The 116,392-nt window shown below is 53.8% G+C and overlaps 4 protein-coding genes across 8 annotated transcripts; all 4 read right to left on the reverse strand.

Annotated features, from left to right (window-relative positions):
- Positions 1-236: 236 nt before the first annotated feature.
- On the reverse strand, positions 237-62,074 carry NUDCD3 (NudC domain containing 3). Of its 3 annotated transcripts, XR_006195904.1 has the most exons (7): positions 61,794-62,074; positions 56,503-56,801; positions 24,304-24,436; positions 11,419-11,562; positions 3,691-3,879; positions 1,350-1,578; positions 237-356 (listed from the first exon to the last, which is right to left on the reverse strand). XR_006195904.1 is itself a non-coding variant. In XM_042913205.1 (6 exons), the coding sequence occupies exons 1-6, from the start codon at positions 61,983-61,985 to the stop codon at positions 330-332; spliced, it is 984 nt and encodes a 327-aa protein (XP_042769139.1). In that variant the 5' UTR covers positions 61,986-62,074; the 3' UTR covers positions 237-329. The 3 variants fall into 3 exon arrangements, 2 of the variants coding, with proteins under 2 accessions (XP_042769139.1, XP_042769127.1); XM_042913205.1 differs by lacking the exon at positions 1,350-1,578; XM_042913193.1 differs by having other exon boundaries at positions 237-1,578.
- A 3,526-nt stretch (positions 62,075-65,600) lies between these two features.
- NPC1L1 (NPC1 like intracellular cholesterol transporter 1) lies at positions 65,601-81,623 on the reverse strand. 2 transcript variants are annotated; one of them, XM_042913178.1, is made up of 19 exons: positions 81,254-81,623; positions 78,902-80,430; positions 76,924-77,024; positions 76,273-76,445; positions 75,948-76,076; positions 75,482-75,664; positions 74,917-75,031; positions 74,683-74,810; positions 74,244-74,381; positions 74,033-74,122; positions 70,072-70,262; positions 69,833-69,957; positions 69,212-69,338; positions 69,071-69,126; positions 68,177-68,327; positions 67,832-68,063; positions 67,632-67,745; positions 67,389-67,551; positions 65,601-67,142 (listed from the first exon to the last, which is right to left on the reverse strand). In XM_042913178.1, the coding sequence occupies exons 1-19, from the start codon at positions 81,305-81,307 to the stop codon at positions 66,946-66,948; spliced, it is 3,996 nt and encodes a 1,331-aa protein (XP_042769112.1). In that variant the 5' UTR covers positions 81,308-81,623; the 3' UTR covers positions 65,601-66,945. The 2 variants fall into 2 exon arrangements, with proteins under 2 accessions (XP_042769112.1, XP_042769103.1); XM_042913169.1 differs by having other exon boundaries at positions 78,902-81,623.
- Positions 81,624-96,541: 14,918 nt separating this feature from the next.
- DDX56 (DEAD-box helicase 56) lies at positions 96,542-104,225 on the reverse strand. Its single transcript, XM_042913217.1, has 14 exons — positions 103,983-104,225; positions 103,733-103,894; positions 103,121-103,281; positions 102,797-102,967; positions 102,589-102,679; positions 101,826-102,070; positions 101,400-101,519; positions 100,780-100,893; positions 100,609-100,703; positions 99,479-99,552; positions 99,257-99,346; positions 99,015-99,120; positions 97,106-97,182; positions 96,542-96,796 (listed from the first exon to the last, which is right to left on the reverse strand). Exons 1-14 carry the CDS (start codon positions 104,040-104,042, stop codon positions 96,719-96,721), a joined length of 1,644 nt encoding a protein of 547 aa, XP_042769151.1. The 5' UTR covers positions 104,043-104,225; the 3' UTR covers positions 96,542-96,718.
- A 1,734-nt stretch (positions 104,226-105,959) lies between these two features.
- Positions 105,960-109,035, reverse strand: TMED4 (transmembrane p24 trafficking protein 4). 2 transcript variants are annotated; one of them, XM_042913242.1, is made up of 6 exons: positions 108,853-109,035; positions 108,633-108,733; positions 108,344-108,469; positions 107,938-108,084; positions 107,375-107,563; positions 105,960-106,903 (listed from the first exon to the last, which is right to left on the reverse strand). In XM_042913242.1, exons 1-5 carry the CDS (start codon positions 108,977-108,979, stop codon positions 107,414-107,416), a joined length of 651 nt encoding a protein of 216 aa, XP_042769176.1. In that variant the 5' UTR covers positions 108,980-109,035; the 3' UTR covers positions 105,960-106,903; positions 107,375-107,413. The 2 variants fall into 2 exon arrangements, with proteins under 2 accessions (XP_042769176.1, XP_042769167.1); XM_042913233.1 differs by lacking the exon at positions 105,960-106,903 and having other exon boundaries at positions 106,905-107,563.
- Positions 109,036-116,392: the final 7,357 nt, after the last annotated feature.

Raw genomic sequence — 116,392 nt, forward strand, 5'->3', positions numbered from 1 at the left:
CCAGAACCTGCCGCAGACAGATGGGGGCCCTGTAGCTACAATCCTTTTCTCTTGATCCAAAATTCATCAGATTTCCGAAAACCACAGGTCAGAGACCGGCCTGGCTCACGAGACACTGAGGCGTTCTCCGCTTTGGTGTTTGCAGTGGACGTGAGCCAAGGACCTTGTGGCTGGAGTCCCAGAAACCTCCACACACACACAGACAACGTCTCAAATGACACACAGGGACCCTGAAGTGCTTAAATACAGATTTATTGCAAACAGACACTGGAGAAGGGGGACTTCGCAGGCAGGCACCCCGCGGTTCCTCGGACCTCCGCTGACGGAGCTCAGTGGCCGGTCTGCGGCTGCCGTGTCTAAAGAGAGAAAACACGCAGGCTGCACGGGCTCCAGGGCCCAGGCCAGCAGCAAGGGGCAGAGGACGCCCAACGGAAGGGCAAGGGTGGCCCAGCAGCAGCCACGTGGACAGGTGCCTTGGCCCCACCGGCCGCTCCCAGACGCAGATAGGATATGGTCACGGCAGGCAGGGTGGGCAGAAACGCAACACTGAAAACAAAGTCGGGCAAAGGAAGACACGTGACCACAGAGTCCACGGCCCCCCCCTCATCTCCCAAGTAGCACACCCTCACCAACAGTTTCCACACGCGCACGTCAGCACACAGGCGTGCAAATCCGGGGGGCCTGAAGAGGGGTCTCAGCAGCTTGGCGATGCCCTCGATGGCACCAGAGCCACCTGAGGCCTGGTCGATCAGGAGACTCAGGGGTTCCCCACCCACTTCTGGCCACCCTGAGCCAGAAACCTGTCCCCACACGACTGTGACATGCCAGCTCCCAGCTACTCAGGTGAAAGGAGGGGTCTCCTGAAGGACCACCCCCAGAAGGAGTCCTTCTCCCCAGCCCCGAGGGCAGAGCCCACGAGGGTGGCCCACAGCGACGGCCACAGGGCTGGCAGAGCAGAGGTGGCAGTGGCCCTGGGCTCAGTGGAAGAGGAGGGGCTGCCGCATCGTGGTCTCTGTGATCTCCCGAGGGTGCCCAGTCGGCTCTCTTACAAGGACCGGGTCCACAGGAGGACATCAGAGGACAGTTCCTGCTGTGCCTGTGGCCCACGTCCCCAAGCGGCGACCAAGACCCCACTCTGCTCCTCGACGGGTCTGAGCAGGCAGCGGACACACACAAAGGCCAAGCGAGACCACACGTGTGTGCCCAGAGTCAGGTCAAGGCTCGGACCCCGTGCCCCCTGCACCTGGGGGTGCTGGTCCAGCACCTCCCCCCCGCCCCCCCACGGGGAAAGCAAGCAGAGCGCGCACAGCAGCGAGAGGAGAGCAGGGGGGGGCCAGAGGCCCGCTCACCCCACGCTGCTCCGGAACAGTCTGGAGATGCGGGGCTGGGAGCCACGGGTTCACCCTTGAGAGAAAGGCTGGCAGGGGCCAACCAGACGGCGAGCCCCTGCAGGAGGGTGCCAGGGCGCTAAAACTGCACGGCCCCCGGGGAGATGTTGAACATGGCTGGGTCGAACCGCTGGCCTCGGAAGGGAGAGCCTTCTGCGTCCCACCCCTTCTTCAGCATCTCATGGACTTTCTACAAACAGAAAACAGACACAGAGGTTAGCCGCACAGCCCAGAGCAGTGCTCACTCGGCCTCCTCCACGGGAGGACCTGCCTGGGCGACCGCAGGCCCCCACGCTCACGCCCCCACACACAGGGCAGGGGGAGAAACCCTGGCGTCCAATGAGGCTGCGGGACTGTCCTGCCTGGGACCACTCTTCCCCGTCGCTAAACCCAGTGGAGCAGGGGCGAGCACATCAGACTCGCACCAGGGACCTGGACACCAGCCCCAGCCGACACGGAGTGGGTACGACGGGCCCCCCACCCACTGCTTTAGCTCCAACTCCCTCCTGCCACCCCCTTTCAAGCCCTCTCCTCAGTCACACTCTCTCCACGCTGGACATGACTCGCATGGGCCCTGCGTCTCCGGGGTGGGCCCTGAGCCCACTCCCCACACCAGCCCTGCCCCAAGTCCAAAGGGACTTGGAAGGAGGCCTCGCGGGGCCCCTGGTCAGGCCCTCACAGGGAGCCACCAGTGAGCCCTGCTGCATCTCTGGCCCCACACATCGCCCTTCTCCCAGGGACCAGCTTTCCTCCAGAGGCCATCAGTTGAGCTGTCCACAGCTGTGCGCGGCTTCAGCACCTCTGAGCCTCCCCTGCTCCTGGCACAGCCCGCCTGCGGCCCTCGCGCTCTCCTTGTGGCCCAAACCTACCCCCCCACACCGTGCTTCCCCCATGGCCGCATGCAGGGATGGCCCTCGTTTGCACACACTCCTCCCCAAATCCCCACCAAGCCCGGGCGCGTCCCAGACAGCAGAGCCTGTGCCACTCATTCACTAGCGTCTCACCCGGGGGAGGGGCACGCGTGGCCCCTGGCTCCCTCGTGCCTGCTGAAGGTGCCCAGAAAGCATCGCTCGTGCCCTGGGGCCAGCACGCTGCCCAGCACACAAGTCTGTCTGGACTCCCCTCCGACTCCAGGCACAGAGCTCATCCCACGAGCCAGCGCCATCTTCAAAGCTCTTCAGACACTTCCCCGTCGGCTGCCTGGCCTTGGGCCTGTCAGCAAGGGTCTCCTGCTCCCCTTGGGCCTAAGCGCCCGGCCCCCTCCCAGGCAGCGACCCTAGACCCTCCCTCGGGGTCCACGTCCACACAGCTTTCGTCCACCAGCCACAGGCGACCGTCACGTGACTAAACTAGCCCGGCTGCTAAACTCGCACAAAGACAAGTCCCCTGCCCGCAAACTCCATGGTCACAGCCAGAGACTCGGCCCAAGAGGTACCGAGAGCCTCCCCTCCTGCCCTGTGAGCCCTGGTGATCAGGGAGCCCGGCTGAGAGAAGATTTGGAGACTGGGGGCAGGAGCCCACTCGGGATAGAGCAGTCAGCGCTCCGAGTGACCCTCGCAGGAAAGCCGGCTGCACGGGGAGGAGGGGATAAAGACAGGGCAGGCAGAAGGGACACACCAGCAGTGGACCCCCGACATTGGCAGGACCACAGTGAATGCCCCAGGACGCAGAGGACACCTCCGAATCTCAACGCCACTGGGGGGCTCCTGTGTGTGACGCACGTGGAAAAAGAAAACAAACCCTAGAAGGTGGGTGGCTGTGGTGCCCAGCAACACCCCCTCACCCGTCCAGTCCCCGTCACACTGGGGTCCTGGTTCCCAACAAGGGGAGCAAACAGTAACCTGACAAAGGTGACCCTTTCTTCCGCTCTTGGGAATGAATGAATGCACCCACCCCACCCTCTTCTCTGCCCCCAGCGTGGGCCTCTGTGGACAAGGGGCCCCTCCCGCCGGCCCACCGGACATCTCAGGCCTCTGACATTTGTTCCAAAAGGACTTGGAAGGAGGCCTCACGGGGCCCCTGGCCAGACTCCCATGAGCCCTGTGAGAGGGAGAGAGCTAGGGTCACACGTGGAGTTACCGCATCTGTGTGGACCTGCCCGTCACGGCCCCACCACCTGGGCTCTGTCCAGGTGTGGAACACGCGCCCCATGCCAGACAGAGACCAGGCAACCGGGCTAGAGCGGCCTGCGAGGACCCAGCAGACAGCCGGCTATGCCACGGCAGGGACAGCCCCGCCACGCCACCAGCCCCCACCGGATCTTCCCTGCCCAGCACAGCCCCTCCCCCACACGCCCCCTTACCAGCTCATGGCTCTGCGGCTTGCCTTGCAGCTTCTGGTGGTAGTCAAAGGTGAGCCTATCCAGCACCGCGTGCTCCTCCTCGTCCACCGTGGCCATGGAACGCTCCTTATTGATCTTGTCGATGTCGATGTGCTCCTCACCCTCCAGGACTGCGCTCCACCAGTACTCACCCACCTTGTTCAGGCTCACCTGGGGCACACGGAGCAGGGGGGGGCAGGGGGGTGCAGAGCTCAGTGCATGTGTGTGTGGGGCACCGGTCAGGGGGCACATGGGGGGGCGGGGAACGGGGCTCAGTGTGTATGGGGCACCGGTCAGGGGACACGTGGGGGGCTGGGCTCAGTGTGGGGGGGCGCACCGGTCAGGGGGCACCTGGGGGGGGGGGAACGGGGCTCAGTGTGTATGGGGCACCGGTCAGGGGACACGTGGGGGGGCCAGGCTCAGTGGGGGGGGGGCACACCGGTCAGGGGGCACATGGGAAGGGACGGGGCTCAGTGTGTGTGGGGCACTGGTCAGGGGACACGTGGGGGGGCCGGGCTCAGTGTGTGGGGGGCACCGGTCAGGGGGCACATGGGGGGGACGGGGCTCAGTGTGTGTGGGGGCACCGGTCAGGGGACATGTGGGGGGACCGGGCTCAGTGTGTGTGTGTGTGGGGGGGGGGCATCGGTCAGGGGGCACATGGCGGGGGTGGGGCTCAGTGTGTGTGGGGGGCACCGGTCAGGGGACACACTGTGGGGGGGACAGGGCTCAGTGTGTGTGAGGGCACCAGTCAGGGGGCACATGGCGGGGAGCAGGGGGCTCAGTGTGGGAGACGGGGCACCAGTCAGGGGCCTGGGGGATCAGGGCTTGCCCCACCCCCCACGTCCTCTCGGAAGCCCAGGACCCCACCCAGCCCCCCTCACAGCCTCCCTGCACCACCAGGGATACACTGGACCCCAAACAGGAACCTCTATCCACATTCTTCGGCCCGGCCCTGCCGGCTCACCCGGCACACGCCAATGTCGGGACTGCATACAGGGAGGGCCCAGACTGCACGCCTCCTGGGGACTGGTGGCCAAGAACTGACAAGTGGGCGGCCCACTCTCCCTCACCCTGTCCATTTACCATCCAATGGCCTGAAACCCATCATGACCCAAAGGGCCAGGAGAGAGAGCAGATGTGACCAGCCAGCAGCTAGAGCAGGTCTGTGTCGGGGCAGCACCCTGGGAAGAGGGTTACTGGCTGGAGAGCGATCATGACACCACAAACCCAGACCTGGTCCCCACCAGTGACATTTGCGAGGTCCCTGAGAAGGATTCGGGCTGTGGGCACGGATACAGGGCGGGCCACAAGTGAGAGGATCACAGCACGGTGACAGTGTGGCATCAATGTCGGCACAACAGAAATAAGCCTCCCCCCTTCCGCACCGACTGTCCCAGGGGGCGTGGGGCTCTGAGCGCCCCCGCCTGCCAGTCCAGCAGAGGAAGGACTTCTCCCCGCCAATGCCGTGGTCTGCGTGTGGGGTGGATTTTGTTTCCAGATGCTCCGTTCAGCTGGCTTCTTACGGACTCTGCTCCTCAGTTTGGGCCTGGGGACCCGACCCGGCCAAGGCCCCAACACTGAGAATCTTCACTGAGGTGCAAATCTGTGTTCCTTCCAAAGCAATGAAAACCTCCCGAGTGGAAGCGTACTCCATCTTCATTGTTCCTGGAGAGATGACCAAGGTGCTGATCCATCTCGGGAAACAGAGGCCCTCCAGGCTCATTCTGTGTTCCCTCCGCTGTCACCCTGGCTGGGGTCTCTGCAGACACCCTGGAGGCTGCCGCTCCAGGGGCCAGCCCTGCCCTGCCCCAGGCTCCGCCGCTGGCCCTTCTCACCCAAACCACGAACCACACGCAGGGTGTCTGGGCAGGTGTGCACGCACGACCAGGCTCCGTGCAGCCTGGGGATAGGATGGGCTGATGCTGCACACAAGGAACCCAGTGGGCTGCACTGCCCGCGCATCTTGGGTCCACACGGCAAGCAATCCCGGGCCCTTTGCAAACCCAACAAAAACCAAGACAATCCCAACACCACCTTTAAAAAAATTCTTTTTGAGGTGAAGCTCACAGGAGGCGCCTGAGTGGCCGTTGGTTGAGCGTCCAACTCTTGACTTCAGCTCAGGCCATGATGCCAGGGTCACCGGGTGGAGCCCCACGCTGGGCTCTGCACTGGTAGTGTGCCGCCTGCTTGGGATTCTCTCTCTCTCCCTCTCTCTGTCCCTCCCCCACTCATTCTCTCTCTCTCTCTCTCTCTCAAAATAAATAAATTTCAAAAAACTAAAGTCGACGAGTCTGTGTCAGTGCATATACAGTGTTGTACAACCTCCACCTGTATCCGGTTCCGCAACGGGGTCACCACCTCAAAAGGAGCCCTGTGCCCGCAAGCAGCCCCTCCTCCCGGCCCTGAAACACGTCACGTGTCCTTCAGTGCCCCCGCCTCTTGCACTCAGCATGGTGTCCTCGAGGTACATCCACGTTGCAGTGGCCAAAACAAGACAGCGCCGAGGAGACGCCCTTGGAACAGAGCTCGAAGCCCTGGGTCTAAAGGAGCCTGATGGCTTAACGTGGGGTTTTGATTTTTCACTGTAACATTGTTACTTCCCTAAAAATCAGGTTTGTGGAGACGCGGTCTGGGGGTACGTCCTGAGCCCCGACAAACACACAGCCACACAGCCAGCAGCTCCGGGTCACGAGTCCTTGACGACCGAGGGTGCGAGCACCTGTTCTCGAGTTTCTCTGCCATCGTGGTTTTTTGAACATTTTACTTGCAATTAATTCCAAACACATCCATGCGCTTTTCCCCGGACCTCCCAGCAACATGCTTTATCATCACGAGTCTGCACACGAACCCTCTCTGTTTAAGGACATGCGTAACACACAGCAAACTCCAGGATTTTTTTCTGAACCACCTTGACCCTTGACCCCTGATATTTCCATAAGGGCCTCCTTCCTCTACTAGAACCGCAGCTCACCTTCCCTCCAGCACGGGATGTGCGCTGGGGTCCTGTCCCCACTCAACTGGAACATTCCACGGCCTCTCCTAAAGACCATTCTTCATTTGGGGTTTGTCTGGTGTTTCCTCCTGATTAAACTCAGAGAAGCGTCCCCAACAGGACACAGCAAAGGGGACGCTGTGCCCTTCCCAGCATGTCCCCCGTTTAGGCACAGACATCATGCAGCCACATGCTCTGTGCATTCCTCCTTGACCCCATCTTCCCCACACTGGTGGCAGGGGCCTCCTCCTCCACGACAGCTTCCTCCTGGACGCCCAGTGTTTCAAAGGCCCCCACTCACTCCCGTCCCCAACTACGCTGGTGTTCAGTCTCCTGGCTTGACAGGCCAGCGAGCTCACTGCCACCTGGTAATATGCCCCCCTTACCTGGCCTCCCTCCAGGATCCTGTACAGACTGGGTCCCAGACCCAGAACCAGCTTCCTGAAATGTCCTCACAGAAACTTCAAGCTCCACATGAACGAACCCATAACGCCCACAACCTGTGCGGGTGAGTCACCACCTCTGCCTCCCCCACCCCCCTCCATGGCAGAGCCGTGTCCAAGCAGGCGGCCAAGTGCCTGCTGAGGTGCCCTCTGGACAGTGCAGGCTGGGGAGGCATCCATGAAAGCTGTGGACAGGGGCTCCGCGGAGGCGTGTCAAGCCCAGGACAGATGACAGGAAGCTGCCCTCTGCAGGCACTTCTGTGAGGGGATGGGGATCCGCATCCAGAACCTTCCAGAACCTGCCGGAGGTGCACCATGAGGGATGGGATCCACATCTAGAACCTGCTGGAGGGGGTGCCATGATGGGCAATCTCCTGGTGTTCCATGTTGTCCACAAGTTTTTTAAGCTTACAGATCAAAGCACCACGTGGGCCAAACAGGACAGGGCCACAGTGTGTGGTGCAGGTGTGGGGGAGGTGGGAGGACCCACGTGCTGAAAGCACAGGGCGGCCAGGTGGTGCTGAGCGGGGTCTCTGCGGGATAGAGGGACGGTATCTGGGTCCCCTGGGAGCGCGGCCCACCGGTCCTGTCAGCACATCCCTACTGCCCTGGCCCCCCACCCCCACTCCCTGCTGGGGCTCAGGGACACCTGCGGTGGTGCCAAGGTGCTGACTGTCCCAAGAAACTCCCAGGACCCCGGGAGATGAGAGTGCTGAAAGCCAAGGGCCTGCATTTCATTCTGGCAACTGGTTTTCAGGCTTCCGGCATACACCAAAATGCTAACGTTATTTAACCTGCATTTGGGAGGAAGAAGGATACGCTCTCTGTGACACTGGTGGCCACCAGCGAGAAAACAGCAACGGGAAGGCCCTTCCTGAGAAACCCACATCCCCACCAGCAGAGGGAGAGAGAGAGAGAAAGGAGTGCAGGGGGACCAGCAGAGGACACACAGGGACCCAGGTCACCACAGAAACAGCACAGGGGGGAACCCCTGGCAAACGGCCAAGGACCACAGTCAGCCTGCGACTCTGCTTCTGAGAACTGAACTTAAGGACCTAAGTCAGTCATCCAAGCACGCGGAGGCACAGCATGTACACATGCTCACCCCCATGTCCCCTGAGCAGACACGGGCCCCAGAACACCCTGCACCTGCTGAGCCAACCTGAATGGCTAGAGGGTCAGCTGACGGACCACCCCCGCCTGGGGTGCATCTCAACCCTCCACCCCCAGACCCTCCCCCTGCCCCCGGGCACCAAGCCACCAGCACCACCTGGAGGGGAACCGAGGACAGTGTGCCGGGCGGTTCTGGGACAGAACGGTCGGGGGAGGCGCTGACTTCACGTCTCTTGCCTGAGAGGCATTCTCGAGTGTGGGAGGGAGGGAGGCAAGAGCTGTCATCCGGTTTTAGCTGCCGCCCCTGCCTGCTCCGAAAGCAACCACTCGGGCGAGGGGGTGGCTGGGAAGCAGGCGGCCTCGACTGTCAGGAGGTCAGGGGCGCGGACCAAGGACTCTGTTGAGGTGAAGGCAGTCCTGGGGTGCCCACCTGCTCTGTGAGGCCGTCATGGACACACTGACACCCGAGGCCTGTGCCACTGCCCCAGGGCAGTGGGGGACACTTGCCCTCTCCGGGTGAGGCCAGCCGGCCCCTCCTGAGGGGTCCAGGGATGGGCTGTGGCCCCAGTCTCCGCCTGTCTTCATGTTACTACTGGTTTGCGCATCCTCCTCTGTCTCACACTTCCCTCTCGTCTCCCGCGAGGTAGCACGTGCAGGTTCCAGGCTCTGGTGAGGACACCAGGGCATGTGGGGCCCTCTGCAGCCCTCAGGAGAGGGGCCCTTGACCATATTCCTTAGCGGCCCACATGTCGAGAGTGACCGACCACGGCTCTCGGCCTCATCTCGAGGGTGAGGAACCGAGCTCCCATGGCTGATGAGGTTCCCAACGCCAGGCAATGCTGAGCAGAGGAGGGGCCCCACCAGCCCTGCCGTCTGCCCCCGATGCCCGAGCGACACGGGCTTGTTCCCAGCAGCAAACACAAGCAGGGCCTTCACGTGTCAGAACAGCTGAGCCACCATATCATCTCAGATGCATGACCCCAAACATCACCGACAGATGAACTATCAAACCCAGACTACGGCCTGTGGTCGGGAGCGAGGAGACACGGGGGAAAGACTGCATCCCATGGGCAGGACACGTCGGCCATGCCAGGGCCAGGCTGAAGAGTGAGCTTGGGGACAGGCAGGCAGGCGGTGAGGCCCGCACACACGTGGCTCCAGCACAGACAGCCAAGCACTCTGGAGACAGTGGGGAGGGACCTGTCCGGCACCCGGGGATCCAGGGTTTCCACATGGACCCTGCTGGCAGGAGGTCCACAGGGAAAACTCCTCAAAGCCGCGTTCCTGGCAGCAACAAGTGCACCAGCTCCGGGATGGCGAGGGCGACCACAGGAAGGCCTCCAACCGGCCACAGGCACTCCTCCCGGCCCCGTCCTGGGCGTCCTGCAGCGGGAAGGCCGACAGGGAGGGAACAGGCGGGCTTCAGCTCGGGTGAGCCACTTCCAGGTGCAGGGTCCGGGTCCAGAAAGCAAGCTTCCAGAGAGTTTACTGTGTTACCAGGCCACTCCGAGAGCCCGGCCCCCTGTGTGCTTACAAGTGGCAGCCGGGACGATGAATCGCACTCCGGCCCGGCTACAACCCCGCTTAGGCACACGCGCACAAAACAGAGACAACATGGCCACGAGGACGTCAAAGTCACCTCTGCCAAGCAAAGCCATTACGAGACGCACTACCGAGTCATGAGCAGCATGTTTCCACAGCAGTGATGTCAGGTACACCGGTCACAGTGGCTGTGAGGCCAGCCTGTCCTTGTACGGACATGGTTTCGTGCATCCCAGAGGAAGTGTCAGGGCAGACAGACTGCATGGTGAGGGCTTCCCAGCCATGCTCCTCCGGGGAGCACAGCAACGGTACCACCAGGACTCACCCTGGGCACTGCTCTGGAGCCGCTGCACCCCTTGTCCACGGGTTCCGGCCTCACAACTCCACCTGTGCCACAGGAGCTGCCAGCGGCTGTCACGGGGCAGGGGGCAAAGAGACCCTGACTGTGCCTCCCACGACCGTGGGAAGTAAGGCCGTCATCGTGAAGGTATTTTGCAAATGAGAGGAGCTGGAGACACCGCCGCCCACATGGCCGGGTGCAGGGATGGGCTTGGGGGGGGGGGGGGATGGGAGGCACAGCCTGACGGCCAGAAGGGCTAAGCCCCAGGGTGACGAGAGGGAGGCGGTCTCACGGAGAGAAGCCTCGCAAGGACAAGGACGTGCAAAGCTAGGTTCAGAACAAGGGCCAAGCAGACATGCCTGTGCTCTGCGACCCGGTGTCGTCGTCATGCGGAGGGGCCTGTGCTCTGCGACCTGGTGTCCTTGTCATGTGGAGGGGCCTATGCTCTGCGACCCGTTGTCCTCGTCACGTGCAGGGGCCCCGTGTGCCAAGGAACTCCAGCAGCCCAGCACTGACAGACCCCTCTCCACCCCACGGCCCTGACAGTCCCCACAGACAGGCTGGCCCGCTGGCACCCATTCCACGGAGATGCAGATCTTCATAAAACCGAAACACACATTTTTTTGCTTTCTTCTTTCCTTCCTTTCTGGCACACGTGAAGAACGTGCCTTTAAAACCCTCAGGTTTTGTCCAAAAACCTGGTATCTTCCTGTCTGGTGAGGCACCCTGTGCCATATGAGGTCCCGCTGGGCAGCACCCACTGACCAGGCCAAGACCCTGAAGAGGGGGCAGAGCCATGGAAGGTTCCAGTAAACAGGGCACTGAAGCTCCTGCTGGGGCTCTGCAGCCCCGAGTGGCTCAATGAGACCCCCGCTGTCCAACAAGCGGTCCGACTGTGCTCTGCGTCCTCTGGTGCAGCATCCCGGAAATTCAACCTGCCTCTCAATCCTCACCTTACTTGACTCTGCCTCCGACATGACCCAGGACCTGGCAAGCGGGAGCCTCTGGGACCGGGGGTCACATCCAAGCGAGCTCTGCCGTGCAGGGATGACCCTGCCAGGAGCCCCTCCATGCTCACCGAGTGCAGCCACCACGTGTGCCCGAGGACGGACCACCGTGGGTCTCATGTTAACGTGGCTCCACTTCAGAGTGCCAAGTGGTGGGGGCCTGTAGGGCCGAGGCCAGCAAAGGCGCCCTGAGCGGCGCCCTAGACCGCAAGAACCCCCCCTGCCCCCAGCCCCCACTCCTTCCCGCAGCCCAGCATGGATGCCCACACTCACCAGAACGCACTTCCCAGGCTCCAGGCTCCAGAGGGAGCTCTCAGTATTGACTTTGTGGGTGAACTTCCCTTCCATGAGGACGTGCTCCCCAGCTTCCTCCAGCACGGCCACCCGGATGGAGCTGCTGCTCAGGGCCACCGAGACCTGGAACCGAGGAGAAGGGAGTCACCTGGCACCCTGATGGGTGCGCAGCACACTCCAAAGCAGGAGCCGGGTGCAGACCAGAACACGACACATGACTACCTGGGAGCAGCAGGCAGCTGGACGAAGACCATCGTCCCAACCAAGGGACACCTGAGGAGGCCTGCGCATCAATCTCCTTCAAGTAAATGTACTGCAAGTTCTGTTTCCACGTGCACAACGATGACATGGGGAAAACCACTGGCTTCCCACCAAAGCCCCTGCTCCATCAAGGGACCGAGCCCCACGCGGCAGGCAGGCGTGGGTGGCGCAGCTGGGGTGTGCCTCCTTGTCCCATCCCGCCGTCTGGCAGGGGGAGCAGAGCCCCCCCACATGCCCTCTTCCAGGAGCTGCTGAGGCTGCACCAAGCAGAGAGGCACCCACCTCGCTGGCCAGCACCCAGTGCTCCCAAACCCCTGGAGGTTCATCAGATCACGAACTGGACGAGGAGAGCAAACCAGTCCTGTCCCTTTTCAAACTCTGAAATCTGTGTCTATAATGCAAAGTCTTTTTGTGACCGCACCTGAAGAATGCATCAGGTGAAGGGACACTGGAGGTGGGAATCCAGGCCTTCCTAAGGGTGGGCTCCATCCGATTCTGTGTGGAGGCGACACCCGCCCCCCCTCGCCCCCCCTTCGCCGCCCCCGCCGCCATGTGACCCCACAAGTGCTCATTAAACGTAAAGTGTTGAAAACAAACTCTGAGAGTCACAGATAGATATTCAGGCTTGGCTGCTGTAACCTAACTGCCGTAACCTAACGTGAAGTACCCTCAGGTGGAAGATGGCCCATGGCAAGATGCCGTTCCATTAACTTTGGCTTTCAGAGACAAGGAGAATTCCAGGCCGCGCCTGGGGACGGGTGAGCCACTGCCCACACGTGTCCACACACAGGCTGGGTGGCATCCTGTGGGCACGGCTGCCCCTCACCTAACCTCTGGGAGGGTTTACTGTCGACTCGGCCGGCTCCGTGAAGACACGGGTACAACCGGGCGTTACCCAGCACCTGGCACACTCCTGGGGGATCCAATCACTGGCCCGTCAGATGTCCTTGACCATGAACCTGGGGTGCAGTGGAGGCACCCCAGGAGCAAGCTCGCTTTAATAAAATCCTCCCAGCCGGCGTTACATAACCATAATCTCCAAATTCGGGCAAGCTGCTCATGCTGCTGGTCTTGCACAACAGGGGATGGGCCAAAGCACCGAGGGGACCCAGAAAGGACACGCTTCCAGTTCGAGATGTCACTCTGGGAGGGGTGAGCATGTCCCAGCCTCTGCGACCCACAGAAACAAAGCACAAAGAGGAAAAGGCCAGACGGCACAAGGGAGGAGGTGGGAGACCAGCACAGACAAGCTTCCAGCAGCTCCAGGGAGACCAGCACGAGCATGGGGACTGACAGTGTGGAGCAGGGACAAAAGACTGGTCTGCACCTGGGGGCCGTGGCCACCTGGGGCTTCCGGCTGGCAGTCGGCAGGCAGGAGGGCAGACGCCAAGCAGCTCAGAGTCAGGGTCAGCCCGGGGACGGCTGTGCTGGGGAGGACCCATCAGAAAGGACAGAACACACCGTGGCCCAGACCAGCGCGGGGCGCCATCCCAAACACCCTGGTCAGCAGTGTGACGGGCAGTGTGTGGGGGCCGTGTGGGTGGCCAGCCCCTCAGCCCTCCTAGGTGGGAGAGGAGCAGACCCCAGACCGATATGGGGAAAATCATCAACACCATCCCCTACCCTAAAGAATGTGGAAAATAGGTTTTTAAATAAAAAACAACCAGGGAACTCAGAATTGCATCCTGAAGGAAAATCTGCAGCATGGAACACAAAGACTACAGAACTAATTAGGAAGAAAGGAAATTCCAAAATATTTCCAATACACACCCTCAGAGAGATGAGAGGAGTGTGGAAGCAAAAAGAAACAGGAGAACAGAACGCTCACACATACTAAACACACAGAGGCTAAAATAAAACTCCCAACAGCAAGGCTGGAAAGCATCAAGGGAGAGACAAGATGCATCAGGCGGTCAGTGTGGCATGCCATAAACCACAGCAGCCACGGGACAACGCTCCAGAGTTGAAGGAAAACGTGCCTTCTGACAAAAAACCCACTGAGGGCTACACAGAACGAATGAAAGATGACTCACGCAAACTCGTGGTTTCATAACCTCAGCTGTTTAAGGCCCCGAAAGTTCCCCAGGGAAAAAAAGTTTACTCACAAAGAACCTGAACGGAAGATCTCTAGAATCAGTTACACTGGATGCAGAAGCACAGGCAGGCCATGCCTTCCATCTTCCAAGTGGAGAATTTTCGTGAAGTTAGATTTCTATTCATACCCAAACCAGGGAATAAGCAGAGGTTTAAAATAACTACATTTTAAAACATTCAAGATCTCTGGATTTATAACGTATCTTGAGAAAGTTCCTTGAGGCTAAACCACAGCAAAATGAGAAGAAAATTAAACCAGAGGAAGATCTCCTGTACAGCTTGGTGACTGCAGCTCACATCCCTGTCGCGTGTGCGCAGGTTGCTAAGGCAGCAGAACTGAAACACTCCTCACACACACACACAAAACCGTAACTACGTACGGCGAAGGAGGCCACCAAACCTGCCATGGTGATCATCCCATGATACATATGGACTTCAAATCAGTACTCTATACACCCGAGCTAATAACAGCATTATATGTCAATTATATCTTACTAAAACTGGGGGAGGGGGAAGAGGAAGGTGCAACAGAGATCCCCAACATACTGAATTTCATCTAGAAGTGTGGTGAAAGGAAGCTCCTGGATGGGAGCTGTACAGAACTCAAACACAATCGGCCCAGGTTGGAATGAGAGGTGAAAGGACCTCAGGAAAGTGGTTTCTAGACAATACACTGTACCAGAGAGTCTGGGTGGCTCTGAGGTTATGATGAAAGCATACTATTTTTTACAAGAAAAAGAAAGCAAGAAACACACCAGGAAAACAAGAAGCTACACAAGAAATTTCCTGATCCGAAACAGAAAATAATGGAGTAAAACCCTGAAAAAGCTTTCTTCCAAAAAAGCAACAAGAACACTAGTGAAAACTGTCAATATGTACTTTTTCCGAACTTTGGAAACTAACCAAAGGTTTGCAGGAATCCAGAGAGCATTTATGCAAGCAACACAAGCTTTGTGACCTTCTAACTTACCCTAGACCCATTCTCACTCTCCAGTCCCTTGGTAACCTGCGCTCCCAGCACAGCCTGGCACACCTGAGACAGCAGAAAGGGGCTGGGGCTCCTTCAAAACTCCATTCCTAAAGAACTGTGAGTACCTGTCCTGTGTGACAGTTCCCTGGAAGATCCCACGTGTTAGGCTGGTTTTGAATGGACTCAGAAAAGCCTTTTCCCCAGAGAGTGTTTGCTGCAAACAATTAGAGGCAAGTATTTTAATTTCACTGCGGACTGCAATAGTGGATAACAGCTGAGGCAAACAAAAAAACGCTGGGGAATACAATGTTCATGGAGGTTTTGAACATTTGGGCCACGTGAATGTGCAGGCCGTGTGCAAGCTTAGGAAAAATCCTTAGGTGAGGCCCTAACCCCTCACCACCAGCTGACTTTGAGACTCTGCATGAGCAGGAAATGGAGGCTATGGCTGACTTTTCAACTGCGAGGCTAAGTGTTAAAGGCATGCCCCGATATGTACATGGAGCTCCATGGAAGAAAGATTCACTGGTTCTAGGTGTTTAAGAAAGTCTGTCCAATCGGGACACCTGGGTGGCTCAGTCGGTTGAGCGTCTGACTTTGGCGCAGGTCATGATCTCACAGTTTGCGGGTTCAAGCCCCGCATCAGACCCTGTGCTGACCACTTGCTCAGAGCTTGGAGCCTGCTTCAGATTCTGTGTCTCCTTCTCTCTCTGCCCCTCCCCCGCTCACGCTTTGTCTCACTCTGTTTCTCAAAAATAAATAAATGTAAAAAAAATAAATAAATAAGTCTGTCCAATCATTTGCTGATCACTAAGCTCACCAAATAAAGACTTCACTGGCCACACATGATAAAGAATACACACTTTAGAAAATTAGTTCAGAAAAGTCATCAGGGGCAACTTGGGTGGCTCAGTCAGTTAAGCATCTGACTCTCAATTTCAGTTCACGTCATCATCTCACGGTTGTGAGATCGAGCCCACGTCAGGCTCTGCACTGGGCATGGAGCCTGCTTAAGATTCTCTCTCCCTCTGTGCCCCTCCCCTGCTCCTGGGCTCTCTCTCTCTCTTTCTCTTAAAAAGACAGAAAGACAGAGAAGAGAGAGAGAGAGAGAGAGAGAGAGAGAGAGAGAAATAGAGAGTGAGAGACAGAGAGAAAGAGAGAAAGAAAAGAAAAAAAAAAAGAGAAAAGAAAAGAAAAGAAGTCATCAAACAAGAACTCCATCAAGTACCAACAGCAACAAACCATGGAGAAAAGGAGAGTCTGAGTTCCAGAATTACCACATTGTTAGTTAAAACGCCCAATTTTCAACAAAAAAAATTGTAAGACTCACAAAAAACAAAGACAGCCCATACACAATGTACAAAAACAAGCAAAATCTATTCCTGAGGAAGTCCAGACATGAACTTAGTAGAAAGTCTATAAATCAACTATGGTAAATACACTCAAAGAGCTAAAGAAAACCATGTATAAATAACTAAAGGAAAGTACAGGAACAGTATCTCTTAAGAAAATCAATAAAGAAATATATGTTACTTTTTTAAAAGAACCAAATACAAATTCTGGAATTCAAAAGTAACTGGGGGAAAAAGAACTGAAGCAAAAAAATCTACTAGAGGGTCTCAGAAGCCAATTACAGCAGCCAGAAGAAAGAACTGGAAAATTTGAAGATAGGTCAAATGAAACTAGTCAGTCTGAGGAACAGAAAGGAAACAATGAAAAACTGAACAGAGCTTCAGAGACCGGGGGGATGGCAAGAAGCATGCCACAACGTGCATAATGGAGCCCCAGAAGGAAAGAGAAAAAGAGTAGAAAGAATATATGAAACATGGCTGAAAACCCACATTCAAGAAGCTCAATGAACTCCAAGTAGTATAAATCCAGAGAGACCAAGACCTAGACGCATCCAGATCAAACTGTCAAGAAAGCCAGAGCCAGAGAGAGAATGAGCCAGAGAGAGAATCTTGAAAGCAGGATGTGAAGCCACTCAACACCAGGCATGCTCCTCAGCAGGTGCACCAGCTGGTCCGTCGCCAGAAACCAGGTTAGAAGGTGGTGGGAGGGAGTACTCAAAGGGTGAAGGGAAGTAGTGTCAACCAGGAATTCTATACCCAGCAACACTATCCTGCAAAAATGAAGGAGAAATTAAGACATTCTCAGAGTAAACAAACAAAAATCCTGAGGGAATTCACTTAACAGGCTCATCTTTCCTTGCACAGGCCCTGCAAGAAACACTAGCCGTCTTCAAGCTGAAATAAAAGGACACTAAACAGTAATTTGAATCCACATGAACAAATAGAGTGCTGGTAAAGGGAAATACAGAAGACAGCGTAAGTGTGCCTTTCGTTTGTTAACTCTTCTTCTCTCCTATTTGATTTAAAAGAACTGTACCACAGGGTGCTTGCTGTACTGGGGCGGGGGCGGGGGGCGGGGTGTTCAGTCAGTTAAGCATCCAACTCTTAATTTCAGCTCAGGTCATGATCTCACATTTTGTGAGATCAAGCCCTGTGTCAGGCTCTGCACTGACAGTGTGAAGGCCGCCTGGGATTCTCTCCCCGCTCCCCCCCCGCCCCTCCCCTGCTCATACACACACTTTCTCTCTCAAAATAAAAAAATAAACTTAAAAAAAAAAGGGCTGCAACACAAAGTAGCAGAGAACAGAAATTACCATATAAAACCAAATTCTGGGGGCGCCTGGGTGGCTCAGTCGGTTGAGCATCTGACTTCAGCTCAGGTCATGATCTCACGGTTCATGAGTTCAAGCCTCGCATCGGGCTCTGTGCTGACAGCTCGGAGCCTGGAGCCTGCTTCCAATTCTGTCTCCTCCTCTCTCTGCCCCTTCCCTGGTCATGCTCTGTCTCTATCTCTCAAAAATAAATAAACATTAAAAAAAATTTTTTTAACCCAATTCTGCATACACATTGAAGTTAAGTCTATATTGACTGTAATCCAGAGAAAACAATAAGACAATAATCCCCAAAATACAGTTTAATAAAAGATAAGGTAATTAAAATACTACACTAGAAAGTCTCTAACACAAAAGAAAGCAGTCATGGAGGAAAAAAGGAACAAAAAATTTCAAAACGTACTACGAAGATCCAGTAACCAAAACTGTGGTAGTGGCATAAAAACAGACATACAGATCATTGGAATAAAATTTAAAATTCAGTAATAAACCCATAAGCTTTATAGTCAGTTGATTTTAAACAAGGGTGCCAAGGCAATTCGATGGGGAAAAGAAAAGTCTTTTCAATAAACAGGACGGTGACAGGGATGTCTACATGCAAAAGAATGAAGTCAGAGCACTCCCTCCTGCCTTCTACAAACATGAACTCTAAATGAATCAAAAACCTCTATGTAGGAGCTAAAACCATAAAACTCTCAGAACGAAACAAAAACGTAAATATCCACACCATGGATCAGGCAACAGTTTCTTAGGTGTGCATGCGCAACCAAAAATAAACAGACAATACAGTCTAGACTTTATAAAGATTTTTGTGCTTCAAAAAACACCATCTCTTGGGGCGCCTGGGGGCTCAGTCGGTTAAGCGTCTGACTCTTGGTTTTGGCTCAGGTCATAATCTCACAGTTCTTGAGTTCAAGCCCCGCACTGGGCTCTGTGCTGAAAGTACAGAGCCTGCTTGGGACTTCTCTCGCCTCTCTCTCCGCCCCTCCCTGGCTTGCTCTCTCTCTCTCAAAAAATAAACATTTTTTTAAAAATTAAAAAAACAAAAAACCCATCATCTCTTGAGAAAATAAAAAGACAACTCATGGAGCAAAAGAAAATATCTACAAATTATCTGACAAGGGTATAATATTTATATTTAAAAAGAACTCTTACAATTCAACAATAAAAAGAAAGCAATTTTTAAAAAGGCAAAGACATTGAATAGAAATTTCTCTAAAGAAGACATACAAATAGCTAATAAACACATGCAAAGATGCTCAACACTATGAGTCATCCGGAAAACACAAACGGAAACCACAACGAGATACCTCTGGGCAGTCATCAGGAGGCAGACAACAGGTGACAACAGGTGTCGGGGACGTGGAACAGGAGCCCGCACACACTTCTCGTGGGTATGTAAAATGTTAAAGCTGGTGCGAGCACTTTGGAATACAGTCTGCAGCCCTTCAGAAAGGGAGCTACCTTTGCTACCGTGTGCACCAGGTACATACCCCTGAGAACTGAGAATGTGTGTCCACGGGCGGGGAGAGAGGGAAAGACAGGGCTGACACACGTGGGTACGCAGTGAGAAGGGCAGAGATGCCTCCTCCCCTCCCTTGCCTCATCCCAAGTGACCAGGCCTAAGATGCCAGGGAAGGACCAGGGAGGCGGTCCCAATGTAGAAACAGAGGTTGAGACCACCCTGGAAAAAAATCTCATGTTCAGGAATGTCCTGTCACAGGCCAGAGGCCATCACCCCAAGGTGCTGACAAGGACCCTACCAAGGAAGCCCCCATGAGATCAAGAACACCCACAAGGTTGAGAGATGTGTCCCTTACTGAACAATAAATAAAGAAAACATGCGAATGCACTGTGTGGACACATCCAGAGAACACATCCACATTTACTAAGCATGATTAACCTTCCATCCCACCCAGGACCTGCTTTCAAACCCAGAGCACTCCCTCCTCACCAGCACGCCCACCACCCTTATCCACACACAGCAATCTGTAGCAGAGCCTTTCCTTAAAATAACATTTTTAAAAATCAACACTAGTGTCCATTTCCATTCTCAGTTTTAACTAATTCTGTTCAAGTTCTCCCTGTACTTTTTGAACAGGAGCATTTCTGGAGTGTCTCCACCTAATCAAATACAATAATCAACTTCCTAAGTGACAAAATTCATACTGTGTTAGTTAGGCTCCTGGTTAGTAACCAATGAGATAAGGCCCAGATCACCACACAGCAGTGTCTTCCATAAGAGAAAAATCATTTCATTTCTGTAACAGTTGAATGAGAAACCATTAGAATTTAGACGAAGCTGCTCAAAAGGGGCGAGAAAATCCAAGTGGATTATAAGGCAGCAAAGGTTCAAAGAAGTTCCATCAAAACGCAACCTACTCCTTTCTAATTCCAGATGCCACAAGAAAAGAGACTAATTTGACTACATAAAAATAAATTAAGTTCCCCAAGGAAAAAAATACCAGAAGCCAACTCAAAATATTAGTAACAAAATGAGGCAATAGGTCTGCAACACACACCACAGACCGGGGGCTGACCTGAGATTATAAAGAGCTCCTAGAAATCATTAGGGCAAAGGGCCTAAGATCTAACCAGCACATGTAAAAACATGCTTAACCATACTCCCAAGAGGAATATGAATCCACATACACCCAGAAGCTCCCTTTCCACCCATCCAGCTTCTACCACCCCCAAACCTGATGCTGTACCCCTGTGCACGATGACAACGGGAACATGGATCGGTGCCCACCCCTTCGGGGGCCATCAGCAGTCCTGAAGAGATGCCACACCCTTTGCACCTGTGACAGCGCCTCCCGGCATGCGTCCTACGTGGCACGTGCACGTGCAGTACGGAACGCACCAGAGGGCGTTCACTGCGTCCCCGTCTCCAACAGCAAGACACTGGCAATGACCGCAGTGCCAGCTACCAGGCAGGGTCAGGAACCGCCCGCCCCTGAACATGCCCGGGACGTGGCAGCGCACACTCACACGTGACCCAGAAGCTCACGACATGGTGACTGAGGCCAGGGCGGGGACTGGAGGAGGACAGCTGGACAGGGGCAGGCCTTGTGAAAACGTCACATGTGAGCACCCTACCACGCACACCCCTGCATGAAGTGGATAAAAATGGTCCTGGGACCACAGCTCTTCCCCACTCCGAGAAGGGAGCTCCGCTGCTCGCTCGCTCAGCGCTTGCAGGACAAATCCCACGGGTGGCCCCAACGGCTCAGGGCCGAGCACCACAGCAGGAGCCTCAGTGCCAGTGCCGCGGTGGGAGGTTCCCGTGGCGAAGGCGCAGGACTCATCCTCAGCAAAGACCACGCGTGGTCCCCGGGGAGGAGGGGGGTCATGCATTCCAGCCGGGACTCTGTCTGCATGCTTTCGGCCAAGGGCAATGGCCTAACGGGGCAGGAGCGGCCCGGAGGCTGTCTCGTCTGCACAGGGGTTGGCCTCAAAACTTCCGGAGCTCCACTTCCCGGCGGCCAAGTCCTGGCGTTTGGTGAGATGCCAGGAATGACTGGTGCCAGGGGATGCCAGCAGGGGCAGAGGCACCTCCACCCCAGCGCAGACGTCCCCTGCTCCTTGGCACAGCGGGCGAAGGGCGGCTGAGTGCACTCACTCCTGCTCGAGGCGAAAGCCTCTAGAGTTTGGCTCTAGATTCACCAGCAAAAAGGCCACGTGAAAAGGCAGGACCCTGGCCGCCAAGGGCAATGCATGCGCTCTCCTCCGCCTGCTGCATCCGAGCACCAGCGCAGAGGGACAGCGGTCGCTCTGCTGCTGCTGCTGGCGCCAGTCACCAACGGGCAGGGGGCCCGGGGACCCCTGCTGCCCCCTCATGCACTCACAGTGCCACCGGCACACCCACCACCGTGACTTCACCACTGGACCGCTGCGACCACAGTCACCACCTCCATGACGATTGACAGGTGCCACAGTCAAAACCCTAAAATAAACACTGCTGACAGGTAGCTGTGACAGGCACCTCAGGGAAGGGCTGGAAAGCAGCCAGTCCAGAAAGAAACGGACTACTCCAAGAGGAAAAACCCCTGAGACCAGCAAAAGCCAAGACATCCAAAATAAACCTATTGCTAAGTTTTAAGTGAACTGTAGTTAAAACTCTTAGATCACTAAAAAACGTGAGAGGCCATGGAGTTTCACAAGAAGGTTTCAGGGGCGCCTGGGGGACTCAGTCGGACTGATCTCAGCTCAGGTCATGATCTCACGATTTGTGAGTTCAAGCGCCCTACATTGGGCTCTCCAGAGCCTGCTTAGGATTCTCTCTCCCCCTCTCTCTACCCCTCCCCTGCTTCGGTATAGGAATAACGGGGAATTTGACGATTGCCAAGAGATTATCTTAAAAGTTCCCATCACAAGAAAAAGTGTTACCATGTGAGGTGACAGGTGTTCACCAGACTTACTACACCGATCATTTCACAGCACAGACATATATCAAATAGCCATGCTGCACATCGGAAGCCAGTATGCCTATATTACCTCAATTTCTTTAAAAAAAAAAAAATTAAAAAAAAAAAAAGCCGTAACATGGACCAAAAATACTCCCGAAGAAGATAAAGAAAACTTGAATCACGTCAGAGATGAAGCCAGGCCGGCAGAAATACGGTCATCAGGTGTCATAAAAATGCCAACACAGAAATCACCTTCTTCCAGCACCGTGCTGGTCTCGCAAATGCACCAGCAGCCAACGCACCGCGGGCAGCCACCACTCCCTGGAACTGCCACACCAGTGCCAGCTGTCACTGCCTGCACCCCACAAGGTCAGCCCCAGAGCAGCAATCTTGTCCAAGCCTTGGGGACCATCCCATGCTCAGTCAAGGTCTCAGGAGGGAACGAGCACAATCCAGAACCACCCTTGGTGAAAGTGAGGACATATCGAAGTCACGACACGTGCATCTGACCCCCAGGTGCAACAGCCTGTCCCCTAGGGGGACACGATGAAGGGCACAGAACCCTCAAGACACAGGGCTTGGGGGAGAGTCAGCATGTATGTTTCCTGGGGTGGAAAGTACAGCCAGAGACCAGGTGATCTGGGTCTCCAGAGTCAAAGAGAAAATAACCAGTTTCAGGTTAGGCCTGATACAAATTCTCCCGAAGAAAGTTCCAGAAGTTTGTGGAGAAGTAGGAAGACAGGAAGTGGACCAGGAAGCTGGAGCTATCTTCAGCAAAGTTTGTAGCCAGCACTTTTCTTAACTGACTTACCTGCATACAAGGTAATCCCAACACAACATGATGCCTGCCCCACCGGGCCCCAGAGAATGCTGGGCCAAGTCCCCCCGCACTGGAGCCCCAGAGGACACTGGGAAAAGTCCTCCCCCCCGCCCCCGCCACTGGAGCCCCAGAGGACACTGGGCAAGACTCCCCCCCACACTGGAGCCTCAGAAGACACTGGTCCAAGTTCCCACCAACACTGAAGCCCCAGGGGACACTGGGCAAAGTCCCCCCTCCCCCCCACAGGAAGACTGGCCTGCACCTACCAACACGGGAGGGGACATGGTCATCAGAGCAAGATGCTGTGTGGATGACCCCTGGTCATCAGGTCTAACACAGACCTTGAAGTCCACGTGACAGGGGTCACCGTGCTCTGGTGACATCTCTGCACACAGGCGGGAAGAGGGCAGAGGGAGAAATGAGTGGACACGGTGCTCCAGCCAGCATGGCCTAAGACCCCTGACCCACAACCACATGGAGCCAAGAAGCCTCGGGGCTCCTGCCTTCCCTCCCGACACTGGTGGGAGTGCAACTTCTGGGGGCTGCCTGGCTCCTGCCAGTGTCCTACGCACGGTTGGGCCCGCTCCAGGTGCAGCCTGGGCAGTCTAGGGTCAGCACCTCAGGACAGGGGCCCCAGAGGGACTAGCTCACCGCCCAGCCTGGTTTTCTTCACACACAGCCAAGCCAGCTGAAGCTGGTGCCGCTTCACACGGCAGTCGTTTCCAGAAAATGTAGGAGTTAGTCATGTATAAGCTCTACTTTGCATGTTCCAGAACCTTCTCCTTGAAAGAAGCCAGCGGCACTGCTGTTTGAAAAGCTTCAGAGCTTTTCAGAGCTTCAGAGGCAGCGCACTTGCGCTGACCGCAGTCATTCACACAAGTTCCCAGAGCACTCAGTGATCCCAGGCACAAGTGAGGGGCACCTGTGTCACTGGGGGGGGGGGGGAGGAACTGCTCGGCCCCGCCATCTCACCTACGAAACACGGAAGGCACTGCTTACCGTGCAGGCTGAAGAGTCTCGTGAAGACAAGCAAGAATACAGTTTCTCTGGCAAACAGCACTCAGGGGACAACCTCACAAATTACATGGGGTTTTTCCTTTAAAGTGAGGCCTCCCTACGTGCACGACTACTGAGTAAACATCTCTCTCTCTCCCCATCGAAGGTTACATTTCTACTCCTGCTCTCAAGTAGAGACACCAGCTAAGGCTGTGAGCGCCCCTGCTCAGGCCGACGCCCCCCTCCCCCGCCCCCCCACCCCGTGACCACTCAGTGCTCCAGAGAGCACAGGCCCAGGAACCATGGGCCACTGCACAACCTGGGGATCTCCGCCCTGCCTCTCCAGGCGCCTGCTCCATCCGTGAAATGGGCGTGATGTGGATCACCCTGCCTCCCTTGTCAGGCTTTTTGTGGGGACGCCACGCAATGAACCACGGGAGGGGGAGGACACTGGAGCTCAACACCCAGCAGCAGGTGCACCCCAGCAGCACAGCAGGGCTGGCAGTCATGTCTGCGGCTGAAGGACAGTGGAGACCACAGGACAGGCCAGTTGGCTCCAGCACAGCCCACACCAGACAGCCGCGGCCACAGAGAAAGCTGCGTGGAGGAGCTGGAGGGGCCCCAAGGTTACCTGCCTGCCCTTCACCACGTGCTTGGGCACCGGCACCTTGAGCTCCAGGTCAGTGTAGTCCTGCGACCAGGTGTAGTTCTCACGCACGGCGCCATTGTAGCTGTCGGGGTTTCTCTGGAACTGCTCCTGCCTCCTGGGGAAGAAGGACAGGTGAGATAGCACCACGCCCCACCTCCAGCTCCCAAGGGGCTCCCTCTCTGGGGCAGGGTGACTTCCTTCTTGGCCCTCCTCCTCAGGCCTCCCGGGGAACCCAAGGACAAAGGGACATGCTGAAGAGAAGTCCACGAATGCAGCACGCCGGGGATGGGGTATGTGGCTGTGGTCAACGGCACAGCCTAGCCTGCCGGCCTTTGTGGACCCCAGAACGCTGCTCAGTCCCTCAAGCTAAGGGCCTCGGTAATACGGCCCCGGGGCTCCTGCTCCCCCAGAAACTGTCCAACAACTTCCGCCCGCAGCTTCCACGCAAACCCAAACGTGGCCCCGCTTTCTCCTGAGACCTGAGTGGTGTGCTGGAGCTGCCTGAAAAACCCGTCGGCCACACCCCACTGTCCCTGCAGGGCCAACCCAGCACGGGTGCACACGGGCCTGGCCGAGCGCCTTGGCTGACGTTACAAATAAAACAGGAGAAGAGATTTGCTGTTAAACTTAACAGTGCTAACAATAGCATAAACACCACATAGAAACGTTTGGACTCTCAAGCTTACTACGTGAGTTTTAGATCTAAATTAAGGACAGAAGCCTAATTGTGGACAAGGCGACACCATTGAGTGAGGCTGTCCCAACAACAGGTGCAGTTCGCCCACCTTCTCCAAGCCTCAGGGAGCCCGGCACCCACATGTGGAGGGAGAGGCCCGAGGACGAGGCTGCACTCATGGGGAGACACAGAAGTGAGCACGTGTTCATCTGTGCAGATGAAGACGCGCAGAAAAGGGTCGGAACACGAGCACCCCCGCAGCCCCCCATCTCTGGTCAGGTGGTGGTTCGCAGGTAACGTGTGTACCTCCTGTGGGTCTGCCTCGTACACCTTATATGTGAGGCTGGCATCCATCATCGCCCAGCTCTCACAGCTGATAACTGGCTCCTATCAGGGGTTGAAGCGTGACCCCAAAAATTCTATGGTGTCCTACCCTCCAGCCCTCAGAATGTGCCTTATTTAAAAGTTTAAATGAGGGGGCGCCTGGGCGGCTCAGCTGGTTAAGCGTCTTTACTTCAGCTCAGGTCATGATCTCACGGTTCGTGGGTTCAAGCCCCACGTCGGCTCTGTGCTAACAGGTCAGAGCCTGGCACCTGCTTCAGATTCTGTGTCTCCCTCTCTCTCTGCCCCTCCCTCTCTCATGCTCTGTGTCTTTCTCAAAAATAAGTAAAACATTAAAAATAATAAAAATTAAAAACAAAGTTAAATGAGGTCACTGGGAGGCCCTGGTCCCATCTGGGTCCTTCACAAGGGGAGATCAGGACACGAAATACATGCAAAGGGACGGCGGTGTGAGGATGGCCGGGCAGCTGCGGGCCAGGGGCTAGTGGCTGTCCACGTCCCCAGAAACTGACAGAGGCACGGAGGACCCCACCCAGAGTCTGGAAGGGAGCTCGGGAGAGAGCCCCAGGGAGCAGGGCAGAAGAGGCGGGAAAGGTCAAGACCGGGCAGGCTTGACACAGATGCCAGGACACACAAGTCTGCAGAGGCCGCTGGGCTACATGAGGAAAGTGTGTGGCTTCGAGTATGGCGTGGGTCCATTTACTAAGAGACACTCATGGGCATGTGGGTAAAAGCAAGCGCCAGCGTGTTAAGTCTCCATGGTGTCTCGGGTGGGAGACGAACAGGAAGTTTGGCTTTCTTCTGTTCCTTTAACCATTAAGTTCCTTGCAACACAGACATCCTATCCAGAGAAAAAAGACTCTTCTTCAGGACTCCCGGACAGGAGGCGGCGATTCAGCCTGTGTCCCTAGGACCAGGCGGCCATCGGCCTGCAACCTGACACCCAGACACCTGCACCGGGCCCGCCAGCACCCGATGCAGCTCCAGAGCCCTGGCGTGACGGCCATGCTGGAGTGTGCAGCGAGGACCCGAGGGCCTGGCCAGGATGGGGGTGGGGGGTGTCGTCCTCCCCACACAGCCTGCCGCACGGGCTAATGGAGTGTGTGCGTTAACTATTCGAAACCATCCAAGTTATGGAAACTCAGAAATAAAATACACACAAAACAGAGGCCAACATGGTCTGGCACTTGGCAGAAATCCAGAGACAAATCTCGGGACCCCTCACAGAGGAGGGACAGCCACATCCCACGACACAGGGCTGAGCCTTCAGCCACGGCCAGAGCCGCTCCTGCTCGGGGGTGCCCTGCACCCCAGAGCTGTGGGCTCACAGAGGGGCTCTGCTCACACAGCACCACAGAGCCCGGCACCCTGCTGGGTGCTTTTTTTAACATTTGGAATCCACATTCTCTTTAAATAAAGTGGATTATTTGCAGTCAACGATGTGTAAAAATAAGCCTCCTGTCATGTGCAGGTGCTCTGGGCCCCCTTGCCCCATCATCCCTGACTGGCCTCATCCCTGACTGGCTGTAGCCACACCCCTGCAGCTGCAGATGTAGCTGCGGAGGGGAGGGGAAAGGAGGGGAGGGGAGGAGCGTGAGTCAGCACGCAGGCCTCCCTGCAGCGTGGGCATCCCAGGAGCCCACGGCCGGCCACGTGAAAGGAGCTGCCAGGCCGGGCTCCTGCGCCACAGCCAGCACCCCCTTCCCGGGGTGGGAGCTCTGCTCAGGTCGCTCCCGCCCCTCCATACCCCTGCGCGGGCAAAAACCAATGCCGCTCCAGCAGTGGCCAGCGTGACAAGTGGTAGGCAAAGGAGTCGCGGCCTCTATAGGCGCTTGAGCAGGAGCTAGCGCCGTAGGGCATGGTTTCTAACTGGGGGCACGGGGGCCACCCTTGGGCCCCTTCCAAGGTTCCAGGAGTGGGGGTGGCTCCCCAGAGTGTGCCCATGGGAGGGACCAGGGCCTGTGCATGTGTGTGGCATGAGCGTGTAGAGTGTGGCACGTCTAAGGCAGTTTACCCTCTCCCCTCGTGGGACACCTCCGTCCCTGCCACAACCTCCACCCCCTCAATGCTCCCACCACCTCCGTCCCTCCCACGACCTCCCTCACTGACCCCACTGCCTCCAGGACCTGGGCAGGGGACACAGCAGGTGGAGGCACAGGGACTGTCCTGTGGGCTCCTGCACTCCCAAGCTGGGTGAGGGGAGCCCACCCTGGAGGCCAATGCCCTGCTTCGGGAGCCTGCAAGCAGGTTCGTGGGCCCCATCTCAGCACCAAGACGTGACGGCCACATTCCCCACACACCTTGGACAGGAAGGGTTGGACCGCACAGTCTGTGCACGGTGACCCACCCAAAGGGCACAAGGCAGGCCCAGCGTGCTCACAGCCTCCTGCCACCTCTTCCAGGCTCCTTGAGCAGCAGAAGCCCACGACCTCGGGTCCCATGCTCCAGGTGCCTGACACCCCGTCCTGCCCGGGGCCACTGTCCCCCTCACACTTGGTCGCCACCCTCTTCAGCGCACTCCCACCTGGAAAGAAAGTTTGGCTCAGGACAGAGGCTTGTCACCATCCTGCCCCAACAAGGGGCCTAAAATCCATCCCGTTCCGCCAGCGTACGGCAGGCAGAGCAGCAGAGAACATTCTCACCAGAACCAAGTCCAGAATGCTAGAAACTACAACAAAGTTCCACGTTTCTTTACAAGTAAACAGCAACAGTTAAAGAGGAAAGCGGAAGAGTTCTAAATCTGAAGTCTCGGCAGACCTGCCGGAACGCTGGTCCAGAAAAACCAGCCATGAGAAAACAGACACTCAGGAAAACATGAACACAGACTGGGCACTGAAATTCACGACAATCACATTAAGCTTAAATGTTCGTTTTACTGATTTATACACGGTGAAGTTTCATGATTTCTGGGTGTGTCTTGTCATGCCTGGGGGCAGGGAGACGAGACAGGAGTCGAGAATGCCACATAAGGAAGTGGAGGAAAGCTTCGAGGGCATGGATGGTGCCACGCTCTCCTTTCGTGGAATCTTTATAACCTAAGGGTCGGTCTGAACACCCAGCGGGGGACCTGCTGGCCCGGGACCACCCCACACCTGCGGTGTGCCCAGGCAGGGGTCCTGCCCCCCGAATACACAAGAGAGGAGTCTCGTGGCTTCCCGTGTGCTCGTGCTTACTGGCCACACGAGCTCCTTCTGAGCCACTTGCGCCGCAGCCTCTGTCGGTGCTCCCCGGCCGCAGAAGTGCTCTTCACGTGCTGGAAAGACTGTTGGTTCCGCAGCTCCCACGTGCCGCCTCCTACTTTCCTCCCGGCGTCCCACTAACCCAAGGCCCATCTCGGGACACACTTGCCGCCCCCCAGCCCCCCACCCGGCTTCCATCCCTGTGCCCTGAGGCCATCAGCCCACGTCCTACTTCGCTCCCCTGCGTTCTTGCTTCTGCTCCTGACCAGTCATAGCAGAAGCCTGTGGGACAACAGTGTGCCGCCGTGGGGACACCCAGGGCACTGATGCCCCCGGCCTGTAGCTCCCGCTCACTCTGCCCCCAGGAGACTCTCCACCACCGCCATCAGCGTTTGATACAAAATTCTTGTCACAAAGTATATTTTGATAATCTGCCTTTAACATTTTAATTATGTAGCACAATTAAAAATACCAGATGATTCACCTGAAATACCTGAAGCCCCTCATAATACGCCCATGAATAATTTGATAGGTTTTAATGCAAACTGCTCGGAAGGTCAGCCCGCAGAAACACCATCCACATTTACTATATGCTGTTTTGATTAACCGGCAGTGCAGGTTTCTTACAGCAAGACTTCCTCTTAAATCACGTCATTTAAAAAAAAAAAAATTTTAATGTTTATTTATATTTTGCTGGAGAGAGATACAGAGCACAAGCAGGGGAGGGGCAGAGAGAGAGGGAGACACGAAATCCGAAGCAGGCTTCAGGCTCTGAGCTGTCAGCACAGAGCCCGACGCGGAGCTCGAACTCATGAACCATGAGATCATGACCTGAGCCGAAGTTGGACGCTTAACCGACTGAACCACTTAACCGACTGAACGATGTCCCTCACGTTAATTATTTTGACAAGAGAAAGAACATTCCAAATATTTTCCAAGTACGTGAATATATAGTACACATTTTCCAACAAAAATGAGGTAACCTGCACACACATGACAAGTGGAGAAGGCTGAATTCTTAGTCTTAACTCCATTTTCTTCTCCATCCATCCAAAATCAAACAAGTCATGACCAGCTTTTTTACTACCTCTGCTCTCAACAGACTCCCCAGCTGAGCAGTAATCCCACCCGAGAAAACTGCACCAGACCTCCAACACTCACCGACAGTAGGGACACGAGGGCCAACGGCCCAAACATCCACCAAGGCATGCAGAGAGCCCTTGGTGGCAGGAGGCGGGGCCGGGGGTACCATGGAAACCCCGGAGTGGCTTCCCCAGGGAGCAGGGTTTACAGGGTCAGGACCCCACCCCACCCTTACTCTGCAAGACCCACTTCTTATGGGGCCACCCCTCTGCCCCCCATGACCCACTTCGGGTACGCCAAGGTCGGTGGGGGGCGGGAGCAGCAGGTATCAGTCTCATTAAAAGTAAACAAGAAAACGCGGCAGAAGGACACTGGGAGGCCCAGAAGCGGGGTGAAAGCAAAAACGTCAGGGTGGACGGGCGAGCCTCAGGCACACACAGCCCACCCTCTGCTCATCCTGACACCCAGCAGGGGCGGCCCATCCCATACTGGTGAACGCTGGGACACCCGGGATGGGTGACCCGAGCAGGGGAAGCGCACACAGGGCGGGGTGGGAAGGGAGACCAGGCCAGCTCATGGGGTCCGCGGGAGCACAGAAGGCCAGGGACACACCAGTAGGTGGCCCTGCAGCCAGCAAGTCTACGGACCTGTTTGTCATCACCTCCCGTCACCGCACACCCCTTCCCTACCCGTGGAAGGAGCAGTCCCACCTAGTGTGCCCACTGCTGCAGGAATGCTCAGGTCCCCATCACACGACGCATGTGGCCCCATCCTTCTGCCTGGCCCTCACACCCACTTCTTGCCAGCCCTGCACTGCACCTGCACATCGCAGCCCATGTGCCCCGCGGCCAGCCCCCCACCCTTCCCAAGATGCTACCAGCAGCAGCACCACAGGAGGGCTCCGGACAGGTGACATCAGCACACCAGGCCCAGGGAGCTGAGCACCTGGCATCAAGAGGGGGGACGTGCCGGCCCGATCCCACTGCCTCCGCCCTCTCCCAGCAGCCGTGTCACCTGGTCCCTGTCTGCACGGGGACCATGACCCAGGAAGAGCGATGTGAGCCGCTGCAGGAACGGACTATTAGGAAACGCAGACGCTGGGCACCCCCTTCCCCATCCGTGAACAAAGGAGCACACACAAGTGGAAGCATCCAGACAAGGACACACTGCTCACAGCAGTTCAGAAGGAAGGACAGCCGCCAGCACCGTTCTCTAACGCAAATGATAAACGACAGGGTTCCCTTACATGAACATCTTCTCCGCACTAACACATGTTCACAAACAGCGTGCTCGGCGGAGGGGAGATTCCTTCATGCAAAAGCCCCAAGAGTCCATTTTCTTGCAATAAGCCGTGGTTTTAAATTTGCCTGGATTTGCTCTCATCTCAAACACGACAGGTGTTCTCAAGACAGATGCATGAGAAATTTCATGCAGAAACCTTCCTACCTCCAAATATAGAAACAAGACCCATCCAAGAATAGGAAAGGTTTTAACTCAGGCTTTAAAATTTAAAAATTAAGTCAGGAATTCTCAGGTCAAACTCTGTTATCCCAAAGTAAAAACAAAGTTTTAGGAACTCTTTTCTGAATTGAAAAACAAACTTACAAAGCAACCAATTTACACCACAGAAGCTCCAAGGCTCCATAAGGAGCAGAAAGGTGGGGTCAGTACTGGCAGGGGCGAGGAGTGTGTCCAGGAAGAGGCGGCCGTCCCAGCCACACGACCCAGGGTTTCTTCCACACAGCACTGGAGGTACAGATGCACCCACACGTGTCTCCGTCCTCCTGTGTGCATCCGCCCGCCCGTAAGATGACCCTGCAGCTGTGAAACGAGAGCAGCAGCTACAATCCCACTCAGAAAACACATACTGTGGGACGGAGGCATGACCACAAAGAAAAAGCCAACCCAACACAAGGACCCGCAGCTACAGTGGAGGGAATCATGCATGAGTTTCCCAGGGGAAAAAAACAAAACAAAACCAGGGGCACCTGGGTGGTTCAGTCAGTTAAGCTCCAACTTCGGCTCAGGTCATGATCTCACAGTTGGTGGGTTTGAGCCCCGCATCAGGCTCTGTGTGGACAGCTCAGAGCCTGGAGCCACTTCGGGTTCTGTGTCTCCCTCTCTCTCTCTGCCCCTCTACCACTCACGCTCTGTCTCTCTCAGTCTCTCAATAATAAGTAAATGTTAAAAAAGAAAAAAAAAAAAACTAAAATGACAGAATATAAAAGAAAGCAGCTGGGACACTGGAGCTGGCAATACAGTTCCTGAAAAACAGAAAAACTAAATGAAGATAAAGAAAATAAAGGGGAAAGGAAAAGCAGAAAGAATTTAAGGAGTGTCAGTGGAGACACAGGACATGCCCCCACAGGCTGACAGGCGCCTGGGGTCTGACCCAGAGCTGCACCTACATGCTCCGGGGCCCACCGGGAGCAAGAGTCCAAGTGACGGCCAAGTCCCTGGGAGGTCACCACCACCCCAATACCCCAAAGACACAGTCGCCTCACACACGCGAAGCTCCGATGGCCTGCGTGGTTCCCGGGAGGCTTCCTTCATTGTGCACTGGAGCCCCACTGGGTGATGGGCAGACCGCCCGCCTGTCAAACTAAAAGTCCCTTATCCCCAGATGCCCTTAATCCCAGGAAATCAGTAAGGTGGTGAGATGTCAACAGCCTCCTGTCATGGTCGCTTCCACTGAAGGTGCTGGAGGATGTTCTTGAATGAGACATGGGAAGAGCAAGGGCCCCAGCTCCCATCACACTTAACTGGAGTTTGGGCACTGTCCCCACGACTGGGGAACAGACAAGGGGCCGCTGTGACCACTCCCATCCAGTACTTTGCTGGAGGTACCGGGCAGGGTGACTGGGCAAGAAAATAAACAAGTAAGACACTTAGATTGGAAGGAAAAAGTAAAACTCTATTTGCAGATAATATGGCCTTGCATAAATACATTAAATCCTTAAAAGCCTACTAAATACTTTCAGGCACCTGGGTGGCTCAGTCGGTTAAGCACTGACTTCAGCTCTGGTCATGATCCCGCAGTTCAAGAGTTCAAGCCCCACATCGGGCTCTGTGCTGACAGCTCAGAGCCTGGAGCCTGCTTCAGATTCTGTGTCTCCCTCTCTCTGCCCCTCCCCTGTTCATGCTCTTGCTCTCTCTCAAAAATAAACATTAAAAAAAATTGTTTTTAAAAGAGCCTACTACTTACAGTTGATGAGTTAAGCAAAGTTACAGCTTACAAAACCAATATGTAAAAATTAATTGCATTTCTACACAGTAGCAATGAACAATCTAAGAAGAAAACAATTCCAGGGGCACCTGAATGGCTCAGTTGGTTGAGCATCCAATTCCTAATCTCAAGGTCATGAGTTCAAGCCCCAAGTCAGGTGCAGAGATTACTTAAATAAGTAAAATTTAGAAAAAGAATAAAATGCTTAGGAATAAATTTAACAGCAAAAACCCCTCACAAAAAAGTTAATCTCCAAAAACAGCAAAACATGGTGAAAAGAACTGAAGATAAACAACTAAAACAGAAAGGCCTCATAAGTTCATGGACTAGAAAATTTAAATACTGGTAAGCGGTAACTCCCCGAACTCATCTACAGCCAGTGCGTAAATGAGTACCTGTCAATACCCCCCAACAGGCTTCTGTGCAGAAACCGACAAGCTGACCCTAAAATCTATATGGAAATGCAAGGGCAGAATAGCCAAAACAATCCTAAAAAAGGAAAACCAACAGCAAGACTCACACTTCCTAACCTCAAAGCTTGTAGCAAGCCTCGACAGCCACGACAGCGTGGTACCCGCATGAGGACAGACATGATGGAGAGGCAACAGAATAGAACTGAAGGCCCAAACACGCACTCTCAAGTTCACGGCCAACTGCTTCTCAACAGGGAAACCAAGTCCATTTGTGATGCTAGGACAAGTGGATACCCACATGCAAAACACTGAGGTTGAACCACAACCTCAGACACACAGAAACGAACTCAGAAGGGTCAGAGATTGCAAGAGCTAAAATTATAAAACTCTTAGAAGAAAATACAAAAGTAAATCACTGTGATCTTGGGGTAGGCAATGGTTTCTTAAATACGATACCACAAGCATATGCAACTAAAGAAAAACTAGATAAATCAGACCTCATCAAAATTAAAAACTTCTGTGCATCAAAGATCGTTGTCAAGAAAGAGAAATGGGAACCCACAGAATGGGAGAAAATACTGACAAGTCATTTATCTGATAAGGGCCTAGTGTCCGGTATATATAAAGAACTCTTCCATCTAACAGTAAAATGATAACCCAATTAAAAATGAGTGAATGGCCTGAATAGGCATTTCTCCAAAGATGATATGCAGTCAATAAGCACATGCAAAACATGTGCAACATTTTTAGTCACTGGAAAATGCAAATCTAAACCATCAAGACAAAAAAGACAGATAATCACCAGCATCGGCAAGGCTGCAGAGAAATGGGAACCCCCTCACGGTACTGGTATGCAAGGCTGGAGCGGCTGTGGAAAACTCTGATGGTTCCTCAAAAGGTCAAACGCAGAGCTACTGTATGATTCTGCAATCCACCCCCAGGTATATGCTGAAGAGAAACAAAAGCGTGTGTCCACACAGAAACATGTACACAGATATTCACAGCACCACTATTCATAACAGACAACCCAAGTGTCCATTAACTGATGACCTAGTAAACAAAGTGTGGTCCATCCGTACAATGAGGTTTTGACCAACAAAAGGAATGAGGCCCTGATACTTGCTACAAATACAGATGAACCTGGAAAACACTATGTTGAGTGAAAGAAGCCAGACACCAAGGCCACAGATTGCTTGATTCCAAGTACACAAAATGCCAGAACTGACAAAACTATGGAGAAAGTAAGCTGGTGGTTGCCTAGGGACGGGAGGTTAGGGAGGAAATGGGGAGGGGAGTTCTTTTTGGGGTAAGAACGATGGCTGGAATGAGGCCGTGTGATGGCTGGGCAGCCTTACAGATACACTAAACACTGAACTGTACCCGACAGTAAGTACTTTTACAGTATGTGGACGATTATGTCCCCATTTCTAAAACCTGTGTGAGGATATTCTCTGTGGTGTGTAACATTAGCTACAGAATTAGGAGAATTTATTTTTATGCATACGTACTTAAAACTCACCTGTTACAACAGCCAAGTAGTTTTTAATATTAAAATGATCTAGGGCACCTGGGTGGCTCATTGGTTAAGCGTCCGACTTCAGCTCAGGTCATGATCTCACAGTTTGTGGCTTCAAGCCTCACGTTGGGCTCTGTACTGACAGCTCGGAGCCTGAAGCCTGTTTCAGATTATGTGTCTCCCTCTCTCTCTGCCCCTACCCACTCACGCTGTCTCTCTCTCTCTCTCAAAAATAAACATTAAAATTTTTTTTTATTTTATATATAAATTATTTTATAATTTTTAATATATAGCAAATATAATTTTTTAATTGGACATCTAACAAGATACTAATAATGATGAAACCAGAGAAATTTTGTTTTCCAAATTTTCTAAAACCTGCTTTTATTATTACTTTTATAATTAACCACTTTCCTAACCGTCACAAGCTGTAACACATAGTAGAAAAGATACCATTCCTAAACCCAGCACAAACAATAAATATCTGGGTATTAACTGAACTCAGGACACAAGAAATCTGTACCTAATTCTGCAGGGGAACTGTCAGTAACTGAATATAAGGGGAAAGGAGGGAAATGGGAGCCACAAACAATGCAACGATACACCACCAGCTTTCAGTAGCAGAGTTAATAAGACTAAGCCAGTGACAGTCTTCAGGTTAACACGCAGTTTCACTGGGATACCAACTGAAGAGCTCAAGGTTATAAAACAGAAGTTGGTCACAGTGGTGTTCATTTTAAAGGAATCAAACAATATTAGAGAACAGTCTGGAGTCCTTCCGTAGGTGACAGAAGGGTACATCCACCCCACAACTGAAGGGAGGCAGAAACTGCTACATTGTAGCACAAAGGAAATCACCCAAGACAAGACACTGTTTGGAAAATCCTCCCCAGGATGCAGTGGACCAACTGGAAAAAGGAAAGTGGTGCGTAAGAAGACATGCTAAGTTTTATTTGTAAAACTGGCCCGAAGGGCAGCAGCCAGATTCCAGGCCCTGGAGTAATGAACAGAAGCAAACATTGAGGGCAAGTCACTGTGCAGGACATGTCAGCTCTCTTCCAACGGACGCAGGACAAAGTGTAAGGAGCCACCACACGTGCATGGGTGCCGTCTCAAGCCACGTGCTGTTCCCCCACCCCCCCCCACCCCCGCCTGCCCACAGCCCATCTGCAGAGAGCAGACCACGACCACAGGCCCTTTTCAAGAACTGGCAGTGCAGGTGATACCACTACCACCTAAGCCACACTGGCCAAGACAAAAGCCTGCCATCAGAAGAAAACACCTCTGAGCACTGTGGCCTGGTGACTCCTGTCCCGCACCAAGGACACGGGAGAAGAGACTAGGAGTACACTGAGAAAATAAAGGCGAGACAGAGACGATGCTCCAACTTTGGGGGGAAAAGGCCCGGGTGCAAGAGAACCACAGCTCGCGACACCACACAGAGCACAGCACGCTCCGGGGAAGGTCACCGCTGCTTAGGCATGGCCACCACACCTCCCATGAAGCCCACTGGGAGGGCCTCCCGTTTGCTCTGTTGGAAGAGCACGGTCTCCTCCGAGCCCATGTGAAGTGCGCCGTCACTCTTTCCCTCGGCTGCACCTGCTCCTTCTGGACCCCACCCACCCACCCCACGTGGCTCCCCAGGGCCTCCCCAGCACACCTTCAGTGGAAGGAAGTGGCAAGGAAGAGTGTTGGATGGCCCGCGGGCCAGACTGAGGTTGTCTGTCTGTCCCACCTTGAGGTGAGCCCTTCCTACATCTCCCGCTACCCCCCTGCCCCCGGTGCCCGGAACGGAAGGACACAGGGAAGCCCGGGAACCAAGCCCAGACAGAGGGATGTGGCAGCTGCTGAGGGCCACAAGGAAGCTGCCCAGCGGTGCGATGAGCAGGTGACGATGGGGCTTCCACAGCAACAGCCTGGTGCTCAGACCCAACCGCCAAGCAGGTGGTGTCCCAGGGAGGTACTCAGCACAGTGGACCAAGAATACAAGCAGCGTGGGGGCAAAGGCAGAGTTCTCCCACAGCCCTGAGCCACGGGTCTGCATGGACACGCATGGACACACAGGGGAGAGGGAGACACAGAGACACGTGTCTTACCTCTGCCTCCTTGAGGACGTATAAAGTGACTTCATCAAACAGCCAGACCCATTCTGCTTACAAACACCACATTCCGTGAACTGCTGTGAAATTTCGCACGAAAAGCTTACCATCCAGGCTCTGGACTGCGTCCTCAGCACCCTCAGCATGCCCGCTACGGAAGTGCCTGCACACTGTGTCTCGGGGGACATTTCTAAGTAGGAATTCACCAGTGGACCTACTGCCTTCACTCCCCATGGAGCACAGGACCCTGAAGCAGGTTGCTCCCCATGCGCGTCCCAGCCGACGGGCGCTGCCGAGCGCCAGGGGCCTGGAGGGAGCAGGCGATTCCAGGGCCCCGGGCGCTGTCCTCTGCCCCACACCCCCACGCACACCCCAGACACCAGTAGGCAGAAGCCTGTGTACAGATAATCTCAGCATAGACAGAAACCCTAACATTTCTCACGCGGCTCACCACAGCGTGACTTTTGCAGGCACACATCTGCATGCAAATGTGTTCAATTCTGGGCTCTGCGAAAAGTCTCCCGCCCTCCAGAAACTCACACAGGTGTAGCACTGCTCTGGTGACTGCGCAGGGGCCCGACCTCAAGGTGGGAAGGGCAGTGCTGCAAACTATTCCTTATAAAAAAGGAGCACTGGGCGGGCAGGCCTAAGAGGGTAGTTTACAAGGAAACCTTGTGTTCACATCCTAAACAGACACTAAGCCGCCTGCAGGAGAACCACCCTTAGAGATAAACACACAGGTGTCCACGGCAAAACAAGACCTAAGGAAGGACGCTGCCGTGGGGTCTACACAACCAGCTCTTCCCTGCGGACAGAGCCACCTGCCAGCCGGCCCTCCGAGCGCAGAGGAGCAGTGTCCGCAGGGCTCAGAAGATGCAGCGGCTCAGGGAAGGACAGGTACCGTTCACACTGCTTCACGGCCTCTGGACTGAAGACCTCGGACCAGCCGGCAGGACCCTCCACTCATGCAGCAGAGACGTGCACTGGTACAAGGGCTGGTCCGTGGGCACACAGCCCGACCCAGATGGACAGGGGAGCGCGGTGGCCCGGCCAGCCTCAGGGAGGTCCACACGATTCCTAACAAGTGTGTCAGGCCAACGGCAACATGGGGCTCACACACACACGCACACAGCACACAGACACACACACACAGAGACACATACACACAGACACACAGCACACACACACATGCACATACACAGAGACACATACAGCACACAGACACACACACACACAGAGACACACACAGCACACAGACACGCACAGATACACACACACAGCACACAGACACACACAGAGACACACAAAACACAGCACACACACAGCGCAGACACAGCACACACACACACAGCACACACAGCACACAGACACACAGTGCACGTGCACACACAGACACACACACACAGCACGTACACACACAAACAGCACACACAGCACACAGATCACAGGCACACACACGCGCGTGCACACACACACACACACACACACACACACAGCACACGGATTGCAGGAATGAACAGAAAAGTGACACCACACCAGGTCACTTTCACAGAATCATAAAATAAAGCACAAAATGGGAAAATGGGTGAAATCCTTCATAACCTCAGTGTAGGGAAACCTTTCTAACTCAAAACCCAGACACAAAAGAAAATAAAGGTAGGATGAATTTTATAGCATTTTAAATGTTAAACACCTTTGCTTGGAGAAAAAACTATCACAAGCAGTATCAGACAAATAAAAACAGACAAATTAGGGGCACCTGGGTGGCTCAGTTAAGTGTCTGACTTCAGCTCAGGTCACGATCTCACAGTTTGTGAGTTCGAGCCCTGTATCGGACTCTGTGCTGACAACTTGGAGCCTGGAACCTGCTTCAGATTCTGTGTCTCCTCCTCTCTCTGCTCCTCCCATGCTCATGTCTCTCTCTCTCTCATGCTCTGTCTCTCTTTCTCTCATGCTCTGTCTCTCTCTCTCTCAAAAATGAATAAATGAATAGTTTAAAAAATTTTAAATAGGGGCCCCTGGGTGGCTCAGTCGGTTGAGCGTCTGACTTCAGCTCAGGTCATGATCTCACACTCCATGAGTTCGAGCCCCGCGTCGGGCTCTGTGCTGACAGCTCGGAGCCTGGAGCCTGCTTCAGATTCTGTGTCTCCCTCTCTTTCTCTGCCTCTCCCCTGCTCATGCTCTGTCTCTGTCTCAAAAATAAATAAAAACATTTAAAAAAAAAATTTAAATAAAAACAGACAAACTGGAGAAAAATACATCACAGATGAAGATCGAATTTCCCCAGTATGTACGGAAAGCTCTTAAAAACCGAAGTACAAGATAAGAAGGTCCCACAGAAAATGGACGGAAGACATAAGGAGCACTCTCAGAAAGAGATATCAGGGCCCTTTGATGCACAGAAACACAACACCTCATGCGCGATAGAACTAAACACTCGAACCTCACGCGCCCCTCTCGGGCCAGTACAACTCGGACAGTGTAGCGCGCTCCCCTGGCAGCGTGGTCCCCTGGTGGGGACAGACTGCCACACACGCGTGTGCACAGCCGTCCACACAGGGGGCTGGGGGGCCCATCTACCAGAACGGGGTGCACAAATGTAGCACCTGGGGGGCAGTGGGAGAAATGGGGGGCCTGGGGAAGCTTCCAGTCATTTCTCATTGAGAAACACCTTGTTCCAGGTGGTCATCTGTGGCAGTGCTTGGCCTGTACAAATGCCATCGGCCGGGACTTCACAACCACACCCGCAGATGCGTGTTGCGCAGCAGGCTGGCTCAGGGGGCCTGTCTCCCTGGACCCCTCCCAGGTAGCTCACAGTTAGTCAGGAGACACCCGACAGACACGGGGCTCAACCCCATTGTCACAGCTGCAAGACACTGAGGACAGTCCCCACGACGCAGAGTGTGGCGAAGAGCGGACACATGGCTCACTTAGGGAAGGGCTGCCGCGGGGACCCTGCCAAGTGGATGGGCAGAGGCAGCGTCAGGGTCCCCCTCCTCTAGGGAGGTAAGAGCCAGCACAGGCCAGGCAGGGTGATACTCTCGGTGCCTGACAACCTGAGAACATGGCCTGGACCCTGGGCTGCAGGCCTCACGCCTCAAGCTTAAGTGACACTCACGCACAAGAACGTGCACAGCCCATGTGCAAGAGGACAATGGAACGAGAGCAAGGGCACAGGAGGGGCTGCCTTGGAGGAGAGGAAGGAGCCCCCACTGCACAAGGCAGGCCCAGGGAAGTCCCCACAGAGACTCCCCAACAGAGGAGGGACAGTAGAGGACACTGCCCAGGAAGGTCTGAGCTCAGAGAGTGGAGAGGGTGTGCAAAGAAGGCAGAGTGTGAGGGGCAGAGCAGGCAGGAAACCTAAGAGGTGAGGGCCTGCCGGGTTCACAGACATGTTTGCACGTGTGTACACGTGTGTATGGGGCAGCCAGTTTATACACTCAAGGGAACGAGCAGGTGACAGTGGGGGAAAGGCTCCAAGCCCAGCTCCGGAGCAGGGAGCATGAGGCCCAGCTGGGAGGACAGATGCCTGGTGTCGGGGGCTCCGCTGCCACAGAACCACAGCCGGCACAGACCCCCCCCCTGCCCAGGTCACCCCAGAGACACGAGACAGCACCGCCACAGAAAGGAGACAGCATTCACAGCACTCCCGGGAACTTGGAACGCATGGCCATGGTTCCCTGAACCCTGAGAAGAGCCGGCTTCCCGGAAAGGAGAGGGCACAGGATCCCACAGGGAGCAGTGACGCCCAGGACACTGCAGCAGGCAGACCACATGTGCCAAGTGACACCGGGGAGGGACACAGACTCAAAAGCATCCACGGCTGTCTTAGAACCACTATGCTCTCTTAAGTCCACACCTTCACGGGTGGGAGCACTGTGACCACAAGTGCATCTACAGTTGCACAGGAGCGGCTTCATCACCTGTGTCAAGGAAAGATCATGACAAATTGCAAAGAAATCTACTTTCTAGATGAAATCTACTTTAGGCTTCTCCAGACAAGTGCCCCTCAAGGGGAGAGCAGGCTAAATGGGAAAGAAAAGGCCCCGTGGTCCAGTTGATGCGGGAACGCATCACTCTATCCCAGGACCCCCGGGGTAAGGGTGCAGACAGATAACTCACATCTACACCAGAAAGCTTTAACTCTTGAGTGTCTGCAGGACAGAGGGGCCGACATTCAGTGGGGGCCCAGCCGGGCACGACCCAGCAACCAGAGAACACATAACGGTCATTACCAGTGTCAGAGGCGCTTTTAATCCTTTTGTCTTGTTTAAATACGTATCTCCAAGTTTCCCCCAATGAGTACGGGTCACTTCTGGAGACCTTGTGGTCATCTGTATAGTCCCCACCCTGCCAGAATTCCGGAAGAAGGCCAGGTCGTGGAGCACAGCCCAGCAGAGGACACTGGGCACCCACCCTGGAGGACACGCAGCATCAAGGTCGATGGGGATGCTCGTGCAAGACGTACCGTGGGCAGCAGAGATGCAGATGGCACGGGGGGAGGCCCCGTGCGGGCAGGGGTGTAAGAACCACACCTGCTCACTCAGGCATGGAGCCCAAAGCTGGTCCAGAATGCAGAACCCGTGGCGAGCAGGGGAGGCATCGGCATCCTGTGCCCTCACGCGTCTCCCAAAAGGCCTCTCCATGGAGAGACAGAGGCAGGGGTCCCAGTGAAGCAGACAGAGCCCCACTGCACCCCCTCTTCCACCACCACGGCCCCTTCAAGTATCTGCAGGCAGCATTTCCAAATTGCCAACAAAAACCTATGTTTCAGGAAAAAGGAAGCTCCAAGGCTGGAGAGCTACCATGGAAACAGATCTAAATAAGGGCTACAGCAGCAAAACCCCAGGCGCTCAAGCAGAGATCCAGAGCGGGGACACGATGCTGGCACAGACAGGCCCGCAGCCGGGACGGGCTGCCAGGCCCGCAGAGTCTCGTCCCAGGACCACGCTCGGCGGAGCCCTTCCCCATGGCCCTGACATTCCACAGAGGACCCTGTCACCAGAGAGGGCCGTGCTGACCCGCCAGAGAGGGGACCGCACCACATTTGTGGGCCCTTGTGGGGGGTGACTGCTCCCCTTCTTCCTGACTCTGACGCAGGCTCTGCTGCTTTTGTTGTTCCGAGAGCCTGGGACCTGTTTTCCTCAGAGATCCTCCTGTTTAGGGCGCAGGGTGGGCAGTCACCCGGGAGCAGGTCAGGAAGTCCGTCATTGCCACGCCCACCCTGTGCAGTACCCACCGTGCCGGGGCGCAGGCACTGGGTCACGGCCACAAGAGGAAACAAGGACCCGAAGTCTGCTCTCCTGGGAGAGGGCACAAGCATCAGAAATGACATCCTCCTCCTGTGTTCTGCTTCCCGGGGGCCTCCTGGAAAACGCTCAGGTGTTTCTAGGTCACAGCTAGTCCCACCGCCCACTTACTGCGGAGCACTGGAGCAGACAAAGCTCTCAGGGAGTCTGACTGCACAGGGACGCTGGGGGGGGGGGGGGGGGGGGAGGGTATGGACAGAGGGATGGCCCGGGCAGGGCACTGGGACCAGTTGGGGGAGCAACCCAGACCCCCTGTCCCCCACCCTACAGGTGCCAGGAAGGGAGCATGACACCCCCCCTCCTTGAAGATGCTATGCAAGCACATGGGGACTTGGGGCCGCTGCCGTGGACACCTAAGGGCACTGGCTGCCTTCCTTCCAATGTCCCCTCGCCAACCCCCAGGCTGCACCTGCTATCAGCCACACCACACCCCTGTAGCCCCTGGCTGACCACCCCCCAGGCTCCGCCCACTGTCAGCCACACCACACCCCTGCAGGGAAGCAGCTCCTTCCCACCCTGCAACACGACGGTGCCACCCAAGGAAAACAGCACCATTCATACAATCAGGGACCATGACACGCCACCCGTCTCCACCGCCTCCGGTCAGCAGACCCCCTGGGCTGGCGCTCCTGAAGAGAGACGAAAGGACCCACACGCTCGGTGCACAAGCACCACTGAGAGAGAGCGGCGGGCCCAGCCAGGTTCCCACGCCCGAGCACTGCCTCACACGCCCCTCGGGTGAGCCAGGAAGCCAACGGCTTCCCCCCCAGTGCATGCGGGGAAACAGTGGCCCAGAGGCCAGCGGCTGAGCAACATGGGACTGGCATGTGAATGCATTTTCCTCCAGTCCGCACCATACAATTCACAAAAGGGAACGTGGGCTGTGATCGGGAAGTGAAAAGCTGAGGACGGTTTCAGCGGGTGACAAAATCCAGACCAGGCAACGGGCATGAACAGGCCTGGCTCCAGCTCCCGGTTCTGGAACCGTGCAGGAGGATCTGCACACCGCATGGCGTGACAACACGGACACATGCTCAGAAACCATGAAAACGTGTCAACAGGACAAGTCCACAGGATGGGGCACCCTGAGCAAAAGAACCAGAGGCGGACACCAGTGAAGACGCGTCCACACAAGCGCACGGACAGCTGAGAGAGCAGGGAGGGGGGAGAAGCTGTTCCGCAGGACAGCCCCATGGACACCTGCACAAGCCAGCCTGGGACCTCAGCAGTAGCTGCTCCGGGCGCCAGGGGAGTGAGGACCAGGGTGGCAGCCGGGCGGGGACCAGGGGCGATGTGGGAAGGCGGCCTTCAGATGAGCCCTGGGCAGCCCCCACTCACAGAAGACACTGGCATCTGGGGATGTGGGAACTCTCTGTAAGATCTTTGTAACAGGTTTCTCAGCAAATCTGAATAATCTAAAAATACAAAGTGTTTTCAGAGACCTCGAAACAAGCAGCAGGAGAGCGCCCGCTGGCCTTGCTCCGCCGCCCCAGACCCAGGCCTCCAGGCCTGGCTCACAGCATGGCCATCCGACAGGGCCTCCTCCGTGGGTCCTCGCGGCAAGGGGCGCGACCAGGCTGCCACGCACCCTCTGTCAGCACCCCCTGGACGCTCCAACTCTGCCTGCCACCCACTGTGGGCTTCTGAGAGGACGCCACTTCCAGGAGGACGCATGCAGGCCAGATAGCTCCTGCTCCCGAGGGAAGGCTCACAAGCCTGAGGCCTGTGCAGACGGGCCCCCTGGCGCACCGTCCAGGGCGCTGGCCTGCTGCGGCTCATGCCACCAGGGAGGCTCTCCGGGAAATGCCACAAAGGCTTCCGGGCCCAGCAGGGGGCCTGAAGAACACAGAGTTGCCATAAAAGACGACAGGAGAAAGAGAGCAGGCGTAAGGCAAGCGCCATTACTCTGAAAACTCGAGGGAAGCCGAGCGTTACTAGGTCATGGCATCCATCAGATGTGCTCAAGCTCAAGGGTTTATCATGTTCTAAAGTGACTTTAAACCGGAATCATTCATTGGCTCAACTGGTATGAGTGCCAACTATGTGCCAGGTATGCTCCAGGCGACAGGACACAGAGTGGACAAGACCCACAGAGCCAACAGCAGTACCCTGATTCCAAAACCAGAGGAGACCCCACTAAAAAAGAGAGCTACAGACCATTATCACTGACAAAGACAGATGCAAAAATTCCCAATAAAATACTAGCAGATGAAATCCAACAGTACATTAAAAAAAATCATTCGCCACCATCACATGGGATTTATTCCCAGGATTCAAGGGTGGTTCACTGTTCACAAATCACATCCTAAGAGCAAGGACAAAAACCATATTATTATTTCAATGAATGCAGAAAAAGCCTTTGACCAAGTACAACATCCGTTTGTTGATAAAAACCCTCAATGAAGTAGATTTAGAGGGAACATAACTCAACATGATAAAGGCCATCATAGGAAAAACCCTCAGAGAATATCATACTCAGTAGGGAAAAACTGAGAGCTTTTCCCCTAAGTTCAGGAACATGACAGGGATGTCCATGGTCACCACTTCTATTCAACATAGTACTGGAAGTCCTAGCCTCAGCAATCTGACAACACAAAGAAATAAAAGACATCCAATGCAGCGAGGAGAAGTCAAACTTCTTTTTGTAGGTGATATGGTACTCTATATAGAAACCCCGCAAGACTCCACCAAAAAAAACACTAGAACTAACACATCCAGTAAAGTCTCAGAATACAGAATCAACGTACAAAAATCGGTTGCATTTCTATACACTAATAATGAAGCAGCAGAAAGACAAATTAAGGAAACAATCCCATTTACAATTGCACTGAAAATAATAAAATATCTAAGAATAAACCTAACCAAAGAGGTGAAAGACCTGTACTCTGAAAACCATGAAACACTGATGGAAGAAACTGAAGACAGTACTAACACACGGAAAGACATTCCATGCTCCTGGATTAGAAGAACAAACACTGTTAAAATGTCCATACTACCCAAAGCAATCTACACGTTAAATGCGATCCCCAACAAAATACCAACAGTGTTTTTCACAGAGCTAGAACAAAACAATCCTAAAACTTGTGTGGAACCACAAAAGACTCCAAAGAGCCAAAGCAATCCTGAAAAAGAAAAACAAAACTGGAGGCAACACAATTCCAGACTTCCAAATTATATTACAAAGCCGTAGTCAGGACAGTGTGGTAGTGGCACAAAAACAGACACACAGAGCAGTGGAACAAAACAGAAAACCAGAAATAAATCCACAATTATATGGTCAATTAATCTTCAACAAAGTGGTAAACTATATATAATTGGAAAAAGTCTCTTCAACAAATGGTGCTGGGAGAACTGCACAGCACATGCCGAAGAATGAACCAGGACCACTTTCTTACACCATACACAAAAATAAATTCAAAACGATGGAAGATCTAAATGTGAGATAGAAACCATCAAAAGTCTGAAGGAGGGGGGCGCGTATGTGGCTCAGTTGCTTAAGCATCTGACTCCATTTCAGCTCAGGTCATGATCCCACAGTTTCTGAGTTCAAGGCCTGCAATGAGCTCTCTGCTATCAGCGTGGAGCCTGCCTGGGATTCTCTCTCTGCCCCTTTCCTGCTCACATTTTCTTTCTGTGTCTCAAAATAAATAAATAAGCTTAAAAAAAAAAAAAAATCCCAGAGGAGAGCACAGGTAGTAATTTCTCCAACATCAGCCATAGCAACATTTTTTTAGATATGTCCCCTGAGCCATGGGAAATAAAAGCAAAAATGAACTATTGGGACTTCATCAAAATTAAAAGTTTCTGCACAGCAAAAGAATCAAATCTAAAAGAAAACATATAAAATGGGAAGAGATATTTGCAAATAACATCTCAGATAAAGGATTAGTGTCCAAGATATATAAAGAACTTATACAAACCAACACCTCAAAATCAAACAATCTAATTAAAAATAGGCAGAAGACATGAACAGATATTTCCCCAAAGATGACCTCCAGATGGCCAACAGACACATGAAAAGATGCTCAACATCACTCATCATCAAGGAAATACAAATCAAAACCATGATGAGATCCCATGTCACACCTGTCATAATGGCTAGTATCAAAAAGACAAAAAAACATGGTGAGGATGTGCAGAAAAAGGAACCCTCACGCACTGCTGGTGGGAAGGCAAACTGGTGCGGCCACTCTGGAAGAGAGTATAGAAGTTCCTCAACAAATTAAAAATAGAAATGTGAACCGGTAATTCCACTACTTGGAATTTACCCAAAGACTATGAAAACACTAATTTGAAAAGATATATGCACTCCTATGTTTACTGCAGCATATTTACAATAGCCAAATTATGTGAATAAGCCAAGTGTCTATTGATGGATGAACGGATAAAGATGAGATATATATACACGATGGACTATTATTCGGCCATAAAAAAGAATGAAATCTTAACCACTTGCAACAACAGGGATGGATCTAGAGAATATAATGCGAAGCAAAATAAGTCAGAGAAAAACGAATACCGTGATTTAACTCATATGTGGAATTTAAAAAATAAAACAAGCAAAAGAAACAGAGAGAGAGACAAACCGAGAAACAGACTCTTAACTACAGAGAACATACTGCTGGCCACCAGAGGGGAAGTCAATGGGGCAAAGGGGAAACTGCTGATGGAGACTAAGGAGGGCACTGGTCATGATGAGCACTGATGATGTGTGGAACTGCTGAATCGCTGTACCAGGCCAGGCTGCCCCTACACGGCTTTCAGCCCCTCAGACCCAAAGCAGCCCTGGCCCAACCCGAAGCCCCCAGGACCAGCCCCTCTTGCTCTTCCCTCAGCAACCATCAGCCCCATCCTTCCAGGTGCGTTGGGCAAATTTCAAGGGCGAGAAAAAATGCAGGAGCATTTAAAATTCTAAATGTTAAAAATGTATATAAGTTATTACTAAATACAGTTGTTATTAAGAAATAGATACTAACTATTCTGTATTCCTGAACCATGCAGAGGTTAAGGGCGCCAACTGCTCTCTGCAGTGGAAAATCCACCTCTGACTTCTGCCTCTCTAAAACCTTACATACTAACAGCCTACCACTGCCTGGAAGCCTCAGTGATAACAGTCAGTTAACACATACTTCACATGTTCCCTGTGTCATACGCTGTATTTTTACAATGACGTCAGCCAGAGAAGACAAAGTCTTACTACACTGATGTAATACAGGGGAACATAAAACAGAACGAGTAATGAAGACATAGCCTGTTCTCAAACAAAAAGACTCAATAATGTAAAAATGTCAATTACCTCTAATGTAAAACATAAATTTAATGTATTTCAATGAAGATTTCAACAGAATTTTACATGGAAAATTTTTCCAGAAAAGCTGGGGGGTCGGTGGGCAGGGGACAGGGAGATAAACCCCTAGTCCACCACGTGCGAAAACGTGTTATAATAAAGTGCTGGTAAACAAAATAGCCTAGTCCTGGCAAACAAATAAAACAAAGCGTTTAATACCTGTGAGTAAACAGAACGGAAAAGGAAAAAAAAACACAGCGACATACACAAAGCCAATCAGAACCCAACATGTGTCAGATAAAGCAACGCAACAAAGCGAGAGTGGCCAAGCGGCGAGCCAGGGCCTCGGTGGGCGTCCGGGGTGGGTCAGGCGCCACCGAGAGCCTGGCAGTGGGAAAACTGGTACTCTCTCTGGGGCCAATACGGCAATACCCGTCACAGTTACACACACTGCACCCTCTGACCCAGTAACTCCTGTCCCGGGAATTCATCCAACAGATATTCATACACATTTTCCAAGAAACACGCACAGCGTATTCATTGCAGCAGCAGCATCATCGGTGACGGAAGCAGACCGGAAACCACCTAATTACACTCCCCACGGGGTCCCTGGTTAGTGACGCTACACCCACCAGGTGGAATACTTGAAGGCAGTCAGGAGAAAAACCTGGCAACAGAGTCACCTGGAAAGCTTCTGAAAATCACGACACATGCTTCCCCCCCACCTTTCCCACCAAGGGCAATTCAATCAGATCAGTAGGGGTGGGTCCAGGAGTCAGCTTTAAAAGCCCCAAATACAAGTGATTTCAAGGACAAGCTGGGGAGCGGGGAGGGCTACGCGACAGCAGGGCTGTGGGTTGTGTAGTGGAACACTGCCCTCCCCGCCAAAGGCAAACCCAGGTTCTGCTTATCTCCAACGCAGCCCTAGCTCGGGCGGGTCCTCACCTGCGTGACGTGGGGGCCGTGAGGACACAACAGAGCCCCCAAGCGAGACGAGCGCCTGGCAGCAGGGAGACCCCAGCACGCTTGCAGGTGAAACAGAAAGTCCACATGCAGCACAGCATATGTGATGAGGGACACAACACAGACATATGTATACATGTAAACGTAAAAAATAAAAGTTGTAGAGAACATGCGCATTTCACAAAAGAAAGTATGGACAATGGTTCCTATTAGGGAGAACTCATTTCCACTACACACTCTTGTAACTTTCCAAAACGTTCACCCAAAACGTAACTACCAATTTACTTCACCCTATAACAATCAGTTAGCGGGAAACAACATACCAACAACCTGTTTGCTATTTTTAGGTGCACTCTATGCCCAACATGGGGCTTGAACCCATGACCCCGAGATCAAGAGCTAAGTTCTCCACCAACTGAGCCAGCTGAGTGCCCTGATTCTTTTTTTTTTTTTTTAACAAATCAGCTGTGAGAAAATAAAATAAGTAGGTCAGCTACAAATGGTATGTGGCTGGAGCCTTATTTACAGATTTAAACAAATCTTTATTATTAAAGTAGGGCATAGAATAAAGCTGGAAATTTAAACACTAGTTGAAAATATTGACAGATGAAGTGGAATTTGCTTTTTGTTGTTTTCATTTATTTTGTGAGCAAGAGCACACACGCCAGCAGGGGAGGGGCAAGGGAGGAGAGAGAGAGAATCCTGAGCAGGCTCCAAGCTCAGCACAGAGCCCAATGCGGAGCTCAATCCCCCGACTGCAAGATCACAACCTGAGCTGAGATCAAAAGAATTGGATACATAAGGGACTGAGATACCCAGGTGCCCCAGAATTTGTTTTAAAATGACTCCACAGGGGGCCATGTCAGGTGCTGAGGCTGGTGGCCGGCAACAAGTGTGTGTGGGTTCCTTACGACACGCTGTCTGCTCTCCTCCGTGTTTAAATTCTACCTGATGCGTTTTTGGCAAGGTGCATATATTTCCTTTTCAATGAAAAAAAAAAGCAGCTAGCATAAAACGTTACATTCTTTAATGTTCTAGAAATATGTTTAACTACAAGCTGGTTGTTTTACTTCTGAAAAGTATTTCTCAGATCTGGTAATAGCTGCTTTTTTTCTTTTTTCATTTTTTTTTTTTTTAATTTATTTTTGAGAGAGAGAGAGAGACAGAGCACAGGCAGGAGAGGAGCAGAGAGAGAGGGAGACACAGAATCCAAAGCAGGCTCCAGGCTCTGAGCTGTCAGCACAGAGCCTGACACAGGGCTTGAACTCACAAGCTGTGAGATCATGACCTGAACCGAAGTCTGGCGCTCAACTGACTGAGCCACCCAAGTGCCCCAGCTACTTTTTTCTTAACACAGCAAAGCAAACACATCCAAGTTCAGGCCTTGGAGAGCACCAAGTACTTAAGGCTTCAAGTCCCACTGACACTGGCCCTGCCTTCTAACCGCAAGGTTTTAAGCAAATCTTCGGCACTTACATCCCAATCCCTCTATCTGTAAAAATCAGCAGACTTCCAGGGGGACGAGCTCCCCGGGTTTCCACAAGCCTCCCCCCAACACACAGATGCGCTCCCCCTGGCCTCCACCCCACAGGCCAGGATGCAAGGTCACTTTTCCCACACAGTTTCAGTACCCAACGCACTCAGTACAAGTCACTGTTCTAAGATGTGCAGGCCAACCTCTTCTAAAGATGAAGCCTGTAAGCTAGAAATTAACTGCAAAACAAAGACAAAACTGCAGCTTCTAGAAAGAAAAAAAGTACTTGTAACCAACAACCTGAATCAGACTCTCTGGATTTGGAGAACTCATACCCTGTGGAGGGCACGTGAGGGGGGGCTCAGAGAAGGGGCAGTTTCAGAGCGAATGGTTGGAGGGCGACAGCAGCGTCCACCCCAGATGGGCCGGAGAGAGAGACAGGTGGCTCGTGTGAGAGAAGGAATACTGTTCGCAGAAGCTCGTGCCCGCTCACTATGTGTGGGGATCCGCGTTCAGCAGGTGTGATGCAGCCAACAGGGCGGCTACACGGGGTGGTGTTGTGGGGTGGTGTTCTGGCATGTCCATGTGACTCTGGCAAGGGGCCTCCTGCCACGGGCACCTGGAGAGGCCAGAGCCAACAAAGGACCCGTTTAGAGACAAAGCCAAGAAGCCAGCTCATCAGGAGTGGATGCCCCGGCAGGAAGCAGCACCCCTAGGGCACGAGACCACAGGAAACACGCTATGAAACCAAGTCAGTACACCTGTCGGGCTCAGCTCACATGTCCAGCAGGCTGCTGCCCAACGCTGAAACACGGCGGAACCACCAGCGTTGAGTGGACCGTGAGATGAGGACAGACGGCCAGGAGGCTCTGCTGAGGGTGGGCGTGGATGGGAGCACGGAGGAACAGGGGGCTGCGCCCGGGTCTGGGGGCAGCCAAACCGGGACAGAAACAAAGCAACTGCCAAGAGTGCTGCTAGGAAACCTGAAAGCTCTCCTCCAAATGACTCCGTCCCCATCCTAGGAAGCACCTGGATCTGTCCCACAACAGGACACAAGGGCCATGCCATCAAAACCAGGGACCGCAGCAAGCAGCTATCCAGCGCACCACACTCTTCCAGGAGACCCCCTCCCCCCAACCCCCCACCACTCAGTGGAGTGCTTCCTGCGCAGGGAAGGATGGCCTGGATGCTCCCGGGGCACACACCACCCTCAACATGGGCAGCCTGGGAGCACCCTGTCCCTCATCCAGGCACAGCTCTAAGGGCAGAGACACTATTTCCAAGTGATCATTTACTCCCTGATAATTATTCCTTTATTTTCTTCTCTTTTAAAGAGTTCTGTTTGTGACTTCTAAAGGCAAAAGCCAGACAAGGCACAGCCTCTGCGGATTACTGTAGGCTCGCCAGCACCAGCCAATGCAACTATCACTGCATTACCTACAGCGCCACCTGCTGGCCAAGAGGGGGGCTACAGGAGACCCCAGACCCGGAATGCAAGAGGGGAGCCCCCCAGGGCTCCGAGAGGGGCCTCACAGGCCTTTGATGCTACTGGAATTCAGCCCCTGTCCTTTCACAGCACCAGTGATGCGGGCGGCATTTCTGAAAGCTGCCCAGCACCCCAGGAGTCCTCTGAGCCCAGGGCACAGGGCCACGCACGGGGCAAACGCCAGGACTCGGGCAGCACCTCCTCCAGTGTCTTTACTGTGGACGCTCCTTGCAGACACAGACATGTTCTCAATGCTAAGCTGCTGTGTGCACAAGGACATCTGTGTGCCCAAACGCCCTCTCTCCGCTAAAGAACTGAGCACTTTAAGCAGCGGGGAGGGGCATTCCTGAACTTCACTGGAAAGGTCCTGACAATGACAGCAGGGCAGCATCAAGAATGAAATTCACAGCCACGGGAAAATTAGGTCCAATTCAAGTTTCCCTCAAATAACCCCTCATTCACCAAAAAAACCCCATATGTGTGGCTTTAAGATGAAAATCAGTATACAATTACAGACAAAAACATAAGACTGCAAAAATTGGGGGGAAGAAAACAGACCCATGGAGACGCCTGGCTGGCTCAGTTGGTTAAGCATCTGACTTCGGCTCAGGTCATGATCTCACAGCTTGTGTGTTGGGCTCTGTGCTGACAGCTCAAAGCGTGGAGCCTGCTTCGGATTCTGTGTCTCCCTCTCTCTCTGCCCCTCCCCTTCTCGTGCTCTGCCTCTCTTTCTCAAAAATAAACAAATATTAAAAAAAATTTAAAAAAAGAACAGACCCGTGGTTGGCATAGGTCCAGATGGGGGACTGGGTGGGACCCTGTCTGAAGCACGATGGCGCTCACAAGACCACACCTGCAGAAGTCAGGAACTACTGCCAACGAGCAAACTGTGCTGCGGGGTGAACTACATCACAGCAAGACAAAACATCCCTCTACCATCCACAACCAATAGCTGATGACAAACATACACACATAAGACACAAAGATGTAGGTTTTCACTCTCTTACTTGGTTTTTCCCTGGTGCCTATGCTGAATCTGTTTAAGTCAGTAAGTGTATATGTGACTTTCCTGTCCAACCAGAGAAGGGAGAGTCTGCCGTCATCACTGCCAATCCGGGCAGGACTGCCAGCACACGGGTGGCAAACAGGAGGAGCAGAAATCAGCCAGCTCAGACCCAGAGTGCAGGTGACTTGCTTGTGAACAGACGGCCCACACTGGGCAGGGCCCCTGTGTCATTACACTACTCAGCACAACCCCAGAGAGCTACAGTTTATAGGACAAGCGATCTTGAGCACTGACCGGAAGGACGTGGGGTGCCACTAATGGCAGAACCGGGAAAGGGTGGCTTTCCATTCCTTCCCCAGGACTGCCACAGCGCTGCGGCTCCGCTCCAATGAGAGACGTGGGAGCCACAACTTCCTGATCTGCTCACGGAAAGCCAGTTAGGACCTGAAGGCGAAGAAGGTGCCCATCCTTGGAAGGGTTGGTCCTGCGGCACGAGGCCAAGGATCCCGGAACACACCCCAGTCTTCACTCTGTACCCACACTGGTGCGCAACTCGCACAACTCAGGCTGATTCCAGCCCAGAATACAACTTGTAGGTTCAAGAACAGAAAAATAGGGTCTCAACATGTGAATGAAGCAGCCATTCGAACCCTAACCCACAAATTAAAAACAAATCCCCTCTTTTAAAAAAGCTTTTTGGGGGGCGCCTGGGTGGCTCAGTCGGTTAAGCGGCCGACTTCGGCTCAGGTCACGATCTTGCGGTCCGTGAGTTCGAGCCCCGCGTCAGGCTCTGTGCTGACAGCTCAGAGCCTGGAGCCTGCTTCAGATTCTGTGTCTCCCTCTCTCTCTGCCCCTCCCCTGTTCATGCTCTGTCTCTCTCTGTCTCAAAAATAAATAAATGTTAAAAAAAAAAAAAATTAAAAAAAAAAAAAAGCTTTTGAATTATTTTTAAAAATGAGATAAAAAATTTAGTAAAACAAAATGTATGCTCATTGTAGGAACTTAGAAGATACGGTAAGGGGGGAAAGATGATAATAAAAGCCCAAACCACCACTCTCTGATAACCAGGACTCACCATTTATCCCCTCACAGGCTGTGTTCTCTGCATGCGTATAACTTCACGTTTTTCAAATTCGGCATCACACTGAAAACTGCTTTTCTCACATAACATCATACGACAGGAGTATCTGTGTGCAGCAGGGTTCATCCACAAAGACATGACCAGCAGCACGCCATGCAGACACTCGGAGAGTCCCGCGAGGAACGGGCTCACGTAGCTGTGGTGGCTGGCAGGCCACAAGCAGGCTCTCTGGGAATGGGGCAAAGCTGTTCCACGGTGTGAATGTCTCCTGCTTCGGGGAAGCCTCTGCCTTGCTTCCAGTGCGCTTCACCTCACTGATAAGACCCACTCAGGTCACCAAGGATGATGTCCCTCACCTGGAGTCCAGTGGTTACGGGCGCCAATGACCTCTACAGAATGCCCCACAGCGAACCCTGGGATGGGGCCCTCCAGGCCACCACGTAAAACAGGCCATCACGACACCCACATCGGTCACCTTTTTTAAGACAGTCTATAAACATGAGTAACTCTGTACGCTCAGTCTTCATTCTGATACCCAAACATTTTATGCAAAGACCATAGGAAGCAGGCAGCTACACACAGAAAGACTCAGAAAACTGCCCAGGGTCCCTCTGAGTCTTTGCCAAACAGTCAACTGTCCCCACATGAGCGCAACCCCAACAGGGAGGGAACACAGCTTCTGGGAAACAGGCGCCCCTGGAGTGTGACCCCGACAGGGACCGAAATAGCCCTGGAATAAGAGGTGCTCTAGACACGCCCCCAACAAAGCTGAAAAACATGCTTCTGAAAAATCATACTAATCTGTGATAAATAACTGTGAGGACAGGGGCGGCTGGGTAGCTTGGTTAATGGTCCTGGACTCTGTTTCAGCTCAGGTCACAATCTCATGGTTCTTGGGATGGAGCCCTGAGTCAGAGCCTTGCATCAGAGCCTGCTTGGGATTCTTTCCTTATCTCTCTCTCAAGTAAATAAACCTAAAAAAAAAAAAAAAAAATGAGAACAAAACTTGGCACTCTTTAAAGGAAGAAAACAAAATCCAGAGATGCAGCTACATAACATCAACGTCAGGCATCCAGTAAAAAATTACCAGATATGTCAAGAAGCGGGAAAATGTAATCCCAAATCAGGAGAAAGCAATAGCAAACAGCCAATAACAAACCAAGAAATCAGAGATGATGGAATTGGCAGATAAAGGCTTTACACAGCTATCATGTTTATGAGATATGGAATGTGTTTAGAGAAAAACAATGAAGGTAGAGATCAAGGCCATAAAAAAGAATGAATAGGAATTTGGAGAGCTGGAAAATAAAAAGCGTGCTGATGAATTTAACTGAAGGTTAGACACTAAAAAGGAGAAACGAGTAAATGTGAAGACAGGGAGTTAGACACTGTTCCAAAGGAGGCACTAAGGATCTTAGAAGGGGGTAAATGCAACAGAGGCAGAAGGCAGCTGAGAAACCCCCAGGGTACAAACACGGAGAACACCACACCGCAGGAGGTTATAATCAGATCCTGAAACTAGTGATAAATATCTTAAAAGCACCTGGGAGAGGGGACCCACCAAGGGGAACAGAGAATACTCACTCACTTCTCATCACAAGACAACAAAATAATGAAATGACATTCTTTAAAACACTGAAGAAAAAAAGTTATCTGGAATTCTACACACCACGGAAGTATTCTCAGAAATCAGCATCAAAGAAAGACATTTGCAAACCAATAAAAGCTGACGGAATTCATCTCCAGCAGATTTGCACTACAGGAAACGTTAGAGGAGGAAGGAAACGGCCAGACCTCGTGACTCTCTGCCAAGACCCCTCCACTTCCAGGCCCGAGGCCCCATTTTGCCCCCTTTTCTTTTTTTTTTAATTTTTTAAATGTTTATTATTGAGAGACCGTCAGAAATAGAGCACGAGCATGGGAGGGGCAGAGAGAGGAGGAGACACAGAATCCGAAGCAGGCTCCAGGCTCCGAGCTGTCAGCACAGAGCCCAACGCAGGGCTCGAACCCACAAACCGCAAGACCATGACCTGAGCCAAAGTCAGATGCTTAACCGACTGAGCCACCCAGGCGCCCCCCATCTTGCCCCTTTCTGACCCAAGATCCACCTGCAAGAACTGCTCATCTTCATCAACAGGCTTGCCCCGACAACTGCTGACCGTGAGCACCACTACCTAGTACGGCTGTCACGACCCCGTAGTCTCGCCCACCTAATCTCATGGAACAAACCCTCCCTACCCTACATTTTGTGTCGCCACAGGCTGTCTGCTTTGCTTGTCACCGTTACCGAAGAGCTCCATTCACAGACCCTCTCACTTGCAGCAGAGAGTGCAACGAGAGGGAAGAGCATGGAGCAGTTACGGGGGAGAAGGGACAGAGGCGGACTGTGCTAGAACAGAGGAGGCCAGAAGCAGCCGTTGCCACCACCTCGCTTGCACACAAGGAGGCGCCAGATCTTCACACGGTGTAGCCCTGCTCAGCGCCAGGAAATAGAGCCCCTGGAAAGGGAGAAGAGTATGGTCGTGGGGGGGGGGGGGGATTCCAGCATGGTCACACACAGGCTGCAAGACCCCAGGCTCAAGTGACAGTCACAGAGGACTTTGAGACAGGTGCTGCATTATCACCTCTGCTCCACAGGGGAGAAAGCTGACACACAGGTTGGCTACTTGCCAACCACCCCACTCACGACATGGCCATCTTCCAGGGGACTCCAGGTACACAGTGGGCACATGTCCCCACAGCACCAAAACACAGCCTCCACACAGGCGGGTTGAATCTGGGAGCCCGGTGCTCTCATTCTGGCTCTAGCTCTCAACCGGCTGCACAAGTGGGGTGGATCACAGCCCCGCCTTATGCAGAGGACAAGAGGACGAGGACAGAAGCAGATTGGCCTCCTGCCCCACATGGGCACACTACTGGGACGCACCGCAGCTTGGGACCTAAACGTGGAGAGTTGGTGTGGTACCAAGCAGGAACCAGGGATGACCATGCCACCCACCGGATATCAAGCAAGAAAGAAACCGCAAAGGAGGAATTCTTACCTGGGAAGGGCTGGTGGCCCTTTCGCAGCCTGCGTGGCACCTGCACACGCTCCCGCAGGCTCTGCCTCCACCGAGCTGGGGGCCACCGCCGGCTCAGCGTCCCGGGGTCCTGGTGGTCCTGGAGGCCCGGGGTCTGTGCTGGGGCCGACCTCCACCTCCTGCCCCGCGGCTGGCACTGGCTCCTGCTCGGCTGCGGCCACCGCAGCCTCCTCCGCCTCCTTCCTCCTGGCCTTCTCCTCCAGCTCCTTCCTCCTCTTCTCGTCATCCTGGCGCGCCATGTGCTCAAAGGCTGTGAACACCTACAATCGAACAGCAAACTGGCCGTGAGTTTCCCCACCGGTACTGGGCCACACATGCCATGCAAAGGTGGTCAAACGTGGTAAGTAGAGAATGGAAAACTAGTAGACCACAGACGTGCTCCCCCTGGCAAATCACAAACGCACTTCAACTTCACCAGGAGCTGCCGTGAAGGAATCTCTAACAGGAGTTCCAAACGCGCAGAAGGGAAACCAGGTAAGCCAACGCTCATGGCACCTATGCGCCCACTGGTCAACTTCTGGGTCTAAAGGACACGTAACTAAATGGTCTCACCTGTCCTTAGTTCTTTTTACAGCCCCCGGTGAGACCTGCTTGCCACGGGAAGAAGACACTGTCCTGGTAGCAAGAGCTGTAAAGACGCCAACAATTCAGACTCGAGAAGAGAAGACAGGAAATCAAGTTGAACCCACTCAGTACAGCAGAGTCACCAGACAGCTGCAGTCTTCCCACAATGCACAGGTGGAAGGGGTATGGCTCTTAAAAAACGTGGGAATTTCATCCCCCAGATAACCACGCCGTGTCTACAATGAACAAGGAACACAAAAAATCCAAGTAACAGCTCCTACCCTCTACGAACTCAACATTCTGGTATGAGGACCAGCCCCTACTCTTTTCTGGGACAGTCACACCCACACAAGTGCTGGGACTCTCCACCCGAAGAGCACACAAGAAACATGGCATTTCGTATGCACCTTTCAAGGGCGCACACAACTTCCAACATGGCTAGCACAGACCCGTCCACGACAGCGCCACCAGGAGACCGTGAGGAACCGCTGTGGTACCTCGCCGTGGGCGCACAGATGCTCGCTCCAGGTCTCGGAAATCTAGGAAGTTCCTTGGAAGGAAGGGGCTTGGGTAGACCTTGAAGAAAAGGCACGTGTTACCCTGGGGGCTACAAGGGGCAAGACCAGAGCTCCGAGGGGTGGGGCCATGGGGGGGGGGGGTTGCTCCTCTGGCAACTGGAGGCGGGAAGACTGGGAGAGCCTCCCTGGGAGGTTGGAGGGGCCCAGCTAGCAGCCCTGCTCCCCACAGGGCCACACAGAAACCTCAGTCGTAGCTGCCACGACCTGGGAGCAACTAGAATGTCCCTCAGTAGGTGAATGGATACCACATGGCGGTCTGTCCAGACAGTGGAGTATTACTCAGCACTAGGAAGAAATGAGCTATGGAGCCGTAAAGAGATGAGAAGGAAACTTATATCATATCACCAAGTGAAAGATACCAATCAAAAAAGCCCATACATGTTCTGTAGGATTCCAACTCTATGACATTCTGGAAAAGACAAAACCACGGGACAGTAAAAAGTTCAGTGGTTGCCACGAACGGGGCAGGAGGGAGGAATGAGTGGAACATGGCAGATTTTCCCGGCATGAAAAATACTCTGTGTGACGGACACCAGTTAAACACTTGTCCCTACCTCATAAAATGACATCACTAAGACTGAACCCTAAAGCCAACTATGGTTTGGGTAGTCTGACACGAAACACAGGTGCATCGACTGTACCACAGGCACCATCTGGTGGGGATGCAGGTAATGGGGGAGGCTGAGGGGACAGGAAGTACATGGGAAACCTCTGTACTTTCCCCTTCAATTTGCCTTGAACCTAAAACTGCTCTTGAAGAATGGTCAGAAGCAGGTCGGAGTCCCTTTCCAAAGGACAGGAATGCAGACATACGTTAAATAATCATGTTTCACGTTCCATGTGCTGAGCAGGAAGACAAAACAAAAGGTCTCTAACTACTGAACTTTGCCAAATGCTTTCGGATTCCCCAAAACCTTCCCGAAGATGCTGTGAGGAAGACAGCACTGACATTTCCAACATGAGGAAACACTAAGCTCAGAGGAGGTAAGTGCCTTGTCTGAGTCCTGCCAGTGAAAGAGGAAAATAAAAATATTACAAGAACACTGACGTCAAAAGGCCACGTCGGCAGAAAGAAGTGAAACCCTAAGGCTGAAACAAGGCAACGATTCCAGACCCATTTCTACTCCTTCAGAGAACCTGAGCCCGACAACATTTCACACCCGTGCTTGCAACACCTGACTTCACCCTCACAGCCATACAGCCCCGGACACCCGAGACCCTCATCCTAACTTCACAAAAGGAACAGCAAGGACTCTGTCTCCTCACCCCCCAGGACCTCCCCGGCCCCTGGGTCTGGTACTCCTCGCTGCATCCACCACCTCTGCTGACTCAGCCCCCTACCTCCTCTAACCTGCCACCCGCCTCCCCTGTCCTTGGCTCCGGTTGTTACGGACCCAGGCGCCTGCTGTATGACCACAGCACCGTGGAGCTGGAGGAGAGGTCTGTGACCTCCAATCCACTTCTCTACTGACAGAGAGGAGACGACCCTCCCAGCAGGTCCGGTGAGGACAAGTGGGGAGGCTCTCCTGATTCTGGGGCAAGAGACCTTCTACTAAGCAGGCTTCTCAAACTGGACCCAAGAAAAGCAAAAAGTATCAAATGAATGAAGTGTCACTGTAAACTATTTTGTTCTTAAAACACATAAAAGGGACGTCTGGGTGGCTCAGTCAGTTGAGTGTCCGACTCTTGATCTTGGCTCAGGTCATGACCTCAGGGTTCGTGGGATGGAGCCCCACTTAGGGCTCTGTGCTGACAGCGCAGAGTCGGCTTGGGATTCTCTCCCTCTCTCCCTCTCACACGCATGCTAAGTAAATAAACAAACAAACAAAAAATACACTAAAATATCACGGCAAGGAATACAACTTGCACATGCATCTTTCCTGCTGAAGGTCATCCCTCAAGCTCTGCACCCAGGCTGGCCAAACCCTTAGAATTAGGAGAAAGAATCGTGCATCACACCAACAGTCCAACCTCAATATATCAGGACACTTTCAAGTTCCAGAATGGAGCACCCCAGCACTCCCATCCAAGCCCTGCTTGCCTATGTTCAGGACAGACTCCAACCACCCACCTCAGGTGGGTGGCCACAGGAAGGGGTCTCTTGCCATCAAGTCAGGTACAGGGAAGAAAACCCCTAAGAGGCAAACGAGCAGGGATGGGGGGTCAGGAGGACACAACACCAGGAAGGAACACCGTGCCACAGCAAGTTACTCAGTGGGACTCAGCATCTTAATGTCCCACCCACAACAGAACTCCCATCCAACACTGAACTCACGAGTCTCCTGCCAAATGCCTCTGTGGCCAGAACAGTCCCCCCAGGATTCACCCCCACCCACCCAACAAAATGCCCTGGAAACATCTGCTTCTTCAGAGTCCCTCAGGCATTGCTGACTGCTGGGAACAAACTGCAGAAACACCGCTCCTCTTAACCATCACTAGGAAGTGTCCCCTGGGTACTGCCCTGCCCACTTCCTCCCCTCCCTTACTGCTGCTCGGCAGCCTCCTGCTTCTCCCATCCCTTCACTGGAGACACCCCTCAAAATGCTGCCCTCCACCTTCGGCTCTTCTCTTCCCCTCAAACCACTCTGGTTCCTCCATTCCGTGGTTCCAGAGCCTGCCAGCAGGGACTCCTGTCTGCAATCTCAATCCTAACTTGTCTGAAACTAAGCTTTTCCCCCTAAACTCAGGGGACAGTTCAATTAGTGCATGATTATTCCAAGTTTGAAACCACGGGTCATCTGTGACTCCTCCCTCCCCACCTCCTCTTCCTTACACTGCTCACCAGGTACGGACATACTTCATACCTGTTACTAGAAAAATGAATTCCCTCTGCCAATTCGTGTGTGAGACAAGGGCAAAGACCCACCTTTCAGGATATTGGGACTAAACAAGGTTAACACCCAGCACGCTAACCAGTACATACCCGCTGCTCAGTAAGTGTTCCTTTCTCCTCCACATCTTTTCTGCAAGCTACTGTCACCCCAAACAACAGTCTTCCCGCTCTATGTTAAGATCTGGACCCATAAAGATGAAGTTCCGCGTTCCAGCTCTACGATAAGTTCCAGTGGCACCCTCATCTCACATAAAATTCAACCCTGTTTCCCTGGGGTTTGCATGAAAGTGATAAGCTACCCTCAGGAGTCTGCCAGAAACCATCTCTGACGGTCCTCTGATCACCCAGATGGCACTCAGCCACCGAAGGCACGAGAAACAGCCTCAGTTCCGACCCAGAGTACCAACACCGCCGATTCATCTTCAGTAGTCACTCAAACAGCCTAAGCTTTCGCTTCTCCACAGGAGCACCAAGAAAGTCACAGCCTGACCACTGGACACTCCACCGAGAAAGTAACGGCCTGACCACTCGCTCAGGCTGTACACAATCTGTAAAGCGCAGGGAGGTATTACCAGCATTTCCATCTACCCAGGCTCAACGCTTGGCTGAAGACCTGCTTCCAATCCCATCAAAAACCCCACCTCCCCTACAAGACCTTTTCCTGATTTCCACACCACGTCTCTGACCCCTTCCTGGCAATGGGCTTTGTCACACAACCGGCCTCACACAGTTCTGTCCCTGTCTGTGCTCTGTCTCCCCGACAGGAAGGAAGACGTCACAGGAGACTCGGAGCCGTGCACTCGGACTGTGCGCCTCCAATGCCTGCGGCAACTGCGGTGTAGCACCTGCTTACTACGGGGACGCTCCTGGGCACCCGGTCGACTTCGACGCCCGTCCAGCGCTCAGCGAGTTCGCCCCCACGTGAGAGGAGGACGGCGAACACGGCCTCGAACCGCCGACTCCGCGGCCCCCCTCCCGCCTCCACGCGTCGTGCCTGTGGGGCGCACAGGTGTCCCCGGGGCGTCCCGCTCGGCCCCCCTCCCTGCCGGGCCGTCCTGGCACCTCCAAGCGCCCCGAACGCCGAGCCAGGCTCGCTCCCGCGGGACGGTAACTCGACACCCGAACGGCGCCTCGGCTTACTCGCAGGCGCGGCCGCGGGAGGCTGGTCCGGGGGGGGGGGGGGGGGGGGGGGGGGGCGCCGGAGGGGAAACTGAGGCCGGGCTCCGCCGCCCCCACCCCCACCCGGCCCCGTGTCCGAGCCGCCCGCCGCGCGTTACCTGCAGGACCAGGGCCTGCGCCGCCCCGGGCGGGAAGCCCATTCGGTCGGACGGATGGCGCAGCAGGCGGTAGAAGTCGGTCTTGCGGTAGAGGAAGCCGAAGAGCACTCGCAGGAAGTCCTGGACGTTGCCCACGTGCTGCAGGATGCCCAGCAGGGCCTGGTCGTACAGCTCGGCCGCTCCGGGCTCCATGGCGTCGCCGGCCGGAGGGACTCTGCTCACTGCGGGCGCGGCCCGGACGCCGGCCCACGGCCACTTCCGGCACGCTGCGCTAACGGCTCCGCCGCTCGGCGCGACTTCCGGTCCGCGCTCGCTCCAGCCCCCCGCGGCCGGGCCGGGTCGGGCGGCAGCGGAGCGTCCCCGCCGAGGGCCCCGCCCCGCCTCCCGGCCGGCTCTCCCAGGCGGCCCCGCCAAGGGGCGGTCTTGGGTCCCTAAGTGGCCGCTAGGCGCGGGAAGGCCCGGGACGGCAGGACCGAGAGCGCCCGGCAGCCATGTTGCAAGCGGGCGGAAGAGGTTCTGTCCGGGCAGCGTCACGTGATCCCCTGTGTCGTCACGAGGTGGGCGGGGCACCGCCCCTTGCCTGCGGGGAGGCTGGCGGGTCGGCCTGGATGGGGCTGGCGGTGTGTCAGGCTCCCAGTGACGTGCAGGCCGAGCGAGCGCGACGTGTGGACGCGAGTGTGGCAGAATCTGTGAACACGCGCGGCGTGCATCGTGTCCTCAGTGTCTGTCACTATAATCCTCGTTCAGGTACCCGATGAACATACGCCGGAGGACTATCGAGTTAACCAAGTAACCAGTAATGTGGTAAAGCCGGTCCCAAGAGTATTGGCAGGAAGCAGGTATTCATAAACACTTCGAGGAAACCGAGTAAGATCGTTAGGATGGGTACAAAGCTGGCCGGTATCCCGCAAAATAAAACCGTAGGTTACCTTTTCTACTGGATACAAATGATTTCCATGACAACTGGACTAAGGTCTACAAATGAACACCTATCTTCAGAGTCAACGGGCTCCAATTAATTGTAAATAAAGTCAGAACCAGAACCAGATAAATCACCCTAGGGCAATGGTCCTGAAACCTCTTTGAGTCATTTACACTCCAGGGGAATCTGGGTGGCTCAGTCGGCTAAGCATACCACTGGATTTCAGCTCAGGTCGTGGTCTCACGGTTTGTGAGAGCCCACACTGACAGCGAGGACTCTCTCTCAAAATAAACTTTTAAACTTTTGGGATTCCCCCCCCCTCAAAATAAACTTAAAAAATTAAACATTTATTGAAGACTCCAAAGACCTTTGATGTGGGTTGTGCTTATAGTTACCATAGTGTGTTATCATTTTCCTAATGTTTATTTTTGAGAGAGAGAGAGAGAGAGAGCTCAAGCAGGGGAGGGAAAAGGAGAGAGGGAGAGAGATAATCTTAAGCAGGCTCCATGCTCAGCGCAGAGCCCAACTGGGGGCTTGATCACATGACCACGAGATCATGACCTGAGCTAAAATCAAATGAGTTGGACTTTTAACGGGCTAAGCCACCCGGGCACCCCCACATGTTAACATTTTTGTGAGGAAATAATGTTCTTCAAAGCAATGAAGTATAGCAAGAAGCGTAGCATAGTTTTACATTTCTGCAAATCTCTTTAATGTCTGGCTTAATTGAAGACACCAAGATTCTCACATCTTTTGCATTCACTGAATTGCAATATGTTGTTTTGATTGAAAAATACGAAGAAACCCAGTCTCACACAGATTGTAATTGGAAATGAGAGGAATATTTTAATTGTCTTTTCAAATAAAAGTATTTTTTTAAACCAAAATTGAACAGGTGGTAGTTTCTCAACAGTGGTAATACATAATCTGAAACAATATCCATACCCATGGTATGTCCTGCACTTTGAATGGATCTTTTATATGCATGGTTTTGTAACACCAGACTGGAATGCAGAACGTGACAAAACAATCGAACTGTGTTACAAATGTAAGAAGCAGTGAGGAGGATGGTAGGAAAACACTCTGACCTAAGTGACTTTGGAAATGAATGGAGTCTAAGACAAAGGGCAAAAGGAATGAAAAAGGGCCGCTTCGCTCTACAGCTGTTTGCCATGGCAGTGTGGGCTGTCATCTCTGAAAACACTAAGCATATACAGTGGAAGGCAACAATTAGGCAGATCGAGTTGGGGGTAAAGCCAGGCTTCTTGCTGTTGGCAGGAGAGGTTACAGAGAAGCAAGGGAGAAGTCTAGAAGTATTCCTGAGGTGATGAATTCCCCCTGAAGGCATCAGCAGGAACTCCAATTTAGCTTAACACAGCTATAGATGGCTACGTATAGGAATATTTCTAGAAATGTGTACATATAGGGGCGCCTGGGGGGCTCAGTCGCTTAAGTGTCCGACTTTGGCTCAGGTCATGCATGATCTTACCATTCGTGGGTTAGAGCCGAGCGTCGGGCTCTGTGCTGACAGCTCAGAGCCTGGAGCCTGCTTCGGATTCTGTGTCTCCCTCTGTCTCTGCTCCTGCCCCGCTCATACACTCACTCGCTCTCTCTCTCAAAAACATTTAAAAAAACTTTTTTTAAGAAATGTGTACATATATGTGTGGGTTCACACACACGTATATTTCCTTGTTGTCTCAGCTGAGAGAGCCCAACAGCAACAATGCCCCAGCAGAAAAACACACATGGAACACCAGATCCTAGGTTCTAATCCCATCTCCAGTAGAAGGGCCAGGGCTCCTTGGAGAAATGACTGATTCTAGGACCGAGGCAGAAAATATACAAGCTGAGCCTGGACCAACTCGTAGTGCCAGAAAGCAAGGTAAGTGCTCAAAATGGGAAAACCCTCCATGCTGGAGGTGTGACAAGGGACAGGAGCCAACAGGAGCCCCCTGGGGGGGGGGCGCCTGGGGGGCTCAGTTGGTAAAGCGTCCAATTCTTGGTTTTGGCTCAGGTCATGATCTCACAGTTTTGTGGGTTCGAGCGCCGCATCAGGATCTGCACTGGCAGCACAGAGCCTGCTTGGGATCCTCTCTCCCTCTCTGCGTGCCCCTTCCCTGCTCACGCTGTCTCTGTCTCTCTCAAATAAATAAATAAAACTTAAAAAAAAAAAAAACTCCCGATAGCCCAAGCTGGTGCGATCTGAGCAAGAAAATAAAGTAGTGCCATATTAGAACGCAAAGCACAAAAATGAATATCCACGAGTCCATACTGTATATGTCATACTAAATAAATAAGTAGATGCAGGAGAATAGACAATCTTTCTGTTAAGAAGAGTTCCAAATTTATGTAAATACTCCACCCTCCAGAAGGTGGGACGTAACTCCCCACTCCCTAAGTGTAGGCTGTGCAGAGTGACTTCCCTCCAAGATGCACAGCACGGACAGTGTGGACAGGGGCAAAGGATAACTGTGGAAGAGATGCCAGGCAGACATGACCTTGGCCAGATGAGGAGACTCAATGCCAATGGTGGGAAGTCATGGGGACAGTGTGCACCCCTTACGTGTGCCGAGAAGGGTGCTGCACCTCTGAGGTCTCCCTGCCAAAAACCCATAACCTTGGTCTAATCGGGAGAAAAACACCAGACAAATCCCGTTAGAGGGACAGACATTCTACAAAATGCCCGACCAGTCCTCCTCGAAACCGTCAAGGTCATCAAAAACAAGTCTAACAAACTGTCACAGCCAAGAGCCTAAGGAGACGTAACAACTAAATGTCACATGCTCTCCTGGACAGGATCCTGGAACAGAAAAAGGGACACTAGATAAAAACTAAGGAAATCTAAATAAAAGTGTAGACTTTAGTAGTAATTATCAATACTGGTTTATTAATTGTATATTGACAAATGTACCATACTAATATATTGATAGGGAACTGGACGTGAAGTATGCAGGAACTTTCTGTACTATCTTTGTAATTTTCCTGTAAATCTAAAACTATTCTAAAATTGTAAAAAGGTTTCTTTTGAAAAATGTATTTAAAAATGATGATCACCCACAATGCTACCCTTTCCCCCAAAGAGCAAGTGGACATACAGTGTTGTTGGTACGGGGAGGGAGGCCCCTCACTGAGGCCGGCGGGTGGGGTGTGAATAGGGCAGCGCTTTCCAGAGGCAGCTGTGGGTCCCCTGCAGTCCCTCGGCGACACTGCCTCCAGGCAGCTCTCCCACACCCACAGACACATCAATGCCTGCTCAGCCTCACAGAGTTTCATCTTCTGCACCTGAGATTCCCTTGGTGTGATGAATTTCAGAATTTAGAAGGTTTTTAGGAAAGTAATTTGATGCTTACGCTGCCTTAGATATTACCCCCCATCAGGGCCCGGGGCCGCACACAGCACACAAAGTCACAAATGTGCCAAAATATCTGACCGCTCACATCAAGGAGACAAAGGATGTAAGGACCCCAGTCGTAAAGGTGTAAATAAACACCTCTCATCTGGTCCAATGAGATTGTCCCAAATGTACAAGAGAAAAAAAGCAAACGCAGTTTTCAGAGATTTGGGGATTTGGAGATTCCACAGAAGTGATTGGCGCTGTACTGGAAAACAACTGGGACCAATCTGCCCACCAGCAGGGAACGGACAGAATCATGGTGTTCGTGGGGCCAGGCCAGCTCAGTCGGTGGAGCACCTGACTCTTGATCTCAGGGTTGTGAGTTCGAGCCCCACAGTGGGTGGAGGGATTAAAAATGAAACCTTTAAAAATAAAGCAATCGTGCTCATTCATGCAATGGAATAATCCAGAGCAGTCGCAGTGACTGGCCCACAGGGACCAACGTGAATAAATGCAAAATGCACGGGGCATGGGGGAAGCTCGTGAAGGGATGTGTCAAGTCATTTACGGAAGACGTTTAAACGTGGAATGATACTCTATCTCTGTTCACATATAGACACGGAATTAGAGTGTAAAAACCTGCTCCGGAAAGACATACGTCAACTTCAAGAGACAGGAACAGACCACACCCACGCTGCCACATGCCTCCTTCATCCTAATCTTGTCCTCCTGGGTCCCACCTGGTGGCCAGAGACCAACCACCCACCTCGGGCACTCCCATGGCCACTGCCTCTCCTAGGCCCTGAGTGGGAGGACGGGTGAAGGGACCCCCATTAGGGAAGCTGCACAGCCCCAGGAGTCAGGGCTGGTGAGCCAGGATAGGAGCTCCAGCCTCCTCAGAACTCCTGCCCACCGCGGGACAGAGAACCGACAGCACCACCCATGCTCTTGGCAGGATGTTCAAAGCCATGGTTGATGTAGGTGCTGCTGGCTGTGGATGTTGGGGCCTGGTGGGTCAGGCAGGAGGCCACCCTGGCCCTGGCGGCCTCCTCCATCTTCTGCTCCAGCACTAGAGCCACATTAACGTCAGGCCCTGCAGAGGAACAGCCCCAGAGGCCCAAGATCAGGGAGGCCATGTGCTGGGCAGGAGATGGTGCGGGGGTGGGGGAGGGCCCCCTGGGTTGGGACTGCTGGGAGTGGGTGGGGGAGGGCCCCCTGGGTTGGGACTGCTGGGAGTGGGTGGGGGAGGGCCCCTGGGTTGGGACTGCTGGGAGTGGGTGGGGGAGGGGCCCTGCTGTGCTGCAGGCCAGCAGGTGCGGGAAGGCCTCTGGGCACTCACCCACGAAGCTGAGGACGACTGGCAGGAAGACCAGGCCATGCAACAGGCCCAGCAGGGTGATGAGGAGGTTGAGGCGGAAGAAGAAGATCTGGATGAGCTGCGCCTTGGCCAGGCCCAGGACGAGGATGCCCGGCAGGTTGGTCATGGCCACGCCCGCGAACACCTGGGGGTCACAGGCCCCGTGAGATGGGAGCACAGGGTGGGGGGGGACGGGAACTGCAGGGGGGTGGCTGGCCCACTCACCGCGCTGCCCATGAAGATCGTGGCCTCCTTGGCCCTCTCCAGCCGGGTGAGCCGGGTGCTGATGGCAAAGGCGCGGGTGATGTGGGACACAAACTCCACGGAGATGCCCACCGCCTGGGGGCAGAGAGGGGCGTTAGGCGTGCGAGGGCCGGAGCGTGGGGTCTCTGGAAGGAAGCAGAGTGTCCGGCGTGGCGCATTACCGTGACCAGGTTGATGAGGGACACGGCGTTGTAGCTGATGCCCCACAGGGCCATGAAGCCCACGGTGTCCACGAGGATCATGACGATGGAGAACAGGTTGAGGAGGCCGGAGCGCAGGTCCATGCCCAGCAGCAGGCAGCAGACGGCGAACGTGGGCAGCAGGCACATGGCGAGCATGAAGAGGCCCTCGGGGACCACCGTCAGGTACTGCTCGTAGAACACGTTGGTGATCCTGTGGGCGGGGCAGCGGAGCGCTGTCACTGCCGCCGGGGGCGCGCCACTTCCCGCCTCCGGCTCAGGCTCCAAGCTCCCCAGGGACCCTCCCACCCCTGCCACAGGCCTCACGTGTAGGGGAAGACCTCGAAGGCTGGGTCGGTGCCCGGCACCTGCCGCAGGTGGGCGGTGATGTTGGCCGCCAGTGCGCGTGCCGCCCGCAGGGCCTCCGTGTAATCCTGTGAGTTCCGCAGCGGCTTGTGGTAGGCCATGAACCTCGAGGCTGCGCCCCCACAGGGCCAAGGAAGGTCAAGGTCACTGCAGGCGCCCTCAAACCCCAGGGACACTTGGGGGATGGGGCTGGGCAGCCACCAGGATGGAATTCTTAACTTGTGAGCGAGGGGCCCTGCCTTTGGGGGTTGCACCCCTGTGGGAGGCCCACCCGGCCTGACTGCCACGGGCACAGCCTAAAGACACCAGGATAAACCCAGATGCTGTTGTCCGGGGTTTCAAAACATGCATCGGATGTTTCAGATTAATTCAATTACTTTTTCGATGTGCGTCTTCCTAGAGGGAAGATCCAGAAAGGGAGACAGAACCCTGCAAGTGGTTCACCTGACAGGGCTGTGCTGTGGGTGACCCCTGGGCAGGTGCAATAGCCATTCGCTTAACCAGGTGACCGCCTCTGGGCGTGATTTGTGCATGTGAGGAAGGGGTGTGAGTGGCTTGGTGCGGCACCAACTGGTGAGAGTCCGTGAATGTCTCACCGACTGAGGATTTGGGGCAGGGCATGGGGGAGAAAAAAGCAGGGCACACAGGGTGAAGTCTGAGAACGTGGAGCCAGGTAACATGACCTCTGAGGACAGGGCCAGGGCAGGCCCAAAGCCCCCATGGAGGAGGGAGGAGAGAAGACTGGAGGCTGAGAGGCTCTTCCCCGGGGCTTGCAGGGACCCCCCCTCCCCACCCCTGCCACTGCCCTGGGAACAGCTGACTCTGGTCTTCCCTGCCAGGTGAGGTCACGCTTACCTAAAACTTGGTTACCAGGTCCCAAATCCACGGAGGTGCTATACGCTGCCAGTCCACTGCCAGAAAGTCAGAGCAAAGGCTTCATCAAGGCCACGGCCACACTGGGGAACGTCCCCTGCCAGCACCCACCCCAAGGCTTACCCTTTGGGACACTTGATGTTGGGTGGGTCCTCCAGGAACCAGGGCAGGTATTTGTGGAACTGGTCCACTGATGGCCGGACGGGGCCCAGAGTGAAGTTCACACAGCTCTTCAAGCAGGCCAGGGAGTCTGCAAAGAGAGCGGGGGCTCTGAGCAGAGGCATCACCCCCCCTCTGGCTCCATTCCCACCAAGGTCCCCACATACTTCCACCACCCAACAGCCACGTGACACGTGTGGTCTGGGGGGGTCTGCCCTTGTCTCTGTAGGACAGGGCTGTGGAAACTACTGGCAGCTGTAGGCAGGTGAGGAAGAGATGTGCAGGGCAAAGAAACAACCCCCTTGGGCCTCCCCACTTCCCCTACAAGCGCAGCTGCTCTGGGACCAGAGCCACATGCTAACCTGGCCCTCCACCACCCACCACCCTCAAGCATTGGTGTGCCCAGAGATCACCACTCAGGGGGCGCCTGCACAGTGGGGCGTGGTCACCCACACGTGTGCTCTGAGCCCACACCCCCACCCCGATCAACCCTGCAAAAGGGCCTCGCCAGTCCGCTCCTCTCTTGCCTCAGTTTCCCCAAGCTGTGTTAGGTAGGCCATGAGCCCCCAGAGGCCCTGCACTCACTAACAGTCGAGGGGCAGAATTTGTCTTTGTTGGCACCAAAGGCATACAGGCGGCAGCAGGAGGACGGGGTCAGCCAGTCAATGAAGTCATCCACCCAGGAAGAGGCAGGGATGGCCAGGTAAGACCTGAGGGCACATGGAGAGGAGGCTGGGGTGGGAGGACCAGGTGGGCAGTTCTTCTGCTGGCCCCAAGGTACTGGGCTTCCTCGGAGAGTCAGGAGGGGGCAGCTGGCCACTCACTCATCGGGGAACTCAGTGGCGAACTGTATCTTCTGGGTTAAGGAGAAGCTGTCGCATCCTGCGCTCGAGCAAATGGCATTCATTCCCGCCTCGCTGGAGAAGTTGTAGCCTCCAGTGGTGACGAAGTAGACTGGAGCCCCGACCTCAAAGTAGCGGTTCAGAAAGAGGAAATAGTCGAGCAGGTAGGAGTCCTGGAACAGAGGACGGCCAGTGAGGCTGGGGCCAGATTCACCCCAGGGGTGCACTCCAGCTGGTGCTCACGGAGGTCTGCCGCACACCCAGGGGCACGATCCAGCTCATGCTCACAGAGGTCCGTACACACTCACAAAAGTGTGTGCAGGAGGTACACACATGGGCACACCTGCTCATAGAGACGTGCTCACAGAGGTGCGTGTGCGCATTGTATCCTAATCACCAGTACACACACAGAGCGACATACTCCGCCCCACGTGAATACACTCTGACAGGCATACAAACATGCATGCACGTGTAACATGATCCCTTCCTATTATCTCCCTTCCAGCACAGCCCACAGGCGTGTGCACATGGAGACAGGCGGTGTGCCAGGCACCTGCATGGCCTGTTCCTTTCTCCCAAAACCTCTGAGCACTGGAAGAGAAGACGGAGTACAAGATGCCAGGAGTCCACCCCCGCCCCCAACCTAGACACAACTGCACAACCTGTCTGATGGGGTCTGCAGCCCTGGGGGCAGTTGAGGGCTCGCAGCTTCCAGGGAAAGGCCTGGATGGTGAACTGTGCTTCATGTCAACACCTTCAGCTCCCAGCACATGCAGGTGTCTCAGGGGCAGTTTGTATACCGCTTGCAGGGTCCAGTGTGGGACATAAGGACCCCACACTCTATACATGGCAGATTTGCATTCTGATTGCCGGTCACTGAGCTTCTGATCTCGGTGGTGCAGAGTCAGGCTGTACCGTGGCCTCCCCCGCCTCCAGCTGGCCCGAATGCCAGGATATTTAAATGGCAAGTGACTGGCTTATTTTGCGCTTCATGTTTCCCCTTTTTCTCCTTTGGGGAGCCAGCCATTTAAGGAATAGGACATTCAAACGCAAATACCGAAGTCACCGCACATTACCAGGGAAAGGCACAGGCTCATCAGACTTTAATTTTATACCACAGGCTAATCTCCTGGACACAGACACAGCAACGTCACATTTGGGGGGAAAAAAAAGCAAACCTTAGAGAAGGGAGGAGAATCTGATCTTCAGAGTTACCGTATGATACAACTCAACTGTGTGTTTTTCAACAACAAAAAAAATCGCAAGACACACAAAGAATCAAAGTGTGGCCCATACCTAGGAACAAAAACTAATCAACAGATGATCTTGAGAAAGAACAGACAGAATCAGACAGAAACTTTAAAACATCTGTCTTGGGAATGCTTACACAGCCAAAATAAGATACGGACAAAGTCAAGAAAAGAAAGTATGAACAAAGTGGAAAGACCACCAAATAGAAGACATAAAACGGAGACCAGGAACAAATTCCAGAGCTGGAGAGAAGGAGAAATACAGGAAAAATTCTGTTCATAGATGACATGATGGTATGTATATAAAACTAACATTCCACCAAAAAACCCCTTAAAACTGGTAAAGAAATTCAGCAAAGTGGCAAGTTACGAGATCAATACGCAAGAATCAATTTCATTTCTATACATGAACAATGAATAACCCAAAAAGGAAGCCAAGGGAAGTGCAGTTATAAGAGCATAAAGCGAATAAAATACTTAGGGATTAACTTTACCGAGGGTGTGAAAGACCCGCATGCTGACAGCCATGCCACATCTCAGAAAGAAATTAAGACACAAATAAATGGGGAGATGCCTGTGCCCACCAGCTGGGAGGATGAATATTATCCAGGCCACCAAGGAGCCTCCAGCTTCAGTGTGATGCTATCAAGATCCCAATGACGTTTCTTACAGAAATAGAAAAATTCATCTTAAAATTCATAAGGGACTCCAAAGAGCCAAAATAATCTTTAAAAAGAATAAAAGTTGGAGGACTCACATTTCCTGATCTCAAAACTGACCACAAAAGCACAGTAATCTAAGCAGTGAGGTGCTAGCATAAAGACAGACACACAGACCGATGGGACAGAAGACAGCCCAGATGTAAACCCTTGCGTGTATGGCAACATAGACTCTGACAAGGGTGCCAAGACCATTCTGTGGGGAAGGGGAGTCTCTTCAACGCTTGCTGCTGGGGACACGGGACATCTACACACAAAAGAATGAAGTCGGACCTTCAAAAATATACATAACTATGCACAAAAATTAACTCCAATGGACCCAACACTTAAGGGCTGAATTTGTAACTCCTGGAGAGGAAAGCACAGGGGAAACCTTCCAGATACTGGGTTTGGTGATTATTTCTTGAATGACCCCAGAAGCCTGGGTAACAAATGGAAAAATAGGCAAATTGGAATTGATGAAAACTTTAAAAAGTTTTTTAAAAGGTTTTATTTTTAAGTAATCGCTACTCCCAGCGCAGGGCCTGAACTCACAACCCTGAGATCAAGAGTTGCACACTCCGACTGGGACAGCCAGGTGCTGTGAGAATTGAAAACTTCTGTTCATCAAAAGACATTTCTGATAGAGTAGAAAGGCAACCAACAGAAGTGGAAAAGACATTTGCCAATCATGTATCTGATTAAAAATACTCAGGATATCTAGAGAATTCCCAAAACTGAGCAAAGAGACAAACAAACAAAAACAACCAATCTGATAAAAAATGAACAAAAGACTTAAACACACACTTCTCCAAAGAAGACACACAAATAGCCAATAAACATATGGAAAGATGCTCAGCATCACTGATTATCTGGGAAATGCAAATCAAAACGTCAGTGAGATGCCCCTTCACACCGGGCAGGATGGTACTATCAAAAAGGGGGGTGGGGGTGCCTGGGTGGCTCAGTCGGTTAAGTGTCCGACTTCAGCTTGGGTCATGATCTCACAGTTGGTGGGTTCGAGCCCTTCATCAGGCTGTGCTGACAGCTCAGAGCCTGAAGCCTGCTTCAGATTCTGTCTCCCTCTCTCTGTGCCCCTCCCCTGCTCGTGCTCTTTCTCTCTCTCTCAAAATAAATAAATAAAGTTAAAAATAAATTACAGTTAGCGTTATCACGTGGCCCAGCAGTTCCCCCTCTGGGAACACACCCGGAAGAATGGAATGCAGGTTTGGAGAGAGATCTCTGTGCACCTGCGTCTGCAGCAGCCTCATTACAAACACTGAGACAGGAAGGAAGCCTTGTGCAGAGACAAGGGGTAAAGACAATGCAGAGTGTGTGTGTGTGTGTGTGTGTGTGTGTGTGTGTGTGTGCGCGCACGCGCGCATAAATGTGTGAGCATCGTCAGCCTTGACAGGAAAGGATGCTCTGACACCGGAGAACCTGACGCCGAGTGGAAGGAGCCAGACACAGAAGGACACGCACTGAAGGGGGGGGGTCCTGAGAGGGGTCCGGTCCACAGAGACAGAGAGGACACGGTGGGTACCAAGGTGGGTAGGGCAGGGGGAGCCGGTGTGGTCACCCTCGTTGCCGTCTTCCTCAGATCCTTCGCATGCCTCTCTTCCACTCGCAAGGCCATCTGGCCCCTCCAGCCATGGAGGTCTTACCCTCCACAGAGCCCCTGACCTTCTGTGTCTCCCGGGCCCGAGGAGGTGGTGTGCCAGCACAGGGCAGGCATGAGGTGAGCCGTCAGTCACTCTGCCTGGACGCTCGCCCCACACGGCCAGCCCCCCGTGGCCTGCTTCTGCCCCCCAGGAGCCTTGGGGCTGGCGCCGCCCCTGTGCATCCACACACCGGCTCAGCTGCTCTCCCGGGTCCCCGTTGTGAACAGTCCCACACTGCCTACCAGGTCCCCCCGCCCACACCTGGCCCCCAGGGGTGTGCCCTGACCCCCCTGAACCCTGGGCCACCAAGCGGAGGTCACAGGGCACAGCTCACCTTGGGAAGGGCCAGCTCCTGATCCAGCCCCACACTGGCCTGGCACATGAGGTACAGCCCGGCTCCAAACAGGCCCGTGAACAGCAGCAGCTGTGGGGGGGCGGGGGGGCAGGGGGGGCACTCTGGAGCTGGGCCGATGGCGTCCCAACTGCCCCACACACGGGCGAGCTCAAGGTCCCTGCGGGCAGGCAGACCCTCCCGCTCCACTCACCACAACCACACGTGTGACCCGGTGCAGCAGGAGTGGGACGTAGACCTTACGGAAAAATCGCAGCAGGAGCCCCTCACTTTGGCCCGGGGGGGGCAGCTCCCGAGCGCCAGCACAGCAGCACACATCCATCCTGGAGGCCTGCAGGGGCGCAGGGTGGGGGGACATGCCAGCGTGCTGTGTTCTCAACATTTACTTTCCATGGTGATGAAACACCACCACACTTTGCACTGTCCCTCTCAACATCTCATTTCTAGCTTTTCTTGGCCCTTTGTACCTTGCAGATTTGATCCTATTCCCCTAAGTTATCAAACCAAACTTGCTTCTCCGTGGGGTCCTAGAGACTGCATGGCCCACACAGCCCCACATGCCATCCCTGCACCCAGCCCCGCTCTGTGAGCCCGCTCTGCCGGGCGGGTCCCGGGTCCTGCCCCAGACCTACCTCCTGCCGCCTACTGTCCAGAGACAGCAGGGCCACGAAGGCCGACACCTGCAGCAGAAAGTCCAGGATGACAGCCAAGCCGGAGGTCAGGGCGAAGGTCCTCACCGCTGGCATGGGGGTCAGGGCCCCTGGGGGTGCAGGGGTAAATCTCAGGGCGCGGCATCTGCTGCCGCAGTGGAGGGAAGGGGCCATCCACACGCACCACCCCGGTGGGGAGTGGCTGCCCAGCCTCACCGAGAAAGAAGCAGATGGCCTCAGACAGGCTGCAGAGCAGCATGCTGGGGGCCACCCTGCCCAGTGCGCGGCCGATGTGGTCCTCTCGCCGCTCTCCAGGCCTCCGTGGCAGCCTCTGTGTGGGGACACCAGGGACAGCGTCCAGGGCCAGCAGGGAGGGCACAGCCCTGGCAGGAAGGCCCCCCCCCACCAGTGAGGAGCAGACCCTGCGAACACCCTGCTTCTCAGGGTCTGGCCGGGAGACGTGCTTGGCGTGTTCCAGGCCATGCACGGCACACTCCTTCCAATACATCCCTGGGTCCCTAAAAGTGCACCAGTGGGAGAGGCCAAATCCACGGGGATTGCATGTCCGTGGACTGCTACAGAGGAGGCCGAGTAGTGCCGCATGACATTCAGCACAGGGCAAGGAGGCACACGCGGTAGGAACGCACGTGTGTGCAAGATACGGGATGCTCCGTTTTGCACAGACTGTTGACACGAATGCTGGTGCAGAAGAGGAGTGCGCCAGAGGCCCAAACCCGTACAAGGCTGGGTCTGCGAGAAGAGGAGAGCCCCGCCCTCTCACCTGGTACTCGAGCACTAGGATAAAGATGTTGTCAGCACCCACGGCCAGCACCAGGAAAGGCACCACCTGCAGGATCACCAGGGAGGAGGGGACGCCCAGGTACGAGAAGAAGCCCATGGCCGCCGTGACCGCTCCCAGCACCACGGCCACCCCGCCCAGGCCCAGCGTGGCCTTGGCATCCACCTGCAATGGAGCGGGGTTCAGTCTCCTCAGCTGCCCCAGGTGCCCCCCACCCCGAGCTGGAGAAGGGTGGTGGGCCTGGGGCAGGCGTGCTGGGGGTCTCTGCGTTCCTGCATCCCCCAGCACAGGTCCTGCCCCAGGAGGATGGGAATCGATCACGAGGCCTTTTGAGCAGAAGTATCACTCCTTGGGGAGCCACTGCGGGGGTGTCTACAGGTTGCTCTGTGGAAGGTTCTGGATGCCCCGACAGGCCAGCCCACCCTACTGGGCCCCTCCAGATCCTTACCGCCACCCGGCGCCAGCTGGAGTAGCTGCCCAGGGCCAGGGAGATGTACAGGAAGATGACAATGTAGCTGACCCCAAAGACCGGCAGGTCCTGGGCCGTGGTGCGATTGATCTCGTCCTCCAGGGAGCGCTGTGGATGCACACCCCCCAGCCCCGCTGACCTGAGGGCTCCGTGAGCCCAGCCAGGCCGCTGGGTCCTGTCTTCCTCGTGGGCAGCTGCAGGCCCAGGGTCGCCCGGGGTGGGGGGGTCCAGGAGGGGGACACGGTGACCCATCAAAGCCACCTGGGTCGCCCGCCCCTCCAGAGGCAGGGAGCCTGAAGCCTACCTCCGCCATGAATGTGACCTGGAACCTGCCGGCTGTCCGCTGCTGGAAAGCTCTCATCTCCTCCAAGAAGGCCCCCTCCCAGAGCTTTGCCTGTGCCAGCCGGGGGTCCCCAGAGGCGTAGTTGTTAAGGGAGAAGGTCATGATCAGGGCCTCTGCCTCAGAGTAGTCTTTCCCTGGGATAAGAAATGTTCAGCCACCCTCCTTCCTCACCCCTGCTCCCCTCCCCACTCCAGCCTCACCCCTGCTCACCTCCCTCCTTCTGGCCTCACCTCTGCTCACTCCAGCTCCATTCCCCCACTCCAGCCTCACCCCTGCTCCCCTTCCCCCTCCAGCCTCACCCCGGCCCCCCCCCCACCTCTAGCAGCACCGCTTCTTCCCTCCCCAACCGTCCATATCCAAGTCATTGTTTTACCCCTCCACCCCACTTCCCTCTTTTAGCCAAGGGCAAGCCTGTGAACTCAGGCACAGAACCAGAGGGCCTGAGCAGGCTGGGAGAAGATGAAAAAGGTAGCAGTTCTTTGGCCCCAGCCAGCCCCCCACAAGCCTGGCCACCCCAGGCAGTGAGAGCCCATCAGTATTCCCACCCTCCCACCCACCGTCCCTGCCCCATATTGCCTCCTTGCTGGCCTTCCCCAGAGCCACCCGGCTTACCTCTGTAGCCCCCCACAGCAAGAAAAGGGAAGACAGGGCCCCCGTAGTCAGCCATGCAGCTCAGGGCTAGGGCTGTGCCATCCTTGAAGGTGAGAGGGGCACTGGGGGGAGAAGGAAGGACCTTTCCTGGCCCCGTGCCCATTGCCAGCCCCAGACTTCCAGCACTGTCCCCTGACCCATGGTCAGAACCACTTTTCCCCAAAAAATTTCCCTCAGCCTGACCCAGAGTGGAGCAGAGCTCTGTGATCAGGGCTGTGTGAGCTCTCCCTTCACACCTGCTGACTCTGCAGGCTCGAGACCGCATCCCAGACAAGGCAAGTCCATGAGCGTCACACATGTGGACTGCCGGGGGTCACCAGGACTTAGCCCTGGGAATCTGGCACAAGCTCCACTCCTACAAGACAGCCTTGCAGTGCTCAGCCTGTCCCCTGGCCAGCCTGGAACCCCCAGGCCCTGAGACCAGATCTTCCTTTCTGTGCACAAATTACTAGCCCAGACCCCTTGGACATGTCTCTACTGAGCCTTCCTGCAAGTGCGTGTCGGGTACCCGGACAAAGTGGTCTTTGTGAGTGAGCACGTGGGTCACCAGCTATCCTGGGCATGCCGGTTGCTATGTGACCTTGAGCAGCTCACCACACCCCTGGCCCTCAGTTTTCCTGTCTCTGGAATGGAGATAATCAGACCACCCCAGAGATGTTGTGAACATCCAAAATCAAAATAATGCCAACACAAGGACTGGACCTGGGGACAGAGCTCCTTCCCTGACTCGCCAGTTCTGAGGGCCAGCCAGGACCAAGACACTGACTCTGGGAAGCGGCCCGAAGGGTGGAACCCTGGGTCCCTCACCTAATCCAGTGGTTCTCAGTGCGGTGTCAGGGCCCGGGAGTCTTAGACACCCTTTCGAGGGTCTGCAAGGTCAAAACCAATCTCATAATAACATAAGATGCTTTCCGCCTTTTCCCCTTCATTTGCCATCGGGTATAAGGGATAGAGACAGTCCGCTGATGTGCCTTCAGAGTCCATATCGTAACTAACATTTAGGAAAAACCACATACTGTGTTTGGGTGTATATCAAAGAAAACAACCAAGTACGTGGGGAGGCTCTCACGATGCTCCCCCCTCGTCCGGCCACATGGGCGTGACATCAGAGATTCTCACTACGGCCCCAGCCAGCAGGCCACACGCAGAAGCCAGAAGCCAGCTATCCCCCATTAAACAAGACAACAAAGAGATCTGTAAAGATGTAAAACAATGTCACTCTTATCACTGACTCTTCTTGTTTGGAAAATACAGTTATTTTGTATGCTATTCATGTTGACATGTAATGGGGCTTGTTACTGTTGTCTCATCATGTGGTGGATGTCAGTAGACATAGCCTCTACCTGGGCCAGAGCAAACAGGGGTATTTGGTCTCTTGTGACAGTGTCAGCAGGCCCAGACCAGGCATTGTGGACCTCTGCGCACTATAATCTCAGGGAGCCTCGGCCACTGCCCGCTCACCCGTTGCCCTCCCAGGTGAGCCTTCACTCTCAATCCCAAGGCCCAGCAGTCTCACTGCTGTCTCATTTGCAGCACAGCAGAGTGGAGGCAGCTGGGGACCAGACCCCAAGATTACCACGGTGTGTGGCTGCACCCTGCACAGGGGCACCCAGCCCCTGCTGGGTGACCCTGCGGTGCTGGGGCCTGCATGGACGCACACAAATCACATCGCTCCATCACACTCAAAGAAAGAAAAGCAAGGAGGCAACTGCTCTGTCTGAGCGGGGTCAGAACCAGGGAGGCCATGACGGCCACGCGCCAACCCACGCCAGCCAGTGGGAGCCACGGCGGGGGTGGCAGGGAGGAGTGTGGAGAGGAAGGGTGTGTTGCAGCCCCTGAGACAGAGACGCGGGGCCACACAGGACCCCAGGGGCCGGGCCAAGCCCCGCTGTACCTGGCAGTCCCCCTCCCTCTCCAGGGCCAGACAGCGAGGACTCACTTAGCGCAGTAGAGAAAGTGGTCCCTCCAGTCCACTTGAGAGGTCTGCCCGGTCAGCGTCTGGTTGGCCGTGAGCAGCAGGCGCGTGCGATTATTCTGGAAATACTGCAAGAGGCTGTTCACGCAACAGTCGGAGAGGCTGGTGTTGTGCGGGTTGAGGGGCGCGAAGCACACGTCCTGCAGCGACACATTGCGCTGCTCCTCGGGCGACCACACCTGCAGGTGTCGCAGTGTCTCCTGCAGCTCCAGCACCTCCAGCAGGACGTCGGGGGCCAGAACCCCACTGAAGTTCTTGGGCCCCAGCAGCAGGGAGTTGTAGCTGGAGCCAGGCCGTGTGGGTGCCGTCAGGATCACCTGGTTGGTCCGCAAGAAGGGGCCGAAATGCTGGTCATGAAACTCCTTCTCTCTCCGGGCCTGGCTGCTGGGGGCCGACCACAGCTCCACGGGGTCCGTGGTCAGCTCCATGAAGGCCAGGCCTCCTGAAAAGGCCACCACCACGGCGATGGACACCAGCAGGACGCTCAGCGGCCATGAGGCCACCCACGTGCCCCAGCCCTGGAAGCACCGGCTGAGGAGGCTATGCGTGGACAGGCTCAGTTTGTCGGAGAGGCTGGTGCCCACTGTGGGGTCCCGCATCTTGCCCTTGCCCCAGCGGGAGGCCAGGCGGGGCCCCACCAGGAAGGCGGTAAGTACAGCAAAGGCCGAGCAGAGGGCGATGACGAGGGCCAGCCCACCTGCCATCCGGCCCATGTAGAAGGTGGCGTCCAGGGCCTGGGGCCGGGCGATGGCGGGGCACGAGGCGGCGCAGTCTTGGCAGGAGCAGGCGGCTGCGCCGTCTGCCTGGGACTCATTGCATGGCGCCACCTCCCCGTTCAGAAGCTGCACCCCACTCCCCGGCGTCTGACCAGGCTCCAAGAGGTAGAAGGTGATGTCCAGGGGGGCCAGGCCGTTTCCTGTGTCCCCCTGGAAGTTGAGCCAGCGCTGAGCGTTGCAGAGGGCGGAGCCATAAACGCCACACATGGTGCCCACAGCCAGCGTGGCCGCCGCAGGGACACGCACCCGGCTGCATGAGTCGTAGGTCCGCCTGGCGAAGCTGCTCTGGTAGAAGGCCTCGTAGGCCACTACAGCTGGCGGCCGGCCGTCCCCGCGCCGGGCCACGCGCGTCACGTTGACGAACAGGCTCTGGTTGGGGCTGCAGGTGTTGTGGCAGTGCAGGCTCACGAAGTTGTCGGTGCAGGCGGGGCAGCGTGCGAGGAGCGCCTTGGTGACCGCCAGGCTCGCCTCCAGGGACACCAGCTGCTTGGCGGAGCAGCAAGCGTAGGTGGTGTCGGGGCCAGCGTACAGGCGGGGACAGATGCGCCGCAGGAGGGCCAGGTGCTCGCCGGCCAGGAGGCGGGCGGGTGTGTTGGACAGGCAGGACACGTTGGCCAGGGGAGCCAGGCCTCCGGACAGCTCTGGGTTCTTGCCACACTCGTCGTAGAAGGCGCAGTAGCCAGACCGGTGGATGGGTGTGTACAGCTCGGCCCGGGCCTGCGGCAGGATGCCATCACCATGGGGCCCAGTGCCACTCGCAGCGGATGGCCTCGGGGCAGGGGCGGGCATGGGGTGCACAGCCCGGGGACCTGGGGAGGGACGGGCACTCCCGCAGTTTTCGGGGCGTGATGACCGGACAAGCCAGGCCTGTGTCCCAAGTGATGGGGTTACTGAGGAGAGGGAGGTGGCCGGCAGACCTGCATTTAGCAAGGTCACGCCGGAGGGTGAGGAAACAGGTGGGGAGAACGGCGGAGCGGGGCGGGGACACCCTTGGAGGCTGCCACCTAGTCCTGCTGAGAAACGGCAGCCACGACAGGTTGGGGGGCTGCAGGCTGCATCTGGGGGCCCAGGGCCCCTCTGGGAGATTCTGTGCAGACCTTCCCTCACCTGCTTGGGGCTGACAGCCTTCAGCCGCCCCCCCCCCAGACGTGCCAGAGCCCAGAAACTCCTCCCCACCTAGCGTTCAACCCTCATTGGGTAATTCCCATGCACCCCCAGCCCACTCCAAAGGCATCCCACGATGGGACCCTCCTTCGTCCCTCCACTGGCCACCTGAGGCCAGGACATCCGCGGGCACCAAGGATGGGAGGCACACAGGCATCCCCCATCCCCAGCACTCGTGTCCACCTCACCCCATGACCCTGAGCTATGGGCCACCCAGGACCCCCGCCCACACTCCTCTTGTGGGGCGCCTGGGGTCCCTCATCTATCCACAGACCAGCCCCTCAGAGTCAGGCCCTCCTCACTGTGGCCAAGCAGCCCCCTGCCCGACAGTCCTGCGGGCAACAGTGGAGGGGTGACCACTGGCACCGGGACTCACCGAGTGCAGGAGCAGGGCCCATAGCAGCCAGCCCCTCAGTCCGGCCTCTGCCATCCTGGCTCTGGGAAGGCGTCTAGGGGAGAGGGGCCAGGCCACAGGGACAGCTGAGGGCTGGCTCCTGGGGATACACAATGCCGGTCCAGGCAGCACATACACTTAACCTGGGGGTGCTCAGCAAGGCAGCGTCCCCATTGGGGAGGGCCTGACCTGACTGGTCAGGGACCAATGGGGCTGAGCCCCACAGCTCCCAGCTGGTTAATGATCCACCTTCTCCTGCCCTCCCACCTGAGTCCCACCCTCTCCACGAGCCTCCCGGGGAGGCGCTGGGGTCTCCCTTCATCCGCTTCCCAAAGCAAGGACTGGCCCCCAGAACCCCTGCTCGCCACAGCCTGCCCCCCCTCACCCAGCCCAGCCCAGAGCCCCTCTCTCTCAGCCCCCTCCTGGGAGCCAGCCAGCTCCGGCTGGGACACACCTTTGCACTGTCAAGCTTAGCAACAGTTAATTAATATTAACAGTCTGATAACAGAGGGGACTGTTATGGGTGGAGTGACCAGTGACAAAGCCCCTCCTCTGGGTGGAGGGGGCAGACCATCTCCCGAGGGGTCTGACAGTCCTAGAGGTCCCAGATGTGACAGCCACAGCCCTCCTCCGCCTGCCCGGCTCTCCCATCTCGTCCCCCTCTCTACTGTCCCTACAGGGGCAGAGTGTCAGCGGGAGCCCCAGGTGTGCAGCAGACACCTTCTCTCCCTCCCCCGGGCTCTCCCTATCACCAGATGGGCCAGACCTTGGCCCCCATGCCAAGGCTGAGCTGATAAGGGAGCCTGTGGGGAGCGACTCCTATCGCCCGCCCGCCTCCGCACAGCAGGAAGGAAACGTATTTCATGGACCCTGGCCTGACTCAGAGGAGCCACGCAAGCCGACAAGCCAGACAAGCTGAGGGGGCTCAGGCCCCTCCCCAGGCCCTGAGTCAGCCACAGGTCGGGGAAGAATCCGGCCCAGCCCGGGGCTGTGATGGCTGCCGGCCGCCATCCAGTTCCCTGTGGGCCCAGCCCCCTGTACACCTGCTGCCAGATGCTGAGACCCCAGCCCCACTTGGGGTCTCTGTCCCTGCTCCTGCGCACCCTCCCCAAGAAGCCCACCCGAGACAGGGATTTCCCTGCAAATAGTTTACTGAGAGGTGACCCCACATGGCACCAGCAGGGACGGGGAAAGGGCAGGAAGCCACATGGGCACCCCGGGGCTTGCCAGGGACTCCTGGAGACTGTGGGGCACATACCGCATCTCCTCCAGTGGCCGGTTGGGGACCTGTGGCAGCTTTAGCCCCAGGCTTCTCTGGTGTGTGGAGCCACTGCCCCCTTAGTCCTAGTTGTGTCCCAGCAGAGGCTGGCAGATGGAGGCCCCCAGAGACGGAAGAGCCATGCAGAAGTGAAGGAGGCTCGCAGAGGCAGTGGGGTGGGGGGGAGGCCCACAGAGGCAGGGGGCAGGGAGGGGGGAGGCCCAAAGAGGCGGAGCCCAGATGCGTGGTCTGAGGTCTTCCCTGAAACACACCCAGGGTGAAAGCAGACCTGGGCTCTGAGCAGATGAACTTGCTCTCCACAATCCCACCTCAGCATCTCTGAGGTCACACTGCCACCCAGATCTGAGTTGTGAGCGTGTATGTTCGCTCTTGACTGCCACTCTTTCTTCTTTGAGCACACATCCCCCACGCATCCTTCCCTCTGATCAGCGCATTCCCTCTGGCTTGTGTCCTACAGAGTGACAGATCCAGTCTCCAGGAGCCGGAGGCCAGGCATCCCATTAGTTTTGGGTTAATGTCTTCATGCCCAACTCTATTTTCCTCGACTCCACATTGATGTAAACCGAGACCCTAGAGATGAGGCTAGTGCGCCAGCGTAGCAGGTGCGTGCTAAGTGCACGGCCCAGGAGCTCTTCCTGTGCACTAATCTAGAACACGTCGAGTGATTACCACTCTTGCTTCATGGTATGCGGTTTAGGGCTCAGATGACTGAACCCCCAGGACTGAAATGCTTCCCACAGATGCCAGCAACCCAGTCAGCGGCCTCACCTTCACCGTCTATTGCATGTTGTCAGACTTGACAGAGTCAGTAAGATGACACCTCGTTTCCCGCTCTCCTTTGTTTCCAGGGAGAGGGGTGTGCCTGCTCAGGCTGGACAGGAGTGAACGGGGGTAACAGGGGTGGGAGGTGCCAGCTGCCTGCAAGGAAGCCTCACGGGGTCGGGTCTGGTGGATGCCTGGCAGAGTCTGTCCCGGTCCTGCACTGCTGGCTTGCTGCAAGGTCCAGGGGTGAGGCCGTGATGCTCAGCCAGCCTTTGGCTGCGGCCATGACACCTGGCTGGGTGTGTGTGCTGTGCACTGACCAGCCCACATGGTGGCCAGCCTGCAGGGGAAGACCAGGGGTCCGGTCACCTCAGGGCAGCCTTCATCTTCCCTGTTGTCCAAACCCTGCCACTATTTGCTAAGGACTGTGTCCTCTGCTCTCCCAGGCTCCTCTGTAGCTGGCGGTGGCCCTGGGACCTGATTCTGGCCCACGTGAAGGTCTTTTCTTTTTACATAGGTGTCATTTTCTTTGAGCAGTCTCATGTTTGCAAATAAAAAAAGTGAGCAGAAAGTACAGGAGCTCCTGTAGACCCATCACTTCCCCACAGCCCCTGTTACTCTTACATTTGTGGGGCATATCCGCCACAATTGATTACCCCATAGTGACATGTTATTATCAACTCAAGTCCGTGGCTTACTTTAGAGTTGGCTCTTGTCTCAATACTCTGGGGGATGTTACAGATACGCAGTGAAATGTGACCACTATCCTATCATACAGAATAGTCTCTCTGCCCAAAAACCCCATGCTCCACCTGTTACTCGCCCTTCAAACCCCCGACAGCCACAGCTCTTTGCACAGATGCTATTCTGCATGGCAAAAGACACACAGCCTGGGGGCGCCTGGGGGACTCAGTCGGTTGAGCGTCCGACTTCGGCTCAGGTCATGATCTCGCAGTTCCTGAGTTCGAGCCCCGAGTCAGGCCCTGTGCTGACAGCTCAGAGCCTGGAGCCTGCTTCAGATTCTGTGTCTCCCTCTCTCTCTGCCCCTCCCCTGCTCATGCTCCGTGTTTCTCTCTCAAAAATAAACATTTTTAAAAACTTAAAAACAAAAGACACATAACACAAACATTCCTGTCTTACCCATCTATAAGCACACAGTTCAGTGTATTATGTATGTGTGCTCCATTGTGCAGCCACTGACGTCGTCCATCCTGTGAATATGAACTCCTGTCCCTGCCAAACCCTGACTCCCCCAGCCCCTGGCGACCGCTGTTCTGCTTTCTATCTGTCCGATTTTGGCCACTGCATGCACCTCACATGAAGGGAATCACACAGTACTTGTCTTTCCTGTGATTGGCTTATTTCACGCAACATCACATCCTCAAGATTTGTCCATGTAGTAGCAGGTGCCAGAAGTTCCTTTTTAAAGGCTGAGTGATATTCTGCTCTGTGGACACACCACACACTGCTTATCCAACCATCCATTGATGGACACTTGGGGTGCTTCTGTGTTTGGGCCACTGTGAATAATGTTATGGATATGGGTGTGCAACATCTCTTCCAGATCCTGTTTCAAATCTTTGGGGTACAGTTCTAGACGTGGAATTGCCAGGTCATACAGTGATTCTATTTTTAATTTTGTGAGGAACCAGCATACTGTTTTCCACAGTGGCTGCGCCATTTTATATTCTCACCAACAGTGCACGGGGACATTCAGGTCCTCGATCTTCAAATTTTCCACGTGGTTTCCTGTTGTTTCAATGGCAGCCATCTTGATGAGTGTGATGTAGTATCTCACTGGGTTTTGATTATTTCCCTGATGATCAGTGATGCTGAGAATCTTTTCATGTGCTTATTGGTCATTCCTACATCTTCCTTGGAGAAATGTCTATTCAAAATCTTTGCTCATTTTGTAATCAGACTGGGTGTTTTTTAAATTATTATTTGTTGTTGAATTTAGCTGTCATAAAATCTGGGTATTAATCCTTTATCAGATACGTAGTTTGCAAATATTTTCTCCCATTCTGTAGCTTGCCTTTTTACTCTCTTGATAATGACCTTTGACACGTAAGATTTAAAATTTTTCATGAAGTCAAATTTGCTGATTTGCTAACTGTGCTTTTGGTGTCATAGCCAATGAATCACCGACAGATCCAATGTCACAAAGCTTTTGTTTCTTCCAAGAGTTTCATAGTTTGAGCTGTTTCGTCTTTGATCCATTTTGAACTAATTCTTGTGTTAGTACGGGTCCAACTTTGTTCATTAGTTCACAGAGTGGATGTATACTTTTCCAAGCATTTCATGAAAAGATTGCCTTGGCTACCTTGTCAAAAGTCATTTCACCTTATTTGCAAGGGATTACTTATGGGCTGTTCATTCTATCCACAGTCTATATGTCCATCTTAAGGCAGCACCACTGTCTTGATTACTCTATTTTTGTGGTAAGTTTTGAAATCAGGAAATGTGATGTCCTCAAACTGTTCTTTTTCCAAGTTTGTTTTTGTTTTGTTTCATTGGTTACTTGAGGTCTCTTGAGGTTCCACTATGAGTTTTAGGATAGATTTTTTCTGTTTCTACAAAATATGACTTTGGGATTTTGATAGGGATGCATTAAATCAGTAGCTCACTTTGGATAACAATATTATTCCAACCTGTCCATGAACACTGGATTCTGTTCCATATTTACATCTCCTTTAATTTCTTTTACCAATGCGTTCTCATTTTCAGTGTATAGATCATTCACTTCCTCAATGAAGTTAATTCCTAAATATCTTATTTCTTTTGATGCTATTGCAAATGAAACTATTTTTCTCAATTTCTTTATCAGATTGTTCATTGTTCTTGTATAGAAATACAACTGATTGTTGTGTGATTTTGCAACTTTGCTAAATTTATTTGTTCCAACAGGTATTTTTGTGAAGTCTTTAGATTTTTTTTTTAATTTTATTTTTTTTAATTTTAAAGTTTATTTACTTTTGAAAGAGAGAGAGAGAGAGAGAGAGAGAGAGAGAGAGAGAGAGAGAGAGAGAATGAGGGAGGGGCAGAGAGAGAGGGAGACAGAATCCAAAACCACTCCAGGCTCTGAGCTGTCAGCACAGAGCTCAATGCAGGGCTCAACTCACAAGCTGTGAGATCATGACCTGAGCTGAAGTGGATGCTTAACCAACTGAGCCACCCAGGCGCCCCTTGTCTTTAGGGTTTTTTATATAAGACCACATCATCCACAAGCAGAGATCATTTTACTTCTTCCTTTCCAGTTCGGATGCTTTTCTTCTTCTTCTCTACTCCCTGCTCTGGCTGAGAATTCCAGCACAAGGTTGTATAGAAGCGGTGAACATGGGCATCTGTCCACCTTCTTCCTGGTCTTACAGGAAAAGCTCTTAGTCTCTCACCACTGAGTATATTTGCTGTGGGTTATTCATAGATGACTTTCATTTTGTTGAGGGATTCCTTTCACTTATGGTTTGTTGCACATTTTTATCATGAAAGCATGTTGGATTTTGTCAAATGCCTTTCTCCATCAACTGAGATGATCCTGTGGGCTTTTCCTCTACATTTAGTTGATGTGGCATATTACATGGCTTGATCTTTGTATGATGAAACATCCTTGCATTTCTCAATAAATCCTACTTAGTCATGGTGTTTAATCCTGTTAACATGTACTGCCATTTATTTGCTAGTATTTTGTTGAAGATTTTTTGCATCAATATTCCCAAGGGATATCCTTTTCTTGTAGTGTCTTTGTCTGGCTTTGGTATCAAGGTAATGCTGGCTTCTTAAAATAAATCAAAAGTGTTCCCTCCTCTTCAATTTTTTAGACAAATTTGAGGAGTATTGGTGTTAACTTTTCTTTAAATGTTTGGTAGAATTCGCCCGTGAAGCCTTTGGGACCAGGGCTTTCCTTTGTTGGAAGATTTTTTTTTTAATTTTTTAATGTTTATTTATTTTTGAGAGAACACGAGCAGGGGAGGGGCAGAGAGAGGGGGAAACACAGAATCTGAAGCAGGGTCCAGGCTCTGAGCTGTCAGCACAGAGCCTGATGTGAGGCTCAAACCCACGAACACGAGATCACGACCTGAGCCAAAGTCAGACACTTAACTGAGCCACCCAGGTGCCCTGGAAGATTTTTTTTTAAGTTTATTTATTTTGAGAGAGAGAGAGAGAGCACCATCAGCGAGTGGGGTGGGGAGGAGGGAAGGAGAGAGAGAATGAGAGAGAGAGACTCCCAAGCAGGTTTCACACCATCAGCACCAAGCCTGATGTGGGGCTCGAACTCCCAAACCATGAGATCATTACCTGATCCAAAACTGAGAGTCAGATGCTTAAGCGACTGAGCCCCCAAGGCGGCCCAAGATTTTTTATTAATGCTTCAATCTCCTTGCAGTGGAGGTCTATTCAGATTGTCTAATCTTTCGTGATTCTGTCTCGATAGGTTTTGTGTTTCTAGGAATCTATTTTATCTGGGTTACTCAATTTGTTGCCACACAATTGTTCACTGTGCTCTATTATTAACACTATATATCTGTAGAATTGGCAGTATTTGTCCCAGATTTCATTTGACTTTAGTCATTGGAGGCTTCTTTCTTTCTTTAGTCAACCTAGCTAGAGGTTTGTCAATGTTGTTGATCTTTTTGAAGAACCAACTTTAGGGTTCATTAATTTTCTTTGCTGTTTTCCTACTGTTTCATTGATCTTTATGATTTCCTTCATCCTGCTAGCTTTGAGTTTTGTTTCTTCCTCTTTTTCTAGCACCTTAAGTTATAGAGGTAGGATGATGATTTGAGATCTTTTTAAAAATGTAAACATTTATGAATCATAACTTTCCCCCTCAGTAACTGCTTTCACTGCATGCTGTTAAGTTCTGGTATGCTGTGTTTTCATTTTCATTCATCCTTAAGTATTTTCTGACTTATTTTGTGATTCATTCCTTGGGCCATTGCGTGATGTTTTTATGAGCGTGATGTATAATTTCTACAAGTTTGAGCTTTACAGTTTTCTGTTTCTGCTTTCTAACTTTATCCAGTTGTGATCAGAGAATGTATGTCCGATGATAATTATTTCTTAAATGTGGAGATTTAATTTGTGGACTAACTGCATATATATTTGAGAAAAATGTGTATTTTGTTGCTGGCAGGCAGAGTGCTTTGTATTTGTCCATTAGATCCAGTTGGCTTATTGTGTTGTTCGTGCTATTTCCTTACTTATGTCTGGGTGTCCTATCCATTATCGTACGAGGGAGCCATGGACTCTCCTACTCTTGCTGTAGGAATTCCTAATTCTCTTTTCAATTCTATTAATTTTCCCTTCATAGATTTTGATGGTCTGTCATTAGGTGCATAAATGTTTACACACACTTTTCCTGTACTGACCTTTTTATTAATATACAATGTCCTTCTTTGTCTCTTATAATCTTTTTGATGCAGAGCCTATTTTGTGTGCTACCAGTATACTGATATACATAATATGGTATACTGTAACAGTATACCAATGCCTATAGGCACCCCTCCTTTCTTTCATTTGCATGGAATATCATTCTCCATCCTGTCACTTTCAACTTGTGGGTGTATTTGAATCTCACGGGAGTCTCCTGTAGACAGCACAGGGCTGGATCGGGTTTTCTTACCCATTCTGCCAACTTTTGATGTTTCATGGAAGAGTTTAACTCATTTACATTGAAAGTAGTTACTTTAAATTTAGTAATTTAAAAAGGAGGGACTTACTTCTGCCCTTGTGTCATTTGTTTTTCATATATCCTGTAGCTTTTTGTCCTTCATTTTCTTATTTTATAGTGAAATGTTTAAATTCCTCTCTCATTTCCTTCTGCGTACATTCCATAGCTGTTTTCTTTGTGGTTGCCATGGGGATTACATTTAACATTCTAAAATTATAACAGATTTGAATTTATCCCAGATTAATTGCAAGTAATATACAAGATCTCTGCTTCTTTATAACTGTGTCCCTACCTCTTGCAGTTGTTAATGCAAAATTACACCTTTATACAGTGTGTGCCCCCAAACATAAGCTTATCATTCTTTAAAATGCCTTAGTCTTTTTTTTTAAACATTTTGTTTTTAAAAATTCTTAAACATTTATTTATTTTTGAAAGAGCACAAGCAGGGGAGGAGCAGAGAGAGATGGAGACACAGAATCCAAAGCAGGCTCCAGGCTCTGAGCTGTCAGCACAGAGCCTGATGTGGGGTTTGAACCCACGGACCGTGAGATCATAACCTGAGCCGAAGTGCTCAATCTACTGAGCCACCCAGGCACCCCATCCAAGCTCTTGATTCCCCTCAGAAATGTTGATAAAACAACAACAGGGGCACCTGGATGGCTCAGTGGGTTGAGCATCCGACTTCAGCTCAGATCATGATCTTGTGGCCTGCAGTGCGAGCTCTGTGTCGGGCTCTGTGCTGACAGCTTGGAGCCTGGAGCCTGCTTCGGATTCTGTGTCTCCCTCTCTCTCTCTGCCCCTCCCTCAAAAAGAATTATCACCAATCCTACTTAAACTGTTCCAACAAACTGAGGAGGAGGGAACACTTTCTAATCCATTCTATGAGGCCAGCATTACACTGGTACCAAAGCCAGACAAAAACATTACAAGAAAAGAACATTAGATCAAGATCCCTTATAAACACAGATGCAAAAATCATCAACAAAGAATTAGCAAACCAAATCCAATAGCACGTTGAGAGGATTGTATGTCATGACAAAGCGGAATTCATCCCATGAATGCGAAGACAGTTCAACATAAGGAAATCAATCAGTATGACATTGTCACCTTACTAGAACAAAGGGGAAAAGCCACATGGTTCTCTCAGATGACGCACACAAGCTATCTGACAAAATCAAACACCTTTTTGTCATCAAAAACATTAGGAATAGAAGTGAACTTCTTTAACATGATAAAGGACATCCATGAAAATCCCAGAGCAAACATCACACACCATGATGAGCAGCTGAATGTTTCCCCAAGACCAGGAACAAGCCAAGGATGCCTCTCAGCACTGCTATTTGACATCGTCCTGGATGTTCCAGTCTGATCAGGTAGACAGAAAAAGAAACAGAAGGCGTCCAAACTGGAGAAAATGAAGTAAAACTATCTCTATTCACAGGTCACATCATCCTATATGTAGAAAATCTCAAAGAAGCTACAAGAAAGTTACTAGGGCAGGATAAATGAATTCAGCAAAGGGCAGGATAAAAAATCAGTTACACAAAAATCAGCTGCATTTTCACACACAATGAGCAATCTGAAAAGAGAATTAATAAAAGAATTCCATTTGCAATAGGCTCAAAAAGAATACACTGCTCAGGGATAAATCCAAGGCGGTGGTGGACTTGTACACTGAAAACTACCAAACATTGCGGAGAGATGAAAGGAGACACAAAGGAGGGAAGGACATCTCAGGTTCGTGAACCAGTAGAGCTTGTGTTGCCGAGATGTCCATACTACCCCAAAGCAATCTACAGATTCAGTGCGATTCCTATCAGAATCCCAACGACACTTTTGCAGAAATGCATACGGATACTTGAGGGGCCCCAAATATCCAAACAATCTTGACAAAAAGAGCAAAGTTGGAAAACTAACACTTCCTGTTTCAACAATGCCTACAAAGTCACAGTCCTCAAGACGAGTGTGGTACTGGAAGGACGGATGTATAGACCAGGGACAGGCTTTCCGTCACATGGTGCAGGGAAAGCTGGATGTCCACATGCAAAAGAGTAAGGTTGGACCCTTACCTGTCACCGTACACAAAAACGAACTCAAAATACACCAAATTGGTGTGCCTGGTGGCTCAGTAGTAGCTTAAGCATCCAATTTCGGCTCAGATCACAATGTTGCAGTTTGTGGGTTTGAACCCTGTGTCAGGCTCTGTGCTGACAGTGTAGGGCCTACTTGGAATTCTGTCTCTCTTTGTCTGCCCCTTTTCCACTGACTCCCTCTTTCTCAAAAGTAAATCAACATTTTTAAAAAGCAGACCAGGGACGCCTGGGTGCCTTAGCTGGTTAAGCATCTGACTCTTGCTTTCGGTTCAGGTCATGATATCGAGGTTCATGAGATTGCATCAGGCTCCATGCTAACAGTGCAGACCCTGATTGGGATTCTCTCTCTGCCCCTCTCCCACTCACAGTCTCTCAAAATGAATAAACTTAAAAAAAAAAAAAAAAAATGGACCAAACTCTCAAGAGGTAAAAGTATAAAACTTTTTTAAATTTTTAGTGTTTATTTTTGAGAGAGCGAGTGAGCACGAGTGAGAGGGGGAGGGGCAGAGAGACAGAAGGAGACACAAAATCTAAAGCAGGCTCCAGGCTCTGAGTTGTCAGCACAGAGCTGGACGTGGGGCTTGAACCCCTGAACCGTGAGATCATGAGCCGAGCCAAAGTTGGATGCTTAACTAACTGAGCCACCCAAGCTTCCCACTATAAAACTCTTAGAAGAAAATTTAGAGGAAATTCTTCACGATGTTGAATTCAGCGATGGTTTTGATGCTATAGCAAAAGCACAGGCCAAAGGAACAGTAAATAAATTAGAATTCATCACAGTTGAAGTCCTTTGTGCATCGAAGGACACCATCAAGAGAGTGCAATGGTAACCCACAGAATGGGAGAAAACATTTGCAAAGTATCAAAAACATATCTGATAAGGAATTAGTATCCAGAATATATAAAGAACTCCTAAAATAACCAAGGAACTCACCCAACTTAAAAACAGACAAGGGGCCCCTGGGGGGGTTCAGTCGGTTGAGCATCAGACTTCAGCTCAGGTCATGATCTCAGTCTGTGAGTTTGAGCCCCACGTTGGGCTCTGTGCTGACAGCTCGGAGCCTGGAGCCTGCTTCGGATTCTGTGTCTTCCTCTCTCTCTACCCCTCCCCTGCCCACACTCTGTCTCTCGATAATAAACGTTAAAAAAAAATTAAACAAACAAAACAACCCACCACCCAGACTCCAGCAGGCTTCCCCTGCTCCACCCAGCATGGCACTTGGTTGGCTGCCTTCTCTGTGTGTGTCCTGCTCCTGGAGGCTGACTTCCTGGTTCCTGGGTACAGGGATCCTGAACACACATAAGGGTCCCATCAAGACATTTCAGTGGACAGATTAGATCCTTTGTCCCTGGAGCTCAGCAGCAGTCAGGACTGACAGCTGCAGAAGCTCGAGAGCTCAGGCTGTCTGCTCTTTTGTTCCCACTTGCCCATGGGGAAGGCACCAGCATCTCAGGAGGAAGCCCGCTCCTCCAAGGCCACTGCTGATGTGGGGAAGGGCCAGCAGCGAGGCCAGCTGTCTGCTTTATAGAACCCTTACATGGACAGACCTCAGGTCCTTCCCGAGGACTCCCTGGACGGGCAGCTAGGACAATCCATCCCTCACTGCTGCCTCCATGGGCACCCCTGGCCCATCTCCAGGATCTGGCAAAAGAAGACCTTAGATGTTAACGTGACAAGATGTGGGCAGGGCTGAGAACACAGAAGTCAGACCACCAAACAGGGCTTGGAGTTCAGGCACCCAGGCTGAGTGAGGACAAGGCCCGGAAAGCTGACCCCTGATGCCTAGTCTCTACTTGACAAGCATGTGGCTCCTCGTGTCCTTCCCAGCCCTTGGAGCTGGCTAGGCAACTTCATGGTAGCCCTTCTATAGTGGTCTCTGTTGGCACTCCCCCTGCACTTTCTAATCTGGAGCTGAGTTTGGCGGCGAAGGGACCTGAAGCAGGTCACCAGCCAGGGGTCCCACAGCCCCCATCCAGGGAATGGGCAAGGGCAGGCGGGGGTGGGCCTGACGTCACTAGATAGATACCCAACAGCTTGGCAGCCAGCCCCAGGCTGGGGAAGCCCCATGATCTCTGCCCTGAGTCACGGAGGGGACACACAAGGTGCGTCCAACCCACTATGTCAGAGGGCAGAGTCCAGCCCGGTCGGTACATCCTTTCCTTTCACTTTTCATTGTAAACAGTCAGGAGCCTCTGGCACCAGGACAGTCCCTTAGTCGAGCCCCTACCTCTGGGTCTCGCATCCCAAGGTGGACAGCAGGACGACCAAGTCCGTACTAGAGACACAGAGGAGGGTGGCCAGCTCAGGCGGGGAGTCAGGAGGGCTTGCTGGACAAGGCTGTGCTCCAGCAAGGGAACTTCCAAATTTAGAAAAGGTCAAGGGCACCTGGGTGGCTCGGTTAAGCATCCAACTTTGACTCAGGTTACGATCTCACAGTTCATGAGTTCGAGCCCCAAGTTGGGCTCTGTGCTGACAGCTTGCAGCCTGGAGCCTGCTTCAGATTCTGTGTCTCCCTCTCTCTGCCCCTCCCCTGCTTGTGTTCAATCTCTCATAAATAAAATTTTTTTTAAAAATTCAAAAAAAAGGTCAGCCAGGTAGATCTGAATTTCAGACAATGGATAATTTTGTAGATCACACACATTGCATGGGACACACTTATGCTAAAAAGTGACAGCCCTCATCACGTATGTTACAGATGATCAGGCTCGACAAGGGATGGGACAGGACTCAAACTGAGCTCTCTCACCTGGGGTTCCAGAGTGGGGTCCGCAGATCCCAACACCAGCCCAGTCTGTCCCTCAGCCAGGTGCCACTGGCCTGGCTTTTCTCTGAGCCTCAGTTTCCCCATCTGTAGAATGGGATAGGTGCATAGACATGAAAGCTCACCTCTCAAGGGGTCTTGAGCCCAGCACCATCAGCCTCCCCTGGCAGGAAGGTCGTGAGGAACACAGAGCCACAGGCCCTGCCCGAGACCTGCTGGCTCAGACCTGCATCCCTGCATCGTAAGGGGAAGCCTGTGCCTCAGGTGTCCGCAGAAGTGAGGGGAGGGGTGCTGTGTGCAGAGCCCCCGTGGGCATGTCCCACACAGGAACACTGGATGGGTCACTTCACTCCACTCACAGAGACGCAGGGGGAAACCAAGAGAGGCAAGGTCCCCCCCTGGAAGCCAGCTGGGCCGGCGCACCGCGGTGTCACAAAGAGCCCCTGCCCATGTGCCTACTCTGCTCAGTGGACGGACTGCTGGTGGGCTCGTGGGTGAGCAGACACTGAACTCTAATGTCCCGAGAGGCATCTGTCCAGTGGTGCCTGGCCCACTCCCCATGCAGGTGCGTGAGCACCACCCCCTTGTGCATGCACAAATTGCTGTGACAGACAGAAACAGGGCACCCCAGCACTTCCTCCTGCAGGACAGAGGCCAGCATTTGGCAGGGGCGTCTCCCTGCACGTACCCCACTGGACTGCCCCTACCTCTCAGGGACCCTGCCCCTAGGGACCAAAGTGCCTGGAACGCGTTCCCCTGAGTCACTGGCCCGCAGCAGATGGGTATCAGTTAGCTGGAAACACTCTGGGTCCAGAGGTTTCTAGGAGCACAGTGTTCTTCCCTCCTTTATCTCCACCGCCCCTTGGCTATCTGATCCGGAAGCTCCTCTGCTCCAAAACCACCTGCTCCTCCCTCCACCTTCTCAGCACTTAGCATAGGACTCTTATCTCAGAAATAAATTACTTCCTCAGCCTTTCCCTATTTGAAGACACCACTTTGTTTCCTTTTTGCTCTCAGATGCGTCAGGATCCCACAGGCTGTTTCCAGTCAGGTCTGTCTCAGTCAGTGCGCTGCCCAGCCCCCCACCCCACCCCTGCACCTGGCAGGTCCCAGCAAGTGTGTGGTTTGCGGCTCGGGTGCAGTTAAGAGCAGATTCCCACCTCCCAGAAGCACCCACTCAGGCATCCGTGTGGGTGTGACTGCCGGCTTGAGGTGACATGGTCCCTGCACTCTGCCGACCTTTCGGCTGTGAGCCTTATGCTTCAGGCTTATAGCAGGCTCACCCCACCCCACCCCACCCCTTCTAGGTCCAGGGTGTCCTCCCACACGCCCACATCCCTAGGGCCTGTCTGGCTCTGGTTTAGACACACATTGGGTGGACAAGTCTAGCCCCAGAATGTAAATTAAGTTTCCCCACATGTAAATTAAGTAAATGGACACAGCAAGGCCTATCCCCAGGGTGGGGTGGGGACTAGATGACCCTCTGTGGTGTCAGGGTGCAGGGACGCCCCACTCTCTCCACTGCCCCAGCTGGCTGACATTCTAGCTCAGGGAGGGGTGCGTCGGCACAGCCCAGCTCCCACATGCCTCAGACGGCACCTGCCCCGTGGTGGTGAGAGTGCTGGCCAGGCCAGCTGTTCCTCCACTGGGGTGGCCGCTGGGCCAGCACAGGGCCCACATCCCATCCACCAGCCCTCACTTGCCCCGTAAGCTCAGTGCACCGGGAACTTCTGAACCCTGCTTCCCACCTGGGAATGGGGACCGGCCTTCTCCAGAGCTTGTTGAAGACAACAGGTGTACAGCCTCAGCTCTGTCCCCAAGTGGGGACCAGGCCCAGGGCAGTCCCCTTGGACCCAAACCCTCCTGCACCTGGATCCAAGCTGCAAGCTCACTGGCCAGGAGCATGTGGAGGTGGTAGGGTCAGAGGGACAGGGAACCTCGGGGAGAAGGCTGCTGTGCCCTCGTAGGCAGCCCAGAACACCCAGGGCCCTCCTGTGCTCAGAGCCAGGCCTCGGCTCCTCCCCGCCTCATAAAGCAGCTTCAGGCCAGTTGGAACCCCAGTGGCCCCCCGGGCTCGCTCACAGAGCCCCACCAGCACACCTCAGAAACCCTCAAATGCAACAGCAGCAGGAAAGGTCAAGCCCCAGCAACCCCAAGCGCCACCACACCCTCACAGGAAGCAAAGACACAGCTTCCTCGCTGCCCTATGTTCTCTCCCAACCAGCCCGGCCTCACAAGGCCCACAGCAGGTGACAGTCACACCAGGACATGGCACGAGGGAGACCCCCTGCCTTTGGACAGCAGCAGACGCTGGGATCTGCTCCTTCTGGGGCCTTCTGGCTGGGTGGAGAGCCTGGAACGCTGCACATGCACACCCCGTGACGACTCCCTGGGCTCCCTGCCTCCGGGAGGCATTTACGACACAACCAGGCTTGGAGGGGGAGGTGTGGGGCTCACGGCTGGGAAGGCCCGCCTCCTTGTGGTGCTCCAGGGGAGCAGGGTCATTCCAAGTCCTGGGCGCGGCAGTGGTTGGGCCAGAGACCCAGGCGAGGTGGGTCACAGCGCCGCACGGCTGACCTCTGCTGGCCCGGCAGGTACCACACGCAGCAGGCAGAGAGCCAGGCGCCGCCTCCTGGATGCGGTTTAATTCCCAAGGTTTCCAGGGATGAGCATACCTTCACACAGAGAGGAAGCACAGGCCAGGCCAGCCAGAATCCTTATTCTGTCAAGGAACAAAGTGGCAGCCTGGTGGCACCAGGAACCAGCACCACCACGGCGCTGCCTGCCCCACCATCCAGACCATCCAGGACGGGAAGCTGGCCTCCGCTCCCTGCTCAGCCCCAGAACGCATCCCCAAGACCAGAGGCTGCACGCACAGCCTCAGGGAGGCACAGCGGTGGGCCTACGTCTCTCCTCTCTGTGCCTGAAGCTGCGCAGTGGGTTCCGGGTCCGTGCCTTCTGCGGGGCAAAGTCACGGGTTAGCCAGGAAATTGGGTTCAGCGGAGACAGACTGGGAGAGATGGGAGGCGTGGTCCCCGCTAGACAGGGTGGGCAGCGGGGGCAGAGCAGACCCTCCTGTGTTCTTGAAGCTGCTGGCAAGCAGCCCAGGGAGTGTCTGCCCCCACGACTAACCCGCAGCCCAAGAGCATGGGCCGAGTTCTCAGGGCCCTTCCCCCACCTCCCAAGGGCAAGGGACATGTACACCCCTAGGACAACGGAACAAGGTAGGAGAGCCCTGCAGCATCACCAAGGACCCAGAAAACTTACCTTGACCTTGGCCTTCTTAGAGGCCAGCTTCTTCCGCTTCTTGGGAGGGTGGACAAGACCACGCAGAGCAGGAGGGACTAAAAGACACATAGACCCCATGGCTGCCACCACCCCTGCACGTAGCCCACCTGCCCACCCACGTCCCCTGTGACCGGCGGGCTGGCTCCAATCTGCCCCTATGTCCAAGGGGCCCAGGAGCACCCGCTGCCTCCCACCACGTGCCCAGGGCTGCGAGGGTGGCTGTGTTCTGGGACGAGATTGCAAAGACACAGGTTAAGTCCCTCCCCGACTGTGTTTGTTTGCTGCGTTAAGAACGTGGCAGAAAGACAAAATCACATGCATTTTTAAGGCAAAGATACTTCTGAAACAGAAAAAAAGCCCACGTGTAACTTCTTCACATGTGGTCTGTTATTACAAATTCATACCCAACCAGAGCCCTTCCCTCACATCCTTCCTACACCCACCAGGCCACATGGTCACTGCTGCCACGTGCTGTGATCCTTGGCCTCTGACCTCACCACCACCTGACCTTGGCAGGGCACCCACCCAATCCCCACAGGCCTCCATATCCCACTGCCGCCCTCTCCCACCTCACCTGGCCCCCTAGGCTCCCCGCCACACACTCTTACCAAAGACTTTGCTCCTGTGGGATGCAGGACAGGGTTCCCTCACCCCCTTCTCCCTGTCTCTCTAGGTCAGTCCTTAGGGAACCTGGCCCCCACCAATCCCTCCGGGTCAGTCCTTGGGAACCTGGCCCCCACCAATCCCTCCAGTTCAGTCCTTGGGAACCCAGCCTCCACCAATCCCTCCAGGTCTTTGGGGAACCCGGCCGCCACCAGTCCCTCCAGGTCAGTCCTTGGGGAACTTGGCCCCCACCAATCCCTCTAGGTCAGTCCTTGGGGAACCCAGCCCCCACCAATGCCTCCACGTCAGTCCTTGGGGAACCCGGCCCCCACTAATCCCTGAAGGTCAGTCCTGGGGAACTTGGCCCCCACCAATCCCTCCAGATCAGTCCTGGGGAATTTGGCCCCCACAGTCCCTCCAGTCTTTGGAGAACCTGGCCCCCACCAGTCCCTCCAGATCAGGCCTGGGGAATTCGGTCCTTCCAGTTCAGTCCTTGGGGAACCTGGCCCCCACCAATCTCTCCAGGTCAGTCCTTGAGGAACCTGGCCTTCAACAACGTCTCCAGGTCAGTCCTTGGGGAACCTGGCCCCCACCAATCTCTTTAGGTCAGTCCTTGGGAACCTGGCCCCCACCAATCCCTGAAGGTCAGTCCTGGGGAACTCGGCCCCCACCAATCCCTCCAGATCAGTCCTGGGGAATTCGGCCCCCACCAGTCCCTCCAGTCTTTAGAGAACCTGGCCCTCACCAGTCCCTCCAGGTCAGTCCTGGGGAACCCACTCCACCAGTCTCTGTGGCACCTTCCCATGTTCTGAATCCTTCTGTGCTGCTGGCCCAAGCCTTTCCTGCACACCCACGGGCTTGAGAGGGCCAACTCTTACTGGCCCTTCCCCCTTAACCTGTCTTCAGCAAGTTCAGCACAAAAACACATGTGCTTGTTACCAGAGACACCACACACCGGACACCATTACCAGGATTACGGCTGCACAAAGAAAACCAGACACTTGGACCACCTGGTTGAATTTTGGCCTTGACTGTACCCCAGAAGCCGAGCTCATGGTCCATTCCTGACATGACGGTAACCTGGGCATCTCTGGTCCCCATGAGGCTCAGACAGGCCTGTTCCCCAATCCCCCACCCCCGCTTCACCTCCTGCCATGACCCCCTTCCACACTGGCCCTGCTGCATAACCAGCGGCTGGGATGGTGCTGCTGGGCCTGGGTGCGGCCTCTGCCAGTGCCTGCAGCATGGGGTCCCCGCCCCTGCCCACACAGGGGTACGCGCTCACCTAGGTAGTCAGGGACGTGGCCCAGGTGGGGCTTCACCACGGCAGGGTGCAAAGGCAGATCGTGCCGCAGCAGCTGGAGGTCCCGGGGGTTGTCTTCGAAGTATGTCTGCAAGGGACACGGGCGAACAGCAGGCTCACTCTTCCTTCTGAGGCCCTCCTGTGAGCAGCTGCGCCCCATGTGCTCCCTGCTCAGAGCCACGTGTCCCCCACAGAGGCCGAGTCCTCCCCCCACCGGCCCTCACCTTGAGCCTCTCTGAATGCAGAAGTTCCTCCTTGATCTCCTTCAACCTTGCCTCTCGAATGGCCTGTTTTGTCACTGAGCGCATGGCGTCCTGGGTGTGCACACCAGAGGTCAGGACGGCGAGGCTGCCCAATCTTCCCTCATGTCCAGCATTCAGCAGCAGGGGTCTGACCCAGGTCCCTGAGGAATGGACCCCCCTCCCCCCACCCCACGTTCCACTCACCCTGCAGCGATAGCGGAAGCCCTCGATCTCCTCCATGCGGAACTGGTAGGGCAGCAGGACAGGGGCCTCGTTCTCTGTGGAGAGAACAGCACAGAGGGTCCCCTGGGCTGAAGGTTCAGGGTGGGTCTACTGGGGGGTCACCTGCTCAGAGCCCCTTGTAACCCCTCCCTGGGGCGAAGCAGCGCAGAGCCCAGCCCACTGCTTCCCCGTGACGTGCATGTACAGCGAGAAACCAGAGTCTTGTGGATGGCCCACAACAGCTGCTCCAGGACACTGTGACTGGGGCAACCCATCATCCCCTGGGTGCCAGACACATCCTCAGCCTTGCAACCTGCCCACCTACCCACTCTCGCCATAAGAGCAGCAAAAGCAAAGGGCAGCACAGAACACCACCACCTGCAGCCACGCCCCGTTCTGAGCAGGAATGGCCACGCTGGGACACTCAGCGTCCGTGACAAACCAGCGTGCCAGCTGAAGAAGCCAGGGCACAACGCACCCCTCACATGCCTGCCAAGCGGTGCCCCGGCCCATCTTCTGCACGAGCCCACAGGCTTAATGCCACGTGGTGAATGGTGTCTTTCCCGCACCCCCAACACAGGCAGCAATGAGGCTGCACAGAAGCCCTGTCCGGACCTCCTTACAGAACCTCCTGGCTGGAGGGCAGCCCCAGCCACGCCCCTTGCACAGCCTGCCCCTCGGCCTGGAAAGTTGCCAGCTACGCTGCTGCAACGTAACCTCGAAGACAGAGGAGCCCAGACCACGGCTGGGCTACCTGGGGGTCAGGGAAGGACACCCCGCGTAGCCTCCTCTCCCAAAGTCCTCTCCTGGGACACCACCAGCCCCCTCCCTTTTCTCCAAACCCCCTCCCCTCCCTTGGTCCTTCTGCCCCTTGAATCAGACAATAAACGTGACTCTGACCACCTGCCCGACAGCTCTGGACCTCAGCTTGCTCATCTGTGGGGGATGCCGCCTGCCACCCTGAGTGTGAGAAGGTGGAGCAGGAGGGAGGGGCAGGGCAGGGCCGAGCAGAGCAGGGCCGAGCAGGGGTGCTACTGCCCACGCTGGTGTCCCCGCTGCCATCCCCACCACTGGGTCTGAGGTGTGGCTGGAGAGGAGGGCTGGGCTCTCACCTCCACACAGAAGCTCCTCGATCGTGTCGAGGTGCGATTGCTCAGCGGGCAGCACGAAGGTCAAAACCATGCCTGGGTTGTTGGCACGCGCCGTCCTGCAAGGACACGTGGCCCGGCATCAATCTCCAGCCCGAGGCCTACTGCCTGCCCGCCAGGCCCCGGCTCTCCTACCTGCCAGCCCGATGAATGTAGGCTTCAGGGGTAGGGGGCAGATCAAAGTTGAGCACAGCGCACACGTGGTGGAAGTCTATGCCCCGGGCCACGCCGGCCTCCGGATCAGAAGCCCTGTGGGGAGACATCCTAGTGTCAGACTGACCTCCTCCTCCCTCCAGACCAGCGATCTCCAGCCTCTCAAGCCTTTTAATTCGCAACATCTCTCAATAAAGCTTGATAAGAAATGATAAAACCCTAATGGGTTTAAAACCCTAGAATTGGTACTGTTTCAGGACCTAGGGTAGTGGCGGCGGCCAAACCTTTCACCCTGACCTCAGCGCGGGGGGGGGGGGGGGGGGGGGGGGGGGGGGGGGGGGGGGGGCAGGGCAGACTCACTGCATCACAAAGCGATCCGAGAGCCACACCTGGAGTCTGTTAGGCTCATGTTCCCTTGGGGAACCTACTCCTCACCCATCACAGACACACACCCAGCACAGGACGGCCCACCAACAAGCCAAGTTTGGCCCTTACCGCTGCCCTGGGGCGCGTGCAGGTGCACCCTTCACCCCTCTTCTGTGGACCCGCAGGCCTGAACACCAGACTCCCTGCAGGGGCTGGGAAGAGAGACCAGCACTCACCTGTCTCCCTTGGGGCCCTTGCCTCGACGCTTGCCCTTAACCAGGGCTCCCAGAACTTCGGTGTCGGTTGCTATGACACAGTCGTAGAAGCCTTGGTTGAACTGTGAGATGATGTGGCACCTGTGGCCCGAGGGCAGAGGAAGCGTCGGGCCCAGGAGGCAGCTAGAGTCCCCCTCCCACCCTGACATCATCGTAACCACCACCCTGACACTTTCCTCCTCTCCAACTCTGTTCCTGCTCAACTGTCGTGCCTCAACAGCCTCAGCTGAAGACAAAGCGACGGCAGGAGTTGTGACAGGGAAAGTCAGCGAAGATCAGTCAGGCCCACAGCCAGGCCTCTACTTTGTGCTTAAGAGAGAACGCCAGCCGCGCCCACCCCCACCAACCCCCTCGGGCGCATCTCAGCTGGGGGGTGGCGTGGCCCACCTGGAGCGCAGTGGCAGCTCCCCGTTGAGCACGCAGGCGGGGATGCCAAACTGCTCCAGGAACAGGCGCAGCCTGTAACTCCTCTCCAGCGTGTTGACAAACAGCAGGGACTTGCCCCGGATCAGCGAGAGCTTGAGCAGGGCATACAGCAGCAGGAACTTGTCCTCCTCGGTCTCACAGACCACCTGAAACTGCTTTAACTGGTCTGGCCCTGGCAGCTGGGACTCCTGCAGCTTGAGAGTAACCTAGGGAAGACGGCCCCGCGGCCCGCGGTCAGGTCAGCTACCGCAAGCTGCTGGCCAACCAGGGCACAAAAGTGTGAGCCAGGGCACCCTGCGTCCCCTTCATCTGGGTGTCATGACAATTCAACGCACCCTAACCGTCGTGTGGGTGGAGGACACAAGACTACGATGCGCTAGAGGCACGTGACAGAGAAACACAACATGAGGGATGGCCCTCAGGAGGAAAGCCCTACGGCAGTGACCTTTCAGAAGAGTCCAGCTCCCATAAGGTGAGAGCTTCGGCCATGCTGCTCAAAGCAGCCTTTCTGACCCTTGGGGGTCCCTGCTCATACCTTGAACCACCCCAGTGGACATCTGCATGGTTGTCTGTAGCAGACAGCGTGTTAACGACCACCGGCCTCTAGCGCCTCAGAACCAGAGAGGCTCACGCCCTAACAACTGTCCCACCCGAGATACCAAAGAGCTCCTTCGAGAAGGGAGTTTCACATCAGCGGCTCCAGCTGGTACTGCAGGGCCCTTACCGGGTTATGCAATACCAGCTCCTTGAGGGCCTGCACGTCCTCGTTGAAAGTAGCTGACATCAGAAGAGCCTGATAAATCCGGGGCAAGTGACTGGAACAAAGCAGAACCTGTCAGACTCCAGCTCCGAGCCACCAAGTGTAGCAGGTGAAGCACTGGCCCCCTGCTCCAGGCCCTGGAGCCTGTTCCCACCCCACGCGTCCTCCTTACCAGAGCAGACTCTTGAGTTCCTCCTCAAAACCAAAGGAGAAGAGAAGGTCAGCCTCGTCCACCACCAGCAGCTCCAGGGAGTCTCTCAGGGTCAAGCTGTCTTGCTGCAAGTGGTTTAAGATGCGAGACGGGGTCCCCACTACTATATCGGGCTTCTCCATCAGCACAGCTCTGCAGGCAGGCAACACCTCAGTATGGGAGAGAAGGGAGCAGCTGGGGCCTCACCCCTGCCTGCTCCTCCTCATGACTGCATAACCCCCCCCCCCCCTTAGCCCCCCAGGCCCATGCCCTTCATTCCTCCACGGCCCTGCTTCTCTCACCTACCTCTGAGAGGCTGAGTCTTCAGCAGCAGAGACATCTGCCACCCGGATGTCCCGAGCGCAGTAGGCAGCCAGCTGCTGAACCATGGACCGGGCCTGCCGCGCCAGCTCCTTGGTGGGCACCAGCACGAGCCCTCTCACAGCCTGCTCTACCGCGGGGCCAGTCTGCAAGAGCACAAACGTCAGACTTCAGCGGGCCAGCCCGCGGCCGCAGAGCCATCGGACGCTTTGCTTTCCTTTCCTCCGTCTCTTCCGGGCAATCTGACCCAACCGTGGGGGCTTCCCCATAACCACCTGGCTGTGTCCTCATCAAGCCCTCGCTCACTTGTATTCTTCTCAGAACGGAATGCTCTTTCCGCAGGCGCCGACCCTCACGAACGGCAACTTACTTTGCGGTTACAAAGTTACTTAAACGCTAGAGGTTCACGTGAGTTAAGCAGAACCGGGAAAGGTGCCCGCTCTCCGTGGCACAGAGAAGGGAATGTGATGCAACCTCTACGCAAAGAACAACGCTGGCAGCGCCTGGGCCGGGGCCAGGCAACCTCGGTTGCAGCCCAGTGCGCGGACCAGCACCAGGCACGCCCCTCCCGCCCCTCGGGCTCCCGCCCCGACCCACCGCCTTCCTGTGGAGCAGCAGCTGCAACATCGGAATGGCGTAAGCGGCCGTCTTCCCCGAGCCCGTGCGCGCCCGAGCCAGGAGGTCCTTCCCCTCCAGGGCCAGCGGGATGGCCTTCTCCTGGATCAGCGTGGGGCGCGACCAGCCCAGGTCGGCGACGGCCTAGGAGACACGAGGCGCGGCTCAGGCGGCGCGCGGCGCTGTGGCCGCCCCTGCCCCGTCGGCCCGGCTCCTCAGCCCTCCCTGGTACCTGCAGGAGCCGGGGGTCCAGACCCATGTGCTCGAAGCCCAGCACCTCTGGGTCCGCCATGCCGCCTCTCTGCGACGCCAGCGCAAACGCACCGCAGTCAGAGCGCGACTGCGCATGGGCCGCACCCCCCCCCCCCCCCGGAAGTGCTGCGGCCTGGGTTTCCGGCGTTCCGGCTGGGCTGTGCGGCTGCGGCCGTGCGCAGGGTCCGGGGTCGCAGGCGGAGCCTCATCCTCAGGCCCGGCCGGGCGGGTGTTCCGGCGACGGAGGCGGGGCTGCGTGGTCGCCGGTGCCCGCCTCCGCCCGCCCACCAAGGGCCCGGACACGCCTCCTGTCCGCAGTCGTTGCCTGTGGGTCCACCTTCAGGTAGCGCTGCCTCTGTCAGCCTCGCCCTAGGAGTCCCGCCCGCACTGCCTCCACCGGGAGACTAGCGTCGGGGCCTGCCTGTGTGCACCCCCCGCCGGGGAGGGGGCCCCCCCAAACCCGCTCCCGGGCCGCGGTGTGTGCGCTCCGCCTGCCCCCGGGCCGCCGCGCTTGAGGCCACCTTCTCGGCACCTGCGGCGTCGGTGGAGTCCAGGTTGCAGTGGGAACCGAGCAGGGGGTGGCGGCTTGCAGAGAAAACGTGTGACCCTGCGTGCACCAGCACAAGGGCTCAAGGCCCCGAGGCACTCCATAGGACGGACAGGCTGCAGCACCTAGGCCGTACTGGGATGAGGGCTGGAAAAACGACTAGCATGAGTCATAGAAGAAGGTCGGCCGGCCTGGAGTTCCCTAATGTGGCTGCCCATCAGTTACCTGCACAACGTGGTTAAAAATAAGGATTCTCGTGGCCACCTGTATTCCCTACTGCTGCTGTAACAAATCAGCATAAACTTAGCATAAAACAACACAACTATTGTCCTATGGTTCTGTAGTTCACTCTTACGGGTCTCACCAGGCTGAAATAACTTTGGCAACACTGCATTTGCTTCTGCAGACTCAGATAATTATTTGCTTTGCCCTGCTTGCCTGGGGGTCCACTTCCTTCATCCTCAGCGCCAGCAATGGTGGGTTGAGTCCTCACGTCTCATCGCTGTCTTTTGCCTCCACTTTCAATGAACCTTATGATGCCACTGGACTCACCCAGATAACCCAAAATAATCTCCCTAGTTAATAGCAACCTTCATTTTCCTTTGCCCAGAGCTGGAGACCAGGCCTCTCCCCCTACCGTTTTTTTTTGTTTTTTTGTTTTTTTTTTTTTGTGGTTAAGGATGTCATACTAAGAAAGGAAGAATTTCAGAATGTAATCAGGGTAGTATTGTGAAGAAAATCAGATTTCCCTGAATCTAGCCAAACTTGTTTTCTAAAAAAAAAAACCCAAAAACAAAAAACCTTTCATAGACCACAAGGTATGTGAATGTCACACACCAGCACGAAGATCCTCCTCTCCACAGCCACCACTTGCTGGCCCATCATCTTTCATTGACCTGCCCCATCAGTGGTCCATGCCCCTTCCTTTCAAAACGTCACAGAAGAAACCCAGAACTCACAGACCTACTGGCATAACCAAGATCCACTTGACTGTGTCTGTAGTGGACAGACTGGAAGCCTGCTCTGGTTCTTAGCTGTAGTCTTCTGCCCTCCCTCAGCCCGGGCTCCAGCAGAACAGCCACAGTCCCAGCCACATCCCTTAGTCCCCAGGCGCCCCAAGCCAGAGGTCCGCGTGGCTAACAAGTTCCAGGGCCACCTCTTTTTCCCTGTGTTAATTTTCACCTAAGAAAATTTTAAACTAGGAGCACCTGGGGGGCTCAGTTGGTTGAGCACCTGACTTTGGCTCAGGACATGATCTCACAGTTTGTGAGTTATAGCCCGACACTGGGCTCGCTGCTGTCAGCCTATCAGTACAGAGCCCACTTTGGATCCTCTGTCCCTCTCCCTGTTCCACCCCTGCTGGCACTCTCCCCAAAATAAGTAAATATTTTTTTAAAAATTGAAAACTAATTTTAAGTATTCAAAGAAATTTTAGAGAAGTCAGTTACAGTAGTTCACTTACTGGACTGTTACACAACCATCCAGAATCAGAAACAGGAGAAACACTTAATTTTAAATATGATTACACATATTGAATGACAAAGCCTAGAAAACAAACTTGCATGTGTTTTTATGATTAAAAACATGAACACATGTGGAATAGTATGGGATGCAGAGAAAAAGATTTAGTTCTGTGGGTCAAATAATATGTTAAATGAACAAGTGCATGTAATAAATAAAACCATGAAAGAAAAAGCCAAGAATGGGCAAGTTTACTACAACAGGGGGACAGTGTACTAAGATCTGTAAAAGATTCCAGGGGCTAAGAAACAGGCAGTTCATCTGCTTGCGCGATTCCCTGCTGATGGGCCTGTGTGGCCGACCTCTGTGAGTGGCTGAGCAACTGCCCTGTCCGTTCCACACCCATGGACACCCATCCGGCCAAACCCCTGCAGAATGAGGCCACACTGAAGCCCACTGTGGGACAGCACGGGAGCCAGCAAGGCCAAGGGCCTTTCTTCCACTTCCTTTCGTGCCTCCCCTCTGCTCACCACCTCTTACTTCATTTCAAACACAGCTACTACAACACATTTTATTTCACTGGAAAAATCTGTGTGAAGAACCAAACGTGGCTCCTGCAAAAAAAACATTTACCACGGCTTAAATCAAAGTGAAAAGAAGAGAGTAGGAGGGCCCCGCCGGTGCTAGCTCTGTGACTGCCTCACTCTCAGAAACCCTGCGTGATGGAAATCGCAGGTGCCTCAGGGAAGTCTCTGCCCAGGCGCCTGGGGAGGCCGTGAGAGCATCTATAATGTCTGTGAGCTGCTGCGGCCCTTAAAACTGTTCGGAGAAACAGCGTAGGGGAAGCTGCATGGGTGTTTTCACCTAGTCAAACACAGGCAGGAACACTTCAACTAGGAAGTAAAATATATATAATTTATCAAAAAATAGTTCTAATATATAGAAAAACATTACAATTCTCTGAGGCCTCTGCCCTATTTACATTCACAAAGCCACTGAGCAAACCCAGGACTAACAAGGGAATAGGGAGGCAGGGCCGCCCCTGGCCGGGCGTTTCAGCTGCCTACTGCAGAAATAGAAAGAGAGAAACTAAAGTGGTAGCAGACACTTTTTCACTTGCTCTTTTTGTGCCAGGATGGGGGGAATCCCAGACCCAAGACTTAGTCCCGGGTCAGTTCCGACTCCAAACAGACCCCAAATGGACCTTTGGAAACTCAGACCAACGTCCTGGGTCCTTGAAAACCAGTGTGCACAAGTGGCTGACGTGAATGCTTTGTTGCCATGGAAACAATGTGGCTTGTGGTCTTTTTTCATTTTTTTTCCCTCAAAATCCAGGTGGAGAAGTTATCAGGTGGGGAAAGTACCAAAAATTGATGTGACGGGAGGATCGGACGGAGAGGATACTACACCAGCTTCTTGGCCTCAAAGAAGCTTTTGAGGTGACGCATCTGCCAGATTCCAGTGAGGATGAGGATGACCGTCTGAGCAATTGACCACCACAGGACCCTCTGGTTGGTGCTCTCGCTGGTAAGACGGAAGCGCTCCTCACGATACTGCGCGAGACAACAGAGGTGGGTTAGAGGCACAGGGGAAACGTTGCCGGCTATTGTTAGGCTCCTCCCTCCTGCACAGGATTGAACTTCAGGACCAAGTGCCTTCTGAAATACCGCCCCTGATCCCACTGGCAGTGGCCCCAGGGTGGCATGCTGCCCTCCGCAAGCATCCCTGCTGGGCAGGCAACAGCTACTGCTAGACTGGGGACTGTCCTCTCTTCGCTTGGTCTACAAAGCTTGAAGACGGCTATGGAGACCGATACTCCCCCGTGTCAGCTGATCCCCCAAGTAGGAGAGGCCCCAGGCAGAAACTTCCAGTAGGCACAGAGGGTACAAAGGTCAGCAGCCATGTCCCAGTACAGTCACGTGCTTACCCTCTGGTAATCCTGCTCCTTCTGGATCTGCTCCACCTGATCAAGTAGCTGTCGAGCTCGGAGCTGCAGTTCTGTCAGTTTATCCTTGGCGGCAATCTCCGGGTAGTTGTTGGCATGCTCCCCACCCTGGATGTCTAGGTGCACACGCTACAAAGAGACGGGGTGAGCGCCCCAGGGTCCTAAGGTCAGTAACCCTCTGAGGTTACAGTGTCTGAGCCCAGGGGGCCTCCGACTCTGTTCCAGGCTACAAAACCTCCTCTGGTCCCTGGCTGTGGGATAGGAGTGCTGTGTCTGTCTCCCTGTGACCGTGTCACAAAGTGTCACAAACAACAATGGTCATGAACTCAAAACTTGACAAAATCAAACTCAAGATTCCGAGCTGTGGCCAAACAGAACATTCTCTTACCAGTCTGCCGCCAGCAAAGAGGGACATCCTGGTGGAGTTGGAATGCAGGCAGATCTGGTGGTCACCAGGAGTGTGGGAAGTAAAGGTGAAGCGGCCCTCCGAGCCATACTGCCGGGACAGCACCACCTGCAACAGGACAGAGAGAGCCCCTACCTGTACTGTCACCTGTCCCAGGGCACGCTCACGTCCTCTGAGCTCCGCGCGTCCCAGACAGCTCTAGCGAAGGAAGCCCGACGGAGTCTGCAAAGCGCCCCTGCCCCAGCCTGAGCACGGCCAGCGGGGGCCCTACCTTGCCTTCGGGATCCTTCACCTCCACGTGCATGCCCAGGCCCGGGGTCGAGGGCAGAAAGACTTCCTTCTGCTTGTCCCACATCTGGGTGCGGTAGTTCCCTGCGGAGCAGACAGAGCCGTCACGACCCGCCTGCTCCGCGCGACTCCCACGCTCCGCGGGGCGCCGTGACCGCGTCTGGGGGACACGCAGGGCCCTGTCCTCCCTCGCCCCGCCTGACCGATGACCATGGTCTCGTCGGGGATCTCCTCGATGAAGCAGCGCTTCTCGGTCTCGCCGATGTGGAAGTAGAGGCCCCGGGCGCCAGCTGCGCACAGCGCGAGCAGCAGCAGCGCCGGTCGTCCCATCGCCCGCCGCCACCCGCCCGGACACCTGCCAACGAACGCCCTCGGCCCGCCGCGCACGCGCGCGCCTGCGCCCCAGTCCCGGCGCCGCAGCGGGGCCAGACGCAAAGTGCGCATGCGCTGTGACGCCGGCCCTGCGTCCGTCCGGGTCCATGGGTCTTCCAGGCCGCGCAGCACGGCCGAAGAGGAGAATGCGCATGCGGGGGACGCCCGGGGCCCCTTCCCGCTTCCCCGGAGATGTTGCTCTCCTCGACATCTACCTAGCGCGCCCTCCTGTGCGCACGCGCACTCCTGCGCCCCACTTCCAAGAGACGCTGCGCAGCCTGGGTCAGAGCGCTCACGCGCTGATTCGCTCGCTCCCCGACTCTTCGCCTGGCGTCGGGTCCCGCCTGCGTGGGGGGCGTCGCGAGCACAGGCCGAGGGCCCGGCCCCGGGGAAGGAGCTGGGGCCCCGTCCCGCGCGGGGGAAAGGGTAGGGGCAGCTGGAGCTAGTGGGGCTCTGGCGTGACCCGCGGTTGTGCCGACGTTTCCCGACCCTTGCGTCGGAGACACTGGCTGAGCGGGTGCGGGGACTGATGGCGACAAGGGTCCCTTAGTCAAGATTTTACTGGACCCTGGGCCTGCGGGGTGAGATGTGGCGACGGCCTCGTTTTGTACCCGCAGTTCCCGTGGTTTTCTCAGCCTGTGGACTGCTCGCTGTCCCCAAGGTGAAGATTTGGGACGTGCGTGACCTGGATTCGGGCTGTCGGGCCGCTGGGAGGTACACCTGGGGCCTAGCGCGGTTGTGCTGAGCGCCTTCCTGCTAAACACAAAGAAACCCTGCAATACCGTCCTTGCCGAGCTGGGCAGCAACACTCCTGGGGATTAAAGAACGCGGTCGGCAAGGCAGGGCCTCCCAGGGAGCTCTAGTGGGGGAGGACCCAAAGCCTCTTTTTAAATCTCTCTTCTTCTGAACCTGGAAATTTGGGTTTGGCATGAAACCTCCAGGTTTTTAAATATAGTATGTGGCTCATTTCTGTCTAATGGAACGGACAGTGAACACACTCTGGCCACGTTGGGCAGTCTGACCTCCGGTCAAATCTCGGGCCAGGCTTCGGGTTACAGGACTCTCCCTGCCTGCTGTTGCGGCTCTCTCTTGTCCTTTCCTTGAACGAGCTGGTGCAAACTGGCGAGAATCTGGGCTAGAGAATGAGAAAAACTCAGAACGAGCAGGGCCATGAGGCGTGTTTACATCTAGTAACACCGCCTTCTGCGGTTCACCCATCAGTACTTCAGGGTGTGTCTCTGACAAGGACTTTACAAAATTAAACACAATTCTTTAATGCCCTCTAATACTTAGCATATGATAAGTTTCCCCATTGTCTCAGAAAACTTGAGATTGTTTAATCAGGATCCAAACAAGGTAAACCCACTGCATTCATGATAATGTCTTTTAATATGGAACAACTCCCCTCCGTCTCTGCTGTTGATGATGATGGTGCCATTTATGTACTAAAGCACCTGCATCGTTGGACATCGTGGATTTGGCTGGTTGCATCTTCACATGTCATTTGACAAGCGTCTGTCACTGCTACATCCTGTAAACCATTAAATCCAGAACCTGGGAGGATTTTCAGTAAAACTAAATGTTCTGCATACATGACAATCACTACTCCTTTTGAAAGATACTCAAATTGCCTCATAAGACATCCAGTTTCTCTAAGCCCTTTTAACACAGTTCTGGTAGTCTTAAGTGGGTTCCTCGCTTTTGATTTTGAGTGAGAAATGGAATTTACATTTCTAATTTTGTGCATTTTTTAAAGTTTATTTTGAGAGAGCGCACACATGCTCACACAAGGGAGGAGCAGAGAGAGGGAGAGAATCCCAAGCAGACTCCTCCCTGTCAGCGCAGAGCCTAATGTGGGGCTCAAGTTCATGAACCGAACCGTGAAATCGTGACCTGAGCTGAAATCAAGAGTCAGACGCTTAATGGATTGAGCCTCCCAGGTACCTCTTGTGGGCTTTCTTTTCATAAAGACAAACCCTAAACTTTGTCCTAAGTAACGGGTAATCTTAAAGAGACAGCATTACCCACAGGAGAAAATCTAAGTTAGGTAATCTAAATCTAAATCCCCAGGCCCAAAAACTTCTCCTCAAAGGTGGTGTGGCAATTTCTGCCAACATTTACCTAAACTAGCTACCCCCTCACTCAACCAATATCTAAGAGCAGCTAATTGTGCCAGACGCACTTACCTTTTTTTTTTTTTATGTTTATTTTTGAGAGAGAGACAGTGTGAGCTGGGGAAGGGCAGAGAGGGAGACACAGAATACCAAGCAGACTCCAGGCTCTGAGCTTCAGCACAGAGCCCAATGTGGGGCTCAAACCCATGAACCATGAGATCATGACCTGAGCTGAAGTTGGACGCTTCACTCACTGAGCCACCCAGGCACCCCTGGAGACACACTATTCTAAGCCCTGGGGACACAACGGTGAAAACAAAAATCCTTGTCCTTGTGGATTTATTTTGATTATTGCCCTTCAATAAATAACATATAGCCTGTCAGCTGGTGGTCAGTGTCAAGTGGAAAAATAAAGGAGGGAAGCTGTTAAGGAATGCAGGGGCTGAATGTCATCTGTGTTTGAATCCCTGGAAGCTATGAATGTGACCTTACTTGGGGAGTCTTTCCAAATGTACTTAAGGATCTTGATGCTTATTCATGTGGGCCCTAAGTCCAATGACAAGTGTCTTTATAAAAGATACAGAGATACCCACATACCCGTAGGAAGGCTGCTATAAAACAAAACAAATGTTGGTGAGGATGTGAAGAAATCAGAGCCCCTGTGAGCTCTGTGTGGCTTTGTGAATGGTACAACCACTATGGAAAATAATATGCAGGTACCTCAAGAAATTAAAACCAGAACTGCCCAATGACCCAACAATCCCCCTGCTGGGTAGATCTCTAAACGTGATGAAGGCAGGATCTTGGAAAGGCACTGGGCACGCCCAGGCTCACAGCAGCACTGCTCACAGTGGCCAAGAGTAGAGGTGACCCAAAAGTCCATCAACGGACAAGCAGACGAGAGAGAAAACATGGTATATACACACCATGAAATATCATTCAGCCTTAAAAAGGAAGGGAATTCTTCAATGTTACCACATGGGTGAACCTTGAGGACGTTATGTTAGGTAAGCCTGTCACAAAAGATGGATGCTGTATGATTCCACTTACAAGAGGCTATCTAAAGTAGTCAAATTAGTAGAGACAGAGAAGAATGCTGGGTGCTGGGGCTGGGGGCAGGGGAGGATGGGGAGTTGTCTGATGGACAGATTCTGATTTGCAAGATGAAAAGTTTTGGAGAATGGTTTGACAACACTATGTCACTGAACTGCACACTTAAAAAGAGAGAGCTACACAGAGAAAAGGAAGCAGACGTGTGATCACAAAGGCAGAAGCCGCAGGGGTGTGGCCACAAGCCAAGGAATGGCTGGAGCCACCAGAAACTGAGGGAGAAACAAGAAAATCTGTCCTAGAGCCTCTGGAGGGAGCACAAATCAGCTGACATCTTGATTTTGGACTTGTGCTCTCTGGAATCGTGAGAGTAAGTTTCCAGTTTGCTTCATTCATTCATTCATTCATTCATTTATTTATTTATTTTTTGTTTTTTTGAGAGAGAGAGAGAACATGAGCAGGGGAGGGGCAAAGAGAGAGGGAGAGAGAGAATCCCAAGGAGGACCTGCATTGTCAGCACAGAGCCCAATGCAGGGCTGGAACCCACGAACTGCGAGGTCAGGACCTGAGCCAAAATCAAAAATTGAACGCTTAACCCACTGTGCCATCCAGGTGCCCCAATTTCTGTTGTTTTAAACCACCATGTTTGTGGTGACTGGTTATGGCAGCCACAGGAGACCAACGTAGAAGGTGTCTGGTTAGAGGCTGGGTGGGGTACAATGGAGCGGCCAAAGAAGGATCACTGAGAAGGCGCCATGTGAGAGAGGCCCTCGGGGGCAGGTCACATGGATACCTGAAGAAAGAGCAAGAGCCCCAAGGCTGGTGTGGGGTATGAGAAGGTTAAGGGGGCCAGTGTGGCAGGAGGATTAGGTGTGGGGGATGGGGTATGAGAAAATGAGGTCATAACTGGGGGTGGGAGAATCGGGTGGGCCTGTCAGGCCACTTTAAGGACTTTGGCAAACAAGAACCGAGAGCCTGTAGGGGATTCTGAGTGAAGAATACCTTGATCTAATTCCTATTTTAAGATTTTCATCCTGTCCAGGCAGCAAATGATCACTGCCAAACACAGGCTCATCAAGGGATCAAAGGATCAGAATGTTGTTGTAAGTAATGGTTCATCTAAATCAGGTCTTCTGTCCTATCTTCCAGTTCACAGGAAACTCAAGAGTTCAAGGGCAGTGTGAGCAAACAATAAGGAAGTTCAGAAGCTGGAGCGAGTGGTGTCTACCTTCTAACAACCGAAGTCAAGACGAGATAGAAATGTGGGGCGGGGAGGGGGGGGTCGTACTTGAAAACTACTGAAAGGAGAGAACTAGAGATGCACAATGACAGAAGGTGTGTAAGCCGTCATGGGACCTGTGTGCTAGCATATCTGCTGTGACCTGTGCCAACCTCCCCACCACCCGCCACCCCCGTGTCTGCACGCCGCTCTGCCTGTGAAGAGGTGGAGCGCGTCTCCACTCACAGGGACCTCCACTGGCCGGTGGCTTGTCCTGCAGACTCAGTGCGTGCAGCAGTGCAGGGAAGCTGTGTGGGCCCTGGGCCTGAGCCCTCCTCAGAGGCCTTGCGGCTCCTGCTTCCCCTCCCTGGGAACCCAGGAGGCATGAGGCTCAGTGCACCTCAAGCAGCCACCAGTCACTGGGAGGACACCGTGTTGGGATACTCCCATCCCAGGGCGACTGCCCTGGCCAATGCCACATGGAACAGAGATGCGCCATCCCCACCAAAACCACGCTTCACAGTTTTGCAACTGGCAAGGTGAGGATGTGCTCTATGAGCTGATACAGAAAGACACCTGTGATGTATTCCTAAGTTAGGAAAGCAAGATGCCAAAGAGAGTAGGGAGTGGCTGGAAAACATTGGAAGACTCCATAGAAGATTCCAGCATTAGTAGTCACTTAGAGTAACACGAGTATTCGGCCAATACACACTGGTATGGATGTACAGGTCAAAATATAGAAATACTTTCCGGGTTGCTGAATGGCCACTCCCCGAGCCCCTGGATTCCCTCCACCTCTGGTGTCTACCCCAAGATGATAAATCCAACAAATACAGAGCTACCCCTGGCAGGGATGGGATCTGGCAGGTCAGCAGGCATTGAAGTGGATGGTGACAGGGTGCAAGAGAGACTTCGCAAACTGGACCTTTTAATATCTTACTCATTTCTGAACCATAGGAGTACGTCCCCTATATAATACAATAGAATTTAAAAACTAAACTGCAGGTACCACCACCCTCAATCCATTTGATGGATTTAAGCTGCTGTCAATCGCTAGCTTGTTGGTTTGTCCTAGAATGTCAGCTCTGTGACAACACAGTTCCTGCCTTTCTCCTGAGTTCACCTCTTATGCCCAGAACCTAGGGCCAGACTGGTATAAACACTTGTTGAACGACTGCCAGAAGTATACTTGATGAGAAAGCACACTGAGCAGAGGCCAGAGGATGCAGTGAAGGCAGTGCACAGAGGAAAAATTTATAGCTGTAAATGTCTACATTAAAACCAAAGCGGGGTGCCTGGGTGGCTCAGTTGGTTAAGCGTCCCACTTTGGCTCAGGTCATGACCTCACAGCTCTTGAGTGCATCAAGCTCTTGGCTGTCAGCACAGGGCCTGCTTCAGATCCCCTGCCCCCCCCTCAAAAATAAATAAACATTAAAAAAAACTAAAACCAAAGACATCAAATCAAGAGCCTAAGCTAATGCTGAGAAACTAAAGAAGGAAAAACAAAAAAACAAAAAACACTAAACCCAAAGCTAGCAAAAAGAATAAAAATTTAAATAGAGATAAATAAAACAGAATAGAAAAACAATAGTCAATGCAAGCAAAAGCCGGTTCTTTGAAAAGATCAACAAAATTGACAAACCTTTAGTTAGACTGACAAAGAAAAAGAAAGAAGACCTCAGTCACTAAAATCAGAAACGGGAAGCAGAGACATTTCCAAGGACTTTTCAGAAATAAAAAGGAGAGAATACTGAACAACGTCACACCAAGTAAGGTGATTTAGAGGAAACTACTAGAAACACACAAGATTAAGAAGAAGCCCAGGACCAGATGGCCTCACTGCTGAATTCTACCAAATATTTAGAGAATTATCACCAATCCTACTTAAACTCTCCCAACAAACTGAGGAGGGAACACTTCCTAACTCATTCCATGAGGCCAGCATTACACTGAAACAGAGAAAATACCACAATAATAGAAAATTAGACCAACTTCACTTAGGAATATAAATGAAAACACTTCAACAAAATACTAGCAAATCCAACATATTAAGAGGATTATACATCACGACCAAGTAGGATTTATCCCATGCATGTGAGGGTGGTTCAACATAAGAAAACCAATGTAATAAATCACAGTAATAAAATGAAAGGGAGAAAAACACATGATTGCCTCCACTGATGCAGAAAAGGCATTTAACAAAATCAAACACCCTTTCATTATCAAAAACACTCAGAACTAGGAATAGAAAGGAACTTCCTCAACATGATAAAGGACATCTGCAGAAATCCCACAGCAAACACCATTTTCAATGACGACAGACTTAAAGCTCTCCCCCTAAGATCAAGAACAAGACAAGGATTTCCACTTTCACTGCTGCTATTCAAGATTGTACTGGGTGTTCCAGACAGATCAATCAGACAAGAAACATAAGGCATGCAAGCTGGAAAGGAAGAAAACATATGTTCACAGATGACATGATCTTATGTATGAAAAAAATCCCAAAGAATCCAAGAGAAAGTTACCAGAGCAAATAATGAATTCAGTGAAGCTGCAGGCCACAGTATCAGTACACAAAAATCAACATGCTAGTAACGAACAACCAGGAAAGGGGGCTAAGATGGCAAGTCCACCTACAAGTGCATCCAAAAACACACACACTAGAAATAACCAAGGTAAAAAAGGCTTGCAGACGAAAACTAAAAATAGGGGCACCTGGGTGGCTCAGTCGGTTAACCCCCCAACTTCAGCTCAGATCATGATCTCAGGGTTAGTGAGTTCACTCTGTGCTGACAGCTTGGAGCCTGGAGCCTTCTTCAGATTCTTTGTCTTCCTCTCTGTTCCTCCCCTGCTCACGCTCTCTCTCTCTCTCTCTCAAAAATAAACAAACATTTAACAAAAATTTTTAAGAAGAAAACTAAAAATATAGCTAAAGGAAATTAACACAAATAAATGGCAAGAGCCCATGGACTGCAAGACTTAACTGAG

Source organism: Panthera leo, chromosome A2 (genome assembly GCF_018350215.1).
Source record: "Panthera leo isolate Ple1 chromosome A2, P.leo_Ple1_pat1.1, whole genome shotgun sequence".
NCBI classification, from domain to species: Eukaryota; Metazoa; Chordata; class Mammalia; order Carnivora; family Felidae; genus Panthera; species Panthera leo.

Excerpts from the sequence above, each read along its gene's own strand:
- NUDCD3 (XM_042913193.1), bottom strand. The coding sequence starts at position 61,985 with ATGGAGCCCGGAGCGGCCGAGCTGTACGACCAGGCCCTGCTGGGCATC. Across the intron at positions 56,802-61,793 it reads CGCAGGCCCTGGTCCTGCAG|GTGTTCACAGCCTTTGAGCA; the intron begins GTAACGCGCGGC and ends GTTCGATTGTAG. Across the intron at positions 3,880-11,418 it reads AGCCTGGGAAGTGCGTTCTG|GTGAGCCTGAACAAGGTGGG; the intron begins GTGAGTGTGGGC and ends CGTGTGCCCCAG.
- NPC1L1 (XM_042913169.1), bottom strand. The coding sequence starts at position 80,502 with ATGCCCGCCCCTGCCCCGAGGCCATCCGCTGCGAGTGGCACTGGGCCC. Across the intron at positions 76,446-76,923 it reads TGCTGTGGGGGGCTACAGAG|GGAAAGACTACTCTGAGGCA; the intron begins GTAAGCCGGGTG and ends TTCTTATCCCAG. Across the intron at positions 68,328-69,070 it reads ACCTGGTAACCAAGTTTTAG|CCTCGAGGTTCATGGCCTAC; the intron begins GTAAGCGTGACC and ends GTGGGGGCGCAG.
- DDX56 (XM_042913217.1), bottom strand. The coding sequence starts at position 104,042 with ATGGCGGACCCAGAGGTGCTGGGCTTCGAGCACATGGGTCTGGACCCC. Across the intron at positions 103,895-103,982 it reads TGGACCCCCGGCTCCTGCAG|GCCGTCGCCGACCTGGGCTG; the intron begins GTACCAGGGAGG and ends CGTGTCTCCTAG. Across the intron at positions 100,894-101,399 it reads AAGGGCCCCAAGGGAGACAG|GGCTTCTGATCCGGAGGCCG; the intron begins GTGAGTGCTGGT and ends GTCTCCCCACAG.
- TMED4 (XM_042913242.1), bottom strand. The coding sequence starts at position 108,979 with ATGGGACGACCGGCGCTGCTGCTGCTCGCGCTGTGCGCAGCTGGCGCC. Across the intron at positions 108,734-108,852 it reads CGACGAGACCATGGTCATCG|GGAACTACCGCACCCAGATG; the intron begins GTCAGGCGGGGC and ends TCTGCTCCGCAG. Across the intron at positions 107,564-107,937 it reads AGGAGCAGGATTACCAGAGG|TATCGTGAGGAGCGCTTCCG; the intron begins GTAAGCACGTGA and ends TGTCTCGCGCAG.